The 144179-nt window shown below is 39.1% G+C and overlaps 2 protein-coding genes across 4 annotated transcripts; one reads left to right on the top strand and one right to left on the bottom strand.

Annotated features, from left to right (window-relative positions):
- Nucleotides 1-69565: 69565 nt before the first annotated feature.
- On the top strand, nucleotides 69566-85710 carry NFYB (nuclear transcription factor Y subunit beta; the record flags this gene model as incomplete). 2 transcript variants are annotated; one of them, XM_079714698.1, is made up of 8 exons in its annotated part: nucleotides 69566-69702; nucleotides 72282-72368; nucleotides 78552-78645; nucleotides 80061-80191; nucleotides 82315-82512; nucleotides 83773-83854; nucleotides 84572-84651; nucleotides 85261-85710. In XM_079714698.1, the coding sequence occupies 7 exons, from the start codon at nucleotides 72363-72365 to the stop codon at nucleotides 85291-85293; spliced, it is 624 nt and encodes a 207-aa protein (XP_079570824.1). In that variant the 3' UTR covers nucleotides 85294-85710. The 2 variants fall into 2 exon arrangements, with proteins under 2 accessions (XP_079570824.1, XP_079570823.1); XM_079714697.1 differs by lacking the exons at nucleotides 69566-69702; nucleotides 72282-72368; nucleotides 80061-80191 and having other exon boundaries at nucleotides 78625-78645.
- Nucleotides 85711-101333: 15623 nt separating this feature from the next.
- On the bottom strand, nucleotides 101334-142719 carry HCFC2 (host cell factor C2; the record flags this gene model as incomplete). Of its 2 annotated transcripts, XM_079716003.1 has the most annotated exons (15): nucleotides 101334-101805; nucleotides 102438-102623; nucleotides 104218-104355; nucleotides 106272-106345; nucleotides 106892-107095; nucleotides 110225-110402; nucleotides 121347-121399; nucleotides 121935-122102; nucleotides 127564-127752; nucleotides 127857-127963; nucleotides 129748-129832; nucleotides 130578-130786; nucleotides 139340-139500; nucleotides 140977-141125; nucleotides 142557-142719. In XM_079716003.1, the coding sequence occupies 15 exons, from the start codon at nucleotides 142717-142719 to the stop codon at nucleotides 101491-101493; spliced, it is 2379 nt and encodes a 792-aa protein (XP_079572129.1). In that variant the 3' UTR covers nucleotides 101334-101490. The 2 variants fall into 2 exon arrangements, with proteins under 2 accessions (XP_079572129.1, XP_079572130.1); XM_079716004.1 differs by lacking the exon at nucleotides 106892-107095.
- Nucleotides 142720-144179: the final 1460 nt, after the last annotated feature.

The following is a 144179-nucleotide window of genomic DNA, read 5'->3' as shown; positions in this document are numbered from 1 at the left end:
CCACTTCGAGGAACTATTTTGTAGGTTATTTTAACTCTGATTAAACTTAAGCATTGTTCATCAGTATAAGATTAAAGATCGGTACTGAATATCCGAAGTGCCAGTTTCTAGTGTATTTTTATTGATAAAAGTAGAGAATAGTAAATTTTTTCTGTAAAGTAGACACACTATGGAGAAATGGCAGTGGATCTGGATATCAAGCAGTGGATAAGCTGTAATGAGACATCATTTGCTAATTCCAACTGCATACTTCTGACTTCCCACTGAAACAAAAATCACATTTTCTGAAAAGTTGGGGTGTGTGTGTATCTTTGCCCTTTTTATTTTTTGAATTTCATTTTATTTATTTTTTTATACAGCAGGTTCTTATTAGTCATCCATTTTATACACATTAGTGTTTACATGTCAATACAATCGCCCAATTCATCACACCACCATCCCCACCTCCCTGCTGCTTTCCCCACTTGGTGTCCATACGTTTGTTCTCTACATCTGTGTCTCAATTTCTGCCCTGCAAGCCAGTTCATCTGTACCATTTTTCTAGGTTCCACATATATGCGTTAATATATGATATTTGTTTTTCTCTTTCTGACTTACTTCACTCTGTATGACAGTCTCTAGATCCATCCACGTCTCTACAAATGACCCAATTTCGTTCCTTTTTATGGCTGAGTAATATTCCATTGTATATATGTACCACCTATTCTTTTTTTTTTTTTGCGGTACGTGGGCCTCTCACTGTTGTGGCCTCTCCCATTGCGGAGCACAGGCTCCGGACGCCCAGGCTCAGCGGCCATGGCTCACGGGCCCAACCGCCCCGCGGCACGTGAGATCCTCCCGGCCCGGGGCATGAACCCGTGTCCCCTGCATCAGCAGGCGGACTCTCAACCACTGCGCCACCAGGGAAGCCCCACCTATTCTTTACCCATTCATCTGTCAATGGGCATTTAGGTTGCTTCCATGACATGGCTATTGTAAATGGTGCTGCAATGAACACTGGGGTGCATGTGTCTTTTTGAATTATGCTTTCCTCTGGGTATATGCCCAGTACTGGGATTGCTGGGTCATATGGTAATTCCATTTTTAGTTGTTTAAGGAACCTCCATACTGTTCTCCATAGTGGCTGTATCAATTTACATTCCCACCAACAGTGCAAGAGGGTTCCCTTTTCCCCACACCCTCTCCAGCATTTGTTGTTTGTAGATTTTCTGATGATGCCTATTCTAACCGGTGTGAGGTGATACCTCATTGTAGTTTTGATTTGCATTTCTCTAATAATTAGTGATGTTGAGCAGCTTTTCATCTGCTTCTTGGCCATCTGTATATCTTCTTTGGAGAAACGTCTATTTAGGGCTTCTGCCCATTTTTGGATTGGGTTGTTTGTTTTTTTAATATTGAGCTGCATGAGCTGTTTATATATTTTGGAGATTAATCCTTTGTCCATTGATTCGTTTGAAAAAATTTTCTCCCATTCTGAGGGTTGTCTTTTCGTCTTCTTTGTAGTTTCCTTTGCTTTGCAAAAGCTTTTAAGTTTCAGTAGGTCCCATTTATTTATTCTTCTTATTATTTCCATTACTCTAGGAGGTGGATCAAAAAAGATCTTGCTGTGATTTATGTCAAAGAGTGTTCTTCCTATGTTTTCCTCTAAGAGTTTTATAGTGTCCGATCTTCCATTTAGGTCTCTAATCCATTTTGAGTTTATTTTTGTGTATGGTGTTAGGGAGTGTCCTAATTTCATTCTTTTACATGTAGCTGTCCAGTTTTCCCAGCACCACTTATTGAAGAGACTGTTTTTTCTCCACTGTATATCCTTGCCTCCTTTGTCATAGATTAGTTGACCACAGGTGTGTGGGTTTATCTCTGGGCTTTCTATCCTGTTCCATTGATCTATATTTCTGTTTCTGTGCCAGTACCATATTGTCTTGATTACTGTAGCTTTGTAGTATAGTCTGAAGTCAGGGAATCTGATTCCTCCAGCTCTGTTTTTTCCCCTCAAGACTGCTTTCGCTATTCAGGGTTTTTTGTGTCTCCATACAAATTTTAAGATTTTTTGTTCTAGTTCTGTAAAAAGTTCCATTGGTAATTTGATAGGGATTGCATTGAATCTGTAGATTGCTTTGGGTACTATAGTCATTTTCACAATATTGATTCTTCCAATCTAAGAACATGGTATACCTCTCCATCTGTTGGTATCATCTTTAATTTCTTTCATCAGTGTCTTATAGTTGTCTGCATACAGGTCTTTTGTCTCCCTAGGTAGGTTTATTCCTAGGTATTTTATTCTTTTTGTTGCAATGGTAAATGGGAGTGTTTCCTTAATTTCTCTTTCAGATTTTTTATCATTAGTGTATAGGAATGCAAGAAATTTCTGTGCATTACTTTTGTATCCTGCAACTTTACCAAATTCACTGATTAGCTCTGGTAGTTTTCTGGTGGCATCTTTAGGATTCTCTGTGTATAGCACCATGTCATCTGCAAAGAGTTATAGTTTTACTTCTTCTTTTCCAATTTGTATTCCTTTTATTTCTTTTTCTTCTCTGACTGCTGTGGCTAGGACTTCCAAAACTATGTTGAATAACAGTGGTGAGAGTGGACATCCTTGTCTTGTTCCTAATCTTAGAGGAAATGCTTTCAGTTTTTCACCATTAAGAATGATGTTTGCTGTGGGTTTGTCATATATGGCCTTTATTATGTTGAGGTAGGTTCCCTCTGTGCCCACTTTCTGTCGAGTTTTTATCATAAATGGGTGTTGAATTTTCTCAAAAGCTTTTTCTGCATCTATTGAGATGTTCATATGGTTTTTATTCTTCAATTTGTTACTATGGTGTATCACATTGATTGATTTGTGTATACTGAAGAATCCTTGCCTCCCTGGGATAAATTCCACTTGATCACAGTATATGGTCCTTTTAATGTGTTGTTCAGTTCTGTTTGCTAGTATTCTGTTGAGGATTTTTGAATCTATATTCATGAGTGATATTGGTCTGTAATTTTCTTTTTTTGTAGTATCTTTGTCTGGTTTTGGTATCAGGGTGATGGTGGCCTCATAGAATGAGTTTGGGAGTGTTCCTTCCTCTGCAATTTTTTGGAAGATTTTGAGAAGGATGGGTGTTAGTTCTTCTCTAAATGTTAGATAGAATTCACCTGTGAAGCCATCTGGTCCTGGACTTTTGTTTGTTGGAAGATTTTTAATCACATTTTCAATTTCATTACTTGTGATTGGTCTGTTCATACTTTCTATTTCTTCCTGGTTCAGTCTTGGAAGGTTATACCTTTCTAAGAATTTGTCCATTTCTTCCAGGTTGTCCATTTTATTGGCATAGAGTTGCTTGTAGTACTCTCTTAGGATGCTTTGTATTTCTGCGGTCTCTGTTGTGACCTCTCCTTTTTCATTTCTAATTTTACTGATTTTAGTCCCCTCCCTCTTTTTCTTGTTGAGTCTGACTAATGGTTTATGAATTTTGTTTTTCTTCTCAAAAAACCAGCTTTTAGTTTTATTGATCTTTGTTATTGTTTTCTTTGTTTCTATTTCATTTATCTCTGCTCTGATCTTTATGATTTCTTTCCTTCTACTAACCTTGGGTTTTGTTTGTTCTTCTTTCTCTAGTTCCTTTAGGTGTAAGGTTAGATTGTTTATTTGAGATTTTTCTTGTTTCTTGAGGTAGGCTTGTATAGCTATAAACTTCCCTCTTAGAACTGCTTCTGCTGCATCCCATAGGTTTTGGATCATCGTGTTTTCATAGGCATTTGTCTCTAGGTATTTTTTGACTTCCTTTGCTTTCTTCAGTGATCTCTTGGTTATTTAGTAACGTATTGTTTAGCCTCCATGTGTTTGTGTTTTTTATGTTTTTTCCCCTGTAATTGATTTCTAATCCCATAGCATTGTGGTCAGAAAAGATGCTTGATATGATTTCAATTTTCTTAAATTTACTGAGGCTGGATTTGTGACCCAAGATGTGATCTATCCTGGAGAATGTTCCGTGCACAATTGAGAAGAAAGTGTAATCTGCTGTTTTTGGATGGAATGTCCTATAAATATCAATTAAATCTATCTGGTCTATTGTGTCATTTAAAGCTTGTGTTTCCTTATTAGTTTTCTGTTTGGATGATCTGTGCATTGGTGTAAGTGAGGTGTTAAGGTCCCCCACTATTACTGTGTTAATGTCGATTTCCTCTTTTATAGCTGTTAGCAGTTGCCTTATGTATTGAGGTGCTCCTATGTTGGGTGCATATATATTTATAATTGTTATATCTTCTTCTTGGATTGATCCCTTGATCATTATGTAGTGTCCTTCCTTGTCTCTTGTAACATTCTTTATTTTAAAGTCTATTTTATCTGATATGAGTATTGCTACTCCAGCTTTTTTTGATTTTCATTTGCATGGAATATCTTTTTCCATCCCCTCACTTTCAGTCTGTATGTGTCCTTAGGTCAGAAGTGGGTCTCTTGTAGACAGCATATATATGGGTCTTGTTTTTGTATCCATTCAGCAAGCCTGTGTCTTTTGGTTGGAGCATTTAATCCATTCACGTTTAAGGTAATTATCAATATGTATGTTCCTATGACCATTTTCTTAATTGTTTTGGGTTTGTTTTTGTAGGTCCTTTTCTTCCCTTGTGTTTCCCACTTAGAGAAGTTCCTTTAGCATTTGTTGTAGAGCTGTTTTGGTGGTGCTGAATTCTCTTAGCTTTTGCTTGTCTGTAAAGCTTTTGATTTCTCCATCAAATCTGAATGAGATCCTTGCCAGGCAGAGTAATCTTGATTGTAGATTCTTCCCTTTCATCACTTTAAATATGTCATGCCACTCCCCTCTGGCTTGTAGAGTTTCTGCCGAGAAATCAGCTGTTAACCTTATGGGAGTTCCCTTGTATGTTGTCATTTTTCCCTTGCTGTTTTCAATAATTTTTCTCTGTCTTTAATTTTTGCCAGTTTGATTACTGTGTGTCTCGGCGTGTTTCTCCTTGGGTTTATCCTGTATGGGATTCTCTGTGCTTCCTGGACTTGGGTGGCTATTTCCTTTCCCATGTTATGGAATTTTTCGACTATAATCTCTTCAAATATTTTCTTGGGTCCTTTCTCTCTCTCTTCTCCTTCTGGGACCCGTATAATGCAAATGTTGTTGCGTTTAATGTTGTCCCAGAGATCTCTTAGGCTGTCTTCATTTCTTTTCATTCTTTTTTCTTTATTCTATTCTGCAGCAGTGAATTCCACCATTCTGTCTTCCAGGTCACTTATCCGTTCTTCTGCCTCAGTTATTCTGCTATTGACTCCTTCTAGTGTATTTTTCATTTAAGTTATTGTATTGTTCATCTCTGTTTGTTTGTTCTTTAATTCTTTTAGGTCTTTGTTAAACATTTCTCGCATCTTCTCGACCTTTGCCTCCATTATTTTTCCAAGGTCCTGCATCATCTTCACTATCATTAGTCTGAATTCTTTTTCTGGAAGGTTGCCTATCTCCACTTCATTTAGTTATTTTTCTGGGGTTTTGTCTTCTTCCTTCATGGGATACATAGCCCTCTGCCTTTTCATCTTGTCTGTCTTTCTGTGAATGCGGTTTTTGTTCCACAGGCTGCCGGATGGTAGTTCTTCTTGTTTCTGCTGTCTGCCCTCTGGTGGATGAGGCTATCTAAGAGGCTTGTGCAAGTTTCCTGATGGGAGGGACTAGTGGTAGATAGAGCTGGCTGTTGCTCTGGTGGGCAGAGCTCAGTAAAACTTTAATCCACTTGTCTGCTGATGGGTGGGGCTGGGTTCCCTCCCTGTTGGTTGTTTGGCCTGAGGCGACCCAACACTGGATGCTACCCGGGCTCTTTGGTGGGGCTAATGCCGGACTCTGGGAGGGCTCACACCAAGGAGTACATCCCAGAACTTCCGTTGCCAGTGTCCTTGTCCTCACGGTGAGACACAGCCACCCCCCGCCTCTGCAGGAGACCCTCCAACACTAGTAGGTAGGTCTGGTTCAGTCTCCTATGGGGTCACTGCTCCTTCCCGTGGGTCCTTTAAAACCCAGACTTCACAGTAGAATCACAGTAGGATGTGTTATGCAACAAGCAGGAAACTAACTTTATGTAGAAGTTAATTTCCCTGTGGGCAATTCCCAATTTGAATTAATGCATTACTCATCCTAAAGAGAAATATGAATTAATCAGGCCAAGTACAAATATAAAAACAAAGTTTCACCACTCTGACTCACTCACATCACAACTGCTAAATGAGATGATAAAAATCAAAACTGAAGGAAATAACCTGGGGGAAATTCTATTCCAAGGTAATTTTTTTTTAATGACTGTTAACAGCCAAGTATATAAGTTGTACCCCCCTCAGAAGAAAATCACTGTTTTTACCAGGAGAGGCACCTAACCATCCTTCATGGCTAAAGAAATTGAAAATTCATTTCCATATTAATTGGCACAAATCTGAAAACTTATATATTTTATATTCTGAAAAGCTAAGGAACTGTTATGTGCCAAGGTAAAACTAGAGGATATTTGTCTAGAAGGCCTGGCATACCCAGAAATTATTCAGATAATGACATTAAAGTTGCCAGAATAATTATACATTTTAATAAGTGTGCAAATACCCACCACGAACTGTGTAGAAAAAGTTCATCATTCCCAGAGTACAGTTAATTAAGTAAAACTGCCTAAATAAATAAATAAATGGCAAGGCTTTACCTTTTTAGACACAGGGCAGAGAGCTGAGAAATAAGGAAGTCAGGAGAATTCAGGGATAAGATAGTAGGAATGAGAGTAATTACAGGTCAAGGAGATCTGCGATTGTCGGGAACACACAATCTGACTGCCTATCACTAGCAGCAACCCTGACCACACTAGCCCAACCCTTCATTGCAGAACTAGAGCAGAATCAAAATTGGAATTTTCTAATTTTTTATTAGTGTTTTAAAATATAAAAGTAGAGTGACCAAATAGTGCCTGGCCCATGGCAGGCACTCAGTGGTGGTTGTTAGTAATAAAAGCGTACACTGTAGGCTTCCAAGTGCTTTCACATAGACTTGAAACCATCTGGGCCTCATAATAAAGCTGTGTATTTTACAGATATAGTAGATAAGGTGGCACTGCCATCCTCATTCTGTTGTTGAGGGAACTGAGATTTACGGAAAGAGAACTGAAGTCTTTTCAGTCCAGGTGTTCCTTCTGCTGTACCACCGTGAGCATGGAGCTATGAAAGGAGAGGCTAGACTAGAATAAGAAACCTCTTTTTAACAGGATCAATTGTGCTTGGAATAGAGACAGATAGTTGTTGACTGCCATTTAACCAAGGCTCAGAATTGATGGAAGGAAGATCATCATCCCAGGTCTTAAGTCTTGATAGGAAAACAGGAAGAGCAAGTAGTTCTCTCTTATTTAATCAATACTTTAATAGCATTTACTATGTACCAGGCATGTTCTATGGCTTTTTACAAATATTTACTAATTTTATCCTCACAACAAATTTCTGAGACAGGTACTATTATTATCCATATTTTACAGATGAGGGAACTGAAGCACAATAGGTAAATAACTTAACCAAGGTCACATGGCTAACAGGACATGGAACCAAGATCCAAACTCTGACTTCAGAGTTCAGGTTCTTAACCTTATTTGGTAACAGAGAAGATTAGACAACCACATGATCTCAGAACTAAAAGGAATCTCAATCATCAACTAGTCTCAGCTCTTCATTTTAAAGATTAAACAAGCGAGAGGAATCTTAAAAGATCACCAGAGCTAGATAATTGAGCCCCCAGAGGGCCAGAATCATAAAACAGATTTCTAATACCCAGCCCTCTTTTAAATTCTCTACCACTTACTGCTTATACTAATCATTTAGAAGTTAGCATGGGTTATCTTAGATCATTTTTCTTTCTAAACATATGTTCTGCCTTCTCAGTTTGAATAAACCCCCTAGGGATGGGACCTATACCTCCTAGCTCTTGGCAACCCTACTCCCAATATGACGTCCCACACAAAAGGCACCATGATGACATTAATAAAGATGAAGCCTCAGGTGACAACGAAGCAGACTATGTTCAGGTGAAAAACAAAGATGAAAGGTTCTGCCTACTTTAAGGGTTTCCACTGCTTGCTCGCCTTCCCTTTGTTTATTTGGAAAAAGAGAACACACACACACACACACACACACACACACACACACACACACACACACACACACACACACACACACACACACACACACACACACACACACACACACACACACACACACACACACACACAGTCAAAAAAACCTGTCTCTACATAAGGCTTCCAGAATAAAAAGGCTTCTGAATTCAACCTCTCTGAGAACTGGAAAATAAGTCAAGAGATAGACAAGCTGAGGGAAAACTGAACTTAATAAATTACCTGGACAGATAGCCAGTTATGTTTACTTAAGAGTCCATTGCATCTAGTCCTAGAGCTACCCATTTAAAGCTAAACTTCAGTGATATTTAAATGCCCTAAACCTTCCTATTAAGCACCTGATCAAGTTTGTCTTTAAATCCTCAACTTCAATCTGTGGTTAAATTGAGATGGATTAAACCAGTCCTCTCCATGGCTGTGATCACTGACCCTTTCTCTCTAATAATCTAAGATCATGAACCAAGTAGGAAGCACAGTTCATTCTCTGCCCATAATAAACCAGAGCATAAAGAGATATTTGTCCAAATTTGGAGTACCTTAAGTAACAGCTCTTTAGGATATAGTCTCTATAGATGTGCCTAAAGGGAAGCAAATCACCTGGTTTGGTAACTCCCCTACCGAATCTTCCCTGACCTTGACTACCTGACGACTTCTAGTATTTTGCAAAAGCTCAGAAAAAGATTACTCAAGCAATATTTTGTTCTCATATCAACACTCTCCAAGTACTCTGAAGCAAGTTACACCTACACACACCCCATTCCTAGGGTGAAATCCAATTGTTTACAACTGAGCTCGAAAGTCTGTCAAATTTCTACCATTCAACAATTTGTCACCACCTGCCAAGGTTAAAGCCTCACCTCAGTAGAGCGCTTGCACGTGGACTTGCTGAGGGTGACCGCAGGGTGGCTGTCGATCCAGGCCTGCAGCGGGGTGCTGGGGCCGGTGAGGGCTGTGCTGGAGGACCCTGAGTGACCGCTCACCCCGGTGGTTGAGCATTCTGGTGAAGTTGGACTAAAGAGATGATCCTTAGCTACAATAGAAGCAAAGACGGTAATTATCAGAAGGAAAAACACGATGATGCATTTTCTAACGCTCAAAAAGCCTTACAACTTCAGCCCCAGCAGCCAAACTAAGAGATCTGAGGAAGGACTCCAACACGGACTACACATTTAGCTCTGTCATCTGACTGGAGACTTCTGGCAACTCATTCGATATTCCCAACTCTTTTTTTTTTAATTTTTAAAAATTTATTTATTTTTAAATTTATTTTTGGCTGCGTTGGGTCCTCGTTGCTGCACGCAGTCTTTCTCTAGTTGCGGAGAGCGGGGGCTACTCTTCATTGCAGTGCGTGGGCTTCTCATCGCAGTGGCTTCTCTTGTTGCAGAGCATGGGCTCTAGGCACGTGGGCTTCAGTAGTTGTGGTGCGTGGGCTCAGTAGTTGTGGCTCGCAGGCTCTAGAGCGCAGGCTCAGTAGTTGTGGTGCACGGGCTTAGTTGCTCCACGGCATGTGGGATCTTTCCGGACCAGGGCTTGAACCCGTGTCCCCTGCATTGGCAGATGGATTCTTAACCACTGCGCCACCAGGGAAGCCCCTCCCAACTCACTTTGCATACTCAAGATTAGTTCTCAGGGGATGCTGACAAATGATAGCAAGAGTCTGAACCATCCCTGGAGAAATAGTAGGAAGCTCTGGACACTGAGGGCCACATTTACCCGACACCTACTCTTATCCATGGTTTACATGCAGAGAGGCCCTAAATCAGACATTATGTCCCCTTTTCACACAGCCCTGCTCAGAGACACGGGCATAGATGACTCAAACCAAGCCTTACTCCTTTTCCTCCAGCTAATTCCTGGATAAGACACAGGATCTTTAGGACACAGATGCAGCAAATTTGCAAAAAAATTACTTTCTTCAGAATCTCTGTTTCCTCTCCAGGAGTTTGCTGGGGTCCAATTTGGCACCATAACAAACGTGACCCGGCTGAATGGTATGTGATCCCCACATGACAGCACCATCATCCTGCACAGCATCACCAACCAAAACCACTGAGAGACTGCTGCCTCTGGCCTGTAAATATCTTAAACTAGCTGTCTTCTTCAGGGCCCACACACAAACCAAGGTCAGTCCTACCCTTATCACTTGCTCTGCAAGTTATTTCTTCTCATTTCTGCTTGTCCGAGATCTACCCATTCTCCAATCTCTTCATCATCTTCATAGTTCATATTCATGTTTACTAGGCAGGGAGTGACTATCTAGATGCATCATCTCATTTAATCCTTACAAGGATACCATTAGGTAGGCACTGCTACCATCATCCCTATTTTGCAGATGACACATACTCAGAGAGGTTAAGCAACTTCCCCAAGGCTGCAGAGTTTACAATAAGTGATGGAGCTAAAAATTCAAATCTAGGTTGTAATTCTCTAGAACCCATACTTAAAAAAAAAAAAACCCAGCTTTATTGACATATAATTCATATACCATAGCATTAACCAATTGAAAGTGTACATACACAATTCAATGGTTTTTAGTATATTCAGAGTTGTGCAGCCAACAACACAACCAATCTTAGAACATTTTTATCACCCCAAAAAGAAACCCTGTACCCATTTGAAGTCACCCCCCATCTTTCCCCAGCAAGCCCTCCTCCTTCACCACCTCTAAGCAACCACTAATCTATTTTACAGAGTAACACAATATAGTCTTTGTGACTGGCTTCTTTCACTTAGCATGATATTTTCAAGGTTCATCTATGCTGTAGCTTGTATCAGTGTTTTACTTTTTTTAATTGCCAAATAATATTCCATTATATGGATATACAACATCTTATTTATCTTTTCATGAGTTGATGGACATTTGGCTGTTTCCACTCTTTGGCTATTGTGAATAGAGCTGATGTGAACATTTGTGTACAGGTTTTTGTTTGAACTCCTGTTTTCAATTCTTTTGAGTAAATATCTGGGAGTAGAATTGTTGGGTAATGTTAAAACCTTTTGAGGAATCACCAAACTGTTTTCCAAAGCAGCAACACCATTTTACATTCTCACCAGCAATGTATGAGGGCCCCAATTTCTCCACATCCATGCCAACACTTATTATCTGTCTTTTGGATTCTAGCTATCCTAGTGGGTGTGAAGTAGTGTATCATTGTGGTTTTGATTTGCATTTCTCTGGTGGCTAATAAAGTTGAGCAAATTTTCATGTGCTTATTGACTATTCGTATATGTATCTTCTTTGGAGAAATGTCTGTTCAAATCCTTTTCCCATTTTATAATTGGGCTATTTGTCTTTTTATTCTTGAGTTTGTAAAATATTCACAAATCTGATATCTGATCAGATATATGACTTGTGAATATTTTCTCCCATTCTGTAGGTTTTTCTTTTTTACTTTATTTGATGGTAACCTCTGAAGCACAGAAGTTTCAAATTTTCTGTTTTAATTTTATTTTTGGCTGTGTTGGGTATTCGTTGCTGTGCCTGGGCTTTCTCTAGTTGCGGCGAGCTGGGGCTACTCTTTGTTGCAGTGCACAGGCTTCTCGTTGCAGCGGCTTCTCTTGTGGAGCATGGGCTCTAGGCACGCAGACTTCAGTAGTTGCAGCACGTGGGCTTCAGCAGTTGCGGCGCGTGGGCTCAGTAGTTGGGGCGCGCAGGCTTAGTTGCTCCACGGCATGTAGGATCTTCTCGGACCAGGGATTGAACCCATGTCCCTTGCACTGGCAGGCAGAGTCATAACCACTGCACCACCAGGGAAGTCCCAGAAGCTTTAAATTTTGATAAAGTTCAATTTATCTATTTTTTCTTGTACATTTGATGTAATATCTAAGAAATCATTGTCTAATCCGAAGTCACAAAGGTTTTACTCCTATAATTTTCCCCTAAGAGTTTTATAGTTTTAGCTCTTACATTTAGTACTATGATCCATTTTGAGTTAATCTTTGTGTATGGTGTGAGGAAGGGGTCCAACTTCATTCTTTTGCGTGTAGATATCCAGTTTCCCAGTACCATTTGTTGAAAAGATTATTCTTTTCCTATTGAAATGCCTTGGCACCTCTGTTGAAAATCCATTGACTATAAATGTAAGGGTAGAGCCCATGATTTTAACTATGCTATACTGTCACCGCACCTAGACTGATATTTAAACAAAGTGTTAACAAAATCAGCTAATCCCAAGAAACGTTAACAATAGTTACCTCTACTAAGCTGGACTTGTACTTTTCATCATATACTCTTTTACACTATGTGTTTTAAAACATGAATATGTATTATTTTCATTAAAAGTTTTTTAAAAGCTAGTCAATTATAAATTTTAAAAGCTAACCCCTCTTATATACTGTCAAGACAGGGTCAACAACTAAGAGACTGTTTTTTAATGTACTAGACATTCAAATATTACTAACACCTGAAATATAGATGGAAAGGTGAAAAGGGATCTAGAAATCCTCTTATCTCTGAAATATGAAGAATGGATGCTTCTTAAAGAAAAACTAAAATCCAGCCAATTAGTTATAGGATCCCAAAAGAGCAACTGGGTTTTGTATTCATGGCAGAATATTCCAGATCAGACTATACCCTTAGTATCTGTCCTCCATAAGCTTGTAGTCTAAGATAGGCTTCTCAACCGTTATTTGCATCAGAATCACCTGGGTTCTCTAGGTCTCACTCTTGACCTACTGAATCAGAATCACAAGCCATGGGGCCCAAGCATGTATATTTATGTATGTGTATGTATATATGTATGTATGTACACACACATAAATATATATGTATTTTAAATGTTCACTGGTTATGTACACTCCTAATTAAGAACTACTGAACTAAGGCAACGTGACACATGACCACAGCCCAACAAATGATACTTTGAAAATTTTTAATTAAGCTCTGGTTTTCATTTTGCTTATTTTATTTATTTATTTATTTATTTATTTATTTATTTGCGGTACGCGGGCCTCCCACCGCCGCGGCCCCTCCCATTGCGGAGCACAGGCTCCGGACGCGCAGGCCCAGCGGCCATGGCTCACGGGCCCAGCCGCTCCGCGGCATGTGGGATCCTCTCGGACTGGGGCACGAACCCGTGTCCCCTTCATCGGCAGGCGGACTCCCAACCACTGCGCCACCAGGGAAGCCCCATTTTGCTTATTTTAGAAGGCAAAGTGGAAATAAGGATTCTTAGTGGTAACATCTCATAGAAAGAGAATCACAGGATATGAGCATGGGAAAGAAATCTGGGGTCACTAAGCTATGTTCTACTGATGAGGAAACTGAAGTCCAGACAGGTAATTAATGGGCGTTAGAGTCAGGGCTACCACACAAGCCTCGTGATTCCATTATGCCTTACTGACTCCTTTGATTTCACGGATGAATGGCTCTAAAAGAAGGTGACAATTCCTCATAAAACATCTATGCTCAGGGCCCCACCCTCCTATTAAGCTCAGATATTTGCCAATACACAGAACACAGTACTAAGTACCATTACAAGGAAAGGAATATCTTCCGTAATCAAAAAGAGCTGCAATCTTACTGGGGAGAGACTATTTACCAAAAATAAAAATAAACAAACAGATGGATAAATATAAATAATAAGAGATTGTGCAACTAATCAAAATCATCAGAATTTTTCCCTAAATTCCACCTCTAACAAAAAAAGGCAAATAAAATTTAGTTAACAATTTTATCATTTGTTTCCAAATTCCCCCCCTCAATTTTGAAATAAAATTTGAAACTGCACTGAAAGAAATATATTAAGTAAATGTTGCAAGAACTACACAAGACCAGTTGGTCAGGAAAACTCAGGTAAAATTGTAATTATAAGTTTCTTTTATTTTGCCCCAACTCTTCTGCCTAAGATCAATTCCTAATGTTTAGATCCATCAAGTACCTACTATCCACTTATAAAAAGTCTAAAGGGTAGTAATATAAAATATGCTCCATACTTAAACATTTACAAGAATTATGTACATCAGCAAAAGAGGCTGGATAGCACAGAAAAAGACAAATATAGAATAATTTATGATAAAAGATATCACAAGGCAATAAAGAGAGAATGTATTTTTTTAAATAGTATAGTAATGATGGCTTGATGATTTGGAAAAAAGTTTTTTTCCCTTATCTCTTACTACATAACAAAGCATGTTAAATGGAACTTTTACCAGATCTCTGAGGCAATAACTTCCTAAGCTTAGAAGTAAATACAAAGGAAAAGAGTAACAGATTACACTGCAAAATAATAATAATAATAAGGTTTTTAAGGCAAAAGAGTAGCTTAGGGAAAATATTTACATTTAAAAAAAAAGAACAAAACAACAACAAAAAAAACCTCAAGCAAACTGGTGAGAAAACAGCAGTACCACAAATGATAAAATGAATAAAGAACAGGAATTCTTTAATTAATTAGAAATTTAATTCACTAGAAAGAAAAGAGCAAACCTAGAATAAAAAGGTGTATTCATTTTATTTCATAATCAGAAATGCAGATTAAAGCAATGAAGTGTCATTTCTTACATATTAAAAATGGAATTCCCATTGGTAGTAAATGTACATTGAGGAGAGTCCATGGATATAAGGGGGTATGTAAATAAGCTATTACTATTCTTTTGGAAAACAATTTGACAATGTGGATCAAAAACCACTAAAATGGCCATATCTTTTAACCCAGCATTCTCACTTGTGGGAATTTATCTTTAAAAAAACAACCTAAAATAATGAAAACATTATATTCACAAAAATGATCCCCACCTCCTAGTCTTCTCACAAAAGCTTTCAGTAGTTTTTATTAATATACCTAGCATCACCTAGTTAATGGGAAACTTCCAAATTCCTTTTCGATACAAGTTCTATAACTTTAGGAGTAATCATGTTAACTTCCTGTAAAATCCAATGGAACAAAATAGGCCACTGACCTAACACTCTCCACTACCTCCTGAACGTGTGTATCACCTTTCTAGAGACAGGAACAAAGTTATATCTTGTTTCAGCTGCCTTTCTCCCTCCAAAGGCTATATCACAAACAGAATCTATCCCTACTCTTTAGCCTACTTCACCTCTTTCTATCCCCAGTCCTCAGTCCCCTCTTTTTCTCTAATTAGTCCCAACAGTTTAATCACAGTATAAACTGTATACTGTACAGTTTAGTAAAAAATTAGAAACAACAGATGTCCCACACTAGGGGAATGGCTAAATTATAGCAGCTGTCTTGTTCTTCAATAATTTTAATGGCTGCATACTATTCAAGATTCAAAACAATATAGAAATTGTTTGACATAATGATAATTAAAAGGAAACAGAATACCAAATCCTATGTACTGTAGTTTTGCAATTATGTGAAACTCTGCATGTAGGAATCCTGAAAAGGAGTCTGCAAAATGGTTATACGAGTTGTACTGGCACGACAGGATTGCAAATGGCTTTCTTTTCCTTCCTTGTATTTCTCAAACTTGAGAACAATTTTTTTTGCGAAACCTACTCACTGGTCACAAATTGCTACATATGATCCTTAAATAGCTCTTGGAGCCAAAAAAATTGGAAAACAACTGAGTAAATTTTAATATAGACTTGTGTTGGATGATATTATGTATCAACATTAAGTCCAGTGGGTTTATGTGGAAGAGTAATTGTTCTTAGGAGGCACATCCTGAAATACTTAGGGTGAAAGTCATGATGCCTGCAACTTATTCCAAATGGTTCAGGCAAAAAGTGTGTGTGTGTGTAGAGGGAGAGAGAGATTGGGAGGGAGAGAGAAAAGAGGGGGTAAAGAAGGAAAATAAAACAAATGACAGGAAATGTGAATCCTGTGAAGGGAATATGGGTATTCACTATATTATTCTTTCGTCTTTTCTGTTGACCTGGGTGAACTGCTAGACTGCTGGGTTAGCAGCTTTTAAAACTTTTCTACAGAGCCCATAGTAGAATATTCCTGCTTAGATTTGTGGGGAAAGTCTGGTTCAATCACCTTCATCACCTTCAGTCATGTTCCTGCACTGAGGCTGGTTTGTGTTTGAAAAACTCAAGAAGTTGTATATGTCAGCTAACTCTAGAGACATTAAGAAGCTCAGAACCAATCCCTGGGACTCATTTCTTGATTTCCATTGTTCAGGCAAATTCCAACGATTTCTCTGATGCAACATAAACATCTCTAAAAACAGTGGCTCTCAAAATATGGTAGGCACACCTCTAGAGGTCCCTTTACCTCTTTAGAGGTAAAGCTATTTTCATAATAAGATACATTTGTCTTTTTCACTGCTGGGGTTCTTAATAATGTTTAAGAGTAAAGGACAAATTTTTGAAAACCACCAACCTTGCCATTCTGAAAAGTTTGAAAGAAAGAATATGTGAAAAGTGGGGTTTCATTAGTACCCAAAATTTTTATCTAGGTTTGCCAAAAAAACCAAGTTCTTCCCTTAAACCTAAGTGAAGTGAACACAAGTTGACTTCTCTTTCAAAGCCTCTAAAACTAATTGGAACAGGGCAGTCCTCTAGGCCTCGTTTTAAAAAATTGTTGTTGTTCTTTTGTTATGAGTTCTAATTCCAGGACACTTAAAATGAAGGAGAAGAATAAGGAGAAGGAGGAGGACACGGAGAAAGAAGGAGGAGAAGCAGAAGCAGAGCAGCAGCAGAAACAGCTTGACTATGAGGAAGAGATCCATCAACACTCCCTCCTTTCTGGATCCTTACACATTGCATGAAGCTGCAAAGGCCTGTGTTTCTATTTCATGGTCATGGCAACTAACGAAAAACCAGCGATCATCATGAGGGTTGACTGATTATACTTTTGAAAGGACCAGATCAAGGTCAAGAGGTTTACACCAATCAAAGGATGAGAGAAATAACCTAAGAACTTCAAAGCCGGGAAACAAGGGGGAAGGCAAAGAGGAGCCCAGCAAAGAAAGCAAAACGGCAAGGTTAAACACAGACTGGAGCTGCCACTTGTCAGAACTTGAATTTTTGCCATTAATTAGCAACATGATCACTTCAAATGTGATGATAAAAATTTTATAGCACTCCATTCAAGGATTTCTGCAGATCCCACAGTTCTTAACAAAACTTTTTATTCAGTTCAAATGCAAAGAGTTTTGCAAACACATCACCACTCTCAGATTTTTAAAAAATAAATGAATAATTTTTAATAGTATTTTATTCAAACCACCAGAAAGATGGAATATTATTACAGTTGAGTGTAACAAGATGCCATCAAATAAGAAATTATTCCATAAAAAAAACCCCTAAGAGTAGGGAAGCTTAAGTGGGGAAGCATATATGATCTATAAAGTGAAGAAGACAAGATAATTATACGTGTTTTTTCAAGTCTGCAGGGTATGAGACATGCTAGAAAAATAAAACACAAGTATTTGTGGAAACACAAGGAAGACTAGAAACTTAATGGGACATGCTGATGACTCTCTCACGCTGAATATAGTAAATACATCTTAGTTTTTAGTACTATTTATTTACCAAATTGAAATAAAACACTGGGATGGTTTTTAGTTTTGAAAGGGGTTTTTAGTTCTTACAAAGAATTTGCCATATGAAGTACTAATTATGTTAGAAGCAAGCTGCTACAAAAGGGCCTACAACATCCTGGTTATAGCTCTTCTTGTATCTCCTTCAGAGGAGGCTTATTAGAAGATTAAAATTAAACCTGGGTTGTAGTGGGGGTCCTAGCCTAGAACGAATTTCCTACTTGCCTCACTCCACAACTGTATTCTTCTTTTTTTTAAAATAAATTTATTTATTTTTTGGCTGTGTTGGGTCCTCGTTGCTGCACGCAGGCTTTCTCTAGTTGGGGTGAGCAGGGGCTACCCTTCGTTGTGGTGCGCAGGCTTCTTATTGCTGTGGCTTCCCTTGTTGTAGAGCACAGGCTCTAGGCATGCAGGCTTCAGTAGTTGTGGCATGCAAGTTCAGTAGTTGTGGCGCACAGGCTTAGTTGCTCCACGGCACGTGGGATGTTCCCAGCCCAGGGCTTGAACCCGTGTCCCCGGCATTGGCAGGTGGATTCTTAACCACTGCACCAAGAGGGAAGTCCCACAACGGTATTCTAATATGAATATATGCCATGTCCAGGATTCAATGGCTATACGAACCTGAGAACACACATTGTGAAAGGAAATATCTCTTCCCCAAAGGACTGGTTTATGATGGGAAAAACTATACCAGAAGATCAAGTATGTTGTTACTGCAGCAGACTCTGTGTGGAGGTGGGAGTATGGTTGGTCTTAGTTTACTGGATCACTAGGCCCAAAGATCATTCTGTCAGGGTGAGGATTTACCACAGGGAATTTGGAAGGGTTATTTAAGGACCAAATGGTGGGACTTCCCTGGTGGCACAGTGGTTAAGACTCCACGCATCCAATGCAGGGGCCTGGGTTTGGTCCCTGGTTGGAGAACTAGATCCCACATGCATGCCGCAACTAAGAGTTCTCATGCCACAACTAAGGAGCCCATGTGCCTGCCTGCTACAACTAAGACCCAGCACAACCTAATTAATTAATTAATTAATTAATTAAAACTATTAAAAAAAAAAAGAACCAAGTGGTAAAAGAAAAAAATATCCAACTTTCTCCTACTGTTAAATTTCATATTGATGCTATTAGTAAGATAATAAAATCATTTTAGGGACTTCCCTGGTGGCACAGTGGTTAAGAATCTGTCTGCCAATGCAGGGGACATGGGTTCAAGCCCTGGTCCGGGAAGATTCCACATGCCATAGAGCAACTAAGCCTGTGTGCCACAACTATTGAGCCTGTGCTCTGGAACCGTGAGCCACAACTACTGAGCTCACGTGCCACAACTACTGAAGCCCGTGTGCCTAGAGCCCGTACTCCGCAACAAGAGAAGCCAGCGCAATGAGAAACCTACGCACCACAACAAAGAGTAGCCCCTGCTTGCCTCAACTAGAGAAAGCCTGCGCGCAACAACGAAAAACCAATACAACCAAAAATAAATAAATAAATAAATAAATAAGAAAATTAAAAAAATTTAAAAAAAGAAAATAACTTTAAAGGTAATACTATAGAACTTTTTAAAAATCAGAAATATAAACACTTAAAAATATTACATGAAAGAATAAAATTTTAAAGTTTTCCTTAGTATATTATATTTTTTAAATGATTTAAGAAATCAGATTTTTCTTATCTAGGATGGATATACTCTTGACTTGATAATGCCCTCTAGATTGCGATTTCTTCATCTATGAGATAAGAGTTGGTCTAGATATGTACAAAATTTCTGCAAAGATGTCTTTTCTGGACATAAAGCATACACATGGAAGAAAGTGTAGGTGCTATCTTTCATTGTACAACATACCCACTATTGAATCTGAATTACAGTCATTAAAATACAAAAGGAATCTGTGGAAATGACTAAGCTGATCCCTCACACTCACACACTCACACTCAAAACACTCACACACACACACCCCTACCAAATACCACTTAAAAGCTAACTAAAAGAAGTTCTCTCACCCACACTAGACCATTCTCATGATTTCACTAAACATGCTTCAAATATATACACATACAGAAAATATTTTGCATTTCTCTTATTCTTTATGTTACCTGAGTATTAAAAATAGCCAAAAAATGGAAAAGTCATAGTATACTAAAATGTTCAGCCAATATGACCAACATTAGACTTCTAAAGAAACTGTCTCAATCTTTCCAGTTTTCTCATAAAAGGTTTAGAAATAAGAGATAAGGTTGCACTGTGTTTGAACAGATTTTCTTTTAAGGACTTAAGAGAAAACTATAGAGCGCTCTTGCCTTCTGAGATGGCCCACACTGTCTGTGGAGTGTGTTTCTCTCTAAATAAATCCACATCTTACTTATCACTTTGTCTCTCACTGAATTCTTTCCGTGATGAGACATCAAGAACCTGAGCTTCTTTAAGTCATGAGACCAGGTGTGTGATCTCAGCAAAAGGACTGTGGGTTCAAGTCCCAATCTGGATTTTGGCTGGGTTCAATTCCTGGCTCATGGATTCAAGTCCCAACTTGACGTGCATGGTTTCAGCTGGTGACCATGAAGGGACAGTGATAAGACTACAACAAAAAGGGAGGAAATTTTTGCAAAAAAGTGAGATGGACCTTAAGATCTTGGCACCAAATAGCGTTGATTCTATCACTGTATAGAAAATTTCATCTCTAAAAGGAAGAAGTACAATTCTGCAGCCTGTGGAACAAACACCACATTCACAGAAAGACAGACAAGATAAAAAGGCAGAGGGCTATGTACCAGATGAAGGAACAAGATAAAAACCCCAGAAAAACAACTAAATGAAATGGAGATAGGCAACCTTCCAGAAAAAGAATTCAGAATAATGATAGTGAAGATGATCCATGACCGCGGAAAAAGAATGGAGGCAAAGATCAAGAGTATGCAAGAAATGTTTAACAAAGATTGAGAAGAATTAAAGAACAAACAAACAGAGATGAACAACACAATAACTGAAACGAAAAACACACTAGAAGGAGGCAATGGCAGAATAACTGAGGCAGAACGGATAAGTGACCTGGAAGACAGAATGGTGGAATTCACTGGTGCAGAATAGAATAAAGAAAAAAGAATGAAAAGAAATGAAGACAGCCTAAGAGACCTCTGGGACAACATTAAACGCAACAACATTTGCATTATACGGGTCCCAGAAGGAGAAGAGAGAAAGGACCAAGAAAATATCTGAAGAGATTATAGTCGAAAACTTCCCTAACATGGGAAAGGAAATAGCCACCCAAGTCCAGGAAGCACAGAGAATCCCATACAGGATAAACCCAAGGAGAAACACGCCGAGACACACAGTAATCAAACTGGCAAAAATTAAAGATAGAGAAAAATTATTGAAAGCAGCAAGGGAAAAATGACAAATAACATACAAGGGAACTCCCATAAGGTTAACGGCTGATTTCTCAGCAGAAACTCTACAAGCCAGAGGGGAGTGGCATGACATATTTAAAGTGATGAAAGGGAAGAATCTACAACCAAGATAACTCTACCCGGCAAGGATCTCATTCAGATTCGATGGAGAAATCAAAAGCTTTACAGACAAGCAAAAGCTAAGAGAATTCAGCACCACCAAAACAGCTCTATAACAAATGCTAAAGGAACTTCTCTAAGTGGGAAACACAAGAGAAGAAAATGACCTACAAAAACAAACCCAAAACAATAAAGAAAATGGTCATAGGAACATACATATCGATAACTACCTTAAACGTGAATGGATTAAACGCTCCAACCAAAAGACACAGGCTTGCTGAATGGATACAAAAACAGGACCCATATATATATGCTGTCTACAAGAGACCCACTTCCGACACAGGGACACATTCAGACTGAAAGTGAGGGGATGGAAAAAGATATTCCAGGCAAATGGAAATCAAAAGAAAGATGGAGTAGCAATACTCATATCAGATGAAATAGACTTTAAAATAAAGAATGTTACAAGAGACAAGGAAGGACACTACATAATGATCAAGGGATCAATCCAAGAAGAAGATATAACAATTATAAATATATATGCATCCAACATAGGAGCACCTCAATACATAAGGCAACTGCTAACAGCTATAAAAGAGGAAATCGACCTTAACACCTCACTTACACCAATGCACAGATCATCCAAACAGAAAATTAATAAGGAAACACAAGCTTTAAGTGACACAGTAGACCAGATAGATTTAATTGATATTTATAGGACATTCCATCCAAAAACAGCAGATTATACTTTCTTCTCAAGTGTGCACGGAACATTCTCCAGGACAGATCACATCTTGGGTCACAAATCAAGCCTCAGTAAATTTAATAAAACTGAAATCATATCAAGCATCTTTTCAGACCACAATGCTATGAGATTAGAAATGAATTACAGGGGAAAAAATGTAAGAAACATAAACACATGGAGGCTAAACAATACGTTACTAAATAACCAAGAGATCACTGAAGAAATCAAAGAGGAAATCAAAAAATACCTAGAGACAAATGACAAGGAAAACACGATGATCCAAAACCTACGGGATGCAGCAAAAGCAGTTCTAAGAGGGAATTTTATAGCTATACAAGCCTACCTCAAGAAACAAGAAAAATAAACAATCTAACCTTACACCTAAAGGAACTAGAGAAAGAAGAAAAAACAAAACCCAAAGTTAGTAGAAGGAAAGAAATCATAAAGATCAGAGCAGAATAAATGAAACAGAAACAAAGAAAACAATAGCAAAGATCAATAAAACTAAAAGCTGGTTCTTTGAGAAGATAAACAAAATTCATAAACCATTAGCCAGACTCATCAAGAAAAAGAGAGAGAGGCCTCAAATCAATAAAATTAGAAATGAAAAAGGAGAAGTTACAACAGACACTGCAGAAATACAAAGCATCGTAAGAGACTACTACAAGCAACTCTATGCCAATAAATTGGACAACCTGGAAGAAATGGACAAATTCTTAGAAAGGTATAACCTTCCAAGACTGAACCAGGAAGAAATAGAAAATATGAACAGACCAATCACAAGTAATGAAATTGAAACTCATTCTCAATGGTGAAAAACTGAAAGCATTTCCTCTAAGATCAGGAACAAGACAATGTCCCACTTTCGCCACTAATATTCAACATAGTTCTGGAAGTCCTAGGCACGGCAAGTAAAAGAAATAAAAGGAAGAAAAACTGTCACTGTTTGCAGATGACATGATACTATACATAGAGAATCCTAAAGATGCCACCAGAAAACTACTAGAGCTAGTCAATGAATTTCGTAAAGTTGCAGGATACAAAATTAATGCACAGGAATCTCTTGCATTCCCATACACTAATGATGAAAAATCTGAAAGAGAAATTAAGGAAACATTCCCATTTACCATTGCAACAAAAAGAATAAAATACCTGGGAATAAACCTACCTAGGGAGACAAAACACCTGCATGCAGAAAACTATAAGACACTGTTGAAAGAAATTAAAGATGATACCAACAGATGGAGAGGTATACCATGTTCTCGGATTGGAAGAATCAATATTGTGAAAATGACTCTACTACCCAAAGCAATCTACAGATTCAATGCATCCCTGTGAAATTACCAATGGAATTTTTTAGAGAACTAGAACAAAAAATCTTAAAATTTGTATGGAGACACAAAGGACCCTGAATAGCCAAAGCAGCCTTGAAGAAAAAAATGGAGTTGGAGGAATCACACTCCCTGAATTCAGACTATACTACAAAGCTACAGTAATCAAGACAATATGGAACTGGCACAAAAACAGAAATATAGATCAATGGAACAGGATAGAAAGCCCAGAGATAAACTCATGCACCTATGGTCAACTAATCTATGACAAAGGAGGCAAGGATATACAATGGAGAAAAAACAGTCTCTTCAATAAGTGGTGCTGGGAAAACTGGACAGCTACATGTAAAAGAATGAAATTAGGACACTCCCTAACACCATACACAAAAATAAACTCAAAATGGATTAGACACCTAAATGTAAGACTGGACACTATAAAAGTCTTAGAGGAAAACAAAGGAAGAACACTCTTTGACATAATCACAGCAAAATCTTTTTTGATCCACCTCCTAGAGTAATGGAAATAAAAACAAAAATAAACAAATGGGACCTAATGAAACTTAAAGCCTTTTGCAAAGCAAAGGAAACTACAAACAAGACGAAAAGACAACCCTCAGAATGGGAAAAAATATTTGCAAACGAATCAACAGACAAAGGATTAATCTCTAAAATATGTAAACAGCTTATGCAGCTCAATATTAAAAAAATAAACAACACAATCAAAAATGGGCAGAAGACCTAAGTAGACACTTCTCCAAGGAGGACATACAGATGGCCAAGAAGCAGATGAAAAGCTGCTCAACATCACTAATTATTAGAGAAATGCAAATCAAAACTACAATGAGGTATCACCTTACACCAGTTAGAATGGGCATCATCAGAAAATCTACAAACAACAAATGCTGGAGAGGATGTGGAGAAAAAGGAACCCTCTTGCACTGTTGGTGGGAATGTAAATTGATACAGCCACTATGGAGAACAGTATGGAGGTTCCTTAAACAACTAAAAATGGAATTACCATATGACCCAGCAATCCCACTACTGGGCATATACCCAGAGAAAACCATAATTCAAAAAGACACATGTACTGCAATGTTCATCGCTGCGCTATTTACAGTAGCGAGGTCATGGAAGCAACCTAAATGCCCATCAACAGATGAATGGATAAAGAAGATGTGGTACATATATTCAATGGAATGTTACTCAGCCATAAAAAGGAACAAAATTGGGTCATTTGTAGAGACGTGGATGGATCTAGAGACTGTCATACAGAGTGAAATAAGTCAGAAAGAGAAAAACAAATATCATATATTAACGCATATATGTGGAACCTAGAAAAATGGTACAGATGAACCGGCTTGCAGGGCAGAAATTGAGACACAGATGTAGAGAACAAACGTATGGACACCAAGAGGTGAATGCAGCGGAGGGTAGGGGTGGGGATGTGATGAATTGGGAGATTGGGATTGATATGTATACACTGATTTGTATAAAATGGATAATTAATAAGAATCAGCTGTATGAAAAAATAAAATAAAATTCAAAAAAAAAGAGTAAACTATAGAAAGCAGGGGTGTTTATAAGTCCCTCTGATCCAGCAATATTTTCACATGTATAGAATCAGGAGAAAAAATATTTAATAAGTATACCAATCTACTAATCTACACAATCTTGTCCAGAAAATACAAGACAAGGGACCATTTTCCAACTCATTTTATGAGACCAGTATTAGCCTGATACCCAAACTAGACAAAGCCAGTACAAGAAAACTGTAGACCAACCAATATCCCTCATAAAAAAGACATAAAATTCCTCAACAAAATAATGGCAAATTCAATCCAGCATTTTATTTAAAAAATAATAATAATATACCATGAGCTAGTGGGGTTTATCCTGGGAATGCAAGGTTGGTTCAACATTAAAAAAAAAAACAATGTAATCTGCCACATTAATAGTCTAAAAAGAAAAACCACATGATCAACTGTATGCCAACAAATTAGATACCTGCTATGAAACTAAAAAATTCCTAGAAAGATGTGACTACCCAAACTGACTTTTTTTTATTGATCATCTCAATAAATGCAGAAAAAACACTTGACAAAACCCAACACCCTGTTACGATAAAAACACTCAACAAACTAGGAATAGAAGGGAACTCTCCTAACCTGATAAAGTCCATCTATGAAAAACCCACAACTAACATCATACTTAATGGTGAAGGACTGAATGCTTTCCCCCTAAGATCAGGAACAAGCTAAAGATGTCTGCTCTTGCCACTTCTATTCAACATTGAACTAGAGGTTTTAGCCAGGACAGTTAGGCAGTAAATAAAATTAAAGTTATCCAAGTTTGAAAGGAAGTAGTAAGACTATCTGTGTTCACAGATAACATGATATTGTATGTAGAAAGTCCTCCGGAATACACACACACATAAACACACATCTCTTAGAATGAATGAGCAAGTTCAGCAAGTTGTAAGATAGAAGACTAATACAAAAATCTTCTTCAATTACATTTCACTAGCAATGAGCAATGTGAAAATGAAATTAGGCAAGCATTTCCATTAACAATAGCTTCAAAAAGAATAAAATACTTAGGAAAAGGTTTAACAAAAGCAGTGCAAGCCCTATACATTGAAAACTACAAAACATCATTGAAAGAAAGAACTAAATAAATGGAAAGACATCTCAAGCTCATTGCCTGGAAGACTTTGTTAAGTTGGCAATATTCCCCAAATTAATCTACAGATTCAATACAATCCCTATCAAAAACCTAGCTGTCTTTTTTGCAGAAACTGATGAGCTGACCCTAAAATTCACATGGAAATTCAAAGGACCCAGAATTGCCAAAACCTTGAAAAAGAGGAACAAAGTAGGAGGACTCACACTTCCTAATTTCAAAACTCACTACAAATCAACAGTAATCAAGACAGTGCAGTCCAGGTACAAGAATAGACAATAGATCAATGCAATAGAATTGAGACTCCAGAAATAAACCAGTATGTTGATTTTTGACAAGGGTTTCAAGACAATTCAATGGGGGAATAATAGTCTTTTCAATAAGTTGCTGACAACTGTATATCCACATGCAAAAGAATGAAGTTGGACCCCTTCCTCACACCATACACAAAGATTAAATCAAAATAGATCATGGAACTAAACGGAAGAATAAAAACTATAAAACTATAAAACTATAAAACTCTTAGCAAAAAACATAGGAATGGACCTCCTGGTGGCATGGTAGTTAAGAATCCACTTGCCAATGCAGGGGACACAGGTTCAATCCCTGGTCTAGGAAGATCCCACATGCCGCAGAGCAACTAAGCCTGTGCACCACAACTACTGAGCCTGCGATCTAGAGCCCGCGAGCCAGAACTACTGAGCCCGTGCGCCACAACTACTGAAGCCCACATGCCCTAGAGCCCAAGCGCCGCAACTACTGAAGCCCACGTGCTCTAGGGCCCATCTGCCACAACTGCTGAGGCCCGCATGCCTAGAGCCCATGCTCAGCAACAAGAGAAGCCACTCCAATGAGGAGCCCACACAACACAATGAAGAGTAGCCCCTGCTCGCCACAACTAGAGAAAGCCCACGTGCAGCAACAAAGACCCAACGCGGTCAGAAAAAAATATATATATATAGGAATAAATCTTTGTGACCTTGGATGGTTTCCTGGATATGACACCAAAAGCATAAGCAACAAAAGAAAGCAAAAGATTAAGTGGACTTCATCAAACTTTAAAAGTTTTATGCTTCAAAGGGTACCATCAAGTAAAGTTAAAAAACAACCTACAGAATGGGAGAAAATATTTACAAATCATAGATCTGATAGGTGACTTGTATGCAGAATACATTAAAAACTCTTACAACTCAACAATAAAAAGACAAATAGCTCAATTATTAAGTGGGGAAAGATTTTGAACAGACCTCTTCCCAAAGAAGACATACAAATAGTCAATAATCACACAAAAAGATGCTCAACATCATCGGTCATTAGGGAAATGTAAATCAAAACCACCATGAGATACCACTTCACACCAACTAGGTTGGCTAAAATTTAAAAGATAGTAACAAGTGTTGACAAAGATGTGGAGAAATTAGAACCCTTATACATTGCTGGTGGGAATGTAAAATGGCATGGATCTTTAAAAAGCAGTTTGGCCACTCCTTGAAAAGTTAAACATGTAATTATATGATCCAGCAGTTCTAATTCTATGTATATACCCAAGAAAAAAGAAAATGTGACCACACAAACTTGTACACTTATGTTCATAGCAGTATTATAGATAATAGCCAAAAAGTAGAAACAAACAAAAAAAAGTAGAAACAATCCAAATGTCCATCACCTGATGAATAAATAAAATGTGGTATATCCATACAATGGCATATTTTTTTGTTCTGTTTTCATTTTGTTTAGTCAGTCGTAAAATTATTTATTTTTCATAATTTATACCCATATATAAGCATAAATATAAATAATATGATCCTTAGAAAAACGATCCTAACATCTTTCTATAGGATTACTTCAAACAGAGGCAACAGACTATACTTCCTTTTTGATTGGACCTCAGAGTTTCAGACACAAACAATGGCATATTATTCAGCAATAAAAAGAAATGAAGTACTGATAACATGCTACAGTGTGGATTAACCTTGAAAATGTGCTTTGTGAAAGAAGCTAGTCACAAAAGACCACATAGTGTATGATTTCTTTTCTATGAAATGCCCAGAATAGGCAAATCTATACAGACAGAAAGTAGATTAATAGTTGCCAGGGTCTCCTGGGAGAGAGGAGTGGAGAGGGTATCTACTGCTAATGGGGATGAGGGTTCTATTTAGGGTAGTGAAAAGATTCTAAAGTTGTATAGTAGTGCTGGTTGCACATTTAACTGTACGCTTTTAAATGGTGAGTTTTGTAGTGTGTTAGTTATATCTCAATTTTTTAAAAACCTGGACCCAAATGTTTATAGCAGCTCTATTTTTAACCACCAAAAAATGAAAACAATCCAAATGTCTTTCAATAAGCAAAAGCTTATATTATGGTACATTCATACAATGTAATAAATGCCATAAAATAGAATACAACATATATTATGAATCTCGAAGGCATTACGCATGTGAAAGGTTACATTCTGTGTGATTCCACGTATATGGCATTCCCAAAAAGACAAAACTATATTGATGGAGAACAGATCAGTGGCTGCCAGAAGTCAGGAGAGAGGACAGGTTGTGACCACAGAGGGAGAGCAGGAGGGAGTTTTCTGGGGGGTGATGGAACTGTAATATATCCTGACTGTGTATATATGTGTTAAAACTTATAAAACTGACAACCAAAATGTCAATTTTACTTGTAGATTAAGTCTTAAAATAAAATTTAAAAAAATATCCCAAAAGATATACTCAGTTACTGAGCAGCTGTTATGAAAAAAGAAAACAAGACTGCAATGAAGATCTTATAGGGACATGAATTTAAGGATCATTCCTTTCAGAGAACTGGTTCCAGAAATGTACTTGTATTTATGCAAATCCCTCTACTCAAATCTTTTTCAAATGCAATTAAGATATTATTTTCGATTTTAATATATTTATCACTTTAAAGCAAGTTCTTTCCTGCTATCTCAGGAGTTGCTGACTTGCCCACATAAAATGAAGGGAATGAGTTAAAATCTTAGTAGCTATTCAAGCATGTATTCCAGGAGCCAAGACAGGAAAACAGACATGTCTAAGATAATACATGTGAAATTACCTTGTATGTTGTGGAATGCTACAAAATGCTAGGTATTTTTGTATGAAATTATTACATGTCCTATGCATTTACTTTTTTTTTTTTTTTTTTTTTTGGCTGCACTGTGAGGCTTGTGGGACCTTAGTTCCCTGACCAGGGATTGAAACTGGGCCCTCCTCAGTGAAAGCGCAGAGTCCTAACCATTGGACCGCCAGGGAACTCCCTGCATTTAAATTTTTCTGGGAGACAGATCCACAGAATTTTAGAGCTGGAAAGGATTTAAGGTTTATCCATTCACTTTATTTTGCAAATGAGGAAACTGAGGCCCAGAAGTGCCATGGAACGTGTCTCAAATCACACAGCTAGTTGATGGTAAAACAGGAGCTAGAACTCTGTTCTCTTGACTCTGATTCTCTTTCCACTCCCCCTCAAGTGACTTGTGGAGCCATAGTCTAAATAAGGAGCCCTCAAATATAACAGGAGCTCTCTGTAATGATGGTCCTGTATTGGGATCAACCTTATAAGCTAAGTTGTTTTATATCAGGCTCTTCCAATTCAAGGTTATGTTCCAGGGACCCGACTGATCTTGTGGACACGAAGTGATAAAGGGATACTACTATGCTTTGAAGGCAGGGTCAGTGAACCCACAGCATTCAGCATTCACCACCTAAGCTGGACATTTTAAGCTGTATTCAGGATTTCTATGACTAATTTTTAGTCTACTTGTCCTTAAACATAAGGTTAAACTGTCCTGAATATGATCCTTTTCCCCTTCATTTCCAGGCACTGGCAATCCTCCTAAAAGTTTTATTTTAATTCAACTGCTTATTTTCATGGAAACACAATGTTTTACTTTCAAGTCTTATGAGGTGATGGAGGGACGCAGGTTCTCATTACGTTAAAAATGGCTAATCAATCTATTGAGGCAGTAGAGCATCAGCTTCCTGGGGGAGGATCCTGGCTCCACTACTTACTAACTGTATGCCCTTTACCTCTCTGTGCCCAGTTCTCCTCATTTGGTTGTTGCAATGATTGAATGCGTTAGCACATGTAAAGCACTCAGCATAGTGCCTGGCTCATAATGAGCATTCATATATATCACTACTTTTCATAAAAAGTCTCAGAAGTTATATTCCACTCCAGAAAACCACCCCAGAAGGGCATGTTCAGTCATATCCCCAGTCCCTACAACAATGCCTAACATCTAGAAGATGGTTAATAGGTGTTGAGTGAGTAGATATAACCTAACTTACAAGACTACCTTAGGAGTTACCCCCTCTTTCAAAAAAACTATATTACTGAGAACTACAACACCCCATATGGAATGTTGGAAAAACCATTCCTTCTCCCTCATGACAAGGGCAATTTTACCTGACTGAGCTGTCTCATTTGTAAGATTCCAAAGGGTCAGAGGCAAGAGAAGTAGATGAAAGAAGTTTCCAAGGGGGAAAACTGGTTCCTGGACTGATCAAAAGTGGGAGAGAAAATCAGACAGGAGAGAAAAACTCGACTCACTTTATTCAAACATTTACTGAGCACCTACTATGTGCCATGCACTATCCCAAACAGGAAATTCAACTCTGAACAAGACAGCCTTACCCTGGGAACTCAGTCTAGTAGAGTATATCGCACACTACACAGTATGTCCTATAACAGAAATGCAAAGGGCCACAGGTGTCCACAAAGGGCAACACTAACTCTATTTGGGGAAATCACAAAACTGTCATTTGGACTTGGTCTTGATGGGTGAGGAGAGTTTGCCCAACAAAGAGAAGGAAGGGTATGTACTCCAGGCAGAAGAGACCAACCATTGAAGAATAAGATAAGTGAGGCAGCCTGGCAAGGTCAGGGAACAGAAAAAACAAAACAAAACTGTGCCAAATGCAAGAGAGGAGGCCTTTAAAAGAAGCCTACACCTGTCAAAAGTTCTTTGCTCTTAAAAGAAAATTCCCCAGGACTTACAGCGTTGATCTAATCCAGTGTGAATGATTACTATAATCAGTGCCTATGCAAAAAGATCATACACACAAATCCCTTCAAAACTACCACCTCTGCCTCCCACACTGCTCTGCCCACATCCAGAGCCAGAGAAGTTGATTGGGCTTTGCTTTGTTGTTGTTTTAATAAATAGTTCACATTCCTCAGCAAGCCTGCTCCAGCTGCTGTACCTTAAAGCTAGCTGCCGGACACACCTGCTCGTGCTTCCCTGCTCGCCAGGCCCTACCTTCGGCTGCCTCTTAGTGATACTCAGAGAGAGCTTTTACTGGTTAGTCCCTGTGCTTGACTGAAGGCCAAATCCCAGTTCCGCTTCCCTTATGTTCTACTTTGACCTGGAACCCTCTCTTGTCCAGCCACATCAGCGTGGCCAAATCCCGAGAATTACCATTCCAGCAGATCCAATCACACCCAGGAAGATACCATGGAGCCCTGCTTGCTGCAAATGGGTACAAGAAAACAAACCATGCTTCCTGCTTTCCCAACACAAGGAATGTTTAGCCCAGTATTATATGTCTGACAAGCTTGACTTGGGGGTGGGGAGATGCTTACTGAGTTTCAGTTCCTTCCACTCCTTCTTTTCCTTGATCTCATTGCATACATAAAAGAAAAAGCAAATCTAGCCCTTGCTCAATCGGGTAAGATTACTTCCGTAAACCTAAAACAAACGTGATGAGCAAGAGTGCTGTGCCCACTTCAAAATGAAACTTTGTGGTAAAGCACTCAATGAAACAATGAAACTGGATATAGAGGGGGCAAGCCTTCAGTATGCTCACAGTGGCTTTAAACCCTCTGCAGGCTGCTGCACACACTTGAAAAAGTAGTCAAACTAGGGCAGCACAATTTGAGAAGAATAAGCAGCTTAAAATACCACTAAATAAGTGAGCAGTAACTTCAAGGTAGTCATAAGTAGGTGTAGTACCCACAATCTTAGGAAAAAGTATCCAAAACTTGGAAATAAATGAAGGGATGACAATGTCCTTTCAATGTCATACTGAGGCATTGTTAAAAAACCCACTCGAGACTCATTTAATAATCTAAGAGAATGTATTTGTACTATTTACTATTTTATTAGAGTCCAGGCACTGAAGTTTCATGTTAACTTGTACATTTCTGTCCAATAATACCAAAGGTTACAGTTTTATTGACCAGTTTTTTGCTAGCAGTTACAAAACTGATTAATGACCTACAGGTCAACATTTGACCTGTAGGTCATTAATCAGTTTTGTAACTACTAGCAAAATCTATTCAGCAATTCTTTGATTGTGTAAGTCTCTATTCCTTGAATTCTTCTTTAAATCAGCTTTGCTACCGTATTGATTCCTTCATTAATTGATGAGTTTAATAAATTTTTATACAGGTTCATTTTATTTGTGTACCAAGAACCATGTTTTTAACTTTTTGAAAAATCATACTTTGATAACAGTCATTACATTGTTCACTGAGTCATTTCTCTGCATTGTGGTCTAAGAAGAACTATTTTCTGCCCTGGCCACTCCTCCCATACGTTCAAAAGGCACATTTTTTTTTTTTTTTAACATGTGCCAGCTTGACATTATTTTACACAGTCACAGGCCTTAATTACCTACAATCATACAATCAGATCTTGTTTGGTCCTCAGTGTTTTGTTTTATTTAACTGAATTATTGCTGACATTTACAAACTGGAAGTCACAAAAATAATTAATAAATATGGATTTCTAGTCTCTTTTGAGAAATCAGAAGGTCTGGCAACACGACACTCATTTTCTCACCCAACGGAAGGGGAGCTGAGTAGAGGTTGCCCCTTTTTAGAGCATTCTCCCCTCGGTTAGCCACAGTCCCCAACACGCCCTGCTGTTTACCATACAGATTAATGACTTCTTTCAAGACCTTAATCCAACTGTAAATCCGAAATGCACTTTAAAAAAAAGACCAGGGCTTCCCTGGTGGCGCAGTGGTTGAGAGTCTGCCTGCCGATGCAGGGGACGCGGGTTCGTGCCCCAGTCTGGGAAGATCCCACATGCCGCGGAGCGGCTGGGCCCGTGAGCCATGGCCGCTGAGCCTGCGCGTCCGGAGCCTGTGCTCCACAACGGGAGAGGCCACAACAGTGAGAGGCCCACGTACCGCAAAAAAAAAAAAAAAAAAGACTAAATAATTTAAAAGCTTTAAATACTCAGTACACTTCAATACAAAGAAGTGAACATTCAAGTGTGAAGATCTAAGTAATGTGCAAAGATTTTAGTTAAATTATCAGGTTAATGTGGGCTAAAAGCAATTATTCTCTTGAATTATCTAGTAAATCAGGCAACATTAACTTCTAATTGCAGATTCCTAGCCTGTCAGCCAGGATGATCTCTGGTTCACAGTTTTCAATTTCCTCTTACTGCATCTGACTCACTCAATCAGCCTCAATGATGTGCAGAGGCTGCCTCCACCCATGCCTCAGCCCCACTGCTGAGGACAGGGGCCTCTTCTGGGAAAAGATGGCTTGACTCTGGCCCAGACAGCTCACTGCTGCGTTCTCAGACCTTGGTTCAAACAGAATCAGCCAAACCACCAAAAGTGAGGATTCCTGGCCCAATACCCTGAGACTGACTTAATAGGTCTAGGTTGGAGACCAGGAAAAGGAACTTTTAATCTCCACATCCCTTACATGTACTAATTATCATCTTGCAGCTGGTCTCAGGACCACACTTTAAGAAACACTGTGTCTCTGCCTCACTGAAGAAGCTGATCAGCATTAGTAACATCTCCGCTTATGGAAAATGCCTCACTTAAAAAAAAAAATTGCCCTTTGCCATATGGACCATATGGATACATTTACTGACTCCTAACTATCTTTAAGGCGCCATGCCAAGGACTGTGGGAGATGCAATAATGAACAAGACACATTTCCTGATCCTCAAAAATCCAGCAGGAAAAATGTTTACAAGTTAATTAAAGTAGAATGGAATATGTGTCATGGCAGAAGTACAGATTAAAATCTAAGCACCCAGAAGTGAACTCTCGCCACCATTTTTCTCAAGTATCTTGTACCCATCCAGCTTTATGATTACACATGATGACACAGCATTTTCTACGTTACTCATCTGCACTAGACTGTAAGTTCAAGGGCTGAGATCATGCCTTATTCATTCTGGTGTTCCTAGTGCCTGATAAGAAATAGATGCTTGGTTGAAGAGTCATTCAATCAAGACTCATTACAACTTGGGCCGGATTGTGAGAAACTTCACATTAGATTCTGGCTGCTCATTGAAGAAATCTGTTTCTTGAAACCTAATAATTTACAGTGGGAGGGAACTCTGAGAACATGTGACCTAACATTTCACTAAATTTGGTGTGCAGATCACTGGTGATACTCAAGAAAGATAGCTTCTAGAATATTCATAAGTGCTACAGGAAAGAACATTTTAAATTTCGATAGGATGCATATACGTATGTGTATAGAAAAATATCTAGAACAAAGCAGTGCTTTCATAGATGGATGCTTAAAAAATGCTAAACTTATTTTGAAAAGTAAATGTAAAGGTGAAACTTTTATGCTGTTAGGAATCAGCAAAGGCAACCATATGCCAATAAGAACTAATTTTTAAAAAAATCAGCAAAGGGAATTCCCTAGCAGTCCAGTGGTTAGGACTCCGCACTTTCAATGCCAAGGGCCTGGGTTCAATCCCTGGTGGAGGAACTAAGATTCTGCCAACCTCACAGTGTGGCCAAAAAAAAAAAAAAAAGAAAGAAAAACGTTGCCCTTGGTGTGGGAGAAAGAGGCATCGGGCAGGGCTTTCTGGGGTAGTAGAAATGTTGTTTCTTTAGCTGGGTGCTGGCTGGATAGGGACATTCAGTTTGCAAACATTTAGTAAGCTGTATTACGATAACTGCACTTTTCTGTATGTATAGTATACTTCAATTAAAAAGCACTGCAAAAGGTGGATGTAGCTAAAGAAAAAGTCAATAGATGGTAGTACATGAATATGGGAAAAATCCTAAAGCTGGTACACGAAAGGCAAATTTGACACCCCTGCCAAATCCTAGCTCTTCCAAGGGAGCTGCCTTCCCCACTTGGCTCTTTTTACAATTCCTTTTAGCCTTTCACCATATGCTGCCCTAACTAAATGGTAAGCCTCGGAAGGAGGCAGATCCTACAGCACTGAAAACTCCATCAGTTGGGCAGGTTACAATGAACACAACATTGTAAATCAACTACACTTCGATAAAAATTTCTTTTAAAAAATTGGGCAGGGCCTCCCTGGTGGCGCAGTGGTTGAGAGTCCGCCTGCCGATGCAGGGGATGCGGGTTCGTGCCCCGGTCTGGGAGGATCCCATGTGCCGCGGAGCGGCTGGGCCCGTGAGCCATGGCTGCTGAGCCTGCGCGTCCGGAGCCTGTGCTCCGCAACGGGAGGGGCCGCAGCAGTGAGAGGCCCGCGTACCACAAAAAAAAAAAAAAAAAAAAACAAAAAAAAACAAAAAAAAATTGGGCAAGTTACTTTTCTGGGTCTCACTTCTCACACCTGTAAAAATCCGAGGCGAGGGCTTCCCTGGTGGCGCAGTGGTTGAGAGTCCGCCTGCCGATGCAAGGGACACGGGTTCGTGCCCCGGTCCGGGAGGATCCCACATGCCGCGGAGCGCCTGGGCCCGTGAGCCATGGCCGCTGGGCCTGTGCGTCCGGAGCCTGTGCTCCGCAACGGGAGAGGCCACAACGGTGAGAGGCCCGCGTACCGAAAAAAAAAAAAAAAAATTCGAGGCGAGGGTGTCAGTATAATGGTTATGATCTGGGCTTTGGAATCAAATTGTCTCAGCTTTTACCCCAGTTCTGCCACTACTTAGTTGTGGAAATTTGGGCAAGTTTTGTAACCTCTTTGTGCCTCAGTTTCTTCATCTGTAAAACGGGGGTGGGTGAGACGTACGATACACCCATCTCAGAGTACTGCTGGTAAAATGAAACCAGATTCATGCCACGTGCTTGAAACAGTGCTTAGTAACTGTTAGCTTTCGTCATTATGATCATTACCTGCAAAACGGAAAAAATATACGCACCTTTCTCATCGAAAAGAGTAATCGGAAGGATAAAGTGGGATGGCGGTGTCAAAAACCTGCCTCAGATTCAAGGGGGTGGGAGAAACAGGGAGGATGTGTCTGATAAGATTCGGGATGAACAGCAAGAGGGTGCAGGGGCCTGGGGGCACATGGGCCCCACCCAAGACCTATCCAGTCAGCATCTCCAGCTAAACAGGGCCTAAGAGTCCCTTTGGCCTTAGCTCCTTTGAGTTTGTCACCCTCAGCCCAGGGTCCTGGATTCTCGAGAGGGGAAGGTAATTCCCCAGGGGTAGTAAGTGGCGGGTTCCCTTCCCCTCTACTCTTTCTTTGTAAACTCTGTGCCTGTAACAAGGGCGCACCTTCAATAGCCCGCGGGCAAAAAAAAAAAAGGCCAGTAATTCTCTGTAGGGTCGGCTCTGAACCGTCTTCACAGGTCCGGGCTGCCCGGCACCTGTGTCCGACCCCCTTGAAAGCTGCCAGGCCGGGCGGCCCGCGGCCAGCCGCCTCCTCCGTGTCTTCGGGTGGAACGGGAGCGGTGGCCTTTCACCGCCGCGGGGCATCCCCAGGGCCCCGGGCAGGGCCGGCCTCCCCCGTTTCCGGATTCTCCAGCTTGGCGCCCGTCGGGCCCGCGACGACGGCCAACGGCAGCTAGGCCAAGGGCGCAACGGTGCGGGGCCCCAACCACAGTGGGTCGGCGCAGGCCGTCTGGAGGGCCCCGGGGGCCGCGCCTCCGCCCTCAGTCGTACCTGCCCTGCGGCCACCCCGGCCAATCTTACCGTCGGCCTTCCGCTCGGGCACTCGCACCTCCTTGCTCTTGGCGCAGCCCATGGCGCGCGGGGCCTTGTGGGAACTCGCGGCTGGGCGACGCCAAGCGGGTGTCGCGCGCCCCCTGCCGGCCGCCGTGGGCGAGACCTCGAGGCCCGCGCCTCTTCTCTTTCAAGCGGTGGATTTTTAGGCTCGCCAAAGATAAAATAGGAAAATGCAAAGTGGAAAGAAGGAGAGGGGGAGGGAGAGGAAGAGGGAGAAGGAAGCATCATCCAAAATCTTACACTTCAGACTACTTTTGCTGCATTTATCACTTCTTTCCAAGTTTTGGGGGTTATTTTTTTCCCCTCAATGCATAGTTTTGCACCCAGCTTTTCACTTAATATTAGCATTTTCCATACTGTCACATTGTCTGCCAGATAACTGCCTGGCTTCCACCCACACCACAGGCTTTGCCAATGGATGAAACTTACACTGACCATCCTATTTTAAACAGAAGCCAGCTCGTCCCACCCTCACCTCGACCCCCAACCCTTACCTTATTCTTTTGTTTATATAGCGCTGACAGCCTTTTAACTTGCCCTATATTCGCGGTCTCCGGCTCCCTCTTGCCTCCTCCTAAAATGTATACCCCAGCAGAACAGCACTTTTGCATATTGTTTTTCCTTTGCTGTATCCCAAAAGCCTAGAACAGTGCCTGGGACACTGCAGAAATTCAATATTGAAGAAAAGGAAGAAGGGAAGAAACATCATCTTTAATAACTAGCAGTTAATAGAGCTCCAGTAGACCTACTGTACTACACCTACCTGGTTCTCTTTGTTAGACATTTTGTTCGTTGCTTATTTTAAAATATTATGAATCAAATTGCAGTGAATATCTTTCTTTTTACAGCTTTAAGGGCTCTCCTTACACATGGCCAGATTGCTTTTCCAGAAAGACCGTCCCCGTTTGTTCTCCCTGTAGTAATGAATGAAAGTTCCACACTCCCCTAGAGTGACTTTTTTAAACATCAAAACCACATTGTGCCACATCAAGTGTGTGTGTGTGTGTTTGCTGGGGGCGGGGGTGTCGCTGTTCCCAATCAGTGCAGTTTTTTGTTTTCCCTTCTTCCAATTAATTAACAGATGTGAAACATCCAACCCATATCCGGCTCTGTTCTACCGTTACAGGGTGTCTAACACAAGCTTCCTGCTCTTGAGGAACTTCTATCCCAGCTGAGATTCAGGGAACTTGTCTGCTTACCAGATGTGTGGCAAAGGTGCAGGCTCTTTGTTTTTATCTGGGTTTGTGGGCAAGCTTATTTCCTGCTTTTCTTGGGAGCAACCCAGAGTCAAACTGCTCTTGGAAAACACTGGTGTTTATTTACTTAAATACAGAAAATAAAAGCTGAACCAAAGCCTTTTAAAAACAGACACTGCCCCAAGCCAAAGTGAATCTTAATAACAATCTCCTACAGGTGTTAGCAGTCTATCATAACAGTAACTAATATAACTAAGGCAGGATCTTTTAAAGGCAAAGAAAAGCTCCCTCCCTCTGCGAGCCAGGTCTGTTTCCTTTGTTCAGTTGGAGTGATTGTTTCAGAGATTTTTTTTTTTTTTTGGCTCACAATGGCCAGATTCCTATCTCCTGCCCTAGACCACTTCCATAAACTCCAGGCTCACATATCAGCTGGCTATCCAACACTTGATTGTCTAATAAACATCTCAAACCTAAAATGTCCAACAGATTATCCTATCCCCAAACCTGTACCTCCCTCATTTCTCCATCTCAGAAAATGGCAGCTCCATCCTTCCAGTTGCTAAGGCCAAAAGCCTGAGTCATCCTTGACTCCTGTCTCTGGTACCCTACATTCAACTTGCCAGCAAATCCTGTTCACTCTACCTTCAAATGACATTTTTAAATAAACAAAAAAAAACTACCAGTTTATAGGAAACAGAGGACAAAGGAACAATTTAAACAATACCATAGGGATGTAATCAGCAAAATCCAGACTGTGCCAATTCCATCAACAAATAATGGCAAGGGAAGAAAAAGAGGAATTGGGAGACTATCAATTCCAAGAGACTTAGGATATATGAAGTATCCAGAATAGTCGAATTCATAGAGACAGAAAGTGGAAGTGTGGTTGCCAGGGGCTGGGGGAAGGAGGGGAAAATGGTGAGTTATTGTTCAGTGAGTCCAGAGTTCCAGTTTGAGAAATTGATAAAGGTCTGGAGGTGAATGGTGATGATGGTTGCCCGACAATGTGATGTTCTTAACGCCACTGAACTGTGTACTTAAAAATGCTCAAAATGGCAAATTTCTCACATTATGTATATTTTAGTACAATACAATGTGTGGACTTTGGATCTGAACAAATACTTTGTAAAAATATTTATATATGTAAAATATGGACTGGATATTTATAGGTTGCTAGTGTTTTGTTTTTGTTTTTGTTTTTTTTGCAGTACACGGGCCTCTCAGTGTTGTGGCCTCTCCCGTTGCGGAGCACAGGCTCCGGACGCGCAGGCTCAGCGGCCATGGCTCACGGGCCCAGCCACTCCGCGGCACATGGGACCTTCCAGGACCAGGGCACGAACCCACGTCCTCTGCATCGGCAGGCGTACTCTCAACCAATGCGCCACCAGGTAAGCCCAACATTTACCATCTTAATCATTTTTTAGGTGTACAGTTCAGTGGTGTTAAGTACATTCACATTGTTGTGCAATCATCCATCTTCATAAGTTTTTCCTTTTTGCAAAAGCTTCAGACTTTACCTGCACCATCAGCCCTTCTGGGTCTCGAGCCTGCTGACCCACATGGCTGATTTTGGACTTACCAGCATCCATAACCACTTGAACCAATTCCTTATAAATTCCTTAAATCTTTTCCTATGTATACACGTACACATCCTGTTGGTTCTGTTTCTCTGGAGAACACTGACTAATACAACATTGTATATGAACATGCATTCAAAACCAGTCTGGAAGTGTCCGTAGTCTTAGAAATGCTCAGTATCACACCCTCACATGTGACCCTGACGTGTCACACCTATCCAAGAATCCTGTAGGCAAATTCATCCCAGCCCTTTGTGCCTTTGTGACACATCTCCATGATGGCTGGAATGGCAGCATGATGTGTTACTTCACTTACTCATGGTTGTAAGGAAGAAAGAACCGAAACACAGATTCTTGACATGTCCCCATGTGCACCCTGAATGTTCACACAATCAGCTTACTGAATAACACATTTTTGAAAGCATTCAATTCCTTCTAGATTGCTCTATATTGTTGAGTTTTTTAAAAAGCCATTGTATTGCAGTGTGTACATGTGAATATGGTATATTTGTGTAATACTGTGTAAAAAAGATATAGATAGATCAATTGATCTAATCTATTCGTATATATCCATGCTTGCATATTCATGAACATTCTCCAGCAATTCACAAAAGAAACTGATAACACTGGCTGTCTCCAGGGCAGGGCAGGGGGGTGGGGGTGGGGTGGGGTGGGAATCATAAGATAGTAGGGAAAACAGGGTGGAGAGTCGATTTTTCACTGTCCAACCTTGTGTAACTTTTGAATTTTGAACAATTTGAGTATATGACATATTTTTTAAAAATCAGAAGGAGGGATTTCCCTGGCAGTCTAGTGGTTAAGACTCCGTGCTTCCACTGCAGGGGGTGCAGGTTAGATCCCTGGTCGGGAAACTAAGATCCCTCATGCCGCACGGTGCAGCCAAAAAAATAATAATAAATAAATAATTTTTTTTAAATCAGAAGGAAAATAAATAATTTTTGCTTCTATTTCCTCCAAACTTTGTTTTGGGCTGGGCATTTTAACTTAACATATAACAAATAAGTCCTTGAGGAAAAGTATTTTTAAAATATTTACTGAGCATCCACTCGGTGGCAGGCCTGCTAGGTGCTGGGGGACACAGCAGTGGACAAAATGATGAAAAGTCCCTACCCGTGTGAAACTTAAATTCCAGCAAGGGAGGTTGTGCAGAACACAACTCATAATAATAAATAGGTAAAGCATAGTAAGTTAGAAGGGCATAAAGCCTGTAAATGAAAAGAAGTGAGCAGGATTAAGGAGGTGTGAGAGTAACGAGGGGGGGAGGTGGGAGTGATGAAGGGTAACCTTGTAAACAGATTGTTAGGACAGAACTCATAGGCGAGGTGACACTTGAGCAAACATTCAACTTTGTGAAACAAAGGGTGAGTTTACAGTTTGTTCTATGACGCTATTTCACCATTCTGCTTGATCAATCGAAATGAATCTGATCCTATCTTGCATTGTTTTTCTAATAAATATTATTTGTAGCAATACTAGGACCGTCAAATATGTTGTGAAAGAATTATGAGTTTAACAGTTGGGTGCAATGTTTTAAAGTTAAATGTAGCAAGAAAATTTCTTAGTACTCATAATCATTTCTCTATGGTGGGCCATAGAGACAAGACAAAAGGCAAAAAATTCCTCTGGAATTTACTTTGTGTTTAAGAGAGTTTGTGTTAAATTTTTTGAAACCAGCTTCACTCTCTCTAGCTATGCCAATGTGGCCACTTTCTTAAAATCTCTGAATTTCAGTTTCCTCAACAGGAAAATGGGAATAAATAATAATAATACCTAAGTCATAGAGTTTTGGGTACTCAATAGGATGATGCATGTAAATGCATACAGTATGTGCTCAGAAAGTGCTAGTCATGGACTGGCACCAGTCTGCCTTGGTTCAGATCCTGGGTTAGCACAGATTGGCTGTGTTGACATTAGGTGAGTTTCTCAGTGTGTCTGGGCTTTGATTTTTCCCCAGCTGAAGAATGGGATAATAATAATATTACTTTTTGGATGTTTATGAGGACTAAATAAGTTAGTATATGTAAAACATTTAGAAAAAATATAGTATCTGCTCAGGTTGCTGTTAAAAAAATACCATAAACTGTGTGGCTTAAACAACGGAAATGTATTTTCTCAGTTCTGGAAGCTGGAAGTCTGAGATCAGGGTGCCAGCAGGTTGGGTTTTGGTGAGAACCCTCTTCCTAGCTTGCAGATGGCTACCTTTTCGCTGTGTGCTCACATGGCCTTTCCTCTGTGCGTGTACACGGAGAAAGATCTCTCTCGTTTCCTCTTCTTATAAGGCCACCAATCCTATCAGATTAGAAACGCACTCTTAAATGAGCTCACGTAATCTTAATTAACTCCTACAAGCCCTATCTCCAAATATAGTCACATTGCGGATTAGGGCTTCAACAGATGAATTTGGGAGGGGACCCCACTCAGTCCATAGCAGGAAGTGTTAGCTGCTCTTATTACTATTGTAAATTTTATTCTTATTGAATTTCCTTATGGTAACTGATATCATATCCTTTTCTGAGAGCAGGTTTTGATAGAGAGAAAGTGTCAAGTCAGTGGAAGAAAATATAAAATCACTGGTTGCCTGAGGACAAGGAACACAAGTAAGAAGAAAGAAGAAAAGGAGGGAGGGTTAGCATTCCAGAAAGCCCCTCATTCATGACGTTACCAGTCCTAAATTTTGCTTTTCCCTAGAAGCAGTGCACTTAAACTTTTCACACGAGTGTTTTCTAAAAAAATAAACAGGAAAAATAAAATAAAATAAAAAACAGGGATTTGTTGTATCTGAAAAAACTTGGAAAATATGGAAAAGTAGGAAGAAGGAAAAACACCCACAATCCACCTCCCAAAGACAAGTAATAGCAATTTGGTGTCTTTCTTTCCAGCCTTTTTTCAATGAGTGTATTTTCCACATAGCTGTACCAAGTATTATATTATATTGCCTACTTGTTCAATTTAACAGTGTCATATAAATGTTTCTCCACTGTAGCGGTCAAATGTCAACTCTTGACCACCCCACATCAATTTCTCTTCCAAACAACACCCTGATTTTCTTTTTGCAAATTATCTCCCCACGTAGTGAATCATATGAAGGTAGATCCAGGTGAGGCCCTGCACCTGCAGACGCTGCAGGAGTCCGGCCCTACCTCTTCTCTGCAGGTGGGAGGCATCCGCAGCTGCAAGATGAAGGCGAGGGAGGAACTGCTCCAGGGTGTTTACTGCCACTGAGGGGGGCAGCTCCTGTTGTGAGACCATTGCGGGAATTCCTGCTGCCCGTGCGCCTGGAGCTACCTTTTTTTTTTTTTTTTTTTTTTTTTTTGGTGGTACGCGGGCCTCTCACTGTTGCGGCCCCTCCCGTTGTGGAGCACAGGCTCCAGAAGCACAGGCTCAGCGGGAACCCGTGATCCCTGCATCGGCAGGTGGATTCTCAACCACTGCGCCACCAGGGAAGCCCCGTGGAGTCTTTTTTATAAAGACATTAATCCCATTCATGAGGGCTCCACCCTCATAACTTAATCACGGCTCAAATGCCTAGTTCCTAATATCATCACACTGGGCATTAGGATACAACATATGAATTTGGGGGGACACAAACACTCAGTGCATAGCATCCAGCAAGAGGGGACTGGTTAAATAAATTATGAAACATCCATAAAATGGAACGGTCGACCTCCATAAAAAGAATGAGCAAGCTGTTATGTGCTGATATGCACAATCTCCAAAATAATTTTTAAGTATCATAAGCCAGAGCAAGGTACATAGCCACATGAGTAACATACTACCATTCTGTTTTTTTTTTTTTAAAAAAAAGAAGGAAAAAGGAAAGAGAAGAAGAATCTATGTAAGTACTTGCTTGTAAATACAGATAATCTCTCTGTAAGGATATACAAACAAAGTAGTAACAATAGTGGTTTCCAGTGAGGGATTGGGAAGCAGAGACAGAGGTGGGAGTGATTTTTGCTGCATATATCTTTTCACACCTCTTGACCTTTGAATCATGAATACAAACCATAGTTAAAAAGATACTCTTTTTAAAAAGTTGAATCACGGGTAAGTCATGGTGAAGGGAGACAGAGCTGGGAGAAAAGGAAGGAGAGAAAAGCAGCTGTTGCATGAATTTGCTGTTATTGTTGATACCTAGGGAGGAAATCAGGCCACAAAAGAATACATATGACTGTCTGAAGAAGTGTGCAAATTCAACAGACACACCGTCCTTTTATCATCACATGCCTTCTTCCATTTGTGATGTGCTCAGAATGGCAGGTGGGAGTGGCCTGGAGTCAGGGAGAAAAGTGACCCCTCATTATTCAAGGGGGACATGAAATTCCTTGAGGGCTTTAGGTTATGGGAGAGACTGTGGTAACTAGTCTTCATGGACAGGTGGAGGAAGGCTTATTTCTAAGACGATGTCTGTGAAGAGGCTGCAGTCAGAAGTAGGGAGGGAAAACAAGTCACGGAAAGAACAAAAAAGGAAAGAAAAGAAAAATGATTAAAAACCTACTACTTCCGGGACTTCCCTGGTGGCACGGTGGTTAAGACTCCATGCTCCAAATGCAGGGGGCCCGGGTTTGATCCCTGGTCAGGGAACTAGATCCCACATGCATGCCGCAACTAAGAGTTCACATGCCACAACTAAGGAGCCCGCCTGCCACAACTAAGACTTGGAGCAACCAAATAAATATGTATTTTTTAAAAAGTTATAACTACTACCAGTTATAAGACAAATAAGTACTAGGGATGTAATGTACATGATAAATACAATTGACACTGCTGCATTTAGATATGACAGTTTTTAAGAAAGTACATCCTAAGAGTTCTCAACACAAGGAAAAATTTTTTTTTCTATTTCTTTAATTTTGAATCTATGATGATGGATGTTCTCTAAACTTGTGATAATCACTTCATGATGGATGTAAGTCAAATCATTATGCTGTACACCTTAAACTTATACAGTGCTGCATGTCAATTATAACTCAAAAAAATGGAAGAAAATAAAAGGTAGGCTTCCCTGAGGCAAATGAAACAATTGCAGATATTTAGATTATCCGGATTCAAAGTTACCTATAAGCAGAAACGAGGTCTTATAAGTCTTGTGAACTACCTTCACCAGGGCCACCCCTAGTGTGTGTGAGACCATAGGTAACTATTTTTGTGAGGTCCCTATCTAAATAAACAATTTGATTTTTAAAAAAACCAAAACCAAAATCCCCAAACCTATTCTGGGCCAGGCACTGTACTTACAGGGGAATCTATGAGTTTTGCCAACATCTAGGCCCCCATTCTTCTGGTAACAGTGCTCCGATTTTCCTTAAGCATCCCCTTTGTTAGTCTATATCGAGGTTTTCCAATTTTGGCACTATCGTCATTTGGGCCGGGGTAACTCCTTGTTGTGATGAGTTGTCCTGTGCATTGTAGGATGTTTAGCAACATCCTGGCCTCTACTCATGAGCTATCAGTAGCCTCCCTGTCCCCCAGTTATAACAACCAAAAATTAGTCCAGACATTGCCAAATGTCCCCTGGGGATCAAAAATCATCCCCTGGCCCATTGAGAAGTACTGTTGTGAACTGCCTATGGGGTCACGTGGTAAGAAACTGTGGGTGACCTCTAGGAGCTGAGAGTGGCACAGATGGAAAGGAAATTAGGACCTCAGTCCTACAACTGCAAGGAATTGAATTTGCAACAAGAATGAGCTTGGAAGCTCATTTTCTACTGAGCCTCCAGATGAGAACTCGGCCTGGCTGATCCCTGGATATCAGTCTGTGAGATAATATATGGGATGTGGCTGTACGCTGCTAGGTTTGTGGGGATTCATTATGCAGCATTAGGGACCTTAAGTACCATGAGATATATCTATATCTTTATAATAATTTCCCCCACTCCTTTTTTCCCTTAAGCCATATCAAATAGATTTGTTATGTGCAACTAAAAATGTCCTAAGTAAAAAATTACCTCGTAAGCCTATTGAACCAGACAATTGTATTGATCTGTACATTTCACTACTTATAAATTTTACTTAAATTTAAAAAAAAACAGGAAATAATTATCTCATAGAGTTGCCATGAGGCATAAATGAGATAATGTACATATAGTTCTGTGTTAGATACAAGTGACTATAACTTAAACTGGGTTAAGTTAAAAAAGGAATGTACAGTCTCACATAACTGAAAAATCTAGGGGCACGTCTATGTATTCATTCTCCATTGTTGTGTTTCCTTTCTTTTTAAAGCTGAATGACATTCCATTTTATGTATATGTCATTTTTTTTTTATCCAGTCATCTGTCCGTGGATGTGTGCATTGCTTCCACCTCTTGGCTGTTGTGAATAATGCTGCTATGAACATGGGAGGGCAAATATCTTCCTGTTTTCTTTTTTTTTTGGATTATATACCAGAAGTGGGATTGCTGGATCATAAGGAGGTTCTATTTGTTTTAATTTTTTGAGGAAACACCATACTGCTTTCCATCAAAAGTTCATCATTTCACATTCCCACCAACAGTGCACAAGGTTTGCAGTTCCTCCACATCCTCACCAACACTTGTTATTTTCTGTTTTTTTTTTCCACACTAAGTTTTATTTTATTTTTAAAAAACACACGGGATGCACCATGGAGAATGGATTGGAAGGGTTCCAGGGTTAATGCCTATGGGCCTGGAATTGGCCTGAGATGAGTTGCCAAAGTGGAAGATGTATCTGCATAGCATTGGCCTCTGGTCAAGATATTGTGTTGCTTTGTAATCATGGACCCAAGGTAAGTTTCAGGGAGATTCGTGCCAGCACTGTTTATTGATAATTGTGAGATGGATGATTTGCACCTGGTTTCAGTGAGACCCCCTTGAAGGGGCTCACCATTGGGGTGGATACATTGCAAAAATATCCTATGTGACAGGATAAGAAGCCTGGCTATACTCCATTTTGGACACTGATTCCAAGGTGTTCAGTGTACATGTTGGTGGTTCCTGACCTAAAGGCAAAACTGTGTCCATTCAGCAAAGCAGAAAGAGAACGATTGGTGTGTACATCTGGCCTTTCTGGACCCTTTGTTGTGAAGCAGACTTTGCCTGCTTCCTATGCATAACCTTACTTTAATGCTGCTGCTATATTTTAGCCCTTTCTGCAACATCATCATTTTGGGTCCTGTTAGGTTTCTTTAGGAATCAACCCCTGCTAACTGCCACAATTACTGCAAGGGGGGAATGACTGGCTCTGTGGTATCCCCGTGTCTAATTCAGTGCCTGGCAGACAATATGCATTTATTGTCAGCATTTGTTGAGTCATCCAGGCTGGAGCTGGTGAAGAGTGTGGAGTGGGGACGGAAGTCCCACTACCCACTTCCTCTGCTCTCCGCTGTGTCACACGGACTGCTCATCAGTGCCTCACCCAGAAGAGCTGCTCAGTACACATTTCTCAAATGAGCAAGTAAATGAAAGAAAAAGAACAAATGTTCTCTTTGCTTGGACGTGGCAATGATCTCAAGGTGCTACAGAGGAAAACAAAGGAAGGTCAATGAGCAAGCCACATGGAGCTCATCCTTCTCCAGGCCTCCTGGACACTCCTTTCTAATGACAGCTTCTCATGGACCCTTTTAGTTAAGCTGTCCTCAAATGAGAGGGTCCAACTGATTTTATTCTGTGAGCATTTCACCCATGCTCCTTTCTCAACATCACCCCAGGGATTCACCATCCTTTTTTGAACTGCCAACAATGGTTTAAAAGCAGATATTTTTGTACTAGTTGATTCTTGTCAATCCTGCCTCTTTTACAGTCTCTTGTTCCAAAAATAGCCCATAATTTTGCTTTGCCCTAAGAACCCCTGAAGAAGGATTCTCCATTTGAAAAAAAAAAAGGCATTGAAGCCCTGTATACAGAGAGATCTTAACGTGCCATCATTCCTTGGGTTTCTTTCTTTTATCTTCCTTAAGCACCAGCTGGCTCCCCAAAAATGTGTGAGGCCTTTCTCAAGTTCCGTATTATTTCTATTCAGCAGCCATGAAACACCTTTTGTACTTGAGATGGACTTTGACAGAAGGATCTAGGAGTAAGTGTTCATTTTAGGTTTTTCTGAACATTAATAAGAACAAACTTGATGGTTCCTGGAAATCATTGGGAGGGGGAAAAAAAGGTGGAAATGCCCATGGCTTTAGTACTTGGAAAAGGAGCAACAGGCTTCTGAATACAGACATTTTAAAGTAGACATACAGAAAACATCTGCAACAATAAAAGTGCTAATAATCCAAAAGAGAACTAAGCCAAAAAAGCTTATCTTGTGCAAAGGAATGCGTTTTGGTATTTACATTTGCAAATGGGTTTGCCTGATTTCTTGAATACCTAGACAAGAATGAAGCTGCTCTGACCCAAGACTCTGCTCTGACTCAGAGAAACTGACCCAAGAAGGGCTAGAGACCCACAGTTTCCTCACGCAAAGACTCTGCCTCCTACTCTATGCTGTGAGATCAGTGCCTTCCTTTTCATGTCTAATCCACACCTTCTCTGGGTAAAGTTGAGATAATAATGAAGCATTTTTGTTTAAAAAATAAAGTAGTTGGGGACTTTTTCAGGTACAATTGGCATAAACACCAGAATAACTAGATTAAATGAAAGGACAACTCATTGACACATGAAAAGGAGAGTCTGTTGGCTTCAGGCACAGCTTGATCCAGGAGCTCAAATGATGTTATCAGGACTCCGTTTCTCTTAAACAGGACTTCTCTACTAGAGATCATAATGATCACTGGCAGCTCAGACATATGCTACCAGCATAGCATCCTCAGAGGAAGGAGAGCATTTTCCCAAATCCTGGTGGCAGCAAAGTCTCAAGGAAGATTTTGAATGGTATCATTTGGGTCATGTGCCCAATCCTGAGCCAGTCATTATGTCTGAGGGCATGGAGTCCCTTGGGAGATAGATATGAGCAAACCCACTCGAACTACATGGGGCCTGTTTCCCTACAGGGTTGAAGAATGCTGTTTCTAGAAGAGGGAATGTCAGGCAGACAATCACAACAGCTATGCCCCACAAAAGGTCTTTCAGAGTAACTTACCCAGCAGAACAGAGATGCAGAAGGAAGGAAGAGGCCACGGGTGGGGTGCCAACTATGGGACATAGTTGTTTTTCATTTCTAATTTCTTGTTTTCCTCCTTCCTTCATTTGTTTCCTTCAACAAAACTTTTTGCTTGCTGGAAACAGCAGGAGCTGGGATTGCAGGCTTACAACATCACGTATGAGGGTTTTAATAGAGATGTGAACAGTGGAGGCTGGACAGGCTTCCTGAGAATGTAATTTTGAGTCAGGTCTGAGCAGTGAGAAGGAGGGAGATCACTAGAGGAGGGAGGAGAGGTGAAGAAATGCCAGGTAGGGCTTCCCTGGTGGCGCAGTGGTTGCGAGTCCGCCTGCCGATGAAGGGGACATGGGTTCGTGCCCCGGTCCGGGAAGATCCCACATGCCGCGGAGCGGCTGGGCCTGTGAGCCATGGCCACTGAGCCTGCGCGTCTGGAGCCTGTGCTCCGCAACAGGAGAGGCCACAACAGTGAGAGGCCCGCGTACCGCAAAAAAAAAAGAAAAAAGAAAAAAGAAATGCCAGGTAAAGGAGACAGCTGGCATTAAATTATGGCATTCACATTCATTCAACACGGGAACATTCCCCGCGGCTGGGGCAGGGGCTGCATGGGAGGAAGGGGGGCCGGTGATGAGAGAGGAGCTGGGAGAGGGACCTCAGGGCAAGTTGTGAACTGCCTTGAACCTCACGCCAAGATGTTTGGACTTGATCTTCTCTCTGGGTTTTGGGGAGGTCTCTAACCCTAGAATTAAATTTTCACATATTTTTATGATGATATCTCTGGCAGCTGACAAGAAGGTGAGGTGGGATTGAGCAAGACGGCTGGCAAGGAGTCCAGTTCTGAGGCTAAGTTGGGAACTGTGGCCAGAAGTGACCAAGACCCCTAAGGCAGTGGTAGGAGGAAGGGTGGGATTCTGGAGGCACAGCTCAGGTAGAATCCATGGGATTTGGTTTTGCCACAGATTGGGGAAGAACTGGTTCACAGAAGAGGTATACGGAGACAAGAGTTGGAAGCAAGGAGCTACTGCCCTCCCCTGGCAAATTAGTGCCAGAATGAATCATCCATTAAGAGACAGGAACGTTCACTGTATTCTCAGAACAGAAGATGCTTGTTTCTGGGACACATCAGTCAGGACGTATGGGTTGCATTCGTGTAGATTTTCATTTCATTCACTTCTCCAGAAATATTTATTAGGTCCTGTTACATGCCCAGTCTTGTGCTAGATGCTGGGTACAGACTGGGAAGTGAAACAGACACCCTTCCTGTCATCATGGAGCTTTCTATGCACTGTCCTGGAGGGAAGGACAACAAACAAGTGTACGTATAATTAACATGTACAAACTGTGTTAAATGTATGAAGGCAATCAGTTACAGGTGCAATGAAAAGAAATGAAGGAGCTAGTGGGAAGCAGCTGTATAGCACAGGGAGATCAGCTCGGTGCTTTGTGACCGCCTGGAGGGGTGGGGTAGGGAGGGTGGGAGGGAGGGAGATGCAAGAGGGAAGAGATATGGGAACATATGTATATGTATAACTGATTCACCTTGTTATAAAGCAGAAACTAACACACCATCGTAAAGCAATTATACTCCAATAAAGATGTTAAAAAAAAAGAAAAGAAAAGAAATGAAGGGAGCAGAGAACCTCCTAAGACGGATGGTCAAGATGAGGCTCGATTCAGAATGGGACCGTCCACATCCCCTTTCATCCGGGGAGGGCATTTCTAGCCAAGCAGATGTCAAACTGACGAAAATTTTGATATGTTGATAAATTTCACTTTGAGTTCAAAGTCACTCTTTTCTCCAAGTATCTTGCAGTTTTAAATGCACTCGGAGTAACTTGCTTTACTTATCCTCAAGCTTTATGACTATAACTCATTTAGTATTTTAAAATTTGCAATATGATTCTGCATATTTGCTGACTGGTTTATGTGATATCCCTGGGGTAGATAGTTACAACAGTGGCTCCCACTCTATCACCGTTTCCTGTATCCAATCTCTTAGATAGGCCCCTCCCACACTGACATGTGGTGTGGCCATGTGACTTGCTTTGAGCAATGGAATATTAGGAGACATAAAACAAGCAGAGAATTAAAAAGTGCTTGAACATTGGGCTTGCCCTTTCTTGCTCCCTGAGAATGACATGTGAGGAAGCCTGAGCTAGCCTCCTGGAGGATGAGAATCCCAGCTGAGTCCTCCTAGGTCAATGAGCTCTCAACCAGTCTACAAGCTGACTGTCACCACAGGAGTGACCCTAGACAACCAGCAGAAAAATCTATCTAGCTGAGCTCAAATTACTAGGCCCAAAGAAATTTTGAGAAAATTAAAGGATTGTTGTTTTAAGCCACTAAATTTTAGGGCCTTTTTATGCAGTGATAGATAACTGATATGCTGTAATCTTCAAACAACTTAATTATTAGTTTCTAAACAAGAAAACTTAAAAGCAGCAAAGATAAATGACCCTCCTAAGATCTCACATAGTTTGGGGGTGGATCTGAATTCTTACTTTACATCCTAGACCTTATTCTAAAGACCACTTCATTTCTTCAACTTCCAGTACCTCTCGGAAAATACTCAAACCTAAACCCACTAATGAATCATGGTTCCCCAACTTCCCAGTTTTCTTAGCAGGTATCTTAAAGTGATATTAAGATACTGGGCTTTAATTTAATTTAAGTGATTAAGAACCAAGATTATATATAATTGCATGAATAAACAGAACTAAACTGATCATTTTCAAAACAGCCACATAACCTTGTAATCAAAACTCATAACCATCTGCGAAGTATTCTTTCTGTCATTCTAAACAACAAACGAATTGAGAGGAAATAAAAGGACATTTTACTCAACTTGTTAAAAAGAAATTATTGTGACTTTTTTCCATTGTGCTTAGAGAAGAAACATACTTTTCCAGTTCTTTGAAATATTAAAACAATAACTAAACCTAAGGTGGTGTAATCTAACACATATGTTCTGAATCCTTACAGATAGGAAATAATCTGTTCCCTAGGACATAAGAGAAACTCACATCTCTTTAATGTTTTGTGTACTTTTTTTCAACTTGAGAATCACTTTCAACTTTTTAATAATAATGACTTGAAGATGTTGAGTTACTTGCACAAGATTACAGATTATAAGTCATAGAGATGGAATCAAATATTTTTCTTTTTGATGCCAAGTCCCATTCTCTTAACCGCCCTAACTAAAATAATAATAATAACTATTATTATACAAGTAATATGGTCACTTTCTTCTTCCTAGCAGAAGGAATTTTTTTTGCAGTTTCCCATCCTCCCCCCAGTAGCCACACTCTTCTGGGGAGGTGGGCACTAAACCATCTTGAGGGTGTGGTCCTGATTGGTCTACCTTTAAGTCAATCATAGTGGTCTCAGCTGGTTTACACAAGGACATGTGATCCCTGTGACACATAGGGAAAGTCTGTTGGGGCATTTGTTCTTAAAAAGAGAGAATGCTTGTGACTGTCCTGAGAATGTCTTCTCAGCTCTCCAGCTGCAGGGACTGTAACTGACTAACAGTCTCTGAGCACCTGAGGCCACGCTTCCCAGGGCAGCTTCCAGCCAAGAATGGAGTGTGGCAGTGATGGAGTGTGACCTGGGACTCCTGTGTCAGGTGACTTTGATCAGCGGTTACTTCGGCTAGATGCCTCTGGCCTTCTCTGCTAGGGATATTAAGTTTGGATGTTTCTCCTGAAACTACCGCACCTATCCCACATGAGCGGAGCTGTCTGAGAACAAAGCCTGCTCCCGGAGAATGGCAAAGTAGAAAGATGGAAAGAGCCTGGGTTTCCAATGATGTTTTGAGCTGCTGAGTCAATCAATCCCAGGTTCGCCCTTAATTTCCTTATTGAGTGAACCGCTAAGTTGAGGTTTTCTTTACTTGCAGCAGAAAGCATTGTCATGGATACAATTATTCTCCAACCCCACTTCCTAGAAGAAACCTCTAATAACATTTTACTATGAACTTTTCCAATACATTTACAAACATATATATCATTTTGCAACTTGCTTTGTTTTGTAGTCATCAATATGTTACGTACGTCCTTCCACATCAGTGCCTATAGATCTACCTCTCTCTTTCTCACAGCCACACAGAATTCTATATGGGGATGTGCCCTCATCAATGTGCTTCTATCCATGATCATTCACGGTGTGCCCTTCTTCTGAGTCAAAAGACTTGAGAGCCACTGGCAGAGCCTTCCTTAGAGGTCAAATTACTATGTTCTGTTCCTCTTTCCATCCCAGAAACGGGACCACTTTCAACACAGGGGGAAATATACTTTTAAATGTACACCAAAGGCAGCCTGAGCAAATAAATTAGAGGTAGGAACCAGAGAGGGCAGACGTTTTGTAGAAGATGAGACCTCCCAGCGAGGCCTGGTCACAGAGATGCAGCCTGAGACTGCTTGCGGAAGAGCGCAAGAGTATTCTAGATTATTCTAGCCACTTCCTCGCTCCTCCACTCCACCGGCCTCGCCTCCTTCTCGGCCCTCTGCTGCGCCAGGTTCTGGGGGCCGCGAGGGAAGCAGGGAGTGAGTGGGCTCATGCCGACGAATCATCCTGCAGGAACAGGCTCGGCCGCTTACGCTGGGCGCGGTGGGATCGAAAACACCTGCTCCGCCGGACCCAGCCTGGCCAGCCTCCACCGCCCTCTCCCGGCAGGGGTCTGGCCCCGCCCCCTAAGCAGCCAGACCCCGCCCCAGCCCCACCCACAGCCTGGCTCCACCCACCGCCACCGCTGGCCCCGGCCCTGTCCCTGCTCGCTGCTGGGACTTCTGGCTCTGGCGTGCACCTCTCCCCTTACTTTGTATGGGATTGTTTGAGTCTGCAAACAGCAAACCAAAACAACACAGAAAGTGTCCACTCTAAGGTGCTGTTTTTGTTAGGGCCAAACAACCAATGTGTTTCACCGAACGAGATCCTCCACCTTACCTTCTGAGAGGTGGAGTGGTCCTCAAATCCCAAGCCCATCGCAGAAGTCTGATATTGAGGATAGAACTCTGCACCATGATTCTCACAGGAACTTTTTCTGGCGGAAACTGCATTTCCTCTCCTTTCCAGGAAACTTCCCACTTTCAGCCGGCTGACTTCAATCACTCTATCGACCTCAAACTGGCCTGGCTTAGAGATGGATCTTATCCGGCTGGGAATATAAAAGCAGCGGGCTTGGCTTTTTTTTTTAGCTTTTGAAGCCCTGCCTACCTATTACAGCAAACATTAAAATAGCAACTAAGCACATCACACATTAAATATACTTTAAAAATTTTTGCTATAAATGTTATTCGATCAAGGTGGAGAAAAGTGGGTATAATATGCCAATGTTTATATAAAAAGAGGGAGATATAAATCTGTATGTATATTTACTTATTTGGCAGAGAATATACCATTAAAGTGAACAGTTATCTATAGGTGAGAGGAAGAAACTGGGAAGAACAGAAATAAAAGCTAGACTTTGAAGGTACCTTGTTTTGTAGATTCAAGGAACCATATATTTTGTATAATTATAAAAATAAAATTAAATGACAAAAAGCATTATTTAACAGTGAAAGCAAAATGGAAGAAAAAAAAAGAAAGGAAGAAAGAAAGAAAAAGAAGTTAACTGTATATCCAGTTGTTAGTATAACCACCTTGTGAAGAACTGAGACCAAAATAACAAACAACCCTCTGGGCAACACTGTAGGATGCTAGAGAATGAAGTCATTATTTTGAAAACTAGTAAATAAAAAGAAAGAATCAAGCATTTACCTTGCCTTTTTTATACAAGCTATGCTTTGAGGGCTTCCCTGGTGGCGCAGTGGTTGAGAGTCCGCCTGCTGATGCAAGGGACACGGGTTCGTGCCCCGGTCCGCGAAGATCCCACATGCCGCGGAGCGGCTGGGCCCGTGAGCCATGGCCGCTGAGCCTGCGCGTCCGGAACCTGTGCTCCGCAGCGGGAAAGGCCACAAGAGGGAGAGGCCCGCGTACCGCAAAAAAAAAAAAAAAAAAAGAAAGAAATGTTGAAATATTTACAAACAAAATGATAGAATGGATGTCTGGAATTTTTTTCAAAATAATCCTGGCTTGGGGGCAGGGCAATGGGCAGGGATGTAGATTGGCCATGAGTTGATCATGGCTGAAGCTGAGTGAAAGGTACATGGGGTTAATTATTACTATTTCCTTTACATTTGTATTTGCTTGAAAATTTCATTGATAAAATGTTTTAAGAAATCCTTTGGAAAGGGTTCTTATAATTTTGCTTTTGAAATTACTTGAGTGTAACATTTAATTTGGCGATGACTTCTTAGAAATCAGTTCATATTTTGGAATTCTTTCCAAGTGAGAAAATAATGATAATAACAACAACAGTTAGTACACATCCTTAGAGTGTGCCAAGTACTCTTCTAAGTGTTTTGCTCATTTAATCTTTTCAACAGTGTTTGAGGTTAGTGGTATAACTAACCCCATCTTATATACGGGATTACAGAGGATGAAGAAACAGAAGCTCAGGGAGATTGTTTTACTTGCCAGAAGTCACACAGGTAAATGAGGAGCCAGGATTCGACTACAGGCAATTTAGCTTCACAGTTCATACTTTTAACTACTATATTAATCTACAAATTATTTTCCAATATAAGGACATTTTTATGAATACTAGATTGAATAATTAATGACATTGACATAAGGACGCTTCATACACATTTAGTTAACCTTCATTAACTTACATTTTGAGATTTTTCTCTTCGTGCTGCAGAGCAATACTTTCTTGCAAGAACCCAAATATTTTCATAAATCCCAAATATCTCACAGGCCCTATGCCTGGGGCCTCTCCTGCCCAGTGTATAAAACAACCTGAGATCTAGGGCAGAAAATTGATTGATTCTCAGGTGTTACTTCAGCCTGATCCTCTCGTTCTGGTTTTGTCAACTTTCAACATCCCTCCCCATTGTCTCTATCTGCCTCCTTTGGTATATCTGCCTCTCATCTTCTGGAGTGGATCCCAGTGTATTTTGATCCTTGATCCTACCTTGAGCGGCTAGTATCAGTTTGCTCCTAAGGAATATGTTTTGGCTTTTCTGGCTCTCCGCAGCTCACAGGTTGGTTGGCCACTTTTTGGTCAGAATTCACAGGCTCTGGGCCTAAGAAATGCAATGAGTTGGGCAGGGCAGTTACCTCAAAGTTTCTTCCCAATCCCCACTGATAGAGCTTAGTCTGTTCTAGAAGACTGAAAAGTTCTAGCCAATGGGATTCCTGGATCTAGCTTCTGTGTAGTGACAAACTAACCAGATGTGAGGATAGTTTAGCTAGTGGGCAATAAAAAAATTAAATTAAACTAAATTAAATTAAAAAATAAAATAAAATAAAATACCTGCACACAGTCAGCCCATGAATTCCCCTAATACTGGATCCTCCAATACTGGTTATAGGACCCTGGGATCCCTCATGTTCTCAGTCATCTTATTGTGTGTCTTATTTTTCCACTTGAGTCTGTTCTTTGCATTAATTTTAATATCACTTGATCTGCCCTGAATGTTTGGAGCTCGGAGGAAGGAACATAGTGTAATTTGCCCTGGGCGTGCTGGAGAGCTACTAGCTATGAACCCTCCCCAAAGATAACTCTGAATACAGGATAAGCATGCATGCATGCATGCCAAGAATGATTTAATAAGAAGTCTGCAATGTATCAAAAAATAAAAGGATAAGCATAGACTGACTCAAGGATCAAAAGAGCAGAAGAACTTTGAACTTCCAAATCAATTTTTCCTCTAAAACATATGTTTAAAAACCTTTATAGGCAGCAGACCTGAAGGATTTTGGTTTTGTGATCTCATATACAAGCAGATAGCCAACTCCAAAGGGTAAGGCTTGTTAGCATTGGTTCCATCCTTCCTTAGTGAATAAAGTGCCACTTATTGAATTGCCTCTGTTGGTCCCTGCACTGCCCCTATATTCTTTGAAGTTTCTGGAATTCAAGAGTTGGACTGTTCCATCCTATATAGTTTAGGAAATTTTAAAGTGGCCCAAGGCAAATAAGACTCAGAGCCAGAAACACAGCCTGATATCACTGATAAGATAACAAGAAAAGGATGAGATAAATACACTATATTTAATCTTGGGAATGTTTATGTTGCTATTTGCATCGTTCCAGTTAAAAGAGTGATGTACACAAATGAAGTCTCCTACAGTTGTTGTGATGTGAAATAGTCCAGGATTGTGCTAGGCAAGGGTTTTCTGAGCAGGGTAGTGGTGTGGGGTGGTGAGGAGGAGTTGAAATGGAGAACAAGGTATGACAGGTGTATGGGGTGGGCTGAGCCACCACGTTGTACAACTACAGGGGATGCCTCTCATTACCGTGTAAGTGAGTAGCGCTCCCTGGCATTGCGCAGTGCACCACCTGTGCCCCAGGGGTCTAGGAGAGGGAGGGAGTAATGTCCTGGCAAACAGACAAGTAGTCCTTTCCCATTGGTCTACCCAGTGAGTGATGGCTTCTTTAAGTTTCAGAACTTGTTTCACTGTCCCTATCCTACCTGAAGCCTTCCTAACATTGCATACCGCCCTGGAGAGAGTTAACAGGATCATCTTCTATATTCCATTTTTCCCCTGAACACAATTTCTTCACTGAACGTACCACCCTGAAATTGTAAGAATTTGGTGCTGTCTCCCTTGCTAGATCATTTTTCTTTTTTTAAATAAATTTACTTATCTATTTATTTTTGGCTGAGTTGGGTCTTCGTTGCTGCACGTGGGCTTTCTCTAGTTGCGGCGAGCGGGGGCTACTCTTCTTCATCGCAGTGTGTGGGCTTCTCATTGTGGTGACTTCTCTTGTTGCGGAGCACGGGCACTAGGTAGTTGAGGCTCACGGGCTCTAGAGCGCAGGCTCAGTAGTTGCGGCACATGGACTTAGTTGCTCTGCGGCATGTGGGATCTTCCTGGACCAGGGCTCGAACCCGTGTCCCCTGCATTGGCAGGCATATTCTTAACTGCTGTGCCACCAGGGAAGCCCGCTAGATCATTTTTTGAAGGCAGGAAACATTGTGTTTCATTCATATTTGTAATCTTATTGCCTGGCACCTAGTATGCACTCAGCAAATGTTTATTGAACTGCGCCAAAAGCAAAGGATGGTTTCATCATCTGTTAAATTCAAATCTAGAGGCAAGACAAGCATTTCCTGAAGTGTGGACCACAGAACAGTAGTCCTAGAGAAATGCTTTTCCTAAAAGGGTAAACGCTGCAACCAAATTATCCCGTCATGAAAATCGCAGTGCATATTACATAATACAGGCTCTATGAAGTCCTGCAATTAAAAAATATATATTTTTAACCGTTTTGAAAGCAGAATTTCCAAATTCATTTGAGCATGGGATCGTCCCCTTCTCCTATGTGGTAACATAACATTTCTAAGGACACTTAAGAAACACTGCACAAGAGTATCTTTTTTTCTTCTTTTTTATTGAAGTATAGTTGATTTACAATGTGTGCCAATCTCTGCTGTACAGCAAAGACTCAGTTATATACATATATACATTCTTTTTCTATATTCTTTTCCATTATGGTTTATCACAGGATATGGTATATAGTTCCCTGTGCTATACGGTAGGACCTTGTTGCTTATACCAGAGTCTCTTGATGTGTATAAACCAAGCTCTATTCACATTTCTCAAATCCAAACTGGGAGCCTGCCGTTTTAGTTCGCCCCTGAAAAGAACTCATTTTATTTATTTATTCATTTATATATTCATTTAACTAACATATATGGAGTGTTTATGGCTCATATACCAAGGATAACAAAAGATGCCCTAGCCCCCCAAGAATTCAAGGTCAAGACAAGAAGACAGGGAGCTAAACAGACTCTTACAGTACATACAACTCAATAGCTGTATGATAGAAATAGCCCCTGCTTCACACCACTCTGAGCCATTATTCACACTGAAGTCTAGATCAGCTGGGAGGGGATGGGGAGAATTCACCTGCCAGGGTGTCTCCACTGGGGTGAAGAACCAATTGGTTTTTGTGACATTGTGATTTATAATAAGAAACAGACATTTGGTCTTCCTAAAACCCTTAGAATTTCCTAATAAGAGGATAAAGGTGTCTTCATGTTCACAACAAACCCCTTTAAACTACACCTGAGTTTATGTCAGTGAGGCGACTTTTGGAAAGCTCCTAAGGCTAGGGGCTGGTTGCCAGGGGAACCAACCAGGTGTTTAGAGGGTTGGAACTCCCAGTCCTCCCCCCCTCCACAGCCCCGACCTGCAGAGAAGGGAGAAGGGGTGGAGATCAAGCTCAATCACCAATGGCCAGTGATTCAATCAATCATGCTTCTGTAATGAAGCCTCCATTAAAAACTCAAAAGGATGGGGTTCAAAGAGCTTCCGGGTGGGTGAGCACTTGGAGATCTGGGGAGACTGGCACACCAGAGAGGACATGGAAGCTCCAAGCTTCTTCCCACATACCTTGCCCTGTGCATCTCTTCATTTGGCTATTCATCTGTTTCCTTTATAATATGCTTCATAATAAAATGGTAAACGTAAGTAAATGTTTCTGAGTTTTTTTCTGAGTTCTATGAGCTACTGCAGAAAATTAATTGAACCTGAGGAGGGTGTCGTTGGACCCTCCAATCTCTAGCCAGTGGTCGGAAGCACAAGTGACAATCTGGACTTGTGATCGTGTCTTGAAGTGGGGTGGAGGGGGTATATCTTGTAGTCCTGAGCCCTTAACCTGTGGCATCTGACTCTATTTCCAGGTAGATATTGTCAGAATTGTGTTGAACTGTAGGACACTCAGCTGGTGGTGGAAAATTTCTTTTTGGTGGTGGGGAAAAAAACCCCAACAACAAAGTTTTTTCTTTTTCAGTCCATTGTGAATCGATACCTTTGCGAAATACATAAAAAATGTATTACTAAGGCATTGTGATAGTGGCATAAAGACATATAGATCAGCAGTCCAGAAAACAACCCTCAGGTTTATGGTTAATTGATTTTCAGCAAAGGTGCCAAGACCTTTGCTGAAAATCAATTAATTTAATGGGGAACTAGGACCCTTTTCTTTTCAACAAATGGTGGTGGAAAAACTGAATATTCACACGTAAAAGAATGAAACTGGATTCCTTCCTTACACTGTGCACAAAAATCAACTCAAAATTGATTACAGACCTAAATGTAAAAGATATTCTTTGAAGAAAATATGAGAGCAAACCTTTGGAATCTTGAGCTAGCCAAAGCCTTCTTAAAGGATATAACACCAAAAGCACTAGAGACAAAAGAAAAAATAGATAATTGTATTTTATTAAAACAGAAAACTTTTGTGCTTCAAAGGATACCACCAAGAAAATGAAAAGACAACTCACAGAATGAGAGAGGATATTTGCAAAACATACATCTCATAAGGGATTTAAAACCAGAATGTATAAAGAACTATTGCAATGCAGCGATTAAAAAAGATAAATAACCCAATTGAAAAATGGGCAAAGGATCTGAATAGACATTTTTCCAAAGGAGATATACAGATGGCCAAAGATGTGAGCAGGGTTTGTAAACCAATAGGAGACAGTGTGGTTCCCCCGGTGTTAGCAAGAGCCGGAAACCATTAGCAATGAAGGGGCGCGATGGGAGGGAATAGTCTCAGAATCTATGGAGAGGAGCTGAAGGGAGAGGGCTGCCCAGACAGGACTGTGGCCTTTGATAGACGGAGGCAGCAAATCCACTGCTTCCGGCGGGAAAGGAACCAGGGAAATAAACTCCTCAGACCCACTCTCTTCCTGGCTTTGATTTCTTCCGCCATTGGCCAAACTCAGAAGTAGAGCTTGAGGGCTTCCCTGGTGGCGCAGTGGTTGAGAGTCCACCTGCCGATGCAGGGAACACGGGTTCGTGCCCCGGTCCGGGAAGATCCCACGTGCCGCGGAGCGGCTGGGCCCGTGAGCCATGGCCACTGAGCCTGCGCGTCCGGAGCCTGTGCTCCGCAACGGGAGACGCCACACAGTGAGAGGCCCGCGTACCGCAAAAAAAAAAAAAAAAAAAAAAAGAAGGAGAGCTTGAGTCCTCCAGGTGGAAGACAGTGGTGGAAACAGGGTTAGGCAGAGGCGAGCTTGTGATTTGGGGTGCAGGAGACAGAGGGAAAAGCTATACATTGGATGGACCTGGAAAGTCAAAATGAAAGAAAAACTAAGGTGAGTAGCAGAGCAGGAACAGGGAAGATGGGGGGTGGGAACAGGACGTACTGTGGATTTAGATGTGATGAGGCTGCTCGCTGAGTACCAGGATGTTCTCTGCTGGGTAAAAACCAGCGGCGGTCCAGCTTGGAGCAGAAGTAGCCTAAAACTATTGTGCTGGTTCCCGACTTCTCTTTGGAGCATTGCCCTAGACCAGAGGTCGGCACACTTATTCTCAGAGGGACAGATGGTAAATATTTTAAGTTTTGCATCACAGCTACTCAACTGACACTGCAGTGGGAAAGCAGCCTCAGACAACACATAAATGAATTGTGTGGCTGTGCTCCAGTACAGCTTTATTTATAAACACCGCGGGCCTGCAAGCCATAGTTTACCAACCTCTGCCCGAGACACTTAAGAATTTTTTCATCATTTTGCCTTCAGGTAAACTTTTTTTATTTTTAATTTTAAATTATTTATTTATTTATTTATTTTTAAATTTTTTGGCTGTGTTGGGTCTTTGTTGCTGCGCACAGGCTTTCTCTAGTTGTGGCGAGCAGGGGCTACTCTTCGTTGCGGTGCGAGGGTTTCTCATTGTCGTGGCTTCTCTTGTTACAGAGCTTAGGCTCTTGATGCTTGGGCTCAGTAGTTATGGCATGCAGGCTCAGTAGTTGTGGCTCATGGGCTTAGTTGCTCCGCGGCATGTGGGATCCTCCCAGACCAGGGATCGAACCCTCGTCCCCTGCATTGGCAGGTGGATTCTTAAACATTGTGCCACTAGGGAAGTCTCTTCAGGTAGACTTCTGATGCATCTGTTCAAATGGCCTTTCTCCAATTCTGGCTTCTGCCAGATAAACAATGTGGACTCCTTTCAGTGTGCCAGGAATGAATGAGTCAGTAGGTTCTGCCTTAATTCCTATAGATGTCCAAGAAAGGAAGCATGTGTAGCTGGCCGACCACTAACAAGGGACATGGGCAGGAATTTCCAGCTCCAATGTCTTCATTTCAAATATTTTCCTGAAAATATGTTAGGTTAAAGGAAGGTTTGCTTTTCATGCCAGGAACATACTCTAGTCTGGTGAAATGAAGATTAAGCTTGGAAATCACACAGACCTGAGTTTAAAGCCAGTCACTAACTAGCTGTTTGACCTTGCTGAACTACCTTTCTCATCTGTAGAATGAAGGTATTCCTGACCTCATAGGTAGCAATAGCTATTATTATTATGAGGAGTAACAAAATATGTTCCTCTTTAGAGCTTTTTTCTCTCTTGCTCTTTTCTACTGCCCTCCTGAAGAATATTGGTTCTTAAAGTTTGTTCCCAATCTACAGGTTTTTCACTTGGGTTCTCTAAATGCTCCTTGGGCAAAGCCAGAATAGACCCCAGACAATTTATAAATTGATGGAGACACTTTTTTTTTTTTTTCATGGAAAGGCATTTTCTTTTAAATATAACAGTGTGTACACGGGAATCCCAAACTCCCAATTTATCTCTCCCCTCCACCCTTCCCCGCCCCGGAACCATAAGTTCGTTCTCTAAGTCTGTGAGTCTATTGGAGACCCTTTGTTTGCAAGCAATAGAAACTGAATTCAAACTAATGTCAGGGGAAAAAAAGAAAGGTGGGGTAATTTATTGGATACTGGAATTGTTCTCAGAAGAAGCATAACACCTCAGCCTCAGGAAAGCATGGATTTCAGTAACTGAATTCATATTCTCTCTCTCTCCCCTTTCTCTGCATTTCTTTTCCTGTGTGGACAAGTATTTTCCTTAAAAAAAAAAAATAATAATAATAAATTAATTAATTAATTATTTTTTGGCTGTGTTGGGTCTTCGTTGCTGCGTGTGGGCTTTCTCTAGTTGCGGCGAGCGGGGGCTACTCTTCGTTGCGGCGAGCGGGGGCTACTCTTCGTTGCGGTGCGCGGGCTTCTCATTGCGGTGGCTTCTCCTGTTGCGGAACACGGGCTCTAGGCGCGCGGGCTTCAGTAGTTGTGGCTCGCTCGCTCTAGAGCGCAGGCTCAGCGGCCATGGCTCACGGGCTTAGTTGCTCCGCGGCATGTGGGATCTTCCCGGACCAGGGCTGGAACCCATGTCCCCTACCTTGGCAGGCAGACTCTCAACCTCTGTGCCACCAGGGAAGCCCCTGAACGAGTATTTTTTAATACTTCAAGGGAGGTGCCTGTTGAGAACTCTCAGTCACATCACAGCTTCGGCACCTAAGAGGAAAGGAAAGTTCTTTGCTTCTTCTTCCCCTAGAGCTATATTTTAAAACCCCGTGAAAGGGTCCTGTCTGTCCTGACTTGGGTTGCGTGCCCATTCCTCGAGCTAATTGCCGTGGCTATGGAGGTGAGGTCCTATGATCTGCTGAGCTTGTGTCAAGTACGCACATCATCTGATTGGCCGCACCCACTCGGACCACATGGTTGGAGTGGGGGAAGAGCACGTGTCTCCAGAGAAGAAGAGTGATGTTACCTGAAGAAGCATGGAAAGGTGTGCTGGCCAGAGAGATGCATGCTATATTCACTGGCCATGTCTGCTCTATTAACTATATCAACATAGCAATTTTTCTAAGTGCCTGCCATGATTACAGTGCTAAGATCCTTAGAGTGAGCTACAGGACATATGTGAGCACGTGACTCCCACCCTATTGTTGGGGGCGGGTGGATGGGGGCGGGTATCTGTTAGAGGAGTGGGCTGTGAACAGGACGTCTGGGATCAGTTTAGTATGAGGTATAAGGTAAGAGATTCTATCTAATAGCTTTCCAAATGATCACGCTAGACCCATTAAAGTTCAATTCTAGTGTCATAAATTTTTTTTTCAGTTGAAAATTTAAAAAATGAAAGACCAGTTCACATATCCCTTTTTTGACTCCTCTGGTTGTGTTTCTCTGTACTTCCCCTCTTCCCTGACTCTCTCCCGGATTCTATGTCTCGCTAATTATAAGCTTTGTAATGATTTCTTTTTTTTTTTTTTTTTCGGTACGCGGGCCTCTCACTGTTGTGGCCTCTCCCGTTGCGGAGCACAGGCTCCGGACGCGCAGGCTCAGCGGCCATGGCTCACGGGCCCAGCCGTTCCGCGACATGTGGGATCTTCCCGGACAGGGGCACGAACCCGTGTCCCCTGCATCGGCAGGTGGACTCTCAACCACTGCGCCACCAGGAAAGCCCCTTCATTCCTTTTTAAGGCTGAATAATGTTTATCCATTCATCAATTGATGGGCACTTGAATTATTTCCACTTTTTGGCTCTATGAATAATACTGCTATGAAGCTTCATGTACAAGTTTTTGTGTGGATTTTTTTTTTTCCTTTTCCTTAGGTATGCACCTAGGAGTGGAATGGTTGGGTCAAAGGTTAACTCTGTTTAACTGTTTGAGGAACTGCCAAGCTGTTCTCCACAATGGCTGCACCATTTTACATTCCCACCAGCAGTGTAGGAAGGTTCTGATTTCCCCATCCTCAACGACATCTGTTATTAGCTGTCTTTCTGATTATAGCCAAACTAATGGGTGTGAAGTAGTATCACATTGTGGTTTTCGTTTGCATTTCCCTCATGATTAATGATGTTGAGCATCTTTTCACGTCCTTATTGGCCACCTGTATGTCTTCTCAGAGAAACATCTATTCAGATCTTGTAAATGGGTAGGATTTTTATAAGAGAGATTAGGGCCAGAATGAATCTGCAGGGGGGCGAGACTAAGAGGGAGTCCTAGACTTGGCTCTGCCACCTACTAGCTGGGTGATTTCTGGGTTTCTTAAACTCTGAGCCTGTTTTCAATTCTGTTAAATGGGGATAATAATACCTACCTCACAAAGTCACTGTGTGGCTGAAATGAGAAAACATGTGTGAATCATTTATTGGAGTACACGATACACAGTAAACACACAATAAGTGGGAGGTATTTTCATGATTTCTAAAAGGTAATAACATGATACAAGCTATGTGTCAGTAAGATTAATCTGGACCTGTCATAGTAAATAGATCAAAGAGAGACTGCAGACAGGGCTGCAAGTTCAGAGAAGACAACAGTTTATGCAAAAGCAAACGAAATGAGAAAAAGATGTTTTGTGGCTTTCCTTCCTATTGAAGACAATTTCCCCTCCAGTCCTTGGCCTGGGCAGCCCTATAAAGGAGAGGGGTATTGTTGCTTTTTCAGGTTGATCAAAGAATGTTTTAATCATCTTCGTATATTAATTCATCTAATCCATGTGGAACTAGAGATGAATGTATTTTGAATATTTTGATTAACATTTCATAATAACTTGAGGAATTTTAAATATGTTTATTAACTCTGTTTCTCTGGAGAAAGATGACACATGATGCTTTGGTAATTTCAGGGTCATTTATATTATCAATTAAAATACAGATCTTCCTTGATTTATGATGGGATTACGTCCTGATAAACCCACTGGAAATTGAAAATACTGTAAGTTGAAATGCATTTAATATACCTCATCTACTGAACATCACAGCTTAGCCGAAGCTACTTTAAACATTCTCAGAACACTTATATTAGCGTACAGTTGGGCAAAATCATCTAACACAAAGCCTATTTTATGATAAAGTGTTGAATATCTCATGTAATTTATTGAATACTATACTGAAAGTGAAAAATGGAGTGGTTGTGTGGGGACAGAAAGGTTGTAAGTATACTGGTTTTCACCCTCATGATCGCGTGGCTGACTGGGAGCTGTGGTTCACTGCCACTGCCCAACATCCTGAGAGTATTTTACCGAATATCATCAGCCTGGGAAATGATCAAAACTCAAAATTTGGGGAATTCCTTAGTGGTCCAGTGGTTAGGGCTCCACGCTTCCATTGCAGGGGGCAAGGGTTCAGTCCCTGGTCAGGGAGCTAAGATCAGGAGAGCCACATGGCCAAAACAAAAAACAAAAAACAGAGCTTCCCTGGTGGCGCAGTGGTTGAGAGTCTGCCTGCTGATGCAGGGGACACGGGTTCGTGCCCCGGTCCGGGAGGATCCCATATGCCGCGGAGTGGCTAGGCCTGTGAGCCATGGCCGCTGAGCCTGCGCGTCCGGAGCCTGTGCTCCGCAACGGGAGAGGCCCCAACAGTGAGAGGCCCGCGTACTGCAAAAAAAAAAGACCCTCAAAATTTGAAGTACAATTTCTACTGACTGTATATTGCTTTTGCACCACTGCAAAGTTGAAAAATCATAAATGGAAACTTTTAGTTCGGGGACCACCTGTACAGTATTATCCAATGCCTGCTCATGAATTCATTCCTTACGTATCTACGGAGCCCCTACTATGTGCAGACACTGTTCCAGGCCCTGATTATACAGCAGTGAACACAAGGTCTTTGCACTCAAGGAGTTTATATTGTAATAAGTTGAAATGTTAAAAAATCCATTCATTCAACAAATATTTTTTGAATACCTACTATGTGCTTGGGATGCATGGGTGAACAAAACAAGCAAAACTCTTTGTCCTCATAGAGCTTACATTCTAGCAGGAAGAGACACAAAACATAAACAAAATAAATAAGGAAGCTCTACAGTATGTCAGAAGGTGATAAGTGTTACTAAAAAAAAATAATAATAAAGCAGTTAAGGGAAAGTGGGGGTAGGGAACTGGAATTGCAATTTTTAGATAAGTGATCAGGTTGGTGTAAGAAACGGAAGGAGGTGAAAGAGTGAGCTCTGTGGATATCAGAAGGAAGAATGTGCTACGCAGATGGAATAGCAAATGCAAAGGCCCTGAGGCAGGAGCATTCCTTCCAGAAATAAGGACAAAAGGAAATGGAGTGAGCAAAGGAGAAAATAGGATATGAAGTTAGAGGGGGAGTGGAGAGGAAATGAGATTGTAGATGCCATAGGGCCTTGTCTGATCTTCATGTCTGAAAGAAACAAAAAGTGCAGAATATATTTCTTGCTAAGCAAAGGACAGCTGTATTATAAGGCAGAGTATCTCGGAACAGAGAAGTCTTTGGTCTTATATAGTGTTTCAGGAAGTGCGGGGTTCAGAGACTGGCACTTTTAGAAGCTGGACTGTTCAGAGACGAATTGACCTTTAGAGAAGGAAGCAGGATTACTGGAGTGTGACTATGGCTCATTGGCTAACTTTCTGAAGTCAGGGGTTGTCACTGATTGGGAGGTTGTCATAGATTGATTAAAAAAGATTCTGGTGGTTGCTTGTTTCATGGCCAAAAAACAATTAATCTTTTCCTTTGTTCAACTTGGAGTGAACAAACTTGTCACTCTCTGCTTGCAAGGCTACTGTAAAGTCTTTTGTCTTTTACTCTGAGGAGAATGGGGAGGTACTGGAGGATTTTTGAGCAGAGGGGTGACAGGATCTGACTTCTATTTTCAGGGGATGACTCTGGCTGCTGTGTAGGCCAGGGCGGAAGCAGGGGGACAAGTTAGAAGGTCATTGCAGTTGCGCTGGTGAGAGGAGATGCATTGAGAAGTGCTCCCATTTTGGATATATTGATAGACAACAAACAACCAAGATAATCCAATGAGGTTAAGTATATTGGAGTGAACATAATACTACTTATTATTATGATATGAGTGGATGACATTATAGGGTGGGGTTTTTAAAGAGGTCAGGGGTCAGGGGTCAGGGAAAACTCCAGTGGGTCTAGAAGCTGGTGAGGTGGGGCTGTGGTGACAGGCATGGGTGGGGTGGGAGAGGGAAGCTGAAGCCCGATCCTTCCAGGCCTTCAGGGCAGAGAATGGATGGAGAGGACAGGGGAAAGAGTAGACTAGGAAGTTGGAAACGGAGACAATACTATAACAGACACTGTCATCAGGGGAATTTATGAGGTGAGGCCTCATTAAAGTAATAAGGTAAAATCCAACTGAGAAGTCTTCATTGTGCTGGGGATTCTGTTTTGATGTTTGCTGAATTATGACTCATATATGGTGGTGTAAATTAAGGGGCAGCTGTGGTGTACGGATTAGGGAGGGGAAAAAAGACAATCACCTATCCTTTGACCTTTAATACAAAGTCTAGATTAGTCTAGAGAATGTCTTTTCCAAGACATTAAATTGTGATCCACATCCCTCTCTTTCACCATGTCATCATGAAAAATGGTTAATGTTTATTGGGGGACTCCGGAACACAGGTATTAAAGGCACAGAGAACATAGGTTGTCTCATGGCAGGTTAACTGGGATTCAACTGCAGAGGAGGTGTGGACTGGGTCTCCAGTCTCCTAGAGTTAGCTCCCAGGGTAAGGAGAGTGCTTTATTTACCTCTGTAGCCCTGAGGCTCCTAGCACAGTGACTGGTAGACAGTAGGGGCTGAACAATCCTTTGTTGACTTGAAATTAAGCATGTAGATTAGATCAATGGCACTGAAAGAAAACCATATTAATGCAGGGAAAGTAGTCGGTTATCTTTGCATCTTTTGATTCATCATCCAGTGTGTGGATTTGTCATACTTCTCCCAGTTCTACTACTTCCTTTTTTACGTTTCCTGCCTTTGAGTACATCACTTCACTCCTAACTCCACTTTATGGGTAGTTGTAGAGAAAGGGAGGAGTTAAACACAGGCCAACATTATTTCTCTTCTGCAAATAACAGTTTTTAAAAGTTTGATGGAGATTGAAATTCATGTGATACAAAGGTAATAAGCCAACTTAAGCTAATGGGCCAACTTTTCTTAGGGCTTTCTCTGTGCATTTACTCTAAGTGAATTCCAAACAATCCTAAGCAGTAGCCAGTAGAGGTGAGGAAACTGTCACGGAGAGGTCAAGAAACTTGGCCAGGGTCACATGCCAGTAAGAGGGGGAGCTGGCATTCAGATCAGGTTGTCTGATCCCAGGATGGTATTGCTACTCACTCCTCTTGGAATAATTTGGAGGCTTTCATTCGTCTTTGCTTCCTTATTTGCTCCAGAAATGTGAAAATATGCAGAGAAACAGTAGGAGCTTTATAAATAAAACATGTCTACATATTTTTACGTGATTAAAGCTGGAAAGTTTATGTGGCACCGGGCCACTTGTTTAGTGGAAGTAAAGGGAACGCGATTCCCGGCTCCGGCTGCATAAATCCTGCCCCCTTTGCAGTGAGTGGTGTCTGGCCCACCGCCTACCTCTGATGGTCACAGCCCAGGGAAGTGCGACCCAGACTGGACTCAGGGAAAGACAGCGTGGGAGCTTGGCTGCACAGAGGCAAGAATGGGCCATGGATTCTTGCAGCCCAAATGTCATCTGGTTGGGAAAAGCCACATGTCATGTTGCAAATACTATGCGGGTGGGGGAGAGCATATGCAACATTTTAAGCTGGCGTGAAGGCTGGCTGGACTGACCAGCTTGTTAAACCTGAAGGAGAGTATTGCAACTTTAGATGGAATCTGAAAAACGAATATCGGAGCTCTGCAGCCGAGTGAGAAGGAGCGTTGTGCATGTGGCCACATTAACAGGGACACAAGGCCAACACGAGGTACTGAAAGCGTTCAACTCCACCCTGCAGTTCGGGTGTTGCCCTGGCCGACAGCTTCTACCCTTGGTTTCCCCTTCTTAAAAATCGAGGTGCAGGCAGGCTGCACTCAGGCGGATGAGACACTTGCACTTGGTGGAGGGAGGGGATTGAAAAGAGAGGGAAGGCTGAGAAATCACGCTTCTAAAGGCTCGGGGAAAACACCGCGGGAAGCAAGTCCGCACACACCTTAGCAGCAGCGCGCCAGAGTCCCGGTCCCTGGAAGCCCCCGCCAAGCAAGAAGACCGCTGGCCGGCTCCGCCGTGCCCCGCAGGACCTACCCGCAGCTGCCCCGAGCCCGCTCTGCAGGCCGGCACAGCTGCAGCCGCTCGGCGCACGGGGCGGGGCCGGAGGCGGGGCCGAGGCCGGGGCGGGGCCGCGCCGGGCGGGCGCGCGGGAGGCGCGGAGGGAGGGTGTCGCGCCGAGGGAAGCGGACCGCGGCGGAGGGAGGGGAGGCCGAGTCCTGGAAGCGGAGCTCCGCGCTGGGACTGGTTCCTTCGCAGCCATTTTCTGTCCAACCAAACAGCCGATTGGAGACGGGAGCCAACCAGGGCTGCATTGGAGGTTTGTGTCTCGCTTCGGCCAATGATCGCTCCTAAACCGACTCCACTTTAGCTCGAATGAAATGTCCGTCTCCTCCCGGCGCCGTCCCCGCCGCCAACGCCGCCGCGGCCGGGGGCACTCGCCTCCCTCTCGCCCGCCCTCGCGCCCGGGCCGGAGCCGGGGCCGGGCGGGCGCCTGTGAGGCCTGTCCCGCTGCGGGCCCGGCCGAGGAGCGAGCGCGGGGCCGCTGCGCGGCTCTTTGTGCGCGGGGCCGAGGAGCGGCGGGACGCGGGCCAGGCCGCCCCCTGCTCGCCGCCGCCGCAGACCTCCGGGCCCGAGGCCGAGGAGGGGACGCCAGGGCACCGTCGGGCCCCGCTCTCGGCGGCGTCCCGGCCGGCTCCATTTTGTGCGGAGAGCCGGCCGGGGGGGCGGGGGGACGCAGCCAGGACCTCCGGCCCCGATCCTGACCCCTGGGCCTGGCCGCCGTGCGGGGGTCCCCGGGGAGCGCCCCCCTTCCGCCCGCCGGTCCACGGGGGCACGGCGGGGCCGGGCCGCTTTGTCTGCCCCGGCACCCCGGGCGCCGCGCGGCGGGCGGGTGTTGGGCGCGGGCCCGGGCCCGGGCCGGGCGAGTCGGGGGGATGCGCGCCAGGGGCGTCCGCGCCGCGCGGGCTGGACTGACAGGTCGGCCGGGCGGGCCGGGGGGCCGGGGCCAGCCCGCGCACCTTCGTGGGGAGGAAGCGAGGTCCCCGGGAGGAAGGAATGGATTTGGTTTCCCCGCAGTCTGGTTTGCGCGTAAAGAATGCAGCCATCTGGCGGCTTGCGGTCCCTGGACTTGCCCCGAAGGTGGGAAGGAAGCCTTCCGGATTGGACTAAGGTTTTAATCTTGGGTGGGAGGCGGGGAGGATATGTCAGGCTTTAGGAGTAGTAGTCTCCGAGAACAAAGAATTAGAGGACCCACAAGTCGTAATCTCGACCAAAGTACTCTAATGAGATGATTTAAGCAAGGTTAGGTAGCGTATGACCTTTAAAAAAAATAGTATCCCACTAACCTGCATGGACTCCACGGTTCGTGCCACGAATCATTGGAATAGTTTCGGCTTTCTTCTATGGAAACTAATCAGCAATATAAAGTGATGAGGTAAACTGATCAATGTAAGTGGCATTAACAAATAGGGATTTTATTTGTAAAGTATTGAAAGTTTAACCCAAATACCTTAAAAGGCAATTATTCCTTCCTCACACTGCTGCTGTAGTTTTTAATTTAAGGATTATATTGATGCAAAACTCTGGTTTTGATGCCAAAGAATGGAGGGTGGAGGAAGGAAGGGTCTACTGCTTTTCTTGGATACAAATTTGCATTTCTTTAAACATTAAACAGATGTATGCATTCCCTTGAGCTTTCATATATATCATAACCTGCCTTTAAGAGAATATATACCATATGAGGTGATAGTGTTTTTCTTTGATATACCGAATCTAAATATATACCGACTCAACTATTTGGGTGATTGTGGTGAGGTGTGGCACCCCTTCCCCCAGCAAAAATACCTAAATATATACAGCTTCTATATTTTAAGGATTCTGAGGATTTTTTTTACCCCTCAGAGACACCCTTTAAAAAATAACACTTACAGCTACAAGGAAGGAATTTTCCGGGCAGCTTTGGGCTAGGAAGAGGACGATATTTGGAAAGAAATTAGAAATTCCTTTTAAGATTATAACACAGTGGACAATGTCAGCCAGTCTTTGCTGCCTGGACCCTTGTAATGGCATTTTAAAATTCAATTCAGTGGTTATAATTTTTTCTGCCATTTACTAGATTTCATGCTTGAATGCCTATCAGTATTTTTTTCTTCTTCTAAAAATTAACACTAAAAGGGTATGTTTTTGTCCCCCCACGCTCCATTTAATCGTTTCACTCAAGGAAAAGCAAATGAGAAAGGGAGATTGTAACATTGTAATAGATGCTAGTTTATTCAGCTATTTATGCCTTAAGGTGAGAAGGAAGTTCTATTGAGATGCAATTTGAGTCCAAAATGGTGGTGCCTTAAAATGATAAAGGTCTTAATTGTGTTGTTGTTCTCTGGGCAACATGTATCTTCTTCCCGCTATAATCTGAGATATTTAAAAGCATTATACTCTGAGGTAAATTTGTCTTGCCTTTTGAGCTTTTGGACTCTAAATCGCCCTCTAAAACGATAAGAAAATCATCACCAAAAAATTAAGTTGATAAATGGGGTGTTCGTGTCTGGGTGTCGATATTTTAAATAGTTTAGATATGTTACATGATTTTTGGTCTCTTGCATATTACATAATTTGGTGTGTTGTGATGAATATTTATGATGAACATGACTAAATATAGGGTTATGTTGGAAAAGCAATACCTCCCCCCGATGGCATTAACTTTTTTGTAAGTTCTCCAAAATATATCTTCCAATTTAACAAACGTTTATTGGGTGCTTGCTTTTTGCACCATTTTTTAGCCATGCACTCCATTAAATACGAATAGTAGGTAAAATTATATATGCCTTTTTACATTTTACTAGGAAGAAAGCCTATAGGCTAACTTTTTTTTACTACTAATAGATGTTTATCTTCTAGGTTGGAATTGGGCAGAGATTAGACACCTCTTTAGGCAGGTGTTCTTGAGTACCACTGACAACACGGTTCTCAAAGTATTTCATGACAGTAAGTATGTTTTATCATTTTGGTTGTTAATTTGATTTGAACTGTAATTAGCTGGAAACAAAATTGTAGCTGATTTATATTGGAGATTCCTGATAGAATGAATGGCTTTCAAGGCCAGACAGTACCTCTCCTCATTCCTGTTGCTTTCTTCTTTTTAGGGACTTGCATATATTAAGTGTTTCCTCTGGGTCCTTAAGAGTTGTCCAGGCTACAGGGTAAAAAGCTGTCCCAGCTCTCAAGAGGCTATCTGTTTAGCTGGTAGGGCTTTAGTCAAATTGAATACTTAGAGGCAAGTTATGTGTGGAACAGAAAATGCTGGTTCTAAGGGTAGCACAAGTGAAAAGAGAGGTGTGGTGGGCTTGGTAGTTGGGAATGTCATGGAGGGAGCCTGCAGGGTTCGAACTGAGCCTTGAAGGCTGAGTGGGGTTGGATAGGTGCAGGCTGTCACCAGAAGCAAAAGCCTGAAGGTAGGGGTGAGTGACTTATGTTTAGTGGCTGGGCAGTAGATCTGCATGGTCCAGGTGGGGATTTCACAGGATAATCCAGTGAAGAGATACCACGTGACCTGTCTGGATACTTAATCTTGAATCTGATACTACATCTGTAACATCAGGCATGTCACAACTTCCTTGAGACATGATTGCCTCACTCCTAAAGCAAAAGAACAAAAACAAAAGAACCTAGTGGTCCCTAAATAAGGTTTTTAAAAAAAAAAATCAGCCCTGAAGATAGAGTTGGAAACCAGTTTAGTTAGATTAAGTAGGGGAACCTCTCATGTAAAGCCATGAAATGGTTTGGATTTGATGCGGAAGACTTTTAGAACCATTATAGGTTCAAGAGCTATAGAAGCAATGTTTCAGTGAGATTGGTCTTAAAACTACATGTACCTAGGTAGGTTGGATAGTAATCCAGTGGAAATAGAAAAGGAAGGGCACATCCAGAAAACATTTAAACAGAATAGGTAGATCTTGGAGGAGATGGAAGAACCTAAGATGACACTGGTATAATTAGCCTGGAAGAGTAGAGAGAGGGCATTATTAACAATGGAATTGCAACAGTTCAGAAGGAGTTCTTATCCATTGCCTCCTTGCAGGGGATGGGGGAGGTGAATTTCATTTTCCAGTATCTTAAGTTTGCAGTGGTGGGATATCAGACATATTCTACAGGCCTGGCTTGCTTGAGTGGCAGTCATGATATAGTTGTAGATGTAGGACTTATGAGCATAGAAATGATATTTAATGAGTTTATTAAGAAAGTAAGGGAAGAAAGAGAAAACGATTGTTGGTTAAAACTAACAAGTAGGATGTGGGAAGGAAAGAATATTGCTTTGGAAATCAAGGGAGAAGAGAATTCCAAGCGTAAATGTGGGGTCAACAGTGGCCAGCACTACAAAGAACAGTCAAGTAGGTTGAAGGCAAGATCTTTGGCAACTTTTGAGAGCAGTTTCGGGATCATGTTGGGATGGAAAAGCACATGTCACAGAGTTTCAATAGGACTGAAGAGGTGTGTAAGGACTGTCAGGGTGAGGGTGAGCCAGACAGAGTGTGGAGCAGAATTAAGGTTGTATGTGTCTATATGTACTTGGTGTGTTTAATAAGGGAGACTAAGCATGTTTAAGGAAGAATGAAGAAGCTGGTACTAGAGATGAGGAATCTTTGTATTATTTCTTATCCTCAATGAGATAAAAAGGAATTGATCCATAGAACAGGAGAAAAGGGGTCATGTAAGAGAGAAAACTTTTTATGCCTGGGAAAAATATGAGAACTGTATTTGAAGGGACAGTAATAATACTAGGGTACATTTGCTGAGTTCTTACTGTGTATCCTGCACTTTGCTAAGTGCTTTTTATACAGTACCTTCACTTCTCATAGCGATTTCATTTTGAAAATGGGGAAGTTAATATTGTCCTTGCTTGAGAAGCATCTTTGAAGGTTTTTAATATACAATCAGTAGACTCAGAATTTAGAGGACAAATTAAAGACGTAGGCTTAAGGACTATTTGAAAAACTATCAGGAACAAATACTATAAAGTACTTCGCATCTGAGACTCTGGACTTCGGTCTCAGTTAGGTTGCCACCTTTGGCAAGTCATTAGCTTCACATAACCTCAATTTTCTCACCTGCTTCATGGGGTCATGAACATTGCATAAGGTATTTAGAAAGTGCTCAAAAATGTTAAACAGATTAAAGAGGGCACTCACTACTTATCGCATTTGTGCAACAGATTATTAGTATAGTTAAGGTACCGCTACACAAAAAATTATAGAATAAAATTTACTAGCTTAGACAGCTGACCATTTATTTCATATAATATTTTAGAGAACAATATTATCAGTTAAACTACTTAGAATAGTCAATAAAGTTAATTTAATGGGATTTAACTACTCTTTGTCCATATTTCTCAGTTCCCTTGGATCTAATGATTGATCATTTTACCCATTCTCGTCAGTATCCTACATGCTCTTTCCTCTTTGTTGTCTGGATGGAATTCAACACTTTAGGGTCTCTGTTCTTACCAGGCTTGTAAGTATCACAGCTGGACATACTGATTCCACTAAACATTTATGGTCACCGACTTCAGCTAGGCTCTTTGCATCCTCCTAGCACTCCTGTTCCCTTCCTTTTGCATTCTCTGGGGAAAGCCATCTGTCTCCCCAGCTGTAGGAATCCCAGCATTATCCTTGGTTCTTCCTCCAGCTCTTATTCAGTCAGCCACCAAGTCTGTTGATTTTACCAACGAAAAAGCTCTGTAGTCTCTGCTTCTGCTGTCCAGTGCTGCTGTCCTGCTGATACTGGGAATGTTCATCATCTTTCCTGAACTCATGCACTAAATGCAGCATAATAGTCCTTACTGGACTTCTGCCCCCATTCTTGCTCCCCTCCAGTTCACTTTCTACACTGGACTGTAGCCAGAGTGATGTTTTTAAAAAGAAATCTGATTTGCATTCTTCTGCTAAAACTCTTCTTCCACAAGATACTGCTTGATCCAGCCTCTACTTAGCTCATTCCAGTCCACCAGTACTGTTTCTCAGTTTCCTTTGCCTGGAACATTCTTGTCCCATCTTTCTTTGACTGATTGCTGTTCATCTTTCAGTCTCAGTTTAAACGTCATTTTCTTAAGACGGCCTTCCTTGACTCTTTTAGACTAGTGAGGTCCCTTATGGAATAAGCTCCCAAAGCATATAACAAAACATCTTTATTTTCCTTAGCACTGGGCACTAGCAATTAGTTAATTATTTGTCATTATTTAATAACTATATATAACATTTACTGAGTACTCCTATCGTACTATGGTAGGTCTTTACATGGTAAGTACTATTCTCATCCCACTTGCCAGTAAGTAGCAGGGAATTCAAACTAGGTGATCTGATTCTAGAGCTTGTGCCTTGGAAATACTAATAGGCTGTGCTCCCCACCCCGTCCCCCTGACCCCAGTTTACGTAACATTTGTCTTCTCTGCAAGATGAGGACAGAGACCTTGTCTTTGTTGTTGACCTGTGACGTTGTCGGCACATAGCACAGACTTGATAAATACAGGGTGCTTACTCGGTAAATATTTGTTCACTGGCTTACAATCTACAGTCTATTTTGTAAATTTTAATAGGAAGTTTTAGACCTAGGAAAAGCCTTTGGGATGTATCTAGCAAGTTACCCCCCTCATTTCTTATATATATATAGGAGGATAGCTAGCATATTGTAAGCATCAAAGATGAGGCTAGCTTGTTGAATGGAAGATTCTAAGAGCCTTGGGGATTCCAAGATGGGAACACTGATTTTTGGCTTACAGAATAGGGTAAATCAGAAAGATTTCAGGAGGATGGGTGAACACTGGGATTAAAGTATGGGGCAGGATTTTAATGGTAGAAAGATAGAAGAGAGGAAGACAGGAGTTGTGAAATGACAGAAAAGCCAAAACTTGCAGAATACAGCTAAGCAGATGACATGTGGCTCATCTTCAAAGGAGGGAGGGTGAGATCTGACATCTCCTGAGTACACTATGTGCCAAACTGTGTCCTTAGCAGGTTTCTAGTCTTTATTTAATTCCAACAACTCTATGAAATACTTTCAGAGGTAATTTTTAGAAGACTGAGGTTTAGAGGCTAACGTTCTTAATCCAGGTGATAATCTTGCTGCTAATTCCAGTGCATGACAAGATAATGTGAGTTAAACTTTTTGCTTTTAATACTTTTTTTACATTATATTTATAAATTAATCTCTCAGATCATGGTTATTACAACAGGGTCTTGCTCATCAGCTAATTTAAAAAGACCCGGGCTATCCTGTGGACATTGATTTAGCAAAGGATTTCTGTAACTGCCTCCAACCCCCCTTCCCAAAAAAACAAACTGTATTTGTTTCTTAGTTGTAGGCTTTTAACCACTTTGGTCCTGTCTCCTGCACCTTGATCTCCCGTAGGGCATTGTAAAAACCAATCCATTCACAGCTATCCTAATTGACCTCTCTTTCATGGCTAATAAATCCATCATCATATCTATTAAAGACAACTCTCCTAGTATCTTTATAGCATTTTAGGATCAAAATAGCATTTTATATTTGGAAAATGCTTCATACATATATTAGCTGTTTAAGATGGGGGAGGTGAAATTATTATTTCCATTTTATATAGAAATACATTTAACCGGTAGGGATGCTTGTTTTCAGGGATCAATAAGAGAGTCTAAATCAGAGCTCACTGACTGTTGTTTACCTTCCCTTAGAGGGCACTAAGAAGCATTATAAATAGGTACCCTGTACTTTCACAAATTATTAAAAGTAAGTGAATTCTATTCCCTACCCCCTTAAAACAGCTATATAAATTATGGAAATGTATCTGTATTTACAATTAAATTAGATACCACAGTCAACAGATGCATCAAAGAAATGCCATTTTATTGAAGACTTGGAAACTAGCCTGGTATTTTAGTATTAGATAAAAATCCAACAGAGATGGAAAGGAAGAGGTGTTACATAAGGACTCAAATATTGCAGTTAATAACATTAAGTTTGTGCTGGGTCCTGAGCCTCGATAAACATTTAGGATCAACTGTCTCTTCTTGATTTGGCCTGAAAGCATATGTAAATTACACTTAATTTTTGCTATGCTTTTGATTCAGATAATGCATTCAAAAATTTTCCATCCACAATTAGCCAGTCCCTTATTGTTTTGAATAGTATTATTTGCAAAGCAGAAAGACTTCCAGGATTTGCCATGTTGGAATGGAGACAGTTCAAGGCTTATGGGTCCCCCCCACCCCTCCCAGATTTTCCCTCTTAGAAATCATTTACCTCTGAGTAAAATTAAGCAGGGTTTTATTTTTATTTTGGCCCTGCCGCGTGGCTTCAGGGAATCTCAGTTCCCTAAACCACAGCAGTGAAAGCGTGAAATCCTAACCACTAGACCACCAGGGAACTCCCGGGGTTCTTTTAAAATAGTCATTTTAACTCTCATTTTTGTCTGTGGTTATCATTTTCCTATTTTTATATGCAGATCTCCAATCTCCCTGACCCCTCCTTTTCTTTTTTCCTTAATGAGTCAAAAGTCTGAGGGTGGAAGAAGAGAAAATTAACCTTTGACTGGAATTAGGGGTGATGAGCTTGTTCAAAATGTGGGTGTACTTTTGGGTTGCATGGGTACAGAATTGTGCAAGGAATCCATATGCTTCTTATACCAAGCAACAGTTTAAACCAGGATATTGTCTCTTGTGGAACTTCTGTGAGATAGCAAAGAAAGTTTGCCGCGAGAGCAAAAAAGTTCGTGTAGGAATATCTGGCTTTAGCAGGAGAGCTGAACAGGCTGGATATATCCAGGTGGCTAACTACTAAGCTGATTTTGGCTTTGCTTGCCATTACAGAGATAAATTAGGTTGTAAATCAGGGTTGCCTGTACTATATTTGATGATTATGCGATTGAAAAGAAAGACGTGTGTGTTTTAAATTCATTTCCTTGTTTTGTTTCTCTGTTGGTCTTAGGCTTATCACTTAATAGAGGGTGAATAGGGAATCTTGAATCATTGGCAAATTATCAAAAAGTTTCCAAATCAAGAAATATGTTTTCTTTTAGTAAGCTTAAGGCTATGAAAAATGTAAGTGACTCATCCTATGACAGTTTATGAGCACTGAATCATTTATGTAGTTTTTAGACAAGTTTTATTGAAGATTATTGAAAGCTTTTTTTCCTCATAGATGGATGGTGACAGTTCCACCACAGATGCTTCTCAACTAGGAATTTCTGCAGACTATATTGGAGGAAGTCATTATGTTATACAGCCTCATGATGGTAAGAAAGCCACAATTAGAAACAAATTCACAAGTAGGAACAAATTAGAAAGTGGAAATTTTATTGATGTGATGTTCTAGGTTACTTTTGTCTTTACAGGAAAATTAGCCCTCTTGTGTCACAGTTCACTGATAGTCTAAAACGGTATACTTTGCTATTTTTATTAGAAATAGTCTTCAAAAGAATGACGGGTTTTAGAAAATCATTCCATAAAAGTGTGCCTTTTTAAAGCTGGTACTGTTTCTTTAATGATTTGTTATTGATTTCCTACTTAAGTATTAAATATGGCGAATTCTTACTCAATTGATAAACTGAGTAGTTCTTTAGAGGGTGGTTGCTAGCTATTATATTTCTAGTACTTATAAACAGACTTAGTTTCGATTTTTATTCAATACTAAGTTTTAACTATGTAGTAGAATGGCAGCATTATGTTGGCCTATCAAATAATTTGCTTTTGTGGCATTCTGATGTGTGAGATTAAAAAACACTAAGATACATTTTTATAGAAGGCAGTTGGGGGTAGGTGATTATTTATTCCATCCTAAAACAGATATTCAAACAAGTTAATTTTGATAACATCATTTTAAACATGTAAAAATGTAAACTGAATCAACTTAGGTACCTTTCTTATTTAATACATATATTAATAAAAGAGTGGGAAGTTTACTTACAAGATACTGCATTTAATCATAAAAGGATATTATTTGTACTATGAAAGCTTCAGTTATATCTAAAAATTTACTTTCTGTAAGAACATTGGATTACTGCTATAGCTTTGTTCATAAACTATTCCTACATTAGTGGTAATCCAATTGGGTTAGTAATATTCAAGTCCAGTTTTTCCATTCTATATAAACTTGGCATTGGATAAACACACACCCTTTTAATCTTGTTACATGCATGGAGCCATAGATCACAGTCTCTTCTATTTTATAGCTAAGTTATGTAACATAATTTATGAGCACCTCCTCTGTTGGAGGTGCTGTACCAAGTCCTAGGAAGGACACAAAGCTGATCCCTGACCTCAGGTAGCAAAAATCTAGGAGGGGAATGAGAAATAAGGATTATAAAATGTGTTAGAGAAGAGACACAAAGAAGCACTTGTTTGAGATATTTTGTGAAAGGAGAGATCACTTCTGAAGGTGCTGTGGAGATGTATTTGAGCTTGTTGGAGAGTGGGTAGGTAGGATTTAGTAAGCAGAGTTGAGGATAAGAGTATTCTAGGCAGTGGGTTTGAAATTAATGAGGAGGCTCAGTTATGGCCCTGAGAAAATTGTGAAAAGAACTGCTGTCCTAAACCCTAAAAACGATTAGGAAATGAACCAGAATGTTTCTTATCTTAGATTGTTTGAGGTAGTCTTCTCTATCTTGAAGGAAAAATTATGAGAAGCTATAAACCTGTTATTTTTACTTAGATACTGAGGACAGCATGAATGATCATGAAGACACAAATGGTTCAAAAGAAAGTTTTAGAGAACAAGATATATATCTTCCAATTGCAAATGTTGCAAGGATAATGAAAAATGCCATACCTCAAACGGGAAAGGTAATGCTGAGGAGAAATTTAACTGGGTTTTGTTTTTCACGGGTGGGGAGGGGGGAATGTAATACTACATGAACACATATTTCATGAATATAGTGAGCTGTAGATTTCAGTCATTCAGCCTTTCAGCAAAACACACATCTCAGTTGTACACACTTGGTTGCTGAGCGGTGCTCCAGTTCCAGCTCTCTCGTGTCCCTCAGTGCTCCTGCTCCCCACTTGCTGGAAGCAGATGAAACAGAATTAAGAATCGTTTTAAAAATAGGTGCATTGTGGGCTTCCCTGGTGGCGCAGTGGTTGAGTGTCCACCTGCTGATGCAGGGGACACGGGTTCGTGCCCCGGTCTGGGAAGATCCCACATGCCGCGGAGCATCTGGGCCCATGAGCCATGGCCACTGAGCCTGCTCATCCGGAGCCTGTGCTCCGCAACGGGAGAGGCCACAACAGTGAGAGGCCCGCGTACCGCAAAAAAAAAAAAAAAAAAAAAAAAAAAAAAAAGTGCATTGTCAGAACTATCAGGTTTTGGGCATATGAAGTTGTAACTTCCATAATGTTGCAGCAAAATTGGATCATGTTGGGCTGATGGATGTAGTAAGGATTTTCTCCCCAAATCTGTATGTTTGGAAACTTTCTCTATAATTATAAATATTAACATACATTTAATTCAACTGGCATGACCTTTTAAAGTAGTTTTGTCTTGTGAGAGAAATAACTGTAAAAACAGTTACTTATAACAGCTTTTAAAAACTCATTGTCACTCTACTTATCACTTGGTCTGAACTAAAGTCCACACTTTGTATATTGTTTTGTATTGCATAATAAGCTTTCTTTTGTTTTATTGTAGCTTAGAAAATACTTACGAAAGTAATAAAGCTTACAAAGAAATACATTATTAAAATATATCACTAAGCCTAGAAGTTCCAATCTGAGTGGTCCTCCTTATGTTTTAAGGGGAAAAAAGCACAACTGCTGATAATTGCTTACTAGGCTAGGCCTGTGCTGCCTGGTACTGTGGCCACTAGCCACATGTGGTTATTGAGCACTTGAAATGTTGGCCGAATGAACTGAGATGTGCTGTAAATGTAAAACATACCCCAGATTTTGAAGGCTTAGTATAAAAGGATAAAGAGATCTCAATTTTTAAAATGCTTTTTTAATTGAAGTATAGTTGATTTACAGTATTTAAAATCTTAATTTTAAAATGGATTCTGTGTTTAAAGGATAATATTTTAGATTTACTAGGTTAAGCAAAATATATTGAAATTAATTTCACCTTTTTTTTTTTTTTTTTTTTTTTTTTTAGCATAGCTGCTGGAACATCTAAAGTTATGTATCCAGCTCAGGTTATATTATCTTGTTTGACTGCATTTATGCAGTAACTCTTGTTACTTTTCACCAGGATGTAAAATAGGCATGGAGGTGAAAGACAGTATGTTTCAGCAAGGATTTTGTCATTCCTGTTAGAAGTGGCTTTGGAATTGCATGATTTAATCTATTAGAGTTTCACTTTCAAACCCTAGACCACTAAGTGAAGAGTTGTTTTTATAATGAGATGGCAGGTGTGTGCTTCTTTTGGTAGGCTTTTTCATAAACTCAAAATGTATTCTGGACACTTTGTATCTTTATTAATAAAAATGTCACCAGATGTCATTATTTCACTCCCTTGTAAGCCTTACAGTGAATTTAGTGTTTAGTTTGTTTTTAAAAACTTTCTGGTGTCCTCATTGGTGGAAATGCCAGGGCAGAGAAGCGGTACCTAAGTCTAGCCCACAGTATATTCCAGACATAACAGGATTGATTTTCTTGGGGCACTTGGTTAGTAAGAGTTTTCATTTTTATGGGGTGGTAGGGTCATCCAGTAGTTACTTTTATACCTAAATTCTGTTTTCTGTGAACAGTTGTCAAGGCTTCTCTCATTTGTATTTGAGTTTTCAGTCTCACTCAATGAGGGTTGCAATTTTGATAGCATACGTTACGTCACTGTTAGCAGCATATATTTTGAAGATTAAAGGTTAACAGTCATAAACTGAAATTTATATTCTTCTGAATAGCCTTTTCTTTTTGCAGGTTGTTAGGAAAGTGGTGGTTATATTCCCTGCAGATTTACCTATGATTTTTCTCTTCAGATTGCAAAAGATGCCAAAGAATGTGTTCAAGAATGTGTAAGTGAGTTCATCAGCTTCATAACATCTGAAGCAAGTGAAAGATGCCATCAAGAGAAACGGAAGACAATCAATGGAGAAGATATTCTCTTTGCCATGTCTACCTTAGGCTTCGACAGTTATGTAGAACCTCTGAAATTATACCTTCAGAAGTTCAGAGAGGTAAGTAAAGTGTCTCCCATTATGTTTTTAAGAAAGTAAGATACACTATTCACTTTTAACTTTTTAAATGTATTAATCATTTCTCAGAAGTATGTAATCACTTATATTACTGAACTTAAATAGGAAGTCCTTTCTTTTTTCCTTTATTACTAATGACAGCATAGACTCTGGATTTAGACCACCTGGAGGCTGAACTCTGTGACCCTGGGCAGACTATTTAAGTACTTTAGGCCTTGGTTTCCTGGTCTGTAAAGTGAGGCTAATAATAATAGTACCTACCTCACAGAGTTACTGAGAGGACTAGGTAAAATAATCCATGTACAGCCCTTGGCTTGGCACATACAGAGTGCTCGATAATGTTAGCACATGCTGTTACTGTTACTAATTTAAAAAAGGTAGCATCTCAAAGCTTGGGGCCTTTTAGATAAGAAAAAGGGAATTATAACTATATCCTTTTCTTATTATTGATTGAATTCTACATTTCCTATTTGGTTTTTCTTTGCATGTCGTATGAATTTTGTGAAAATGAACTGAGATCAGCATATTTATTTCTACACTCCAACTTGGGTGTCAGATCCACATTGCTTTCAAAATACTTTCTTAATGTCTCTAGTGTTAGAATCCCATTAAATTAGTGATATCTGCACAGAATGACTAAAGTAGGAAGAGAATGTGTAAATTCTTTACAGAACTTTTCCAAATCTTCAGCATCATTAGAACCTGAGAGTGGACAGAAACTTAGAGGTCTTTGATCCAAACTGTAATTTTGATTTAGGAATTTTAAACTCCAAACTGGCTGCTATAGTGCTGGCTGAGAGCTGCATGTATAATTAAATGATAACTTGGGTATAACTGATTCACTTTGTTATAAAGCAGAAACTAATAAAAAAAAATGATAACTTGGATCACTTGTAGTAGATCTGCAAGCTGGGTATTTACAGTTTTTGCAGACTACTTCATCTGTAAATAGACTTCTCTTTTCCTTTTGATATAGTGTGGAATAACTTTATTTTTACTCATAAATATTTTAGATTTTCTAGGTCATTACTAACACTGTCTTGTGATGACTACTGCATATATAACAGCATTTTGAAGGACCTTTCCATATGTTATTAACCAGAAGCATTAATAAATACTCTGTATTTTGTAATAATAGAAGCTCCTAATTTTAGGAAATAAGTAAGCATTTTCATTTAGGAAACAGGTTGTTGTTGTTGTTGTTCTGAATACAGTGATTACTTGTTTGATTCCCTTCCTCAGGCTATGAAAGGAGAGAAAGGAATTGGTGGAGCAGTCACAGCTACAGATGGACTAAGTGAAGAGCTTACAGAGGAGGCATTTAGTAAGCAGTGTTATGATACATTTATGCAGCTACATTCGTTTTTACGAGTCATGTAGATTGTTCGCAGTGATTAATTCTACATGTCTGTAGTAGAACTTTTGGAATATTAGCACTGAGTGTTTTGACATAGCACTGTTTTGAATAGTTCTTACTAGTTCATGCCCTTATATTTGAAGTGGGTGAGGGATAAGCATATAAATTTTAATTCTGCAGAGATTATAATCTTTTACCAATAGTTCTAATGGATTTCCATAGTCCCTAGTTTTTGGTTTAAGATTCACATGAGAGGAGTATTGAGAATTGTTGTTTATAATATAAAATCTTATGATTTAAATAAAATTGAACTGAAGGTTTCTTAAAAATTGAGTGTCATATTGGTGAAATAAAAGGTTTATGGTGATTATGTTTCTCATATAAAATTTATATGTATATATATTTCTCATATTTAAAATATATGCTGCTTAGTTATGTAAGTGTTGCTCCCAACCAGGCCTCACAGTGTAGGTCTACTTACGAGTCAAACTCCATCCAGTCTTTTATGCCCATGGGCAATTAATTAGCGAAAGTACACTTCAGAAAACTGAAAAATGCTATAGGAAAAACATGTGTGTTTTTAGGGAACTTTTTTTAAATGGAAAAATCACACAACCTTAAGGTTCAGGTCAAGAAAGAAGATGCAATTCTTTTCCTGCTTTAACTTTTTTTTTTGTCTTTTAGCTAACCAGTTACCAGCTGGCTTAATAACTGCAGATGGTCAGCAACAAAATGTTATGGTTTACACAACATCATATCAACAGGTACAGTACCTTCTTTCTATTAATATTTTAAATAATTTAAAAAATTATATTCATTAATTTTTTTAATCACAGGTAGTTAATGTCAACACATTATTATTAAGAATCTGATAAAGGTTGTTAAAAATTGTTTTCTCAAAATATATAACTGTGTATAGTATTCTCTAATGGTTACAGATATGTACACAGATGCTCATACAGTTCACCCTTCATATCCACGGGTTCCACACCCATGGATTCAACCAACCACATGGATCATGTTTCCGATCTGTGGTTTGTGGTTGGTTGAATCTGCAGATGGAATTTGCAGATGCAGAACCCATGGATACTGAAGGCCGATTAAAGGACTTGAGCATCTGTGCATGTTGGCATCCACAGGGCATTTTGGAACCAATCCCCCATGGATATTGAGGGGATGAATGTATTTGCATAGATTTCTATAAAGATACACAAGAAATTATTGAAGTAGCTCCTTAGGTAGAGAGAATGGAGATTTGGGGTGGGAACTAGACTAATTTTTCATTGTCTGTTGCTTTTACTCTTTGAATGTTTATAATATACAGGAAACTATTTTTTCTTTAATTCTGCTCAATTTAAATGTTCAAATCTTAGATTTCTGGTGTTCAACAAATTCAGTTTTCATGATCTGAAGAAATGATGGACTGGAGAGTGTAGAGAACTGAGTCTGTATGATTCCAGAACAGAGACATTAGAAGGAGCTGACTGGTGAAAAGATGTCTCTTTGTATATTAAATAGTTGTAATGTAGCTTCCCAATGCTTGACTAATTGAGGTGTTAATTCTGACTTGAGAATCTTTTTCATGAATGATTTTAAAGAAAAATTTGGATTTTAAAGGTATTAAAATATTTTTGTTTTGTACAAGAGTTTGTTGCTCTGTATGACTCCTGTATGCATTGTATATTGCAGTTTATTACTGTCAGAGATTTGTAGACAGTTTCTTATTTTCATATTGAATCATGTTACTTTTGTAATAATTCAAGTAAGCAGCTGGGTTAATTCATGATGTTTGCCCTTTTAATAAAAAATAAGGGTAGAGTTCATTTTGAATGCAAGTTGCCTTTATTATAAATTTGAGTTTGTCTTGGTTATATAATACTTTGCATGATAACCTAGCTAGATTTTTAGCATTTACCATATTTATTAACTTTTTTGTAAAACATTCATAGCTTAAGCAGCACCATTTTTAAAAAAATGTAATTGAGAAATTAAGTGTGAATGCAGAAGCAAATATTGTCGGCCCTATTCAAGTTGGTGCCCGTTAACAGTGTTTACACTGTTCATTGTGCCTGTTAAGATAGTTTTAGTTTATTGGAGCTTTTGTTAAGACTAGATTTGTTTTTGAGTTACATTATTATGAGTGTTGGAATTCATTTAAGTTTAATGTAGTCCTAGTGCTCTTGAAATGGTGCCCCTTTCATTTTGTATATGATTTTTCCAAAGGCATATCTTCAAATACTATATAGTATCCTCTTCCAGAAGAGGAATTTCATAGCCTGATGGTAAATGTCCTCATTCTACCTTTTTAATTGAAATGTCAAGTTTCCTATTATGCTATGGGAACCAAGAAATGTCAGACATCATTGTGTGTATACAGAGCTTTTTTGCATGGGTGAGTGAATGAAGTGAAGAACAGAATTAGTGCTGTGAATGGTGCGAAAGAGAAACCGCTGGCTTCTAGTGTGCTGTCTTGATCTTTGCAATAAACTAAATTTAGATAATGTAACTTTGTATAATTTACTAGTATTGTACTTGGGTTGTTCCTTTTTTAAAGTGAGGATTTGTATTTTCTCACCTATTCTTTTTGGTGATAATTGAGTCTTTTTTTTTTTTTTTTAATCAACAATTGCTTTGCCTGAAAGGCACTTTGAGTGAATGTCATCTTGGAAGGACACTCAAATTTATAAGGGAGAAGCATTTCTTAGATACAGGCTGGACAGAAACATTTACTTCGCCAGAAGGAGCTTTTGCGGGCACAACTGGGATAATCTGAAGTTAATAACTCCCTCACTACCTTCCCATTTAAAAAATAATCTTCATTACAGAAAATTCAAATGGGCAAAAAAGGGTGGTTAAGCAAAACCAACCATCATCCTACTATGTTAAAAACAACCAATGTTAATATTTTCGTAAATATGATTTGTCCTTTTACTTTGCTAAATATGTATATTTTTATAAAAATGGGCTCATACTTGCATACTGTTTTGTAACATGCTTTTTTCACTTAATATATTGTGAACATCTTTCCCAGGTCATTACATAGTCTTCTACTTTTATTTCTTTATTATTCTGTTGTATGGCTGAAACATAATTTATTTAATCTTCTATTGGACATTTTGACTATATACATCTTTTCACAGTTATAAACAACACTTCATTGAATCTTGTGTACATCTATGACTGTTTTCTTCAAATAAATTCTATTAGTAGAATTGTTGGTTTAACAGATATGCAAAATTTTAAGGCTTCTGATACGTATATAATTGTATTTTTGAAATATCTTCCATTTGATCCAGGCAGTATGTCATTATATAACTGATAAGAGCACTTGATCTTTGGTTATCAGGTTCTTTCTCTAAAGTTTAAAGATTGAGCTATGTTTAAGAATCAAGATAAAAAAATTAGACAACTTTAAAATGTGTATCAGTATATACCAAAATGAAATTCTAAATTTAATAATTCGCTATTAGTACTAAAACTTTAGAGTAGGTAAAATTAGGTCAATTTTGGATTATACGGGCTTCATACTCTGAAAGAACATTGGCAATTTGCACGTGTCAGGTCCATAATCCCCTTTTAGGCATGTGAGAAGTAGTGCTGCCTTCTTACCTGGCTGTGTTGCATGTAACAGAATGTCATGTTTTCTTCCCCCCTGGAACTTCTTAAGTATATAAGCTCCTACAATAACCTAAAAGTTAGTTTTTAAAAAAATTTTGTATGTGTTGCTTTATGAGTATCTAAGAGAGAAATGGGCTTCAGTGATTAAGTCATAGAAGAAGGGACTTAAGTTAGCTTCTATCTATCCCCTCACTACCTCATTATAAACAGAGATGCTTTAATCCAGAGAAAATTTTTTTAAATGCTACCTTCCTAGTGTCATATGCTTGGGTATGATGATGTTTTAAGCTATTTGTATATATTTTCCTCTTATAGTAGACTATCTATGCAGTATTTTCCTTTCTTCAAAAACATGCCTTCTTGCGTATCAATTAGGCCTGAAAAATGAAAAAAAAAAAAAGTTTCTACCATTTACCAAGAATGAAATTTGCAGTGCAAGATTTTTGGAAAATATATTTTCTCTTAGGGAAACTTATTTTATCAGCAGTCCAAAATATGACAATATTTCTTGCTTTATGTAATAAAATACACTTCTGAGGCAGAAGACCTAAATAGACATTTCTCCAAAGAAGATATACAGTTTGCCAACAAACACATAAAAAAATGCTCAACATCATTAATCATTAGAGAAATGGAAATCAAAACTACAATGAGATATCATCTCACATCGGTCAGAATGGCCATCATCAAAAAATCTAGAAACAATAAATGCTGGAGAGGGTGTGGAGAAAAGGGAACACTCTTGCACTGCTGGTGGAAATGTGAATTGTTACAGCCACTATGGAGAACAGTACGGAGGTTCCTTAAAAAACTACAAATAGAACTACCATATGACCCAGCAATCCCACTACTGGGCATACACCCTGAGAAAACCATAATTCAAAAAGAGTCATGGGGGCTTCCCTGGTGGCGCAGTGGTTCAGAGTCCGCCTGCCGATGCAGGGGACGCGGGTTCGTGCCCCGGTCTGGGGGGATCCCACATGCCGCGGAGCGGCTGGTCCCGTGAGCCATGGCCGCTGGGCCTGCGCGTCCGGAGCCTGTGCTCCGCAACGGGAGAGGCCTCAGCAGTGAGAGGCCCGCGTACCGCAAAAAAAAAAAAAAAAAAAAAAAAAAAAAAAAAAAGAGTCATGTACCAAAATATTCATTGCAGCTCTATTTACAATAGCTAGGAGATGGGAGCAACCTAAGTGTCCATCATCGGATGAATGGATAAAGAAGATGTGGTACATATATACAATGGAATATTACTCAGCCATAAAAAGAAACAAAATTGAGTTATTTGTAGTGAGGTGGATGGACCTAGAGTCTGTCATACAGAGTGAAGTAAGTCAGAAAGAGAAAAACAAATACTGTATGCTAACACATATATATGGAATCTAAGAAAAAAAAATGTCATGAAGAACCTAGGGGTAAGACGGGAATAAAGACGCAGACCTACTAGAGAATGGACTTGAGGATATGGGGAGGGGGAAGGGTAAGCTGTGACAGAGTGAGAGAGTGGCATGGACATATATACATTACCAAACGTAAAATAGATAGCTAATGGGAAGCAGCCGCATAGCACAGGGAGATCAGCTCCGTGCTTTGTGACCACCTAGAGGGGTGGGATAGGGAGGGTGGGAGGGAGGGAGATGCAAGAGGGAAGAGATATGGGAACATATGTATATGTATAACTGATTCACCTTGTTATAAAGCAGAAACTAACACACCATTGTAAAGCAATTATACTCCAATAAAGATGTAAAAAAATTAAAAAAAAATAAAAGCAAAAAAAAATAAGTGATACTGGATGAGAGCTATACTGAAAGCTAGTCTATTTTATTAAAAAAAATTTTTTTAATTTATTATTTTTTTGGCCACGCCATGTGGCTTGTGGGATCTTAGTTCCCCAACCAGGGATTGAACCTGGGCCCCTGGCAGTGAGAGCGCCGAGTTCTAACCACTGGACTGCCAGGGAATTCCCAAAGCCAGTCTATTTTAAATGTATATTTTTGGTATCCCTGAATTAGACACTTTATTAGTTTATGTAATTATATATATATTGACATTAAACTCACATTGTCATATAGTGTGCTCATGAGTAAAAAATAGAACCCTACTAACTTTGTTTTCAAAGAGTTGTACTATACTGTCTAAAAACTATTCAGTTTTAATTTACAGTTTCTTTTAGAGCTGGAAATTACTTTGCTTAATTTCACCAAGTTTAGCTTCCTCCTGCTCGTTCTGCTCCAGCCACCCGGGTCCCTTGGCTCCTTGTGCCGTGGTCTTTGTTTCTTCCCAGCCCCCTGCCATGGCTTTAAACACATATACTTACTTCCTTCTGCCTGGATAAGGCCAACTCATCCTTCAGGTCTCAGCTTAAACTTCATCAGGAAAGCCTTTAAAACTTTTGTAAAAACTTTGTACTAATCATCAAATACGGAAAATAGCACCACCCAAAATCGGTTTGTAATAGCTGATATGCTGGCTGCTATTGCCCCATGGATATTTCTTTCAAGACTATGCTGCTTTTTATACCTGATTTTAAGGATTTTAAAACCATAAGGCAGAATCCTTTCAAACCATGGGCCACAGATGGCATTGGGATGGATTCATATCTCTGGCTTCTGGGCATCACATTTTGAGATACAAGCTTGCCTAGAAATACAGTTACAGCTTTCCCTGACCTTACTCCAGAGACAATTTCCTTTTGCACTGCATATTAAATAGATACCTGTGCAAGGCAATGTATTGTAAGAACTCCTTTGCCAAGTTTAGTGCCACTGAGCGTGCCAAATAAAGTCAGTAAAATATGTGCTGGCTTTGTCTGTAGAGGCCTAATGGCCATGTATGCCTTTTAGGGGTGGAAGTTAGAAGTTGATAGGTAATTCCTCCATCTTCCACAAAAATACATAAGATTAAAAACTTCTGACACAACAGCATAAATTTTTGCCTCTTTTAAAAAGGCATAATTTAGGTCTTCCTTGATTGTCCTCTAAGTACAAACAGTAACGGTTTTGTGTCTTACTTTTGCACCTCTTTTCCAGGGCTCAGTTTCAGAGTACATCTGAAGGAAAGATAGTTCTGAACCTTAAACACTGGGTAATAGGTTGAAAACAAGTTGCTAGGCAAAGACAAGTCATAGCAGACAGTGCCTTTCAGCTAGGACAGGTATGCCAAGAAGGCCCATTCATGCATATATAATGCCCAACATTAGGTTTACAAGAAACCAAATTCAAATCCTTTTTTTCAGACCAAAGCAATCACTAGTCAAAGAACACAAGTAATATTTGGGCTAATAGCCATTTAAGGAAATGGCAGAGCCATTCCTTACTGTGGAGGAAGAGTGTAACTAAAAAAATGGTTTTCTATACATTTCCAACCTTGCAAGTAGCAGTGCCCATACCATAAAAGTGCTGTCTTGCAGGACAGTACAAAGGAAAGAATGAGGCATCCTACAATTCTGTACAGACTACAAACTATTATGTTTCCTACTCACATCAGGGCAAAGTAAAACGAATTTTAATTTAGACTTCATTTCTGAGAGTAAGGCAGTCTAGATACCTTCAGTAACTCCTGTTTTAAAAAACCAAATGCTGAACAAAATGTAAGAAACAATGTAAAGTTGTATTAAATAAGTATCTTTTTAAATGTATCACTGAGTTGACAGGAAAGTATAAGGCATCTGCAAAACGCCAAAAATGAAATGGAAACAGGACACCTGTGAGGTAAGCCAGCACCAAAGCCTGCTTTTGCTATGAGAGTTCTGTTAAACTCTGGAGACCAGGAGCTACCAGTAGCGGGGAACTGGACATAAAGCCTGAGGCTCACTTAGGCTGGAGTCTAGCTGGGCCACCACCGAGAAGTGGGCAGCAAGGAACCTTGCCTGGTTCAATTTTGGTTCTGGGTGGAGGGGGATAAATCACCACCACCCTTGAATTCATAATCACTGGTGAGCCCTGAAGGTTTGTGGTCTGAAATCAGAGAAACTTCAAGCTCATAATTTAAAGTGGTCTCAGGTTAGTGGCCCCTGGGTGTTTGGCAGAACAAACAAATTATCTTAAGGATCTCAATTTCAGTCCATACTTCAAGTAACTCCTTTTTTCCCAAGGAAAATAAGTTTCAGATATCACAAAACAAGGGGAAATGGCACCGTAAATGAAAAACAACACAATTTATACAACAGTAGACTCACCCACAAAGAATACTGGTATCAACACAAGAAAAATTACTGATGTATAAAGGAATAGAAGCATGGAAAATATGAATAAGGAGCAAAAGATTACACAGGAGAAAAGTACATTTATAAACCAAATAGAACTCGTAAGAAAAAAATATAATAATTGAAAAAAACCACAACAAATAGAGGAAGGGAAAAAAGAATAAGAAAATGAAAAATGAAAGGGAGGAGTGGACAAAAATTTAAAAAGATGATATGATGAGAAATCATAAAAATAGAAATCATAGAAATAAATCCAAATTATACTTGTAATCATAATAGATGTACCAAACCATCCGTACGTTTTCTGTGGCCGTATCTTTTAAGTGTGTATCAAAATGTGAGGCCAAAGAAAGATCTAAGATATTCAGATAAACACTAACCAAAACATTGCTATAGTAAGTAAGGACAACAAAAAGATGAAAGCAACAGCATTCACAGAGAGTCACTACATAATTATAAAAAATTCAATGTTCACCAGGGAGACAGAAAAATTCTAAATTGGTATGCATCTAATAATAAAGCCCAAAGAAAAAGAAAGCAAAGAAAAAAGAAAGCAAACACAACTTAAAGAGAAATTGAGAAATCTACTTATCATAATGAGATCTTGAGATTCTTCAGTAAATAAGAAATTAAGTATAAGGTAAATCAGTAAGGAGAAGATCTGCACAGCACAACTAACAAGTTTGATCTAATGGACACTACACTCAACAACCGAGGAATATACACTCTTATCAAGTAAACATGGGGCATGTATAAAAACTGACCACAAGATAAATCATATAGTCTCAAATTTCAGAAAATCTTATAGCTCATATTCTCTGGAAAAATGACATAAGAAATAAAGATTAAGACAACTATAACCCACCCCTAGCATTTGGAAATACACTTTGAAAATGACTAATGGGTTAAAAAGTCAGACCTCTGGAAGGATTAATGATGAAAAAAAATGAGAAGGCACAAATGAACTAATAGGAATGAAAAAGAGTCATAACTACATATGCTGTGGAAACTAAAACAATATAAAGCTAATAAGGATAACAATATCGAAAAGTTAAACTAAGATGAAATGGAGAAATCCCTAGAAGAATTTATTAAATTTAACTAAACTGACTTGAGAATAATAAATCCTAATGATGCTAAAACACTCAAAGAAATGAATCAATAGTTTAAAATCTTCTCTTAATGACCACATACATGGCTTTAAAGACTAGTTCCAATCTTAAACTCTTCCGGACAGTTGAAAAACTCATTTAATAAGACTAGTATAACCTTGATACCAAAACCAGACAATGACAGGACATAATAGGAGAACTATAAGCTGATTTCACTCATGAACGTAGAGGCAAAAATCCTAAAGAAAATATTCACAAATTGAGTCCAGCAATGTATTAAAACACAGACACCATGATCAAACTGGGTTTATTCTAGGAATTAAAGATTGGTTCAATATTAAAACATCAACTATCATAATTTAATACATTAACATTAAAAGAAAAAACAATTTAACCATTTAAATAGATGAGAAAAAAGCATTCAGTAAAATTCAACATTCATTCATATAAAACTATTAGCAAACTAGAAATAGGAGAGAATCTCCTTAACGTGATGAAGGTCAATTGTGGGAAAAAAAAATACTCAACTGAAATGTCGAAAGCACTCCCTTTAAATTGGGGCTGAGACAAGGACGTTCACTATCAGTCCTTTTCAACGTTGTACTACAGGTCCTAGCAAGTACAGAAATGTAAGAAGAAATTTTTTAAAAGGTAGAACAACCAGAAAGGAAGAAAACTGCCACCATTTCAGATGATGCGATTATATAAAAAACTCAGAAAGACATCTAGATACATTATTAGAACTAATAAAAATTTAGCATGGTTGCTGGATCCAAAATCAACACATAGCAACAATATATCTATAATCAGCAACATCCACTTAGAATATAAAGTGTAATTTTAAGAAATTTACCACAGCATTAAAAAATATATAAAACTCCCAGAAAGAAAACTAATATAAGACATGAAGGCCTTTATGGAGAAAAATTGTTAAAGTTTATTGACAGATATTAAAAGAAAACCAAATGGAGAAATACACAATGTTTTTGGATGGGAAGACTCATTGAAAAGATATCAATTTTCTCCAAGCTAATTAATAAATTCAATACAATCACAAAAGATAATACACAAACTGGGAGAAAATACATACAACATGTTTAACTGACAAAGGACTGGCATCCAGAATATATAAAGAAATCATATGAATCAATGAAAAAAAGACACACACCCAAATAGAAAAATGGGCAAAAAAGACATGAATAGGTATTTCACAGAAGAGGAAACACATTCATGTACGAAAAAACACTCCATTTCATTAGTAATCAGGGAAATGCAAATTAAACCCACAGTAAGATACTATACAACTGCCATCCAATTGGCAAATATAAAAGATAGTCAAGATTAAGTGTTTGCTAAGATGTTAAGTGTTTGCAATGACACTCAACCACTGCCAGTGGAAGCTTAACTGGTACAAATGCTGTAGAAAACAGTTCAGTATGACTAAGTAAAACCTGCTTCTTGGAGCATCAGTTCTCAAATTTTTGGTCCAGAACCTCCTTACATCCTTAAAAATTATTGAGGACCTCAAAGAGCTGTTGTTCATGTGGGTTATAGTTATCAAAATTTACCATATTAGAAATTAAAACAGGCGTTTTCAAAACAAAAATATATAGGTACACACTTGATAAGCTGTCAGAGTGATGATGTCATCATATAGCTGGAAAACATTTAGAAGTGAAAAATGAGAGTGAAGAGGACAAATAATGTCTTAGTATTCTTATGAAAATGCTTTTGCCCTCACGGACTCCCCTGAAGGGGTCTCAGGGACCTCAAGAGTCCCTCGACCATACTTTGAAAACCACTGCCCTAGAGAACTCTTGCACATGTGCACCAGGAGACATGTACAAGAATTCACTCATTCCTCAAATATTTATTAAGCATCTACCATGTGCCAGCATTGTTCTAGACATTGTGAATGTGTTAGACAGAATCAGACAAAAAAGACAAAATCCCTGCCCACACGGAGCTTACATTGTAACTGGCAGAATGCTCACTAGCAGCATCACTCAGAATAGCCAAAAACTGAAAACAATCCACATCTCCATGAACAGAGGAATAGATAAATTGTGGTATAGTCATACAATGGAATACTATACAGTAGTGAAAAACAGATGAAATACACTTACATGCATAAACATGGATAAGAATCTCAAAAACAGTGTCAGAAAAAAGTCACAGAAGAATACATACAGCATGATACCATTTACATAAAAGTTCAAAAACAGGTAAATCTAAATACTATATTATTAGGGATACATAATATAGATGGCAGGGCCATAAATAAAAACTTGGGAATTTTACCAAAAAATCCAGAATAATGTTTACCTCATGTGGTATGTGGGGAGAGAAGACAGAGTGGGGTAATTCTACACATCTGAGGGTATTCTAGTTCTTAAGCTGAAGAGTGAGTACATGTGGGATCATTTTATTTATTCTCAACAAACATTGTAAAAGAAAAAGGATATAAGGTTACGTGATATAACTTCATCAACAAAGAGAGGGAACATCCGATTTCAGCCACTGTTCTGCACTGCATATCAGGCAATTATTGTAACTGGTGGGGAAGAAGTACATAATAATATGGAAAAAGGAATGAATATGGCCTATTCTTCACAGAAGTTAACTAGGTTCCCAGAGAGTTAGGATCTAACGAGATGGCAGTGTTATAGCACTGCTCTGCCAAGTTGGTTCAGCCACTGGCATGATTCTGGTTAGTTGGTCACGTTGTTCATTGGGTATATAATTATTTGTATAAAGCGGAGAATGAAATGATAGGTGATACAAATCACAAAATAAACTGAGACACTGCCTCTTTACTGAATTCTGTTGACTTTCAAAAGTACAAATTCCCTTTGGCACATTCTCCTAATAGTGCATTTACGTGTAAAGCAACCCAAAAATACAGAAAGTGCATGGTGGCTATTGACTGTTTCTCCACATTGGTCAATAACATGTGCCCAGGTTGGTCACAAGTGTCCTAACAATTTTGCAATCATATCTTTGCCAGGGTCATCACCAGCAGTGCCATTTTACAAATTAAACAAGGCACAGTTAAGGTACATTTTCACCTGATTCAGGGGATTAGCTATACATTTTGGTATACAATTTAGAAATTTGAAAAAAAAGATCTTGAAACATTGGCTCCATCCCTCGTACCCAACAAGGCAGGCTAAAGTTATTATCTTGGGTTAGGGAGGTGGTGCAAGAGGCAGACTAGGCCCGGCAGCAAATGGCTGGCAATACATTTTCAGGAAATGGAGAGCAGACAGTGTATCGTTCAGGTCCAATCTCTTCAACTAGGTTCCAAACACTCAGAAAATTCCAGACATCGTTGTGCTATTTAAAAAATCCTAGGCTGCTTGTTACAAAAGACCCAAAATCTTACCCATATGTAAGCTGGAATGGACAATGCCACCAGGAAGTGCTAAACTGCAACTGGCAGCAGGATGATTTTGGATCAAGCAGTTGGCTGGACCTCCAGAGCCCGGCCCCCCTCTTACATGCTACGCCGCCTTAAGTGGCACACCCACAACTTTGTTAAATCGGATATAATTATTATACCTGTAGCTTTGTCCTCCTTCTCCAATAAGAAACAGAGAAATAGGGAGGGAGCTTTTCTCAAGCTCGTAGGGAACTTCCAGTCTATCTTTTCAGAGGAGGAATGGATAATCCTCTTGGTCAGAGGTGGACATTTCTTGGACCATGACTTACTAGCGGACAGAGTTACTCTATGCTCAAAAACAAACATTAGATGCTACCTTATATAGTTATAGAAATAGAAGATATAGAGATCTATTTTGAATAAGGAGGCTGGTATAGCTTTTTCCTTCATCATTCGGTTTATAGAATTAACTTTCTCCCCAGAATGCTGTAGTTCATGTTTTTCCAGGTATGATTTTTAAGAAGTCTTTTTCTGAGTTACAGAAATATATAAGTATAAGGACTCCCAACTATAACTGGGAAACTTGGAAAGAAGGTGTGCCAATGTCATCTTGTTTTCCAGTAGTGTAAGAATCCTTTGTCCTGTAAGCTTAGAGGTGACAACAGTGACCTGACAGACTCCAGTGAGGTTCTAATGCTGTGCTCTGTGTCCTCCAGCAGCTCCCTGTGCTTACATATTAAATATGTAGGTAGCTTCTTCTAAAGTTAGACAATTGTCCATGGCTTTCCTATATGGAAATCAGAGAGACTGACTTTGGAAATATTTTTAGCTCATTTTCCTGATCATCCAATGTTAAAAATCATTATCCAGCAATGCCCACCAGTCTCACTAAATTCTCAGATCTTTTTAGATCAAAGAATTCCTCTTGAGATCTATACACACCCATATTTAATCCCTTTTAGCCTAATAAATATGTGACATATGTCTTACTTATCCCAGAACTTCTCTTAGGAACCTAAGTAACAGCAGGGTAGGGTAAGACAAAGGTGGAGCTTGTATTTCCTCCAGAGGCTTATTAAATCTGCTAAAATCTCTTTCCCTTTCAAAGCCTCCCTCTCACTTTGACCCAATTTGAGAAGGGGAGTGAGAGTATGGAGAGAGATGTAAAGGTGCAATTTTCTTTAATCATTTGTTAAAATATTTAAGTAGCAGCTAAATGGCTGATATACAAGAGAGATAAAGACCCAGTCTCTGACCATCTGGCAGAGGGAGAGGAATAACAACGCTAACGAGTAAGGGCGCAAGAGTTTTTAGGCTGCTATGACAGAAGATTGAACAAAGGACAGTGGAGGCATAAGAAAAAGGGGTCAAATCTACCTAGAAATGAAGTATGTCAGGAAAGGCTTCAGCAGGTTGGAGACCTTTACCTAAATCTTGAAAATATGAATGGAGACAGGTGGGAGTGGAAAAGGGGACTGCAGACAGAAGGAGGTGCATAAAAAGACAGAGAGGACAGTCCGAAGGAAACTAAGGAAACTAAAAAAATGTGAAAGTGTCAAGGGAGTGGTTAAAGTTTCAAATGACAAGATTAAGTACAATGAAAGAATTCAATGGATTTGGGAAATGAGATGTTACCCCTGACCTCTGCCAGAGCCATTTGGATGGAGTAGCAGCACAGAAGACCAGCTGCTACGAATTAAAATGAAAAGCATAAAGAAAAAAAAAATTAAGAGTAAAAAAGACCAAAAAAAGGTGACAACAAGTTTAGTCTGTTTCTTGGAGCCATCTGCCTTTTACTTTCAAGCATACTAGTTTAGTTACAATAAAGGTTAGATAGGCTTTACATTTCTATCAGAAAATGACTCTCAAACACAATCCACTAAATAAACAAGTTTTTAGACACAGTTCATTCTTTATGAGCCTGCCTATATCATTTTAAGTGAATGATACAACATCAGCATTTCTACAGATTTACTCTGCCATCACTAATTTTTCTTCCATGTAGTTCAAAATAAATAACACCTGTAATTGCTTATAGTAGAAAAGGTGCTTTATTTTACATGTCATTGGTACACAATACATAAAACTGCCTAAAATTAGTCTTGGAAAACATAACTGTCAGTTTATACCTTAAATGGTCAAGGACCAAGTCTATTTTGTAACCTACTTCATTTATGATCAGATGACTACAGTAATTTTAAATACTAATAATCTCTTCATATCCAATGTCACAAGTTATTTTTATGCTACAAGTGCTGCAATTTTTAAAAATAAAAATATCTCCAGTTATAGTAGACCATATATCTAACTGGAACAAATCTTTGCTAGTCTACAAGTCTTTGAAATAATGGGTCAACAGTTTCACCTTCTTACAGATGATTATATTTATGCAGTTGGGTTATAGGGCAGGGGGCCCTCATACATGCAATTGGATTATTTGGTTTTTTTTTTTAATGCAGATAAAAGTGAGTTTATAATACCCTATTTCTAGTTAAGTTGCCAAACAGTTTACTAAGCTAAAATGAAGCCAATACAATATTTTAGAAAACATAATTCTAAGAGCATGCAACAGCAAAATCTTTTTACTACCTATGTGAGCCAAATCTGCAGAGTCCAGGAAGAGGACTATGGCACAAAGACTTGTACACCTGAATTGCTTATCCAGCTGGGAGAAGTAAAGAAAGTAATTTAACTCAGGGTAAATCCTCTTATGAAAGATACCTGCATGTTATAACCCACTGCTACACAAAGGGATCTTCACTTAGAAAATGTGCAAATCATAAGAAGCTAAATGCACTTCTCTTGTTATTTATCCCAATCCATTCTATTCATAAACACATAGTTCAATGATCCCTTATTAACTATTAATGTCAAAGCCACAGAGATTTCCTAATGGCTTCTTTCAGTCACCAATCATTTATCAAAGAGATAAATGTGATTACTACTTAATGTACAAATGTGAAAAAATGGTAAGAAACTGGGCTGATTCTCAAAGTAAAAACATTTGTTATTTTAACAAGTCCCTTGGTATAGAAAGACTGCCTTTCTCTCTAGAAAATAAGACATATTTTAGAACCACAGGTTCATATTCACCTCCTAGTCTAGAAAAGAAGAGATATTTAAACAAAGTAAACTAAACAAAATACTAAGTAGGTATAAATGTACACACTCAAACAAATATTCTATTCTTCGCTTAAAGTCAACTTATTCCTTGTCATTAAGAGAAGTGCTTCAAGATGCAAATTGTTAATTAATGCAGAGAATAAAGGGTTAAAAGCCAGACCTTTTCCTAATAAAGCAAATAGATCATTAAAATGATTGGGCTTGAAACACATACTTACTATAACTTTCCATTCTTATTCTTTTTATAACTAAACGCACACATATACACAACAAACCCTAGCATTTAATATGTGCAAAATTGCTTACCATTTACTTTAACTTTGGTTAAGTACTTCTTTAGCCTATATCAGACATATTATGGAAGCTACACAAATGATTACAAACATAATAATGAGGTAAGTTAAAATTCTACTAGTGCAAAAAGCAAGCATATGCCAAAAGCAAAGCATATGAGTTAAACAAATGCAGAATGAAGCTCTCACCAAGGGAGGAGCTGGGATAACAAACCAGAGAAGCTCCTTGTAAACACTGTTTGTAAAGTACACATTTAAAGATTAAGGATTCATATAGCCACAAAAAAGGTATTCTAACAACACCACAGTAGTGCATTTATTTTACCTTTAGAGTTTGGAAATCACTCATTACGTGTCTAACAGTTTGCATATTTTCTTCAAGAGAAAATTAGTGAGACACATTAATTACAAATACTGTAGTATAAAAATCCCAGTTCTTTACAAAAATTATATATTAAAATATTCTATACACTTTTAAATTAGTAACTGGAACATACATATATATCAATTCTGCACAATTAAATCCATCTTTGCTTGGAGTATTATACATGAAGTTTGAGGACATAGCTACTCAGTCAACCTAAACTGGCATAAGGTTACATGGTACAAAACGACAGACCTGTGCCCCTGCAGTTACTGCAGCTCTTAGTCTGAAATATCCTTTCTGCAATTATTGCTCTGTATATTCATTCCAGATTCGAATAGGCAGTGGAACCATGAAATGTCTAAAAGGTTTAAAACAAGTTACCTGTAGCAGAGTATCCATAATGCCTATATGCATCTTTAAGGTTGTAATGGAACCTGAGTAAGCTGTCTAATGCTTATATTTCAGTTGTAAAAAAGTTTATACAATTTCAAGGTAAAAACAATGCAAAAATAAAACATTTAGAGCATTTACAAAAATCTTACAAATGTTTAAAACACTATTTCAAAACTCATGTCCAGTTAAGGTGCTTCTTTCTTTCTTCAATAAGAAGGACATACTTTAACTTTGAATTTTAAACTATGAACATTTTAATTTCAGCAAAAGCAAAATTAGATCCATTGAGACAGATGTTAAAATGTTTAGGGATATACTTTACTTCTGATGAACATACAGAATTTTACTGCTGAAAGGGACCTTAAAGGTAAACTCTTTTAACTCCCTCATCTATTAATCAGGAACTTGAGGGCCAGATAAGTTAACTGCTTTGGCCAAAAATATATTCCAATATATCAACCTGGTATGAATCAAGAAAACCCATTATTCCTTTTGTATGTTGCCACGATTCTTGGAAAATGATGAAAATTCAAAAGCAGATTTCTGAACTTGCCTCTTTCTTTTTTTAATTTTTTAAGCTCTGTTCTAACTGTAGATAAAGAAATGAATCAAATGGCTACTAAAATCAGTATTACAAATATTATCCAGTAGAAGATAGTTGTTAGAGGACCACTTCTCATATAGAATAAAGTTAGAGGGAGTACTCAAAGACAGGGCCTTTACAATGTAGAGAACATTTACTATATAAGACAGCACAGTGTACAACAGCCAGTTACTAGAATCATCTCAATAACTCTAGGATGACTGAGTTACATGGCCTTTATAAAAGATATTGGAGTAATAAAGCCTTCTAGCTTTTATCTTAATTTTACTATTTTCCTTTATAAAAGAGCTATAACTTTAAGGAAGAATTCATATACTAGTTTTCAGAGAGGCTTTGCTTCTTTTCTACTTTTATTTGGATCCAGATTTGAGCAAATACATTTTAAGAACAACTTACAAACTCAAATTCATAACTGCTAGAAATACAGTCAGAGAATACTCTTTTAAATGACAAATCTCCAACACCAGTTACTAATAAATAATCATCACAATAGCTTCAGTTTAAAAAAAATCAATTTAAAGGTGCTTTTTTATTGTTACCTTGAAGCCATCGAACTTGTGTAGCTGGTCCATATCCCTTTTCATTCTTTGCTGATATCCTGAACACAATGGCAGGCCTGGATGTATAATCAATATGTGCATTTGCAAGTTGCCCAGTAGTTACTATACATGATGTCTTTAGACCACAATAAATCCTCATAAACACAAGCTGACTTGGATTATCTTGTATTTGTGCTGTGCGGATAGCCAAGTAGGCTGAATATTCCAAAATATTTCCAGAAGGTGAAGTTGGAGGTTCCCAGGAAAGATGGATACCCTCAACATTCTTGAAGAGCGGGGGGAAAAACAAAAACAAAAGTAAAAGTTCTGAAGTTTTCTCTAGTATCATTTATTATGTTGAGTCTATCTTTAGAACACAAGATGCTTTTCACTAAAGTAACTGCATTAGATGTTAGAACTTTTATTGTTGATTTTTAAAAACTAACCTTAATTGGATCTACAGTGTTTAATTCATGCCCTTTTAAAAAACGTAACTAGGCTTAAAAGTCCACCTGTACTACCCCAAGAAAGGGATTTTTCTTATCTGAAAGCAGACCTTATCTTCTCTAAATAGGGATAGGACCTTAGGATAAAATATAATCCAATTAAATGTGTTCTATGAAAATTCTCCAGCACAAAACTTTTTGGTTCCATAATAACAAGAACAAAGCTAATATTAAGAAGCATACACAGATTTCCCTGACTTTCTAAAATTTGGATGCTGCAATTCTGCTTGAAATTTTGGTCCTTAAAAATATCATGAATGATTAGAGAAAAATATTTAAAAATTTTTTAATCTACCCCTTTTAGATACCTCTCATTTCATCAGACACTAACAAGAATCTCTAAACTGATAGTTTTACTTCATGTACAAAGTTTCAGTAATTTAAATCATTAAGTCTTGACCTGATGTCTCACCTTTGAAATTCTGACTGCAGAAGGAGCTCCAGGAAAACCGGGAATACAAGTTTTAAATTCACTGATTTTGCTGAAAGGGCCTATTCCACAACCATTGATGGCAGCAACCCTGAATCTGTATCCTGTGCCTGGAACAAGATCTTGTTTCTTAAGTACACTGTAGTCAGGTACATCTGCATTTCCTATCTAAAATGTAATATATGCAAAAGTCAAAGAAAAGATGCAATTAATTTTTTTTTCATTAAATAACAAAACTTTTAAAGAATGAATTACGTTTTAGGGTTGTAGTTCACATTATTTATTTTCCTCTTTCATACATGGAATGAACCCCCCCCCGCCCAAAACAAAAGTAACTAAGCCCATAAATTGGTGATTCTCATCCAGAGGAAAAGTGCCTTTCCAGTTGAGAATCACTGGCTATAAGAAGAAATATAAGGGTATTCTGCACATGAAGAGTATGGAGATAGAAAAAAACTGACCACTATAAACAAGGTAACAACTATCTCCATGTAAACTTAACGTGGAATAGAAACCTCAGAAAATTTACTGTCAAACAGTCTAGCCAGGAACAATACCCTTTGGACATAGGCAAGCAAACTTGATAGAAAATGAATGACTAGCACGTAGTACAGAGCGTTTTAATAATTAATATTCAGCAGATGCTGAAAAAATGTTAAATTAAATAATTGGACTGCATACTCTGTGTAAGAAGATCATAACATCTACAACTTCCAAACAATTTTTACATATTCTCCCTAACTCTCACTACACCACCGTGAGACAGGTAGTGCCAATGTACCATCCCATTTTTTTAAGGGAGTTAGGTCATCTCCATTTCACAGATGAGGAAACTGAGTCTCAGCAAGGTTAAACAAGCGACTTGTCCAATGTCACACCGCCAAGTGCTGGAACTAATGACTCAAATTCAAGTTTACTGGCTCTAAATTTTATGTTCTTTTCTTTCTTTTGGGAAAAACAGATAGCTACTAGGCCCTTAGATAAGGATATTTCCATGTATATGAAATCAAACTACAGCCAGAAATTTTGTTAGGCATAATACCAACACATTATTAACTAGGATATCTATTTTTGTCAAGAATTGGAAGAATTCAATATGTAAAAGTGAGACACCAGAAGTAATATTAGAGAAACTAAAATATAATGATAAATGATATATTCCCCATTAGTAAGATCTTTGGGAGATTCAAACTGAATATGTATTTCTTTGGCAATTCCCTCTCTGAAATTCCCCATTCCAGAAAAAAATTAGTTCAATATGCTTTGGAGCTGTTATCTATTTCATAATTCTTTGAGGGTTAATGTCTCATCTATATATATGAGGTCCTCTTTTAGGGACTTCAGAATTAAGGGAAAATTAGATTGTATTCAATAGCGTAGGGGTTTTTTAATTTTTTAAACTGTGAAATTAGGAATAACAAAAGTTCTAAGTAAAAAAATGTTCTTTAAACATTCTTTAAACACACCAGGTAACAAAATTAGATATTTCAAAAAATCTTTATCTGTACTGGCCAGACCATATCATTTATGACTCAAAATCCAGCCCAGTGATTGTATCAGATTTTTTAAAATAACCTGCTTGTGATATATTCTATAAAAAGAGTCTTAAAAAAGAATACAAGATAACTATATAGAGCTCACAATTATAGATTGTAAACAGATCCCAATTTCACTCATTCGAATGTCCTGAATCAGGATTATTTTTTAAAATCTCATTCTTGAGGCTTATAACTAACAGTGTAGAAAGTACGTCAATAGCTACCTTTGAGATGCTTTGCTTCCCTTTTGGCAGCAAATAAAACTGGCTCACCAAAGCTGTATTATTTTTAAAAATTCCTACATCACACCACTGTCGTTCTCCTGCTTTCATTGTGGCCACTGGATTTGAAGGAGTCTCTTTCTAATTTCAGAGAAAGAAAAATTTATGAAGACTCTTACTGAACATACAAGAAATTTCAAGATTTAATAATCCATGCAGTGATCTACAAGTAGGTATATGGGTAAACACCACAATTAATAGCTCATAAGTAAATAAACTCTTAACAGATTAGGTCAACTGACAGTGAAACAGGGTTGCCAATTCAAACATAGGGAGTGACAGGCATTCTCCAAGTCAGTAGCTCTGTGCTATCAACCTAGCTGGAGTTAGCATGCTTTCCAATCAGTGATACGTTAAAATACCAGCTGCTTTATAGAACATCGTCATTTCAGAGACTCTCTCAGAAAATGTAATAATCCCTTTAATGTGACACTACAACTTGCTCCAAAAGGAGCAAATGAGGAAAAATTCATTCCAAGCTGGCTTATTTCTAGATTCAAAAACAACTAGCAGAAATTCAGTGATCTTTGCACTTGAAATACCTGTGATTCTCCAAACCTAAAAGGAGAAAAAATGTTCAAAACTAAAATGCAATTTGAATATAATTTATTATATACTAAAGAGGAACAGATTAAACAGTTTTACATTTTTACCTTGCTTTAAGACTAATAAACTTCCTCTACCTTAAGCTACTTTTAGTGATAAGTGAAGTATACTTAACCCTGGAACTAACCTTTTTAAGCCATCTTCTTTATAAATGAGACACTGTTTCCAGAAGCTCAAAACAAATGTGCACTTCAGTTATTTATTTCTGTCTTGAATATATAACAGCAGAGGTACATGCTTATAATTCACATTACTTGTTACTTAGGCTATCACACATGACAAAGTGAGCTAGCTAGAAGAGTCTTTAAGGTTTTTAGAAAAGGAATAGCTTTAAACTTGTTTTCATTTTAAAGTTGTAAAAACTCTCTTCAACAACTTTTATAAAACAACTGGCTCCAACTGAAATAACAGATACCACTCTGGCTGATGCATTACAAAACAGATTTAAGAGATAAAAATTCATTTTAATAATTCTTCTCTGAGAAGAGTCTAAGAACACTGGGACTTAACATTCTGGAAAGGTGAAAGCTGATGAAGGTAAATACAGAATCAAAAGCCGTGAAATCATGACTGAAAGAAAACTACAACTATAGACTAATCTTGAAGATTCTAAAAGGTAAATTTTAGGTTGAATAAAAACTCTTGCTCATAGCAATAAAGTTAAAATGACTGAGAATTTAAAAATAAATTTAAAGGTATACACAAACACATGTATTCATCTAAGTGAAACAATCTTAGTATACTATTTGTGAGGCACATTCCTAGCATTTAAATTTGGTACCAGGCAGACTAATTCTGGCCTTCCACCAAAAAACCCAATGTCAGAGATTGTTGGGATACCCTATAGGTATGCCTGACTCAGTATTGCAATATTCTGTTGTTCTCCTGTTAAGTAGCTAGCAATAAAGCCATTCAAGTTTTATATTTTATGACACGTCCTTTTACTCTTTAAACCATTAATGTAATTTCAATATATACACATATGTATGTATACACACACATTTCTGATTATGAAAGTAACATTTTATTACAGAAAAATCCTGAAAGCATAAAGAAGAAAGTGAAAATTATCTCTGGCCCCACAACCTGAGGAAAGTCATCTAGCATCGTAGCGCAGACGTGTGAGGACTCACGTGAGAGTGTGAATGTACGCACTGTGTGTGTTTTTAATAAAATTGGGAATGCAGTATATATATTATTTTTTGTCCACAGTTTTCCACTTAACATTATACTGTGAACAGTTTTCTCTTTAACCCTTCATTTTTCAATCTATGTCAAACAGTTACTAGAGGATACCCGAGTCTTTTCCTGAATTTATGTTGAAGGTGCTCAGCATTTAAAGCATATTTAACCATCTGTAAACATATATCATCTCCAGGTAATATACTTACAGAAAATGGCATCACTGCAGCATGTGCCTCTACACGGCTGATCTTAGTTGCAGGTAATGCACATGTTTCATCAACTAAAAATTAAACAATTCATCAGATAAGACTTACATAATCACTTATCAAACAGATATATTAAAATATAATTTATAAATATACAAAAAATCACAATAATTGGAAATATGGACCCTCTAACTTGAACTAATTCACAAAGTTCATTTTTCAAGGATTTGATGACTAGTTGGAACTTCAGAGAATGTTCACCAAACATGAAACACAATTCCTATTGCAAAAGAATAAAATGAGAATTTACAAAATCAGAAATCAATTAAGCTGGGAGAATTGTTACTCCATAGCCTAGAACTAATCTTTTCTAAGGAAAAAAAAAATTTGCAGAATAAGTTCATGGTAGGAAAGATACATTCTGATTGTATTACAGTGTGTGCTAATTTAACTATTTTATGTAAGGTAGCAGAGAATATAATGATTTTAACTGAAATGCCTTATCCTTTTATATTTGATTCAATCCAAGATGAAATGCAATTCCCATCTAAAACAAATACGTTTGATGAATTTATATACAAAAATGGTTCAAAATACAGTATGTGAAACACATTTCAAACCTTCAGATTTGGTACTGAATGTTGTTAGTGAAGTTTCATCTTTAACAACTGCCCCATTTGTACTGGATGATTCAGTTTTAATGGTCTGCTGGGTTACCATAGTTTGTGCGTTGGAAACAGTACTGGATACAGAAGTTTCAGGGATTACTGTTCTTAAGTCCAGGCAACTACTTAGAACACCTATATTTGCTGAAGTGTGAGGACCTAAAATTAAAGGGAAAGGATTAATTATTAACATAACACCTGCAAATAACTGCTGTATCTTGTAGTTCTTGCCACCCAATTCTTGGCATTTTCAATTTTAAAATCATAAACGTGAGTACCACGAAAGTCAGTCACATGACTTAACCATTAGGCATAAAATATCTAGAAAAATAAAATGCATTATATCCATAACAGATTTCCAACTTCTCAGCTCCTTCTTCCATTCTAAACACTGAATCACTGTTCTTGAACTCTACTCAGTCATAGATCAAATGGCCTTTCCTCCTATTTTAGGAAAAGAAAAAGAGGTGATCAGGCATGAATGCCACCAATTTTCTGCCTTCTCCTGTCCTAAACTAGAAATGTATTTATGATTGTGCCCAGCCCCTCTGTCCTTTCTTCCATTTCAGATGGTGACTTCTCTCCTAAGGAAGTTTAATCTATTCTCTTGTGCTCTTGGTCCCATTCCTTCTGCATATTTTGGGACCCTCTTTTATCAATCAATCCTTTCTTTTTGGGGTTTTCAAATTCTTCTTCAGTAGTTTTGGCCCTCAGTCTATAAACATTATAAACAAGTATTCTCCAGTTACCTTCTCCCCTCGCTAATTTCCTTTAGAGCAGTCTCTACTTCCTTGACCTCCCCAAATTTGATCCAGCACACAACTCTAATGAAATGGCTCTGACAAATGTCAAGGGATACTTATTTCTAAGGGATAATTATCTATTTTCATTTACTTGACTTCTCTGCAATGTAAACAATCCTGACCACATACTCTTTTTTGAAACTGTTTCTGTCTATGACTTGTATTCACTCATGCATACATCATAAATGCATAGTCATAAACAGTGATGCCCACTGTACAGGTAAAAAATATGATACCAATCTTTTTTCCTAACCTTCTTGGAATGCCTTTTCAATCTCTTTAGCTGGCTTTTCTTCTTCAAAGGACTCTTTAAATGCAGGTGTTTCTAAGCCTTTTCTTTTCTCCCCTTGCATATTTTCCTGTTGTTTTAGCTACCATTCACGAATTATACATCTCTCAAATACATGTCCCAGGTGCAGTGCCAGGTCCTGAGAATCCAGCAGTAAACAAGTCAGACAACGTCCCTGCTCTTGTGGAGCTCACATTTTAGATACTCTTAATTTCTAAATTTATACTTTCAGCAAAGAACTGCCTCATAGACTCCAGACCTAAGGATCCAACTGCCTAGTAGAAATCTTTACCAATATGTTCCTCAAGTGCCTCAAAAACAGTTAAGTTCAAGGTTGAACCTATCTTATCCCCAAATCTGTTCTTGCTCCTGTATTTCCTATCTTGATGAAGAGTATCATCAACAACTGAATGTCCAACCCAGAAAACTGGGAGTCATGTTCAACTCATTTTTATCTCTCATATCTAACCAGTTTCCAAGTCTAATAGGTGCTGCTTTCTAAAGGTCTCTGAACTGATGTATTCTCTCCTCTCCAGCCCACTCACTGCTTTGGTCTCTATGCATCTCTTGGAGTCCTAAAAGAACCTCCTAACGAGTCTCCCAACCATTTCCTATTATAACTCTTCCTGATGGTGAGGCTAGAATGTCCTTTCCAAAATAAAAAACAAAAACTAATCGCGGGGCTTCCCTGGTGGTGCAGTGGTTTAGAAACCGCCTGCCAACGCAGGGGACACGGGTTCGAGCCCTGGTCTGGGAAGATTCCACATGCCGTGGAGCAACTAAGCCTATGCGCCACAACTACTGATACTGAGCCTGTGCTCTAGAGCCCGCAAGCCACAACTACTGAGCCTGCATGTCACAACTACTGGAGCCTGTGCACCTAGAGCCCATGCCTGCAACAAGAGAAGCCACCACAATGAGAAGCCCGTGCACTGCAATGAAGAGTAGCCCCTGCTCGCCGCAACTAGAGAATGCCCACGTGCAGCAACGAAGACCCAACGCAGTCAAAAATAAATAAATTTAAAAAATTAATTAAAAAAACACAACTAATCATGTCACTTTCACTTTTGAAACATACAAAAAAAAAAAAAGAAACATATCAGCTACTCCAACCTACAGAGAAAAAGCACAATCTCCTCTTGTTAACCTGAAATTGGGTAACCATTCATTCACACATTTGAATATCTACTATGTGCCAGATACTGTCATTGTACAACCACTCTTGTTTCTCCATCTGACTAATATTAATTTTATCCAAACTGCCTTACAAGTAGGATTCAGAGTACATTAAGATTCTCAAATCTCAAAGCTCATATTTGTTTTCAAGAGTATAAACTTCTTTATATGATAGACATAGAAAATCACTATAAAAAAGAAATTTAAACTGACGTCCAAGACCAAGCTTTTATAATTTTGCCCAAATGATTCCCTTATATCAGAAAATCAACAAAACAAAAGTGCTCTCCTCTTCCACAAATAATAAAATTAGAAAAACTATAGGAAATTATTTTCCTTGAATATTTTACGGTCCTAATTTTTTCAAATTAAAAATAAAACCACATATTCCTATGTCAGGGATATATCAGAATGAGATTTATAAAGTAATTTTAGACAATGAAATCAGAGGCAACACTTAATATATCTCGAATGGTATCAGAATATTCAAATTAAATACTTTAAAACATAAGGATCACCAAATTACAAGCTGTACCATGAATTCAACAGGCTAATCTACAGTTTCATAAATGAACTACCTTTCTGAGGATAATCCAGTTACTTGGTAAACAAATATTTATTTATTAAGTGATTACTATTTACCAGGCATGAATCTGGGTGCTGGAGAACTTTATGTGAACAAGATAGACAAAATCCTGGCCCAAAATAAATTACTTCAGATAGTTATAAGTGCTAGGACAACAGGGTAATGGAACAGTGATACTGAACACACTGGCCAATCTCAAATGGAACACAAGAGCTCACCTCATTTAAATTCTGTAGTTAATAACTAATCTTTACTATTCAGGTAAGTTCTTGCTCGGTATCTTGACATCATTCTAATTAGGGTCAATATGGTAGGTATATATTATATTTTGAAAATGGATCCAAACCATATAACATTTACTTTTTCAAAGACTCTAAAATTTTCTACCATTATTATAAAAAGCTTAAGCTTTATTTAGAATGCCATCTTTATACCTTCATTTTTCCTTAGCATATCCACCACACAACTGTTATGATTAGAAGCATTAGTTGCCAAAGATGAATGTAAAGTGGCATTAGAATCAGTTGATGCTTTGAGTTCTGGTTTGTTTTTCAGTGAAGTTCCTTTCATAGCTGGATGTTCAGATTTTGCACTGTTCATTGTATCACTGATCTACAAGAAATAAAATAATTTATTGTAGCAAGTAATGTTCAATTAAATAGAAATACATGTAAAAAACAAGCAAAATAATTTACAACTTAAATGTTTTGAAAATAAATTTTCCAAAATACAAAACAGTTTAAATAATATTCTTAATTTGTACAGGATTATTCTTTAAATTTTATAATAGTTTAAGAAAACAATTTCTTTTCATTTAATATTCATTCTCAAAAGACCAGTTCTGAAGGGAAAAGGGGAAAAAAAAATCTACATTTTTACAAGTGGTAGTTAGTATTCAAGTAAATACATATGTAACGTAGGTGACAACACCCAAGATACTGAACTTAACATTCAAATTTTCTTAACAAGATCAGACATGTACACTAAAGATTTTATGACTCCTAAGAGAAAAATCTCAGTTATATGAAACCTTCAAGCATACGAATTATTCTATATGACTGAGTTTTCCATATAGACTTCAAGAATTAATACATACATATCAATATTCTTCACCATTAAACATTCTAGATAGGAATCTTCCTAATTACATTTCTGTTTGTCTTCTTAAAGACACTATAACAAACACATTTAAACCTTCTGATAATTCAAATCATCAATGTGAACATCAGTTATTATATAGCAATAATTATAGGTCTACTGAACCATAAAAGTGATCTGACTTCATTCAAATACCCCAATATCATTGCCTCTTTTTCGTTACATGTTTTTTGTTACTTTTCTGTCTCCAGCTTTAATGTCAATTATAACTACATTATCAATTATAATTTCTCATAGCTCTAAGGATACTTGTCCATAATATGCCCTCTACTTCCCTTCTAATTGATGGTGATTGTGCTACCATTAATAAATGATGATGATGACAGCCACAGCCATTAAGGAGCATTATACTATGTGATAGGCCTTGTGCTACATAGTTATAATGTCTGTATTTCATTTAATCTTCATAAGAATTCTATAAATTGGAAAATATCATCCCTGGCTTACAGACGGAAAAAAATGAGACTCAGAGATCTTAAATAACACACCCAGGGAGCCAGTAAGTAGCAGAGCTAGAATTTGACCCTAAGTTTATTTCACTACCAAGTCTCCATGTTATACTATCTGGGAAGCACAGTAAAGCGAAGTGCAAGAAATAAGGAATGCCTTTATAAAGCAGAAAAAGCTAAAGCTAAGAGCCTGTAGGTAGAAAGTCACTGAGAGGTGAACCGTTTTTGCTGAAGAGCCCAGAAAGGCTTGGAAATTGGGGGCATCAGGTTCTTTGGAGGCTGAAGTGCAGAGTGCAGAACACCAGAGGACCATCATATGGAAGACTATATAAAAAGTGTCTGCAGCCCGAGCTCTGCTCTTCCAGCATACAAAGGCAGACAGATTCCTCACCTCCATTCGAACTGAAGAAGGGAGATAGGTAGAAAGATTAAAATGGGAGTCTCTGGACCATGGTACAGAGTCGCTCTGGTGAGGATGGAGGAGGGGCACCGATACTGAAAATGGGGATTAAGTGAAAGTCTGCATACTGAACAGAGAGACACTGCCCTCTCTACATTAAGCTCCCAGAATACTGATAGCCAGGCTTAGAGCCCTTAAGCAAGAGGTTGGAGAAGTCTCAGGGGAAACCCACTGGTCCACAAGATAAGATACTGATATTTGTGGATCCTCACTCAAAAACTCTCATTAAGGTCTACTAATCAAGCACGCCCACAGGCACAGAGCTGCTATGGTCTGAAGGTCTGTGTCCCCCACAAGTTTATATGTTGAAACCTAACCCCCAAGGTGATGGTACTAGGAAGTAGCTTTGGGCTGTGATTAGTGCCTTATAAAAGTGGCCCAAGAGTTTTGTTGGTTATTTTTTTTTTTTTTTTTTTTTTTTTTTTTTTTTTTTTTTTTTTTTTTTTTTGTGGTATGCGGGCCTCTCACTGTTGTGGCCTCTCCCGTTGCGGAGCACAGGCTCCGGATGCGCAGGCTCAGCAGCCATGGCTCACGGGCCCAGCCGCTCCGCGGCATATGGGATCCTCCCAGACCGGGGCACGAACCCGTATCCCCTGCATCGGCAGGCGGACTCTCAACCACTGCGCCACCAGGGAGGCCCTTGTTGGTTATTTTTAAAACAGATTGTGCTAGACTGTTTTCCCAAAAACTTGAAAAATTCACAAGTGGATCAGCAGTGCATGAGCACCCCCTTTTCCTGATGGTGAACGCCAATACTGTGGCTGACAGGGTCTTGGCGCTCCAGCTGGGTGTCAGGCCTGAGCCTTGGAGGTGGGAGAGACGAGTTCAGGACACTGGACCACCAGAGACCTCCTGACCCCATGTAATATCAATCAGCGAGAGATCTCGCAGAGATCTCCGTCTCAACGCTAAGACCCAGCTCCCCTCAATGACCAGCAAGCTCCAGTGGTGGACACCCCATGCCAAACAACTAGCAACCCCACCCATTAGCAGAGAGGCTGCCTAATATACTAACTTCACAGACACCCCAAAACACACCACTGGATGTGGTCCTGCCCACCAGAAAGACAAGATCGAGCCTCACACACCAGAACACAGGCACCAGGTCCCCTCCACCAGGAAGCCTACACAACCCACTGAATCAACCTCACCCACTGGGGGCAGACACCAAAAACATGGGAACTACAAATCTGCAGCCTGCGAAAAGGAGAACCCAAACATAGTAAGTTAAGCAAAATGAGAAGACAGAGAAATACGCAGCAAATGAAGGAGCAAGGTAAAAACCCACCAGACCAAACAAGTGAAGAGGAAATAGGCTGTCTACCTGAAAAAGAATTCAGAGTAATGATAATAAAGATGATCCAAAATCTTGGAAACAGAATGGAGAAAGGAGAAAATACAAGAAACGTTTAACAAGGACCTAGAAGAACTGAAGAGTAAACAAACAATGATGAACAACAAAATAAATGAAATTAAAAATTCCCTAGAAGGAATCAATAGCAGAATAACTGAGGCAGAAGAATGGATAAGTGACCTGGAAGATAAAATAGTGGAAATAACTACCGCAGAGCAGAATAAAGAAAAAAGAATGAAAAGAATTGAGGACACTCTCAGAGACCTCTGGGACAACATTAAGTGCACCAACATTCGAATTATAGGGATCCCAGAAGAAGAAGAGAAAAAGAAAGGGATTGAGAAAATATTTGAAGAGATTATAGTTGAAAACTTCCCTAATATGGGAAAGGAAATAATCAAGTCCAAGAAGTGCAGAGAGTCCCATACAGGATAAATCCAAGGAGAAACACGCCAAGACACATATTAATCAAACTATCAAAAATTAAATACAAAGAAAAAATATTAAAAGCAGCAAGGGAAAAACAACAAATAACATACAAGGGAATCCCCATAAGGTTAACAGCTGATCTTTCAGCAGAAACTCTGCAAGCCAGAAGGGAGTGGCAGGACATATTTCAAGTGATGAAAGGGAAAAACCTACAACCAAGATTACTCTACCCAGCAAGGATCTCATTCAGATTCGACAGAGAAATAAAACCTTTACAAACAAGCAAAAGCTAAAAGAATTCAGCACCAGCAAACCAGCTTTACAGCAAATGCTAAAGGAACTTCTCTAGGCAGGAAACACAAGAGAAGGAAAAGACCTACAATAACAAACCCAAAACAATTAAGAAAATGGGAATAGGAACATACATATCGATAATTACCTTAAATGTAAATGGATTAAATGCTCCAACCAAAAGACACAGGCTCGCTGAATGGATTAAAAAACAAGACCCGTATATACGCTGTCTACAAGAGACCCACTTCAGACCTAGGGACACATACAGACTGAAAGTGAGGGGATGGAAAAAAGATATTCCATGCAAATGGAAATCAAAAGAAAGCTGGAGTAGCAATACGCATAACAGATAAAATACTTTAAAATAAAGACTATTACAAGAGACAAAGAAGGACACTACATAATGAGCAACAGATCAATCCAAGAAGAATATATAATAATCGTAAACATTTATGCACCCAACATAGGAGCACCTCAATACATAAGGCAAATGCTAACAGCCATAAAAGGGGAAATCGACAGTAACACAATAATAGTAGGGGACTTTAACATCCCACTTTCACCAATGGACAGATCAACCAAAATGAAAATAAATAAGGAAACACAAGCTTTAAATGATACATTTAATAAGATGGACTTGATTGATATTTATAGTACATTCCATCCAGAAACAACAGAATAAATTTTCTTCTCAAGTGCTCATGGAACATTCTCCAGGATAGATCATATCTTGGGTCACAAATCAAGCCCTGGTAAATTTAAGAAAACTGAAATCATATCAAGTATCTTTTCTGACCACAACGCTATGAGACTAGATATCAATTACGGGAAAAAAAACTGTAAAAAATACAAACACATGGAGGCTACACAATACGCTACTAAATAACCGAGAGATCACTGAAGAAATCAAAGAGGAAATAAAAAAATACCTAGAAACAAATGACAATGAAAACACGACGACCCAAAACCTGTGGGATGCAGCAAAAGCAGTTCTAAGAGGGAAGTATATAGCAATACAATCCTACTTCAAGAAACAGGAAAAATCTCAAATAAACAATGTAACCTTACACCAAGAGCAATTAGAGAAAGAAGAACAAAAAAACCCCAAAGTTAGCAGAAGGAAAGAAATCATAAAGATCAGACCAGAAACAAATGAAAAAGAAATAAAGGAAATGATAGCAAAGATCAATAAAACTAAAAGCTGGGTCTTTGAGAAGATAAAAAAAAGTGATAGGGCTTCCCTGGTGGCGCAGTGGTTGAGAGTCCGTCTGCCAATGCAGGGGACACAGGTTCGTGCCCCGGTCTGGAAAGATCCCACATGCCACGGAGTGGCTGGACCCGTGAGCCATGGCCGCTGAGCCTGCGCGTCCAGAGCCTGTGCTCTGCAATGGGAGAGGCCACAACAGTGAGAGGCCCGCGTACTGCCAAAAAAAAAAAATTGATAAACCCCTAGCCAGACTCATCAAGAAAAAGAGGGAGAAGACTCAAATCAACAGAATTAGAAATGAAAAAGGAGAAGTAACAACTGACACTGCAGAAATACAAAGGATCATGAGAGATTACTACAAGCAACTATATGTGAATAAAATGGACAACCTGGAAGAAATGGACAAATTCTTAGAAAAGCACAACCTTCCGAGACTGAACCAGGAAGAAATAGAAAATATAAACAGACCAATCACAAGCACTGAAATTGAAACTGTGATTAAAAACCTTCCAACAGGGCTTCCCTGGTGGCGCAGTGGTTGAGAGTCCGCTTGCCAATGCAGCGGACACGGGTTCGTGCCCCGGTCCAGGAAGATCCCACATACCGCAGAGCGGCTAGGCCCGTGAGCCGTGGCTGCTGAGCCTGCGTGTCCGGAGCCTGTGCTCCGCAACGGGAGAGGCCACAACAGTAAGAGGCCCGTGTACCACAAAAAAAAAACAAAAAACAAAAAACCTTCCAACAAACAAAAACCCAGGACCAGATGGATTCACAGGTGAATTCTATCAAACATTTAGAGAAGAGCTAACACCTACCCTTCTCAAACTCTTCCAAAATACAGCAGAGGGAGGAACACTCCCAAACTCATTCTACGAAGTCACCACCACCCTGATACCAAAACCAGACAAAGATGTTACAAAATAAGAAAACTACAGGCCAATATCACTGATGAACATAGATGTAAAACTCCTCAACAAGATACTAGCAAACAGAATCCAGCAGCACATTAAAAGGATCATACACCATGATCAAGTGGGGTTTATCCCAGGAATGCAAGGATTCTTCAATATACACAAATCAATCAATGTGTTACACCATACTAAGAAACTGAAGGATAAAAACCACATGATAATCTCAGATGATGCAGAAAAAGCTTTCGATAAAATTCAACACCCATTTATGATAAAAACTCTCCGGGAAGTAGGCACAGAGGGGAACCTACTTCAACATAATAAAGGCCATATATGACAAATGCACAGCCAACATCATCCTCAATGGTGAAAAACTGAAACCATTTCCACTGAGATCAGGAAGAAGACAAGGTTGTCCACTCTCACCACTATTATTCAATATAGTTTTGGAAGTTTTAGCCACAGCAATCAGAGAAGAAAAAGGAATAAAAGGAATCCAAATCGGAAAAGAAGAAGTAAAACTGTCACTGTTTGCAGATGACATGATACTATACATAGAGAATCCTAAAGATGCTACCAGAAAACTACTAGAGCTAATCAGTGAATTTGGTAAAGTAGCAGGATACAAAATTAATGCACAGAAATCTCTTGCATTCCTATACACTAATGAGGAAAAATCTTAAAGTGAAATTAAGGAAACACTCCCATTTACCATTGCAACAAAAAGAATAAAATACCTAGGAATAAACCTACCTAAAGAGACAAAAGACCTTTATGCAGAAAACTATAAGACACTGATGAAAGAAATCAAAGAGGATACAAACAGGTGCAAAGATATACCATGTTCTTGGTTGGAAGAAACAACACTGTGAAAATGACTATACTACCCAAAGCAATCTACAGATTCAATGCAATCCCTATCAAACTACCAATGGCATTTTTCACAGAACTAGAACCAAAAATTTCATAATTTGTATGGAAACACAAAAAACTCTGAATAGCCAAAGCAATCTTTTTTTGTTTGTTTGTTTGTTTTTTTTTTGGCGGTACGTGGGCCTCTCCCATTGCGGAGCATAGCCTCCGGACGTGCAAGCTCAGCGGCCATGGCTCACGGGCCCAGCCGCTCTGAGGCATGTGGGATCTTCCCAGACCGGGGCATGAACCCGTGTCCCCTGCATCGGCAGGCGGACTCTCAACCACTGCGCCACCAGGGAAGCCCCAAAGCAATCTTGAGAAAGAAAAACAGCTGGAGGAATCAGGCTCCCTGACTTCAGACTACACTACAAAGCTACAGTAACCAAGACAGTATGGTACTGGCACAAAAACAGATATATAGATCAATGGAACAGGATAGAAAGCCCAGAGATAAACCCATGCACATATGGTCACCTTATCTTTGATAAAGAAGGCAAGAATATACAATGGAGAAAAGACACCCTCTTCAATAAGTGGTGCTGGGAAAACTGGACAGCTACATGTAAAAGAATGAAATTAGAACACTCCCTAACACCATACACAAAAATAAACTCAAAATGGATTCGAGTCCTAAATGTAAGACCGGACACTATAAAACTCTTAGAGGAAAACATAGGAAGAACACTCTTTGACATAAATCACAGCAAGATCCTTTTTGACCCACCTCCTAGAGAAATGGAAACAAAAACAAAAATAAACAAATGGGACCTAATGAAACTTAAAGGCTTTTGCACAGCAAAGGAAACCATAAACGACGAAAAGACAACCCTCAGAATGGGAGAAAATATTTGCCAACTAAGCAACTGACAAAAGATTAATCTCCAAAATATACAAGCAGCTCATGTAGCTCAATATCAAAAAAAAAAAAACCAACCCAATCCAAAAATGGGCAGAAGACCTAAATAGACATTTCTCCAAAGAAGATATACAGACTACCAACAAACACATGAAAGGATGCTCAACATCACTAATCATTAGAGAAATGAAAATCAAAACTACAATGAAATATCACCTCACACTGGTCAGAATGGCCATCATCAAAAAATCTACAAACAATAAATGCTAGAGAGGGTGTGGAGAAAAGGGAACCCTCTTGCACTGTTGGTGGTAATATAAATTGATACAGCCACTATGGAGAACAATATGGAGGTTCCTTAAAAAACTAAAAATAGAACTACCATACAACCCAGCAATCCCACTACTGGGCATATACCCTGAGAAAACTATAATTCAAAAACAGTCATGGGGGGCTTCCCTAGTGGCGCAGTGGTTGGGAGTCCGCCTGCTGATGCAGGGGGCGTGGGTTCATTCCCCGGTCCGGGAGGATACCACATGCTGCGGAGTGGCTGGGCCCATGAGCCATGGCCGCTGGGCCTGTGTGTCCGGAGCCTGTGCTCCACAACGGGAGAGGCCACAACAGTGAGAGGCCCGCGTACCGCAAAAAAAAAACAACAAAACACTCATGGACCAACATGTTCATTGCAGCACTATTTACAATAGCCAGGACACAGAAGCAACCTAAGTGTCCATCAACAGATGAATAGATAAAGAAGATGTGGCACATATATACAGTGGGATATTACTCAGCCATGAAAAGAAACAAAACTGAGTTATTTGTAGTGAGGTGGATGGAGCTAGAGTGTGTCATACAGAGTGAAGTAAGTCAGAAAGAGAAAAACAAATATTGTATGCTAATACATATATATGGAATCTAAAAAAAAAAAAAAAAAAGGTTCTGAAGAAGCTAGGGGCAGGACTGGAATAAAGACGCAGACATAGAGAATGGAGTTGAGGACATGGGGAGGGGGAAGGGTAAGCTGAGAAGAAGTGAGAGAGTGGAATTGACATATATACACTACCAAATGTAAAACAGATAGCTAGTGGGAAGCAGCCACATAGCACAGGGAGATCAGCTCGGTGCTTTGTGACCACCTAGAGGGGGTGGGATAGGGACAGTGGGAGGGAGACACAAGAGGGAGGGGATATGGGGATATATGTATATGTATAGCTGATTCACTTTGTTATACAGCAGCAACTAACACAACAATGTAAAGCAATTATACTCCAATAAAGATGTTAAAAAAAAAAAAGTGGCCCAAGAAAGATCCATTGTCCCTTCCACCACGTGAGGATACAATGAGAAGTCAGCAGTCTGCAACCCTAAAGAGGTTCCTCACCAGAACTCTACCATGCAGGCACCCTGATCTCAGACTTCCAGCCTCCAGAAATGCAGGAAATAAATTTCTATTGTTTATAAGCCACCTAGGCTATGGTGTTTTGTTATAGCAGGCCAAATGGACTAAGACATCTTCCAAGCTCATTTTTAATGCCTCACTTAAACATGAAAGGATAGCCAAGCATCACCAGACATTTGACAACAGCCTCTATCATGGAAGTCCAAGACCAAAACAAATTTTTTTAAAAGGAGCTTGAAAAAAAGAAATAATGTTGAAAGCAGAATATAACTCCATTTTTTTAAAAAAAGCATTAATTCTTGAAGAGATAAGGGAAAATATTACATTTATGAAGCAAAAATAAAATGTCATAAAAGAAATAAAGAATAAGAGCAGCTTTTTAGAGATTAAATATGTGGTTGAATATATTTTAAAATTGCATAGAAGATTTATAATATAAATGAAGAAACTTTTCAGAAAGCAGAACAGAGGAAAGACAGAAAATAGAAAATAAAAAGTAAAATCAGAGGATTAGTTCAGGAGGACCATCATTCAATTAACAGGAGTTTCCAAAAAAGAGAAAGAGAATGTGGAAGGAGGAAATAATCAGTAATGAAAGCCATGAGTTTCCAGAATGACGTGGCCCACTGACTGCGCAGCACAGTGAATGAAGCAAAGACACACACTCTAAGGTACATCACTGTTGAAATTTCAGAGAACTGGGGATTAAAACAAAAAAAATTAGGTCACATATAAACGATCAGGAATCCGAGTGGCAACAGACTTCTTAACAGCAACACCGAATGCTAAAAGACAGTAGGAAAATGCCTTTCCATTTCTAAGGAAAACATTTCCAGTATAGAATTCTATAACGCAGCCAAGCTACCAATCAAATGTGAACAGAGAAAAGGCATTTTCACATACGTAAGATCTCAAAAAGTTTACCTTTCATAAACCCTTTCTCAGGAAACTACTGGAGAATACCAAGAAAGAGAAGGAAATGAGACCAAGAAACATGGACTCTAACACAGAAAAGAGGTAAAAGAAACTTCCAGTATGAAACAAATGGAAGTTCTAATCTGACAGCTGAGTAGCAGACTTAGAGAAGAATTAGTACAGACTAGAGCATCAAGACAGAGGCCCTGGAAGGAATGGTTCCAGGGGCAGGGGGTGGTGAAGAAAGAAAAAAGAGACTACCTTATATGTCTGAATATTTTGAGAGGAGTTTTATTATTTTATTGGAGAATCTGAGTATTAATTAATGATAGGCAAGAAGAAAACCAAGCAAATGAAAAAGTGAGGCAGTTAACAATGCCAAGAAAAACAAAAAATTACATGAAGAAGGAACAATGCTCACAGCACACTACATGGCTCACCTATGAATATGTCATCATCACAATGTAAATATCAAATAATGATTCAACTAAAAATATTTAAAGGATGTGGGAAGAGGAAGGGGAGGAAATGGCAATATTTTAAGAGATCATAAGATCTTCATCTTCCATTACTAAAGACAATTGACCTAAAACTAGAAAGTCAAGAAGTGGCAGCACAAGGATTTTATTTAAAAGCACAAAGGTAGATACCAGAAGAGAGCTAAAATATTTGAAAGTAGTTGTTTCTAGAGGCAGGATCAAGGGCAAGTAGGAGCAAAGCAGGAAACTATTGCTCTTCATTATAAACCTTGTAGTACCACCTAAATTAATAAAAAAAAAACCCAAACATATATATATGTATATACATACACACACATATATATGTGTGTGTGTATATATATATATATATATATATATATATATATATATAGTGTATGTGTGTGTTTCTGTGTTTGTATTAGCCTCTGATACTATGTGTAATGAGACTTCAATCTCTTGGCCAGGGGTTCTTAATTCAGGCTACTGTCACAATGATATACGGAGCTTTCCTTAAAAACAGTTACCTGGGCATCATTTTAAGATTCTGCTTCACTAGATCTGGGGAAAGGCATGGGAATCTGTGTTTATTTGTTTGTTCTTTAATCTCAGAGGTGATTGTGATGTGCAGCCATGGTTGAGAACCCCTGTCCTAGGGTAATATGCTAAAAATATTAATAAAAATTGGGACTGTAACCATAAACATTCATTTACTGTTAAAATTTTTTCAACTTACACTGTTAGGAATGATGCTATTACTGCCTTGTCTGTGTGGGTCCATCCTGACTCCTGTAGGAATGGGAAAGTTCAGACTGATATGCTCTAAATTAGCTTCAAGAAAATACATTACAATCAAATATTTTTAAAAGTTACATATTAAAGGTTTAAAAAGTAGCATATTTATCAAAGTTTACCTGTTTTCTTAATAGTCTGCTTAATAGTTGACTGAAATCCTTTTTGGAAGAACATGTAAAATTAAATTTGCTTTTACTTTCCAAGTGGCTGTTAGTTAAAAATACTTTTGAAAGGAGCTGAAATATTTATGAAAACGAATTAAAACCATCTCCTGAAGTCAAGTAGCATGTCAGATTAAGAAAGTACATCAAAATGAACTACAGAAAAAACATTCTACCCTATATGTCTATGTGTTCTACTACATCATAATGGTAATACAGTCAAGTTTCAGAGTTGAAACATATTTTTCAGGCAGGAAACATCATAGAATAAAATTTCTTAAACCAGGTCTAATCACAGGCTTTTCTACACTATCTTTTTTTCGTGAAGCATACGAGCATACACGCTTTAAGTGTGAAAGTTATGTTACCTTGCATATTTGGTGTTGCTGAAGAATCTGATGACACAGCTTGGTACGGCAAGTCTGTATTCAACTGCAAAAGATAGCCTTCAACTGTAGGCACTTCATCCCATTTGACATGAAAAGAGTTGGTAGTAGCTTTGATCAGTTGTACTTGTGATGGTGCTGGTGGTTTCTCTAAAGAACAATATTGGTATTATGTATTAAAGTTTCAAATGTATCAATAGTTTGCCTATATAGCTTGTGGACCTGGAGTTCTGAAAACATCAGCAACGAACATTTCATCTGTTTACTAAGAGGAAAAAGTTACTCAAATAAACATAGCGATAGTAGGTCAAATGAAAATAATTTGGAGTTCTGATTTTATTTATTTATCTAATTCCTTATATGAATAAATCTATAAACAAAATAATTTAGTTCCAAGCTGAGTCATCAAATTAAAAAAAATATTTAATCCTAGAAGTGTGGGGAAAAACCAAGTACTTTATAGTTACAGCTATGCTATTTTACCTTCTTTGTAAGTTTTTAATTTTATGACCCAATTTTGAGCCAACAGCATATATGTCAGAAATACTGCTAATATTAGCAAAAATGATTTGGACATGATATTTTGGAAAAACTTCTTTGAAGTAACTTCTTTGAAGTTAATACCTTCTTATCAAAACCTGTACTAACCAGGGCTTCCCTGGTGGCGCAGTGGTTGAGAGTCCGCCTGCCAATGCAGGGGACACAGGTTTGTGTCCTGGTCCGGGAAGATCCCACATGCCTCGGAGCAGCTAGGCCCATGAGCCATGGCTGCTGAGCCTGCGCGTCTGGAGCCTGTGATCCGCAATGGAAGAGGCCACAACAGTGAGAGGCCCGCGTACCGCAAAAAAAAAACAAAAAAAAAAACCCAAAAAACTTGTACCAACCAAAACAGGTAATTATTTTGGCATAAAATATTACCAACGTTTCTAAAACAATAACAATCATAGACTATTAGAACTGGAAAAAAGGACCTAAGATTATTTCTACAATATCCCTGTCTTCTTTTTGTTTACCTGTCAAATTAGGGAACTCACAAATCCCAAGGCAGTACACTCCATCTCTGGACAGTTATATAAGAAAATGAATTTTTCTAGTGAGTTGAAATCTCTACACTATAATTTAATCTTTAGAGAACAAGTCTAATATCTATCTCTTTGTATCTTTTAGAGTAGGGGTCAGCAAACTATGGCTCATGGGCCAGATCCAGTCTGTGCCTATTTTTGTAAATAAAGTTTCACTGAAATATAGCTATGCTCCTTTGTTTAGGTATTGTCTATGACTCCTTTTATGCTACAATGGTAGAGGTGAGTAGGTATAACAGAGACCTTATGGCCCACAAAGCTTAAAATATTTACTCTCTGGGTCTTTACAAAGCAGTCTAATGACCCTGTTTTAGAGGATAATTAAGCCTAGTTCCTCCAACTATTCCCATGTAAATTCCTCCACGATCCTATTCACAATCCAGTTTATGTTTTTCAAAGTAAGGCAACCCATACCTGAACAAAAGCAGAGAATAAGAAGACAAGTCCAGGAGGGACACCACCCACATAACACAAGTTACATGAAGAAAAATAGAGAAAACAGAAGTTGTGTAAATCAGTGAAATAAACTGAGAATTCCCACAACTGAAGAACATGAGTTTCCAGACAGAAAGGGCCCACTGAGTACTCAACACAAGGGATTAAAAACAGACACACAACAAGACACATCATCATAAAATTTAAGAGCGGTAGGGACAAAGAAAAAGTCCTAAAAGCTATCAGGGGAAAGGTCACATTTAAAAGGACCAAAAATCAGAAGTGGTTTAGATTCTCAACAAAAACACCTGAAGTTTGAATATAATATAACAACTTTCAAAAAAATTTTTTCCCAGCTTTCAAAATTCTGAAGGATAATGACTTCTAATATAGAATTCTATTTCTGCTCAAACTGCCAATTCAGTAGGAAGGAAGACTGAACTTATTTTCAAACAATGCAAGATCTCAAAATAAGTTTATCACTTATGCACCCTTTTCCTGGGATGTGTTCTACAAAAATGAGGATGTAAACTAACGAAGGGAAAAATATGAGATCCAGGAAACGGAATCCAGCACAGGTGAGAGGCAAAAAATATCCCCAGAAAGATGATGAAGGGAGACTCCAAGATGATAGGTGTGTTCAATTTGTGGAAGGCAATCATCTCAGATTGCAGGAGGAGAAATTTCTTCAAGATGAGGAAATTTGATAGAATATCTGATGCATCTAACCATAATGAGAGAAGATTTAAACAAATGAGAGCATAGATTGAATTAGTGGTAAATACGTACAGATCTAAAACAAAGTGACCATTACTAATCGATGGCAAACAAAAAATATTCACAATTCTACATAGCTCACCTGTGAATAGCATTTATATGGTTATAATGTAAACACTGAACACTCATCTAACAAAATTATGGTGTAATCAATCATACTCAGAGAGTAGGGGTTAGGGAAGGTGCATAGGAGAGAGGTGAGGAGTGGTGGGAAGAAGAGAGAAATCCTTAACTTCCACAGTAGAAAGTGAGCATATTATGCCTAAACTGAAAAAAAAAAAAAAAAGTAACATACATATTCATGTTATATGGAGAATTGGAAGTAAATACCATAAGAACTGTTTAACAGAGCTGAAAGCACATGCTTGTGAAGCAAGGAAAATGGGAGGAAAGTGTGAGCAAAAGACTGCTATTTTTCATTAAAAAACTTATGGAAGTATATTAATCTTTATATGAACTCAAATGCACAAAACTTAACTAAAAGTGAAGAAAGGCAAGATGAAGAACCCTACTCCCCTCCCCTGCCCAAACTGAGGCCAAGTTATCACAAGGAAAAGCAAAATCTAAATTTTGCCTTCATGATTACTTTTAGATAAATATTCCTGTCCACAGCCTTTTATGGAAAGGTTTATGGAAAAACTGGCCATTCAGAGACAATGATTTTTAATCTTTTAAAAGTCACAGATCTCTTATAGAATCTGGTTAAAGTGATGTATTTGCTACTGAGAAAAATTTATATATGCACATTTTTCTTCTAATCTCAGAGACTGATTAGAAGCTTGTCCTCGGACTTCAGCTCATAATTTCCAATTTCAAAGATGAATCAGTTAAGTTCAATTTTCTATATTTTTTCCTACTTGTTAGTATGTACTTCTTGCATAGAAAGCATTTAGTCTCCAACTTAATTGTTCCATTTATTACTTTTTCAAGTATCTTAATTTTAAAATTAAACTTTCTACATTATAAAAGCAATGCATGCTACTGTAGAAAATACATATGAGAGAGAAAACCTTTTAAAAAATGTATAATCTCACCTCTTAGGTAATACTTTGGTACACAGTGTATCCTTCCAGATTTTTCTGTTTATACACTTAAAAGAAAAACTGGAGGGCTTCCCTGGTGGCGCAGTGGTTAAGAGTCTGCCTGCCGATGCAGGGGACACGGGTTCGTGCCCCGGTCCAGGAAGATCCCACATGCCGCAGAGCGGCTAGGCCCGTGAGCCATGGCCGCTGGGCCTGCGTGTCCGGAGCCTGTGCTCCGCAACGGGAGAGGCCGCAACAGTGAGAGGCCCGCATACCGCAAAAAAAAAAAAAAAAAAAAAAAGAAAAACTGGAATCATAGGTATGTTTTATAATCTGCTTTTCTCATAAAACAACACATACTACATCTTCAGATCTGATTTCTCTACTGGCTTCCAGACTTCTTTATTCCCTCAATTGCCTACTTGATCTCCTTATTTCAAACTTAGCAGGGTTTAAATGGAACTTTTCATTTTCTCCACAAGCCTGTTTTCTCTGCAATTTTCCCATCTCAGTAAATGGAAATACCACCAAATTATTCAAGCTAAAAACTTCATCCTTCTTTTCTCTCTTTCTGTCATCTGCCATACCCAGTTCATCAGTCGGTTCTGTCAACAAGAACTCCAAAATACGTCCTGAATTTATCCATCTCTCCCCATCTCCACTGCCACCACTAGAGTTGAAGACTTCTTTGACTACTGCAAAAGCCGCCTTTTGTCTCGGTGTGTGTACTTTTGCCCCCTTCAATTTAGTTTCCACACAAGTGCAGTGACCATTCCAAGATGTACACATCTCTCCTTCAAATTAATAAATAACCTACCATGTATTTTTAAAAAATTTAATCTCTACCATGGTGTTCCAGGTCCTACAAGATCTGTCCCATGATCACCACTCTAATCTCCATTCCTATACTCTCTTTTACTCAGCTCAAATCTGTTGCCAAACATGCCAAGTATTCCCACCTCAGGGCCCTCATACTTGCTTTTCATTCTTCCTGCAGTGTCCCCACCCCCCACCCCCAAACGGGCTTTGTACATGGGGAGCACCTTCTCGTCACTTGGACTACACCTCGAATGCCATGTCACCCTTTCCCGGCTACCCATTCTGAAGTAGCCACCCCACCCCACCTCATTCCTAGAGCCTCTCATCACTATCTCATTGTTCTATCTCACTGTGTTCACATGCTTACCCAAAACTAAACTTATTTTGTTGCTTTGTTTGATTATTGCCCATCATCTTCCTGCCCTCACGCTCTCTTAGAATGTAAGTTCTTTGACAGTAGGGATATTATCAGTCTTATTCAATACTGTATTCTCAGCATTTGGAAAAATTCCTGTACACAGCTGTCAACCAATAAATATTTATTGAAAAATGGACGTGAGTTCCATATTAAAAAAATGTTTTTGGTGTTATATAACTTTAAAAAAAATCTTTTTATTTTGGAATAATTTCAGATTTATAGAAGAATTGCAGAGTTCCCATATACTCTTTACTCAGTATCCCCTAATGTTAATACATTTGTTAAAACTAAGAAATTAACATTGGAGTAACACTATGTATTAACTAAACTATGGACTATTCAGATTTCACCAGTTTTTCAATTAATGGTTTTTGTTCTAGAATTTAATCTAGGGTATCACCTTACATTTAGTCATCACATCTCCTTAGTCTCCTCCAAGCTGTGACAATTTCTCAGTCTTCCCTTGCTTTTCATCACTTTGAAACTTTTGAAGAGTACTGTTCACATATTCTGTAAAATATCTAGAATGTCCCTCAATTTGGGTTTGTCTGATATGTTCTCATATTTAGAATGGTGTTATGCATTTTGGGGAAAAGTACGACAGAGGTGAAGTTTCTTCTTATCACATGATATGGGAGGTGGGGGTAAGTGATATCAACATGATTTATCACTAGTGATACTGACCTTGATTACTTAAGATGATGTTTGCCAGGTTTCTACATTGCAAAGCTACTAGTTTTCCCTTTCCATACTCTCTACTCTTCGGAAGGGAGTCACTAAATCCATTCTAAACTCAAGGAGAGGGAAATTAAGAAATTCCCCTATAATGGGAAGTATCTACATATATCATTTCTTCCATTCATTTTCAATTATTGGGTTGGCCAAAAAGTTCATTTGGGCTTTTCATAAGCACCTATGGAAAACCCGAATGAACTTTTTGGCCAAACCAACATGAAAGAGAGAGGCAGTGGCTTTGCAGTAAGTCTCAAAAGACAGACATCATTTGATTATTTATTTATCTAAAGGAAAAACTGTATTTGTTAAATACTCTTACCTACCAGTATCAAGATACCAAAGATCCTTGCAGCAAACTTGACTATTCAGTGCTTTTTTGTAGCCATCTCTTCCACTCCAAAAATACAATCGAGTGCCAATTGCAACAGCACAGTGTCCAGCTCTTGGTCTTGGTCTTGAATTTTTTTTGTCTTCTTGAGAATCTGATACTAGGGTGGTCCATTCTGCTGTATCTAAAGACAGAAATATCCATGACTTATCTACTTTTCTTAAATGACAAAATAACAAAAGTTATTTTATTAATAAACTTTATTTTAATAACTCTTAAAAGACTCACCAAGATTTAAGTAAGAAAACGAACTGGTACATCTCCATTCACAATCATGAGGTGAAGTCTCAATATTTTCCCCCTTATGTGGAACCCATCCACCAAAGATGTACATCCTGAATAACAAAAAAAGAAAACATAAAGTAGCTGTTTTTTTCCTAAACCTTTAATTTTATTTTTTAGATTTAAAATGCTAAGAATAGACAAATTTATTTTTTCTTGACTCAAAGCTTCAGGACTAATAAATCACTTATCACTGTCAAGGTAATGGAAATACAACAGTGAATAAAGTGGTCTTCTTTCAAGAGTTTATAATTTTATGAAGCAATACAGAATCAGAATTATTTCTCTCTGACAAGTTATTTAAAGTGGGAAATATTTCAATTAGAATACATTTGAAAAATCAATATTGTATGCAATATACTAAGGGTTGCCTCAGCCAGAAGGATACTCAAATGATCTATGACACTCAAAGTTAAATTTAGAATTGTATGTGTATAGTAACCAAAGAGAAGTAAGTTTCATATAACTTTGGTCACTGATATCATCAAATAAAAAACATTAGACTATGTTCCTCAGGGCCCTAAGGGTTCTCGAGACATGCCCGATGGCTGCTGAAGAAGAAAAAAGGCTCATCAGGAAGAGCTTAGGCCATGTAGCCTCATGTCAACCAAAGAAGCTCTATTTCTTTTTAATCTATTTTATATATTAGAGTTCCAATGGAAAAACCACATGTTATAAAAGGGTTCTGCTGTTTAAAAGAATGAATATCTTATTAGGTTTTGTTTATGGCTATTTTTTTTTTTTTTTTTTTTTTGCGGTACACGGGCCTCTCACTGTTGTGGCCTCTCCCATTGCGGAGCACAGGCTCCGGACGCGCAGGCTCAGCGGCCATGGCTCACGGGCCCAGCTGCTCCACGGCATGTGGGATCTTCCTGGACCGGGGCACGAACCCGTGTCCCCTGCATCGGCAGGTGGACTCTCAACCACTGCGCCACCAGGGAAGCCCTATGGCTATTTTTAAAGAAGAACTAATGAGGTTCTAAATTACAACTAGTTGTTTCCTAAAACATTACTTTTAAGGTACAGTCCCTACACAGGTAAATGCTTACTTAAATTCTATTTAAACAATATTCCTAATTCTGGCCCAATGTTGTACAAAAAAGGGAACTTGCTGATAGTAACAGCTAACCTTTATGGAGTGCTCTCTATGTACCAGGCACTGTTTGAAGCATTTTATATGTATTAATTCACTCAATCCTCATGACAGCCTTGTGAAGGAGGTTTTACTATTATCCACATTTTATACTTGAGGAAACTGAGGTACAAATAAAGCTTCCTTGCCCCAGAACAGATAGGACAAGTATCAAAGCTCAGACCTGAATTCGGGCAATCTGGTTACAGAGTCCACATTCTATCCATAACACCATCCAAAGTATAATCATTGAGCATAGATGCTGAATACACACCTGGGTACAAATCAATATGTGAAAAATATGTAAAATATGTAAAAAGAAACAGTGAGTTAGGTGTGTCAAATCTGTTCATGGAGGACAGGTCCGTTTGACAACACTCTACCTTACACTTATATAATACCTACTCTGTGCATGATATTGTAAGGAATGTGAAGAAGTAAAAGAGGCAGCGTGACAAGAAAATGGTAAGTATTTTGGCTCTTATGGACGTATTACTTTATGCCCAGTAAAGTAAATACTTACTTTATGCACACTAAGTATTTTAGCTCCTGTGGGCATATTACTTTATCTTCACTAAGCACAATCAAACATTATTAAATCATTTTCAAGAAACTAGCAGCATCACTCTTCTTTGTACCTATCTTTCTTAAGTTTGTTAAAAAGAAAAAAAAAAAGAAAGACCAAAAAACAGAAAAACACCATACTTATTTCCTATAACACTGGCTGTATGAAGGCTTCGTGGAAGTGGCACCGTCCCTTTAGTTTCTGGTTTTGACCATGACATAGTTTCTAAAAGTAAAAATAAGTATATTAGCAACTTAATCTAATAATAGCAAATTACTTCAACTTGCAGAATTTGAAAAAAAAAAAGGACTTACAAAAATGAAGCAAAGGGTTTCAAAACCATTACTTGAATTTCATCTTAAAATAAACATTTCCAGCTGACATAAATTGCCAATCACAGAAATCTATTTACACTTGAATGTTAGTATTTGTAATGGAGAGATGTATTTAGGGTGCTACCAATTTTGAATTAAAAGCAGATTAAGGATTTTAACATTTTAAGTAAGAGCATATTGTGTACAAGACACTCAGAAGTGGGAGCACACATACCCTCCAAATATTCATTCCTACGATCCCTTAAAATAGCTATGCAAGGAGGTATTTCACTGACCAGCAGTAACATTACTAATGCCACATTTCCTGTAGACAGAGTAACCACATAAATTCAATCATCCTCAACTGGGACATCTCACAGAGTGAAAGGGGTACTATTGATAATTACGTGGGACAATAAGCATAAACCAGCACCATCCAAGGCAAACCAGAATATATGGTGACCTGACTTATAGGGAGCCCAGGAGAGTTACTGTCATAAATCAAATATTCATTTGTTCGACTTGACTGACCAGCAATCACTCATATCAAGTACAACTCAATAAAAACTGTAATCAAAAATATTTTTCAAAGCAATTTTTATATTTGCCTTTATCAATCATAATGAATTCCTGAGCCTGAATGAACTTAAGCTTACCTAAGTCAAGTTGCCATAGGTCATCAAGGCGAGCACCACACATTCCACCAAAAACATACATTTTAGGACTTCCTGAATCTCTTCTGCAATATATAACAGCTGTGTGGGATTCTCTTGGAGAAGGCACAAGCCCTTTAGTCACTGGAATGCTCCAACCCACAACACCAGAACCATGCTGTAGCTCCAACTCATAGAAATCATTTAAATATCTAGGGTATAATGAAAGAAATTAAAACATTAACATGATATACACTTTTTATTTGCTTTTTATTTCTATTTATAAAAATAATTTATGCTTATTCATATAATACAGAAAGCCATTAGAAGAACAGAAACCCCATAACTCATTCGTTCAACATGTATTTATCAAACACTACTATGTACCAGGCACTCTTGTGGGGATCAGTAGTGAACAGAAGAGATTAAAAAAATTCCTGCCATCATTTAGCCAGCACTCTTGTCCATGACAATACCGTGACGGTTTCAAAACATAGCTGCAAATTCCCTGACACTCTTCCCATGAGGAGGTAGGGTCTATGTCCCCTCCCCTTGGTGCTAGGTAGGTTGTGACTGCTTTGACTAATAGAGTGTGGTGAAATGACACTATGTGACTTCTGGGGCTCAGTCACAGAAGGCCAATGCAGCTTCACTATAGAACACTTGCACTTGGAATCCTGAACCTCCATGAAAGTCCAACTGTCACAAAACCACCATCTGGAGAGGACACAAGTAGGCATGCAGGATGACAGTCCCAGTTGAGTTCATCCTTCAGCCATCTCAGCTGAGGCATCAGACATGGCAGTGACCACTGAAGCCTTCCCATCTGAGGGCCTAGTCATCACTGCTGTGTCCTGTATAAATTCCCAATGTACAGAATCCACGAGCACAATAAAATGGTTGCTATTTTGCATCACTAACTTTTGGGGCAGTTTATTACATGGTACAGATAACCAGAACAATCACTATTGACAATAATTAGTAAATACCCTTTCAGACCTCTCTCTCTATGGATACCCACAGGTGTATAAGCAAGATATACTACAAATGTTGCTTTGCAACTTTTTTTCTTTTTAAATTTTCACTCTATAATGTCATAGCAATGTCCTACATAGCTTTTTTACTCTAGAAATTGGCATGAAACTTCTCATCTATGACATGATGTTTTCAATGTTTTGAGCAAAGTGACATTTATAAGAATCTATCTCTCAATAAACTGAGTAATCAAATTATTACTCAAATATGAGGACAAAATTAAACATTTTAGAACATATAAAACTGCAAAGTTTAGCCATATAATTGTTTTGTGAAAAAATGATGCTAGATCATCCAGGAAAAATAAAAAGAAATCCAAGAAAGAATACACTGAATAAAAGAAATGGTTGTGCAAAGAAACTAGTAATTTATAATTAAATTTAAATTGATGTTAATAACCGTGGCTGTGAGGTCTAAATAATCACTGGGAGAGACTGACCAAAAAATTAATTTCTTAACATTACTGTAGTCTGGAATAAGATTCACGACTCTACGAAACATATGTAAAAAGGGAGTAAGCAAAAAAAGGCTAAAGAAAAAGACAGTAATCTATTTCCAAAGAGGACAAGGCATCTTCAGTTTAAATGTGTATGATGATTTCCAAGCAACTAAGGGAAGCACAGAATTAGCATGTATAATTTTCAAATCATTAGAAGGAAAGAAAGAATCAAGAAAAACAATAAATCAAGAAAAAGGAAGGAGAAGGAAAAAAAGCAAAGCATAGTCTATGGAAATAAGATGGTTAGGGAAAAAAACCAACTATAAACAATGTCAGAAGAGAAGAGAAAAACTGAAAAAACATTTAGTAAACATCACAGAATTTTCTTAATATAAAGAGCTCCTATGAAATCAAGATAATGACCAATCACACAATAGACATAGGTAAAAGGATATAAACAGGCAGTTCACAGAACAGGAAATAAAAATTATATAAATATATAAACACACATACACATACACAAATATTCAACCTCATCACAATTTTTACAAACCTAGCAAAGGCAGGCAAAGGGGTGTGGAGAAGCAACAACAAGCAGAGTAGATGGAAGACATAAAATTACAAGGGCAGGAAAAAACTTCCGTATTTTAAGACAAAGTCTCTTGGAGATAGGGAGTATGCAGGGGAAACAAAAGAACCCCAAATCCAACTATAAGCTATTAATAGCAGGATGATATTAAAACTATTTAACAACTGATATGGCATAGAGTTAAACAGATCAGAACGAATCCCAGCCAGTATGCTATACCAGTGCATACTAGTTAATTGTTAGTCCTATTTACATAAGATAAGTCTATAACAAAATAATACACACAGGTTGAAACTATATATGTAAGGAACAAAACACAAATTCACAATCACACTGGGAGATTTTAACATGTCATTCAGAAGTTATGACCTACACCCACAGGATAAAAAAGCTTTGAATAATAATTTAAAACATTGATTTAATAAAGAACCTTTTAGCCAGTCAAGAACTTATAATCTTTATGAAGAACTATGGAATAGTTACAAAAAATGACTGTGAAATAGACCACAAAAACAATCACTAAAAAGGAGAAATCCTATAGACCACATTTTTTTAACCTCAATATAATAAAACTAGATATTAGCAACAATAACAAAACTTTCCATTTTGAAATTTTTCTTTTTTTTTTTCTTTTTTTTTGGCCATACCACTCAGCTTGTGGGAACTTAGTTCCCCAACCAGGGATCGAGCCCAGGTCCATGACAGTGAAAGCTCGAGTCTTAACCACTGGGCCACAAGAGAATTCCTCCATTTGGAAAATTTAAAAAATTATGGTCGGGCTTCCCTGGTGGCGCAGTGGTTGGGAGTCCGCCTGCCGATGCAGGGGACACGGGTTCGTGCTCCGGTCCAGGAGGATCCCACGTGCCGCGGAGTGGCTGGGACCGTGAGCCGTGGCCGCTGGGCCTGCGCGTCCGGAGCCTGTGCTCCGCAACGGGAGAGGCCACAACAGTGAGAGGCCCGCGTACCGAAAAAAAAAAAAAAAAAAATTATGGTCAACATCCATTTTTTGGTTAAAAAGATAGAAAAAATGAATTAGCAAACTATAGATTTAAGAAAACTTCCTTATATATATGGAATCTAGAAAATACAACAAACTAGTAAATGTAACAAAAAAGAACCAGACTCACAGATATAGAGGACAAACTGTGGTTAGCAGTGGAGAGAGGGAAGTGGGGAGGGACAACATGGGGTAGGGAATTAAGAGGTACAAACTATTAGGTATAAAATAAGCTACAAGGACATACTGCACAACACGGAGAATATAGCCAACATTTTATAATTATAAATGGAGTATAACCTTAAAAAATTGTGAATCACTATACTGTACGTACACCTGTTACTTATGTAATATTATACAACTATACTTCATATATAACTTTTTTAGAACTTCCTTAATCTGATCAAAGGCATATACTAGAGACCTACAGCAAACGTCACAATTAAAGATAGAAAGGTAAATATATTAATGAAACAGAAGAGAGTCTAGAACAAGAGCTCACAAACTTCTTCTGTAAAGAGCTAGATAGTAAATATTTTAAGCTTTGTAGGCCATAAATGCTGTCACAACTACTCAACTCTGCCCTTTTAATATGAAAGCAGCCAGAGACAATATGTAAATGAATGCAGATGGCTGTGTTCCAATGAAACTTTACTAGCAAAAACAGGCAGCAGGCCAAATTTTGTCTACAGAGAGTAGTTTGTAACCCCTGGTCTAGAGAGTCTAGAAAAAGACCCAATTCTAAGAGAATTAAGATATGACAGAGATGGGAGTTCAACACATTTTGTGTGGGGGGGGATTGGCTTATTTAATAAATGGTGGTGGGAGAACTGAAAACTCATTCAGAAGAAAAAGTAAAAAGCCTCACACTAGTCACAGAAATATATTCCAAATGCATTAATATTTTAAACACAAAAACAAAGCTGTGAATGTACTAGAAGAAAATATAGAAAAATTATTTCTATAGTTTTGGGACAGGAGATTTTTCCTAATAAGCAGGATACAAACCAGAAAGCCATTAAAAAGTATATTGTCATACTTGATAAAACAAAAAGGAAAACCCTTAAAAAAGGGGGGGAAGCAAACAGAAGACTTGGGAAAAAATATTTGGAACATATAAAACAAATTACATAGAGAACTCCTAAGAATGACTAATAAAAAGAAAAACGAAAATCCATGAAAATATGATTAGAAATAATAAATGAATTCAGCAAGGTCACAGGATACAAGATCAATATACAAAGACCAAATGTATTTCTATATGCTAGCAATGAACAATCCAAAAATGAAATTAAGAAACCAAATCTATTCACAATGTCATCAAAAAGAATAAAAAGTTAGAAATAAATTTAACAAAATAAGAGCAAGATTTGTACATTGAAAACCTCAAGATATTGCTGACTGACAATAAAGAAGATCTAAATAAATGTAGAGACATTCCATGTTCATAGACTGGAAGACTCAATACTAATAAGATAGCAACTGTCCACAAATTGATCTATATAGTCAACACAAACCCTATCAAAATCCCAGAAGACCTTTTTGCAGAAATTGGCAACTTGATCCTAAAATTTATACAGAAATGTAAAGGATTCAGAATAGCTAAAACATTCTTGAAAAAAGAGTAATAAAACTTGAGAACTTATCAAAATTAAAATCTTTGTGCTTCAAAAGATACCATTAAGAAAATAAAAAGACAAACTACAGATTGGAGAAAATATTTGCAAATCACATATTTGATTTTTTAAAAAACAAACCTGTACACAGAACATATAAAGAACACTTATAATTCAATAATAAGAATACAAGCAACTAAATTTTATTTTTAGATTTATTTTATTGAAGTATAGTTGATTTACAATGTTACGTTAATTTCTGCTGTACAGCAAAGTGATTCAGTTATACATATAAATATATACATTCTTTTTCATATTCTTTTTCATTATGGTTTATCACAGGATATGGAATATAGTTCCCTGTGCTATACAGTAGAACCTTGTTGTTTATCCATTCTCTATATAATAGTTTGCATCTGCTAATCTCAAACTCCCAATCCATCCATCCCCCACACCCCCGCCCTTGGTAACCACAAGTCTGTTCTCTATGTCTGTGAGTCTCTTTCTGTTTCATAGATAAGTTCATTTGTGTCATATTTTAGATTCCACATATAAGTGATCTCATGTGGTATTTGACTTTCTCTTTCTGACTTACTTCACTTAGTATGATAATCTCTAAGTCCATCCATGTTGCTGCAAATGGCATTATTTCATTCTTTTTTTATGGCTATGTAGTATTCCATTGTATATGTGTACCACATCTTCTTTATCCATTCATCTGTCTTTGGACATTTAGGTTGTTTCCAAGTCTTGGCTACTGTGAATAGTGACGCTATGAACACAGGCATGCATGTATCTTTTCGAATTATAGTTTTTTCCAGATATATGCCCAAGAATGGGACTGCTGGACCATATGACAACTCTATTTTTAGTTTTTTGTGAAACCTCCATACTGTTTTCCATAGTGGCTGCAGCAATTTACATTCCCACCAACAGTGTAGGAGGGTTCCCTTTTCTCCACACCCTCTCCAGCATTTATTATTTGTAGACTTTTTAATGATGGCCATTCTGACTGGTGTGAGGTGGTACCTGATTGCAGTTTTGATCTGTATTTCTCTAATAATTAGCAATGTTCAGCATCTTTTTTGTGCCTGTTGGTCAAGTGTATCTAACAAATGAACAGAGATTTGAATAGAAATTTCATCAAACAAGATATATGAATGGCTAAAAAGTTCATGAAAAGAATCTCAACATCACTGGCCATTAGGGAAATGCAAATTAAAACCACAATAAGATACCACCTTATACCCACTAGGTTGGCTACAAAAAAAAAGACAGACAATAACAAGTATTAGCAAGGATGTGGAAAATTTGGAACTTATACATTGCTGGTGGGAAGGTAAGATGGAAGTCACTTTGGAAAACAGTTTGGTAGTACTTAAGAAGTTAAATATAAATTTCCCACATGACTCAGCAATTCTATTACTAGGTATCTAATCAAGAGTAATGAATACATGTCCATAGAAAGACCTGTATGCAAATGATCATAACAGCATTATTCATAAAAGCCAAAAACTGGAAACAATCCAAATGTCTACCAACTGATGAACAGATAAACAAAATGTGATATATCAATACAATGGAGTATTATTCAGCAATAAAAAGGAAGAAATATTTGATACATGCTACAACATGGTTGAATCTTAAGAACATTATGCTAAGTGAAAGAAGATAAATGCACAAAAGCACATTTATATGAAATGTTCAGAAAAGGCTAATCTACGGAGACAGAAAGTAGACTGGTAGTTGCCTGGGGACTGGTATGGGAATGGGGGCTGACTGCAAATGAATAAGAAGTTTCTTTTGGAGTGATGGAAATGTTCTAGAACTGGATTGTGGTGATGGTTACACAACACTGTAAATTACTAAAAATCATTGAATTGTACATATAAAAAGGATGAATTTTATGGTATATAATATATACTTCAACTTTTAAAAATAGAAAAATAAACAAGGACCTGAACAATTTCAAAAAAGTAATTGTAAATATCCAATAAGCATTGTTAAGCAAGCTCATTCCTAGTTTAAAAATAAATCAAGATAAACCCATGAAATGTATTTCACCAATTATGTTGGCAAAAACTAAGAAGAGTGAGATGATTCAGTATTGCTGAGGGTATAAGCACTCTCGTACACAGTTATTAGGAGTATAAAATAGTTCCATCTCTTTGGAGGTTGATTCAGGGGTACCTAAACAAACTTAAATGTACTCTTTGACCAACACCCTCCCCCCCATTCCATTTATAAGTATCAATCCTACAAAAATATTTATACATGTGCAAAAACTGTAATAGCAAAATTATGGAAATATTTAAATGTCCATCTGTAGGGGAATGGTTAGATAATTTGCAGAATCCAGACTACTTTTCAGCCTTTAAAAAATAGGCCAATCCAGGGCTTCCCTGGTGGTGCAGTGGTTGAGAGTCCGCCTGCCGATGCAGGGGACACGGGTTTGTGCCCCGGTCCGGGAAGATTCCACATGCTGCGGAGCGGCTGGGCCCGTGAGCCATGGCCGCTGAGCCTGCGCGTCCGGAGCCTGTGCTCCGCAATGGGAGAGGCCACAACAGTGAGAGGCCCGCATAATGAAAAAATAAAAAAATAAAAAATAAATAAAAAATAAAATAATAGGCCAATCCATATCTACTGCCATGTAAAAATATATTGTTAAAAGTAAAAAACAAACAAAAAACCCAAACAAGTAAACACCCAAAGTCATAAAGCAAGAAGAAAGATCTCACTTGTATTAAAAAAATACATGTCTGCATAGAATCAGATTAAGGTTCCCAAGACCCCTCTCCCAGAAAGCAGAACATGTATCCTTGCATCATGGACTCAGGTCTTGGCCTTACGGCTTGCTCTGACCAATGGAATGTCAACAGAAATGAATGTGCTAGCTTTAATCAAGGTTTTAAAAAGTATCACGTGTATCTAGTTATTCCCTCAAGCAGCATAAACTTGAGAAGCTTACCCTTAACACAACAAAAGCTAATACAATGTGTTACATGAAAAAGGTTCCAAAAGATATACATCAAACTGAATTATGTGTGCTTGCCTATGTTGGGGAACAGTGATGCTATGAGAAAGAACTTTGTATACTTTTTAGTTTCTTGAATTTTACAATCTGTATCTAAAAAAAATTTGTTTAATGGAAATGAAAAAAAGACATGTGCTAAAAGTAAAAGTATCTGGATTAGTGTGGTGGTATAAATTCTTTTCCTTTTCTCCAGTTTCCAATTTTTCCATGTAGTTTTAGTATGTTATTTTTTAAAGTCTGGAGGAAAAAAAAAAGCTAAGACTCTATTATCAGTCTAATATAGGTAAAAAGACACATTATAATGGCGATGACAACTACTGATATTGCTGATGGCAACTTGAAAGTCCTTTAAAAATTATTCCAATAATCTTATTTAGCAATCACAATGACACTGAAAGGTAGGTATTTAATCACTCCCATTTCACAGTGAAGGAAAACAGGCTTAGATTACTTCCACTAAAGGACACATACACGGTAAGCAGTGAATCAGAAAACAGCCTTTTGGATTCTAAACCTCCAAATCCTGAATGCTATAATGACAATGTGATGAAAACATTATGCAAAAAGAAAAGAGGCAGTGATTAATTCTGTTTGGAAAAAGGAGGAGAGAATTGGTTCTGAAAGTACTTGCTTGTGTGAAACACTCTTAACAGCTTCCTATGAGAAAAATGGAAATGACAGCCTTCATTTTATATTCAGATTTTTGTTACTAACTCTCAGAGAAATATAATTTGAAAATATCCATTTATTACTTTTCATTATCACTTATGACAACTAAAATTCATTATGGCTCAACATATACAAATATATTGCCACAAGCAGTTACATTAATATCAATTTAATAAGATGATTTCTGATCGGAAAAGGCACAGTTTTAAAAACAGATATACTCCAGGGACTAAGGAAAACACAAAATGGACACAAATTTGTTCACTGTTAGGTTTAATTGAAAATGGCTAAGCTTCATCACTTTTGATAATTAAAGATGGAAGAAATTAAATGTTCTTAATCTAAATCGTAAAATAAACATTTGGTCTGAAAAAGTGTTGGCATACCTGGGAACATTATTGTTTGAATCTTCACTTTCATTTGCCAGGCCACCAAACAAATAGCATTTGTTACCATATAAAGAGAAACTATGTCCCAGCCGAGGACAAGGAGGTAAACCAGAAGAAGGGGGATACGGTTTCACTTTTTTCCATAACCAACGACTTGCCTAAAAAAGAGCGTAAATACTCTCAGACAAAATCAGGAAAGTGCTCCTATATTGTCAATAGTGTAACATCATACCAATACATTTTAATCTGAATCCAATCAGAAGGCTTCAATAAGCTACTTTTGGGACAAATGACAAGTTAATCAGATAACTTCAGGAATTAAAATGAGTGTTCCAATAGAAATTCAGTCTAGTCTTCCATATTCACAGCTTTCCACAATGGCAAACTAAGCTTATAATAATAAACACTAGCAGTTATAAAATATTTTCCAAATGAATAATTCAACATTATTTATAGTTTTAAGATTAAATGTAATTTATGTACTCTCACTTCTTGAAATTAGGTAATCCATGGATGGTATATATTTTAACCTTTAAATAAACATAAAGCTCATTTAAAAAAAATTTTTTTTTCTTGGCCGCCGCATGGCATGCGAGATCTTAGTTCCCCAACTAGGGATCGAACCTGTGCCCCCTGCAGTGGCAGTGCGGAGTCTCAACCACTGGACCACCAGGGAAGTCCAACATAAAGATCATTTAACAAACCAAACTCCAAAACTTATTCTCTAGCCATGGATGCTTTCTTTATCTAAAACTATTTTTGAAAAATTTTTAAATGGACTGCTTATAAATAGGCATAATCCACCTACATCTGCCAACTACCAGATACCCTTATGATCACAGCCCTGGGAATATACAGTTCAGGAATAAAAGTCAGTTAGGGCTGTCACAGAGGGCTCTGGGTCTGGTTTGTTAGAGAGTAAAATCTAGAAAGGCTATTTGAAACTGCTACCCCTGTTGTATGTACTGCCAGAAAAGGGGAAAAAAGTGATTATTAGCATGAGGGTAACAATTTCTATAACTAAGGCAGAAGTTTTCAAAAAAGTATGGTCTGGAAACCAGCAGGAGCAGGTGGGAACTCAGGAGGAATGCAAATTCTCTGTAGAGAATACTGATTCAGAAACTCTGAGGGCGGGGCCCAGCAATCTGTGTTTTCACAAACCCTCCAGGTGCTTCTGCTGCAGGCTAGAGTTAAAGAAGGACTGCACTAAGATACAAAAGCTCAAACATACAACTTGTACAACTGAGGCTAAGTAACAGGTATCTTAATGTTACACATGTTGCACTGGGTATTGGAAAAAGACTTACATTAGAAACTTCGGCTTTGGGACTTCCCTGGTGGTCCAGCAGATAAGACTCTGTGCTCCCAATGCAGGGGACACGGGTTTGATCCCTGGTCAGGGAACTAGATCCCACATCCCACATGCCGCATGCCACATGGTGCGGGCAAAAAAAAAAAAAAAAAAAAGAAAACTTTGGCTTTTTAGTGAAGTGGAGATGTTTTCTTTGAAGTTATGAAATGTGAAGCTCACACTATTTTAAGTATGTTAATGAAACATTTTGCAATCTTTCAAAGAATTATGAGCAATATCATTAAAATTTCAGGTTGAGATAATAAATTTGAAATACACTTACTTGTAACTCATATAACTCATTGCTGTATCTTCCGTATTCAACCATTCCCCCAAATACTAATATTCTGGTACCATCACAGACAAATCCATGGGCAGCACAGCCTGGAGGGATGTCTCCTCTAACAGCTGGCAGGAACCACTGATTTGTAACTAGTTGCCAAAATAAAATTAAAACCAATTATAATAAACAGTTATCACAAACTATGAGTATGTACTTTTATATGAATCATTTATATCAGTGGTTCTTAATTGGGAATGATTTTGCTCCCCCAGGGAGAAACAAAAAAATTTCAGTTGTCAGAACTGCAGAAGGAGGGTGTTACTGGCAACTAGTGGGTAGAAGGCTGGGGATATAGGGCAGCCCCTAAAACAAACAAAATTATCCGGTTCAAATGTCAATAGTGCTGCTGTTGAAAACCCTGATCTATATCACTTAATTTCTCAACAAAAACCCTACTTGGGGAGCATCATCCTCTCCATTTTACAAGTGAAAACTTTCACACTTAGGTTCAGTAACTTTAGGGCTGATCCTTGAGCAACTGGCAGAGCAAAATTCAAACCAGGTCTAACTATTCCAACAGCCAAGGTTTTTACAGTCTACCAAACTGTCGACTAACTTTTTAACTTTTTTATGCTGGGGTGCCAGGAGGAGGAGAAGGTGAAAAAATAAAGTTTCCCCTACTCCATCATTTTATTAATTTTAAATGACCACTACGATTAAGTTGTTTGGTCAAAGAAAAGTTATTGATCACGACATAAACCTCAAACTCATTAATTAGCCTTATACCAAGAAAACTGCTTCCTTAGGACTGCTGGCGCATTTACAAGTGGGAAAAATGAAATTCCAACCTCCTTTCTGTTCCACGGAGGTACTCAAAGTCAGGGCCTCCGCGGCCGGGGGCATTTCTGATGTGCAACAGCGCTCAAGGCGACAGTCCTCCCCGAGCGCCGAGCGGCTGAGCTTGGGCACACACACCCAACCATGCCGATAGGCGCCGGTATCACCCACGAGCCACTTCCCCGCCAGTGAAGAGGGCTACCAACGGGGTAAGAATCTTCACTGCCAACTGCCAGGTACGGGGCTGTATTTGGTGTGAAAGTACCAGAAGGCCTCTCGTTTTCCCTCCTCATCTCCCCTATATTCTCTTCCTCCTAAGGAAGGCAGGCAGGCAAAGACGCGAAAGGCCCGGAGGGGCTCTGGTTTGGAGGTGGGTTTTGACAGGGAGGGATCTCGGGGCCCCGGAGTGGGCGAGACTTCGGGAAGAGGCCCAGGCGGATGGAAACAGTCTCTCAAGCCTACGTCCGCCAGCAGGGCTGGGGCGGGGGGGTCCGGGACCGCCTGCCCGAGGGCCGGCGCGTCCCGCTCGGGGGCCGGTTCCGCCCCGCGAACCCCGGGGAAACGGAGCTACGGCCCGGGACGCTGCGGGATTGGGGCCCCCCGGCCGAGACTCGCTCCCCGCCGCCCGCCGGAGGAGGTAGTGACCCGGCGGTGACAGCTGTCAGGGCCTCGGCCGCCGCCTCGTCTCCCCTCCCCCTCCGCGGCTCCCACAGGCGGGGCCGAAGAACCGCCGCCGCGCCTACCCGTGTTGTAGACGTGCAGCTCGTCGGCGATGCCCTCGTTGCCCCCTCCAAAGATGATCATCAGCTCCCGGATGGCCACCGCTCGGTGTCCGTGCCGGGCGCGGGGGACCGGCCCCGTGAAGGAGGAAACCCGCCTCCAGTTGAGGAGGCTGGGAGCCGCCATCTTCCCAACCCCCGCCCCTCTGTCCACAATGCACCGCGCCTTCTCCGGCGCCGCTGCTCCGGGAGGAGGGCTGGGACCCGCCTCCAGCTGTGCACGCGGGAGGAGGGGAACCGCACGGAGGAAGGTGATGGTCACGTGACCGCGGGCGTCCAGGGCGAGGATGGAGGGCTGCGGGGAGCAGAGGGGGTCCTGGCAAGGGAGCCCCGCCCCCGGGTGACGTGGCTGGTGTTGGCATCCTGGACAAGGGATTTTAGGGTGGAAGGAAATTTCCCACCGACCAGTCTCCCCTCCCCATCCAGAGCCTCCAGTTTTTTATTTGCGGGAGAAGATACAGCGTTTTCCTTTACGGCCACTTTGAGCATCTAGGATGTGCGGGCAAGTCAGACCCTTTAAAACAGGGGTCCCCAAGCCCCAGGCCGGAGACCGCAACCTGTCCGGGCCTGTTAGGAAAGGGGCCACACAGCAGGGCGTGAGCAGGAGGTGAGCGAAGCTTCCTCTTCGCCTGAACTGTTCCCGCCCCCCATTCCGTGGAAAAATTGGCTTCCACGAAGCCCGTGCCTGGTGCCAAAAAGGTTGGGGACAGATGCTTTAAACAATGACAACACAGCAAGAGAAAAGCTCTCGTAGAGGTTTTGAAGTGCGGGGAGCGCGGGGAGAGGAGAGGGAAGTCCATCTCCGCCGAGGGCGTGACTGCGCGCAGAGCGCCTGGGCGTAGAGGATGCCCCCGAAGGCTGGGGGAGGGAGGTAGTATGGACCATGGTGGAGAGGCCGCGAGCGCTGCGTGCCACCCGCGGCTAGGAACACCGGAGGGAAGGTCGGAGCTAAGCCTGCAAAGGCAAATCAGGCAGATCAGATTTGGAGGGTGACATGCCAAGAAGTTTAGGAACGGTGAGCCGCGAAAGTTGTTTTGTTTTGCTTAAGCAGGTGGGAGGTTATATATAGATTTATCTTTCATTACTATCTAACATTTGAGGGTCTTTCATTGACAAGCACTGTCCTCCTTGCCTTGTATGAATTAACTTGTGATTGTCCTAACAATCCAGTGAAGTGGGTACTGTTATTTCCCTTTCGTGGATGGGGAAATGAGGCACAGAAAAGTAAAGTAATTTTCTCATGGGCACACAGCAGAAAAGAATTAGGGCCAGTATTCAAACGCAGAACTTCTGATTCCAGAGACCCAACCCCTAACCACTGAACCATACTTACCGTGAATACAGTCATAAGTAACCCTGTTAAGTCCGGGCTGCTTTGTGATCTGGTCCTACACAGAATCACACTCAAAGTAATACAAGTCCAGCGGCAGGGGGGGGGGTGAGGGGGAATGAAAGCAATTTAAATCACTACCTCACACTCTCAAGAAGGTATCAAAGAGGGAATACACATAATGTGGGCCAAATTTCCTAAAATTTCATTTCGCTCGTCTTACTAGTTTCAATTTCTCTCGTTTGCCTAGTTCATTT

The sequence above is a fragment of the Hyperoodon ampullatus genome, assembly GCF_949752795.1.
Source record: "Hyperoodon ampullatus genome assembly, chromosome: 11".
Taxonomy (NCBI): Eukaryota; Metazoa; Chordata; class Mammalia; order Artiodactyla; family Ziphiidae; genus Hyperoodon; species Hyperoodon ampullatus.
This window is presented reverse-complemented; position numbering and strand designations above follow the sequence as displayed.